This window comes from Pseudopodoces humilis, chromosome 18 (genome assembly GCF_049639895.1).
Source record: "Pseudopodoces humilis isolate 2021_Gansu_Grassland_sample_001 chromosome 18, ASM4963989v1, whole genome shotgun sequence".
Lineage (NCBI taxonomy): Eukaryota > Metazoa > Chordata > Aves > Passeriformes > Paridae > Pseudopodoces > Pseudopodoces humilis.
In genome coordinates this window covers 16,049,327-16,189,936 of record NC_142217.1, presented here as the reverse complement: position 1 = coordinate 16,189,936, position 140,610 = coordinate 16,049,327, and the positions used below count along the sequence as shown (strand labels likewise).

The following is a 140,610-nucleotide window of genomic DNA, read 5'->3' as shown; positions in this document are numbered from 1 at the left end:
GGGAATTGGAGCTCTCCCGGCCCCGTGGCCCGGAGCAGGTGGGAATCTTCCCAAAAAACGTGGTTTGTGTGGAGCTGGAGCGGGAAGGGGTCACTGGGAGGCTTTGGAAGGGCTAAAAAAAGCTGGAGCCGGGTTCTGGAGGGGACAGGTGGGGCAGGATCAGCTTACGGAGCTGGGAGCATTCCCGGGAAACATTCCCAGCCAGAGGCAGCAGTGGGAAAACGGGGATGGGGCAGAAGGAGGAGCCGCGCTTCGGGGTTTTATCAGCGCCGCTGCCTTCGGGAATGCCAAGAAAAACCTGGAAAAATGATCCTGGAGAGGCTCCTGCCCCACCTCCCCCTCTGCTTCCAGAGGTTTGGGCTGATAACATATTCCAGTTGGGAATTCCTGAGGAAAAGCGCGGGTTTGGGGGCTGGGAGCGCTCATTGGGAGGGGTTAATCCAAGGAATCCCAGCAGGGACGCTCCGGGGGCACTTGGGCTGTGCAGTTCCCTGGATTTATTCCTGGATTTTCTGAGCACAGGAATCTCTTCCCAAGCTCCAATCCCAATTCCCACCCCAAAATCACAGCAACCAAACAACCCAAAGCTCATTTTTTGGGATACAAGCCCTGATCCAAGCAGGATTTTCCCTCAAATCCGGGTGGAATTTCTGCACTGAATTTCCTGGGTTTTGTTTTTTTTTTTTTAATCCACATAAAATTGGGAACAAACTTCCTTCTTTTCCATGGGATTGGATCTCCTACGTCTGTTTATTCCTGGAGGGCCGTGGGCGGCGTTTTGTGCTGTTCACGTCGGGATTTGGGATTTGCCACCCCTCAAGGTCATTCCCTGGCTTTTCCCGAGGGGATCCATGGAAATCCATGAGGTTTCCTTAAATATTTGGGATTAGCAAGGAAGGGGTGAATCCCTGGATGTCCTCGGGAAGGGTTGGAAACATCTCCTGGATTTTTGGGTCATGGATGTGACCCCGGCTGGGCTCTGATGTGGAGAAAAGCTTGGAATCCATCCCAGGATTTCTCCAAGGGGTTTTCCCACTGGAAAACTTGGAAAATGGGATGGAAGGATGATTCCAATCCTTTTCCTGAAGCAGCAAGGGGAGGGAATTAGCGGGTGAGGAGTTCCGTGTCCAGGGCTCTTCCCGACTTCCCTGGAAATCCGGGAATGGTCATTCCGGAGCGCTCCGGGAAACTTTGACAAAAAGCAGCTGGAAAAGACAATTTTCCCTCTTTTATTTTTTTCCCTGGATAAAAATCCGGTCTGGGCACTGCAGCGGGAGCAGGGATTTGGCAGCGGATGAAATGCTGGGCTCTGGGATCTCATTTTCCCTCTTTTCCATGGACAGATGGGAATTGTGCGAGCTCACAATGCTCCCAGTATTTGGCTGTTTTTCCCAGAAAATCCAGAGGAACGGGATGGCTTTGTTTGTGCGCGGCGATTCCGGGCGGGAATTCCAGCTGGGTCACTGCTCCCAATCCCTTCCCTCCATCCCGGCAGGGAGGATTTTCCCGGATATCCAAAATCCTGGGAGATCTCGCCAGGAGCAGGAGTTGCGGTGTGGATTTTTTTGGGATGTCAGCGCCATTCCCGAGGGATGGAGGATGTCGAATGGATGTGACAAACAGGGATGTTTTGGGAACAATCCCGTGGGATTCGTGCGGAACTCGTTGTACCCAAACTCTTTGATCCTCTCCGCCTGTTTGTTTGGATTTTCCTGCTGTGCCGGGAATTCCTGGGAGGTTTGGGATGAGAACACAGGTGTTTCCATGGATTTCTGCTCCCGTCTCTGAGGATCCGGAGAGAAGGAGGAACTGACACCTCCTTTACTGGGAATGACGGGGAGGGAAGGATGGGAGACAAAGCGAAATGTGGGATTTGGTGCCACAAAGGGACACAAATCCTTTGGGATCGGGATTGGGAAAGGGCTCATTCCAAGGGCTGCCAGCTCAGGCGGGACGGGGCTGTTCAATCCCAAATCCCGACCTGCCTGGGATCCCAAATCCGGCTCCAGCTTCCCTTGGGACAGAGGGCAAACAAGGCAGGATCATCCCTGATGGAATCACTTTGGGCCGAGGGTAAACTGGGATTAACCCCACAATTCCCAAGAGTCGGGAATCTGGGAGAGTTGGGAATCAGGGAGTTTGGAACAGAGAGACTTGGGAATCAGGGAAACTCAGGAAATCACGGAGTTGGGAATCAGGGACACTCGGGAATCAGGGAAACATCAAGGAATGCTCTTGGCCCGGCAGCGTGTCCTGCTCCCGGCTCCTGCTGGATGTTCTCCAGGATTTCTGCACCTTCCAAAGGCTCCTGGAGTGATCCAGTGCCAACAATTCCCGCTGCTCCAGACATCCCTGGGATTCTGTCTGCCTGGGAATGCTGGAGCAGAATCCCTAAAAAGGCTCCGGGGCTGGGACTGCCAAGAGGGACGAGCTCGATGCCTTTAGCAGCTCCCACCAGAATTCCACTCCAGTTCTTCCCTCATTCCCAGGAATTTTGCTGTTAGAGCAGCTAATTTTCCACATTTTTATCCAAAGTCCATTTCCTTCCCTGTCTTTTCCAAGTCACATTCCCACTGAACTGGGATATCCACAGGACAACCGGATTTCCTGGAAGTGCTGGAAAAACTCCAGCCAGGGGATTTTCCAGGAGGATTTTGGGTTTCCTGGGAATGCCAGGAGGGAATTCCAATCCAGAGTTTGGAGCTCATTCTCCTCCATCTCCCTTTTCCCATCTTTTCCACCCCCTGCTCCTCTTGGAACACCTTTCCCACTCCAGCTTTTTCTAGGATGAGGAGGGAATTCCCAGTTTGAATCCAGGGAGAACAAATTTATCTAAGGAATTGGGACTTGGCAGGATATGAGGGGATGGCAGGGGGAGAAAACCACGGAAATTTTTGCTTTTCCTCAGTTTTCATGGAAAAAAATCTCATTTTTCCCTTTGGGACCAGCTCTCGGGCCACAAAAAAAATGGGAATTATCCCTAAAATCTTAATTTTATTTGAAATCCCGATTGGAAAAGGCGATTTGGGGACACGAGTGGGAATTTCTGTGCTGTTCCCTCATCCGTGCACATTCCACGGGAAATTCCCGAAGGATTTCCCACCCCACGCCCAGGAAAAGTTTTGGGTTTGGGTTTTTTTTGGGATGGGGGGGAAGGAAAGGAGGAATTAATGAGCTTGGAGCCGTTGCCATGGCAACCTGTTGCTAATGGATCTCTGGGGTTCCCTCTCCACCTCCAGCCGCGTTTCCTGGGAATATCATTCCCATGGCAACGGATGGCGCCGATCCCTCCCGGGCCACCGCCTCGGAAGGGCACAAAAATCTCCTTTTTCCATCATCCCGAGAATTTTTAGTGAGGAAAAAAAAAAATTCCTGCTACTCCTGAGAGGTTTTTTTTTTTGGAATGCTTGGAGGAAAAAAAAATTCCCAACTTGATCCTGTCTTTTTTTTTGGGAGTTTTTCATCCCAAATCCAGCCCTCACCTCCCATGTGCTGTTTGCTGCCGCCTCTTCCTTGCTCTCTTCTTGACCTTGGAATTCTGGGAGAAAAGCCTGGGAAAAGCGGGAATTTTGTGGCATGGGGTAATGAGGCACAAGGGGATCCTCTTGACCTTGGAATTTGGGAGAAAAACCTGGGAAAAGTGGGAATTTTTTGGTGGGATAATGAGGCATGAGGGGATTTTTGGTCCCATTGACCTTGGAATTTTGGGAGAAAAACCTGGGAAAAGTAGGAATTCAGTGGCGGGATAACGAGGCACAAGGGGAACTGCTCGGAACTGCTCATCCCATTGTAAAATTCCCGTTCCCTTCCCGCGCTGCCTTTCCATGGCCTTCGGATGATAAAAATTCCATCAAATTCCTGCTTCCTGGCCTGAGCTCTTCCCTCTTCCCAATCCAAATGGATTTGGATCCCAATGGGTTTCTTTGGATGAGCGGCGCTCCGAGGAGCTGCTTCTCCGAGGAAAGTTTGGTTTGTTTCTCTTCCAGGGAAGCTCACTCGGAGTCATGATCCAAAGTTTTCCTATCCTGGTGGATTCCCTGTTTTCCAGAGGCTTCTCCCACATGGAGGGCCTGGAATGTTTGGATCTTAATTTAGTGTGGTTGTCTCCAGAGGTCCTGAACTCCCAACACTTTTCCAGCCTTTCCAGAGCCTTTCCAGAGGCTCCAGCTTGACCCACCCTGGAATCCCGGGAGGATCAGCACTATTCCAAGAGCAGGAGGATTTTTAGGGATTTACGACCCAATCCGATGCTTCTTGCTCTTCCTTTTCCCAAAATTATTCCTGGAACTCCCTTCCCAGCCGGTTGCTCTGGCCGTTTCCCCTGTCCATTCCGTGCCGGATTCCCGGCGGGGCCTGGAGAGGAAAGGTTGGATTTGAGGGAGATTTATGGATTCTGGCAGCTTTTCCAAGGATATTCCGGCATCCTTGACCTTGGAGGAGAAGCTGGGCAGCTCCGCAGGCTCCCGCTTGGCTCCTTGGCGCGAATTCCCAGCCTGTCAATCCCGAAAATGCTGATGTTTGGATTTTAGCGGAGCGTTAAAAATCCAGGATAATTACCTTGGAATTAAATCATTCCATGGGAAAGGTTCACAGCTGCTCCTTCCTAATCCGAGGAGCTGATTTAGGCTTTATTCCCGATTTCCTCTGGGATTGTTTAAAGGGAAAATAAATTGGCTCCCTCAAAAAAAAGATGGAATTCTTGCTTTTCCAGCAAACCTGGGCCGTGATGAAATCCTTCCGTGGTAAGAAAATCATTCCAATTATTGGAGAAGGAATTTTTTCCAACCAAAGCTTAAGCGGTCACCCTTGGCTAAATTCCACCTTTTATCAGTTTAATTGGAAAACGTTCATTCCATGAAATAATCTGGGAATGCTGGGAAGGAATCGCCAGTTGCCAGGACAACCCAGTTCTCCCTTTCGAATCCTTCTTTTTCCTCCCCCTTTTCTTTCTCCCATGTCACTTTGGATCAGATCATCCTGATGGGAGATCGCGTTCCTTGGGAATTCAGGCGGCCTGGATTGAAGGGCAGAGGGATTTTTGGGAAATTAATGGAATTTAGGGAGCTCTTCTTGTATCCGTGCCTGTCCTCCACGGAAGGTCACAAGGAGAAGTGGGAATGACAGGGAAAGCTGGAAAATCAGTGGAAGCAAATGAGAGGCGTCTCCTCTCTTATCCCACCTCATTCCAGCAGATTCCAGCTGGGAATGTCGTCGGATCCAAGCTGGATTTGAGATCCATGGGATCCATGGGAGCCATGAGCTCTGACTCAGCGAAATTCCAGTGGCACAACGAGGGTGGCTCAAAGTCTGTGGGATCCGGGATTTTCCTGGAAATCCTTTCTTCTCCCCACTGAAATAATCGGGATTTCAGGTTGGGATGGAGTTTTTGGTCATTAAGAAGGGAATAATTCCCAAGGAATCATGGACACAGGGCTGGATGTCACCTCAGAGGGAAGAGCTGGGGCAGGTCCGTCCACATTCCATAGGAATGGATTGGATCTCGGGAAAAGGAGCCCTGGCAAAATCCTGCAAAGATCCAAAGCCTTCAGTGCAGCCTGGACCAGGCCAAATCCCAGAAATCCCTGGATTTGCTCATTCCAAGGAAACCCTTGGCTCAATGGGTTTGACATCCCAGGATGAGCCGTGGATGTGTTGAAAATCCCAGGACAGGATTCCACTGCCCCATTTTTCTGCTGGGAGCAATGGGAAAAGCTCTGGAATACATCCAGGAATGGTGCAGCAGGGATTTCCAGGGAGATCATTTTGGAGTTGGATTTGGGGGCTGTTCCCACATTCCACAATTGTCCCACAAATCCCAGAGCGCTGCTGGCCCGGATGCTGGAATTTGGTGGGGGGGAATAGGATGATGCAGAATTTTTGGGAAGAGCCACCCGACTTCAGAAGTTAACCTGAAAAAGAAAAGCCTCGAAAAACAGGTTATTCCTAAAAAAATCTTGGATTACTTGGAATCCACTGAAATCCCAACCTCCTCTGACTCCGGAGCTCCGGAGGGGATAAATCCATTCATTCCAGCCCCGTTCCTGATCCATAATTTATGGCCCAACATTTGCTCTGGAAAACATCTCCGTGCGTTTGGTGCCAGCCCCTTTGGATCCCGTGGGATTTTCCCTGTTTAATGAGTCCCGGGGGCGGGAAGAGGGGTCAGGAGAGGGGGAGACTCCGCTCCGGGTTTTTCCTGCTCTCGCTTGCTCCAGTTTTGTAGGAATTCTCCTCCCAGCCAGCGAGATCAAAGGAAAAAGGGAAAACAAATCCACGGAGCCACTTGTTGGGATTTCCCTTTGGAGACACCTAAATTGCAGCTTTGCTTTTCCGGCTGCTAATTATCCATTGTTGGATTTTTCCATTGAATTTGTTGGTTGTTCCCTTTTTTTTTTCCCCCTCTTTTAAATCCCCTTTTTTTCTGGGAGCGCTCAGTTCTGCGGGAAGCCGATCCGTCCCATCCCAAGGATGCTCTGGAATGAATCCATGTAGGATCATTCCCATTTTTCTGCCCCCCTCCCTCACCCTCGTGGCTCTGGCTCCGATGGGATGATTTATTTTCCATTTGCCAAAGGATGGAATAATCCATATCCATGTGCCTCCGGCTCTAATCCCTCTTTTTTTTTTCCCGGGGCGATTTCATTCCGTGTGGGAGGGGCTTGAAAGCTTTTTTTTTTTTTTTTTTGGATTTGGAATTAGAAACCAGCCTGGAAATGCAGCCTGGAATGTGAGGAATATTTGGATCCAATTTTTCCTTTCCCCTTGACTTCTCCTGAATTCCAGATAAATCCAGGAATTGCTCCCTGCCCCCATCCTTCTCCCAACATCCTCGGCCAAGGATCAAAAATCCAAATTCCTAAAAATTCAAGGGAGTCAGCAAAGCTTCCTGGCTCCATCCTGGGCATCCCATCCTGGAGAACCTTTTCCATGAACTGCGTGGATTCCAGTTTCCCTTTCCCACTAATTTTGAGGGAATGAACCACTCAGGCTCCTGGGAAAGGAACCTTTTCCACACTAAACAGAGGGAAAAAAGAGGATTTGGAGAAAGCAGGGGGGATATTCCCAGCATTCCCGATCCCTTTGCAGTTCCATGGGAATGTGGCAGTGCAGCCTCAGTGATTCCCAATAAATGATTGGGATCACTCGATCCCATTCCATGTCCTCGATCCAATGTCACTCATCCCACGCACCAGCGCCGGCTCCAAACATCCCGGGCAGCTTCCAGCCCTTCCCAGATGTGGATTTGGACTCCAAAAAAACCTTTGTTATCCATGTATTTCATGGGAAAATCCATCATTTTTTTAGTTTTAATCTCAATTTCCTTGTCACAAATCCTCCAGATTTTGGGACTTTGGTGGTTTTCCGTTTTTCCCGGATTTTTGCTGTTGGATGCTCCATCCTCCTTGTGTTGAGCGGGAAAGGCTGATGTTGGGATAAGGGTAAGAAGAAATCCATGGATTTGGCTTGGCCCACACTGATTACTCCATGGGGATCATTAAAATCTCCACGTGGGGGTGAGAAACAACGGAGCCAATCCCATCTCGGTTCCTGGAATTGTCCAAGTCCAGGCTGGAACAGCCTGGGAAAGCGGGAAGTTTTGGGATTGGAACCGGATGAGCGTTAAGGTCCCTTCCAATCCCAAACCAGTCCAGAATTAGGGATCAATGGTAGCATCCAAAACTTCCCAGTTCCATGGGATCATCCCCTGGATTGTGATGGTGGATCTGGGAAAGTGAGGGCAGGATTTGATCCTGGAATGTCGTTGTTGTATCCGTGGGTATCAGCTCCTCATGTCCGAAGGGAGAGGAGGAAAAGTGGGAAAACCAAAGCTTTCCATCCTTCCCATCCCTGTTGGCACAGGATGGAAATATCCCACTCCAGCCATAAATCCCAATCCCTGGGGGGAGATTTTTCCCTCTGGAAATGGAATTTGCTGCCGGCATAACCTGGCAGCCCACACACGTTGGAGCCACCGGAGTTATCCAATAATTATTGGATAATTATCGGACCGGGAGCAGCTTCCTCCGCATCCCTGGGCTATCGATCCTCGGAGTATCCCGGGATTCGAAATGCAGGGCAGGAAATGGGAATTGGCATTTGCAAAGCGGCTCTGCCGTGGATAATAACGGGATCATTTCCTCTGGAGCAACGGGAAAACCGGGCTGGTCCATCAGGGATGGGGATGTGGAGCTGGGGTTGTCTGCGGCTGGAGAATTCATGGAATCATGGAATGGTTTGGGTGGGAAGGGGCCTCGAAGATCATTTTATTCCAACCCCAACTGCTCCAAGTTTCCAACCTGGCCTTGTATAATTCCAGGGATGAGGAAGCCACAGATTTTCTGGGAATCTGGGGCCTCACCACCTTCCCAGCCAGGAATTTTGTTTCCCAATATTCCATCTGAACTTTCCCTCTGGCACGGAAGCCCCGTCCATATCCGCTGGACATGCAGCATCCCGTTCTCCAGGAACCTTGGATTGCTTCCCAAATCCTTCCGAGATCCCAGGAGCGGGCACTGGTGGGAATTCATTGCTTCAAATGAGTCGGGAATTTCATCCCAAAGTTGAATTTCAGTTCAGTTCCCGTTCTCAGGGATTTTCTGGCTGGTTTGGAGAAGGAAAAACTCCTTAAAATCCAATTCTCTCAACTCATCTTCTGCCACACATTCTGCAGTTAGGACTTTGGGAAAAGCTGGAATTTTGTGGATGGGAAGGATCCGTTTGGAGCAGAAGCTGGGAGCTGCTTTGCCCTCCTTGTCCTGCCTGTTCCCAGTTGCTCCCAGCTGGAAATGTTGCCCCAAAAGGAGATTTGAATGGGAGGCAGGAGCAGGAGCCTGCCTGGATATCCGTGTGCTCATCCCTGAAAATTCCAGGAATCCTCGTGGGTTTTATGGATGAGGTTGAAGCGCAGGGGTGGCTCCCACCTGCAGAATTCCCTGTTAATTTGTGGGCATTAAGGAACGATCTCTGCATGGAGACAGGATTTATCCACCATCAGCTGTGTTCGGCTTTTTCCTTCCCAGAAATCAGAGGGAAAAGCAGACTTGGATCAGAAAATTCCAAGGGATCTAAAACTGTTTTTTTTTTGGCTTGGCTTCTAAAACAGGGCACGGGAAAATCCCGTGCCGGAGAATTCCATGGGATTCCAGGGAGGGAGAGTTTGGGAAAGGCGGCTCAGGAGCGTGGCAGGAGCGGGGAGGTCTCATCCAAGAGCAGGAGCTGGGAGGGAGATCCCGGGATAAAATTCTCCTAGGCAAGGGTGGGAATTCCTGCATCCAGACCCCAGGGAAGCATCTCTCCCTTCTCCCTCCTCTTTCCATAGGGAAAACTTCTTCCTAACCCTGCAGAGCGCCTGGATTTGGGCTGGGATGCAAATCCAAAGGGATCCATCCCTTGCGTTGGGGGGAGGCAGCACCCTTTGGAATGGGATCGGGACGAGGCTTTTCTCGTCCCCGCCGCCACCTGCCCAGACATTCCCAGCCTCTGGCACGGCCTGGAGCCTCTGGAATTGTCCCCAGAAATCCGAGCGGGCGCTTTAATCCTTGGCTGCGCCAGGGAAAAGCTCAAGGTCACAGCGAGGGTTCGGTTCCCCCCCGCTCCTGGAATTTTTCCTTTGATGTGGGAAGTGCCGGGATGGGCTCCTGGCCAGCTGCCCCTCCTCCATCCCGGGAATCGCCGCTCCATGGATGTCCCCAAAGGAATGTGCCATGGGGATGAGCAGAGCCAGCTCCGGGCACTCGGCTCCTCTTTTCCACAGCTTGGAAAAACTTGGGAGAGAGAAGCGCGGGGAATTCTGCGTGCGGAGCTCTCCAGCGGCATCCCATCCATCCAAGGGGAAAACGCGGAGTGTCCGCAGGGTGGGAATGCTCGGCAGGCGCGGGGTGGGATCCCGGGCTCCCTGAGGAGCATCCCAAACCCCCGCGTGCGTGATTCCAGGCGGGATGGGCAGGGAAGGGAGCCGGGGCAGGCACAGCTGCGCCGCGGGAGGGACGGGAGCCAGGGCAGGAATGCGTCCCTGAGCTCCTGATGGGAATGCCAGGCAGGCTGCGGGATTCCCACCGTCCACACCCCGGCGGGGGAGTGCGAGCAGCTGGATCCCGGCTCATGGAATGCTGCCGGGCCGGGAATTCCTGCGTGGGAAGGAGCAAAACCCATCCCAAAGCGTTTTTGGAGTCACCCAGGTCCTGCCCTGAAACCATCCAAAATCACCCAAGAATCGGCTTCAGCACCCCAAAAACCTCCCAGAATTGCCCCAAAATCACCCAAAAATAGGTTTCAAAGCCTCCAAAACCCCCAAAAATCAACCCGAGCCCTTTCGGAGAGTCCCAGTTGGGAAGAGCCGTGGCCAGGTCTGAATCCAGGGAATCGGTGTGTGAATCCCAATTCGGATCCGCCTGGAACGCCACGGGAATGCCTGAGGCTGTGAGGGGAGCCCTGGCACAGATTCCCAGAGAAATCATGGATTCCCCATCCTGGAAGCATCCAAGGCCAGGCTGGACAAGGCTTGGAGAAAGCTGGGATAGTGGAAAGTGCCTGCCCATGGAATTGGATGGGTTTTAAAGTCACTTCCAACCCAAACCGCTCAGGAATTCTGGGATTTTTTTTTCCCAAGTAATCCACTGGGGTTTTGCTGCTGTAAATCCATCCGGGATCCCGCCCTGCTCCCAATCCAGGGGGGCCGGGACACAGGGACAGGGACACTCCCGGGGCTGCCCCACGCCCCCCTTGGATCCTCCGGGAGAAGGAGCCGGATCCGTGTGAAACTTTAACCGGGATTTGGGAGAGAGGGGGAGAGCTCCCGACTTGTGGGAAATCCATGGAGATCAAAGTGGGGGAGATTCCGTTGTGCAAACTGGGAGATTCCCACCCTTGGAGCTGGGAGATTCCCACATTTGGAGCTGGGAGAGTCCCGCCCCTGGAGCTGGGAGATTCCTGATATGGGAATCAGGATTTTTCCAGATGTTTCCGTCCTCCTTTTGGGATTGCTCTGGTTTGAATGGCGGAGCTCATTGCTGACTCCTTGTCCCCATGGATATTCCCAGCTGGGAATTCCTGCTGGAATGGCTCAGTCCTTGCCTCAACCTCATCCTAAAATATCCCCGATGTTCCCACCCTGCAATTCCCAGCTGGATTTCACATTTTGGGATGCACTGGAAGAGATTTTAGGGCTGAGGGGTTTCTTCCAGCAGAGAAGGAAATTCCAGTCCTCCTTCCCTTGGTGTATTCCCGTTTTCCTGCTTGTCCCATCCCTTCTCCCTGTCCTGCTCCCCGCTGGCAGCCGGGATGTCTGATCCATCGGGAATGTTGTTGATCCATTGGGAATGTTGTTGTTCCATAGGGAACGGTGCTGAGGCTGCTGTTGCAGTTTGCTCCCCGCTCCCATAATCCCACCTGTGTTTTTCCATGCCTTGGAGCCAGGAATGGCTGCTGAGCTTGGCTTGGGAGCCTGCCGGTGGGATGAGAACGGCGGGAACTCAGGTCAGGAATCCTGGGAGAGGCTCAGGGCCAGCTGTGGAGGTGATTCCCAACATCTGGCCTGGCTGAGCACGGCACAGAATCCCCTTGGAATGGGCCAAACTGGGAAATTCCCACTCCCAGCAGCTTCTTCTTGAGCATTTTCCACCTCTGGAGGTATCCAAGGAATACCTGGATGTGGCACTCGGTGCTCTGGGCTGATCAATGATCCTGGGGGGCTTTTCCAACCTCAATAATTCCAGGATTTTACGGAGAGGGAAAGCACTGCTGGAGGTATTTCTGCCCCTGTGCGCTCTGGGCTTTGCAGCAATCCCAGTTTGTTTTTTTCCCTGGATTCTGGCGATATCCAGTAGCCAGCGGGTTTCATCTTCCCCCTGGATCTCACAGAATCTCTCCTTCAGCCCGAATTCCAAATAAACATTGCCATGTTTGGAAATCTCCCTGCCGGGCCCCCCTTCCCTCCCGGCAGGAACTTTGGCTGGAGGGTGACTCATCGCAATCCCTTCCCAAACAGCAGAAATTCCCAACGGAGCCACAGGCCGGGATCCGCAGGGGCCTTTGAATACCACAAAATCCCAGCCATTCCCACCCCAGATGGATTTTCCCCATTTCCCCCCCTCCATTTTTGGATTTTCCTGGGCAGTCGGGGCTCCTTTGCCAGCCTGGATTTGCCATTCCATGGGGTGATCCCAAATTCGGGAACATCTTTTCCCACTCCAGCTCTTTCCAAGGCACATCCAGGAGGGGTTTATCCCTCTTTCCTCCATGGAGTGGATTTTAATGGAAAAAGTCACTTTTCTTGGAATCCTATCAGCAGGGGCATGGAGAGGTGGCTGAGAATAACAATTAGCGCTGGTCAGCCTGGCTCGTTAGCTAATTAATTAAGTAATTAATTAATGCGCTGCAAATTTCGCTCAGATGAGGGATAACCTTCGAGGTGTAATTAGAGGGGTGCAGTAATTAGCCAGGCTGGGGTGGAGGGGAGAATTCCCGATCCAAGTTGGGATCCAAAGCTGCCTTTAGCAATCCGTAGGGACAAATTTCCGCTGCTTCCGAGGGGACGGAATCGATCAAATCCCTTCCCAAAATTCCCGGGTTTCCAAAAATAGGAGAGATGGAAAGATGGTGAAGCAGCAGTGGTGAGGGCAAGGTGGATTTATGGGATTTTGGGAAGGAATTCCTGCCTGGGAGGGTGGGGAGGCCTCCAGATTCCCAGAGAAGTCAGGACTGCCCCTGGGTCCCTGGGAGTGCCCAAGGCTGCTCCTCCATCCTTGTGGATTGGGCTTTTCCTTACTCTGGGAATGCTGGGATGAACCTGGCTTGCTCACAGAGTTTCTCTTTGGAGACTTCCACAAAGTTCCAGAGGATTTGGGGGTTCCCTAAATCGTGGGATGCTATGGAATGACAGAGTCATGGAATGCTTTGGATGGGAAGGGACCTTGAAACTCCTCCATTCCCATTCCATGGGCAGGGACACCTCCCACTATCCCAGGCTGCTCCAAGCCCTGTCCAGCCTGGCCTTGGACACTTCCAGGGATCCAGGGGCAGCCACAGCTGCTCTGGGAATTCCATCCCAGCCCCTCCTCACCCTCCCAGGGAACAATTCCTCCTTCAAATCCAATTTAAATCTGTTTATTCCCTCCTGTCCCGACCCTGGCAAAAGTCTCTTTCCGTCATCCCTCCCAGTTCCAGAGCCATGATTTTGGAATATTCCCGGGATATCTCACCAGAGCTGAGATCTCCTTGGCTGGGGCTGCCAGGAGCTCCCATCCCTTTTATCCATTGCTATTCCTGGAAAACACGATTTTCCAAGGCTCGGGAGCTGCATTTGGGCAGTTCCTTTAAATAACCCTGATGATAAAGCGTTATCCGTGGAAAGGCCATCTGTTCCCTGTGCTCCCGGAGCAGCTCCTCCCGCATCCCTCCCTCCTTCCAGCATTCCCAAACTTTCCAGCTCAGGCTCTCCCCTGCCTGTCCCACCCATTCCAAACTTTTTTTTCCCAGCTTTTTGCGTGCCCCCAGTCCAGCTCTCCTTGGAGGAAAGGTTGGATCTTCACCTGAAGCGCCGGGATCTGCTTCCCTTGGAATTCCATGGAATTCCAGCCTCATTCCACACAGCTCTGGAGCAGAGGGATCAGTTCACCTTAATGATCCGTTCCCTGCGTTCCCAGATTATGCAGAGAAACTTCTTCCCACATCCCTTCTTCCCTCCAGCATTCCCAAAATTTCCACCTTAACCTCTCCTACCCATCCCACCCATCCAAGCCATTCCAGGCCATTTTTTTCCCGTTTTTTTGCGTGCCCAAAATCCAGCTCTCCTTGGAGGAGAAGTTGCTCTTTGCACCTGAAGTGCTGGGAGCCGCTTCCCTTGGAATTCCAGCCTCGTTCCACAGGGCTCACGTGGGGCTGGGCTGGAGCGGAGGGACCAGTTAACCTTAACCAGGCAAAGGAAAGGTTGGGAAAGAATTCTGTTGGAATGTTTGGATTGGGAGAGCTGACATTAGAGTGGGTAAATGTCAGAGGGAGTTTAAACAACGGAACAACTCTTGGAGGGCCACGTTTTCCTCTGTGGATTGGGCTGCAAATCTGCTTCCTTTCCACACAGAATTCCTAAGCAGGGCTTGTGTTCCCACTTGGAATTCCAGCCATGAACCTGCTGCTCCCTTTCCCTCTGCAGCCCAGCTTTTCTTTGGATCCCACCTGTGTTTTCCCAGGTTTTTCCCCACCTTTCTGCATTGGCTGGGTCCCTCTCCAATTCATTTTCCACTGATCCCACCAACCTGGATTTTCTGGAGCATTCCAGGGTCTCCAGTGCCATTTCCCACCTGGAATGGCCTGTTGAGGATGAGCTGGAAATGGAAATTCTGATTTTTGGGGCAGGAATGGTTCCCTCTCCCTAAAGGATGGGCTGGGATTGGGATTGGGATTGGGATTGGGATTGGGATTGGGATTGGGATTGGGATTAGAATTGGGATTGGGATTGGGATTGTCCTGGGCAGGACCAAACTTGGATTTGCCAATCCCTGGGATCGCAGCCCAGGAGATTCCCTGATTCTCGTTGGGAGCAGAGAGCTGGAGCTGGTGAAATCTTGGCAAAGCGCTGGCAGGGAATTTATGGAATGTGCAGACATTGGAAAACCATTAATGTTTCTGGGAAAAGGAAGGGATTGTGTGTGTGGGACACGGGGAGGGGCTGAAGGTGCTGCTGGATGGGCTGTGACCGTCGGATAAACCCAGATCCTTGTCTGATAACCCATCCCTGGTGAGCTCCATGGAATTATTTGGGATGAGATAAGGACTGGGCTTGGAATAACCTGATCCCGTGGAGCTGGGAATGATCCAAGCCAGAGCTGATTTTCAGGTGGTGCTTTTTGGGACAGGGCTGTTGTTGAGATTCCCTGAGGAATTTCGGGATGGCTTAAATCCTGCACACCCTTCCCACCCCACCAGATGGATTCTCCATCCTCTGGATGGGCGGCTCCGGCCTTTGGAGGTTCCTGCAGGATCTGGGATGGGTCTACTCTGCCTGGTTTTAGCACAGAAGGGAAAGCTGGGGTGGCATCAAGAGGAGACCACCCGGGTGGGAAGGGTTATCCCACCAGGATCGCCCGCATCCCAACATTCCATCACTCCATGGCCGCTTCCAGAGTCATGTGTTATCCTGGGATAACAACACATGAGTCCAGCCATGACATCCCTGAATTCGCCTCTCCCAGCTTAGAATTTGGGGGGAGTCCATCCTCCAGGAGCAGGATCCATCCTCCAGGAGCAGGATCCATCCTCCAGGAGCAAGATCCAGCCCCTACAAGCCGGATTCCCTCTCCCAGCTCATCTTCCAGGGCTTCCCCGCTCCGTGGCTCCCATCCTCCATCCCTGCTCCCGGCAATTACTCAGCTGTTTCTCAGCTGTTCCCTGGAGCGGCAGGGATGAGAAGGCAGCAGAGCTATTACTCCCAGGGTTTTTTTCCCATATTTTATGGCTGGGATAAGCTGCTCCCGAGCTGTTGGAACAGCTGTGGGTCGGGAGAGCCGCGTGCCGGGCGTGGCAGCGCCGGCTCCAAGGGCTCCAGGTGGCTCTTTATGATCCCTGCTCCCGATGTTCCTCGTGGCTGTGGGGGACTGATTGCCAGGCTTTTCCAAACGAGCCTTTTGGGAGGTGTGGGCTTAGGGAAAGGCCGGGAAAACAGGACTGATCTCCTCCGGTTCCAATCCTGACAAATCCTCGCACTCCCTGGGCAGTGTTGGTTTTCCTGCCGGGTTTTCCCGAGGCTGATGGATCACCTGCTTCCCTCCCTCCCTCTCTTTCATCTCCCAGGATTGGTTTGAAATCCCGTGGATTTGTTTTGATGGGATTTCCTGGTTTTCCGTGCCTGAGGGCATCCCAGCCATGCATTCCCTCCTTGCTGCTTAACAGATCCTGCAGCTCCCACAGCCCCGGTTTGGCTTTTCCTGACCTAAAGCTGGATTTCCCTGAGAGAATCCTTTCCCCTGAGGTTTTCCAAACCCTGCGAGCTCCTCATCCTCTGGGATAAATCCATGGCACCGAGGAGGAGAAGCCCGAGCAGGCCGGACCCTCTTGTTGCCCTGCTGGTTCATTTGCCTCCAGAGGCTGCTCCATGAAGAAGTGCTGGAATTGCTATCCCTAATTTCCAGAGCTTGGCAAAGCCTTCCCTGGCCCCTTTTCATTTTCCAAGCCAAATATTCCAAAGAAAACCCCTTGGAGACGGATGAGGAAAAGCTGATTCCTCACCACACGAGGAGGTGGAACAGGGCACCCTCATGTTTAACTGATCCGGAAAGGAGAACCCAAGAGGGAGAATCCAAGGATCCCAAGGCTCATCCCGCAGCGGTTTTTTGGGATGCTCTGAGGGTGCCTCACTCCGGGATAACCCCGAGGATGCTCAGGTGCAGCTCCCGCCCACTCCCGCTCCGCAGGACCCGCACAGCCTCGCCCACATTCCCGGGTTGCCCTTTCCAATCTGGCAGCTGCCAGGTCCTTGGGAAGCGCCTCAGCAGCGTTCCCTTGGCAACGGCGGGAGCTGGGAATGGCAAGGTGTGTGGGAGAACCACCAAACTCCACACGCGGACACTTCATCACAGGGACAGCCCCATCCCAGAGGCTTTTTCCCGGTTTTTTTCCCCCTCTCTTTCCCCCCACTCAAGCCAGGGAGTATTTTTAGCTCTGACACGTCCCAGGGATCAGGTATCCAGCAGGATCGGGGAATTCACAGTGGGGAACCCTTGGGATTTACCGTGTAAGCCAAGCCTGGCCCCGGCTGCCAAGGATGAGGTTGGATTCCCCCGGCTGCTGCTCCGGCTGAACTCGGGGTTACCTCCAGCATTCCCCATCCCGAGGAATGACTGACACAGCGGGAAAAATGCCAAAGGTTTTCCAGCAAAAGGGGGAACAGATGAGCCTCGTGTTCACCCCGTGGCAGTCTGGGCTGGTGGCGGCTCCCTGCCAGCTCCGCTCTCCTTCTCCTCCTCAATTTATTCATTTGTCCATCTGCTGCGAGGGGAGGTTTTTACGGGAGGTTTTCTCTTCCCTTTCTCAATCCAGGAAACCTGAGGGAATAAAAGGGAAGCTGGGGAAGGAATCTAGGCCATCCCATTGTGGCTCTGTCTGGGGCTTAAAACCATCGCGCTGGGTTTGTCTGAAAGGGCCCATTTCTGTCTCAGGCTCGCTCGTTTGATTTTATTTGGATTTTCCTTTGTTCACTCAGCTGGAACAGGCGGGCACAGAGGGAGGGGAAAGCAGAGGATTCCAATAACGGGGTTTTGGCAGCAAGCTGGGCATAAAACAGCTTTATTTGGGATTCTGGTCCTTTTTCTTTTTTTTTTTTTATTGCAGCAGATGAAAGGAACTCGTGGAGGGGCCGGGGCAGGGGCTGGTGATCCCCAGGCTGTGTCATGTGAGTTGTATCCCGCCCCAAGAGCTGGGATTTTGCCGGGAATCCCTGTCCTTTTCTGTTGGGAATCATTGGGAATCCCTGTTGGGAATTCTTGGGAAGCTGTTGGTGATTGATCCATGGCTCCGAGCCCAATGCATCCACCCCCTCTTGTGCCCACTGTCCCCAGGGCATCCCAAACCCCGGGATAGTCACAGCAGGAAGCTGAATCATGGACTGGGTTGGGTTGGAAGGGATCTGAAGGATTATCTAGATCCAGCTTGGAGGCTTGTTCCCATGTGGGATTTGGGAATCCAGACCCGGCTTTTCCCTCGGGGAGTTTCCTTTGAGTTTTGCTTCCTGCAAATCCAGATTTTGCTGTTTTGGTGCTGTTTCCCTTCCCTGCAGTCTCGGAATGTGCTGATGGAAACCTCCCGTTGGATCATTTTAATCACATCAGGTGCCCAAAACTTCCCAGAACCATGGGATGGGATGTTGGGGTGTGTGGGATCAGGGAATGGTTTGGGTTGGGAGGGACCGTAAGGATCATCTCATGCCATGGCCAGGGACACTTCCCACTATCCCAGGCTGGGATCTCTTGGATCCATCCACGTGTCCAGCAGCATCACAGCCTCGGCCTTCCACCCCTGCCCTCTCCTTCCTTCCCTGACATCCCAACCAAATTCCCCTGGTGTTCCTGGATGGGCTTTAAGGTCCCTTCCAACCCAACCCATCCCGGGATTCTGGGAAGCAAAGCTTTGCTGTCGGATAACTGATCATCCCTCAGCAGCAGCCAGGCTGGGATTCAGATAAACCGAGCTTACCTGGGCTCGGTCTGGCGGGCTGGAGCCCAAACCCTTGTGCACGTGCTGAAGAGCTTGGCCGAACCCTTCGGAGTGAGCAGGCACCGGAATGTTTCCGGGAGGAATCATCCCAAATGTCGAGCTGATCTCCAAATCCTGGTGGGAGTAAATGTCACTGGAATGGCTGAGCCTGTGCCAGCCGTGGGGGGAGTTTGGGAAAGGCTGGGTTTGGTTGGAGCAGCTCCAGCAGGCAGCAGAAGGGGGGATAACTCCAAGGATCCCATGGAGAGCAGCATTCCCGGGATGGTGACAGTGACAGAGCTCGGGGCTCTCCAATGGGTTCCTCCTTCCTTTGGTGTGAAACCACCTTTGGAAACCTGGGATCATGACCGGGATCTTGGAACAGCGAACTCTGGGGAGCTTCTGGAGGACATCTCTGAGGGGTGAGCTCCAGGCTTTGGAGTTTTCACCCTTTGCTTTTCCATCCGTCTCCCCATGGGAGAGGGGATGGATTTGGAGCAGACAGTTCCATCGGAGCGGTGTCCACACGAGGTGTGGGTGGGGAAGCGTTGGATCCAAAGTGTAGAATTCCCTGTGAGAGGCAGGAATTGGATTCCTTGGAGGACAAGGCGGGGGGGATTGCTTCAAACTCCAAGAGGGAAGATTTGGATGGGATATTGGGAAGGAATTCCTGGCTGGGAGGACGGGGAGGCTCTGGCACAGATTCCCAGAGAAGCTGTGGCTGCCCCTGGATCCCTGGAAGTGTCCAGGGCCAGGCTGGACAGGGCTTGGAACAGCCTGGGATAGTGGGAGGTGTTGGGGTTGGAACTGGATGGGCTTTAAATCCTTCCCAACCCAAACCATTGTTTTTTAGTGGGAATTCTCTACATGGACATCCCTTGTCTCACCCTCCAAGTTTCAGGAGGGCGCTGAAGGAGCCTCCTCAGCATTCCCTGCACTCAAGCTCATGGCAGGAAACATCCCTTGGAATGGCATCTCCCAAAGAAACTTCCCAGAGCAGCTCCGAGCTCCAGGCAGGGCCTGGATCCACCCGGATCTGCAGCAGGAGCCGGCTCCAGCTCTGTGCTCAAAGCAGATGGAAGGAGCAGCATTTCCCTCCCACGCTCCTCCCCAGGAGCCCCTTTGGAGCGATGACATTTTTCCTTTAACCCCCTGATATTTTTCCGGGATCTGACTGAACAGCCCACACTCCAGGATGGGTTTTTTCCTCCCTTCCTTTTCTCCTCTGTCTCTCTCTCTCCCTGGATTCGGGGAAGGGGCTGCTCCGAGTGTTTCGGTCATTTGGAAAAGCCAACCTGGCAGCTCCACGCAGGACGAATTCCTCACTCATTGGAATTCCAGGAGAAGATGAGAGCTGAGGTGAGGTCATTTTGGTGCTGCAGGTGTGGACATCACCTTCCCAAATCCCCCACCGTCCTCAGGTTCTCCTTTCCCAGGGAACATCCCCAAGGGACGAAGGATTCCATTTTACCAGGCTTCCCAGGGTGTAGCTTTCCATGGAAGAGGAATATCCCTGGAAGTATTTAAACTTCTGCTGCTTATCCCTCGCTCGCTAAGTCCCAAAGCTCGTTAAATCCCAAGCTTTGGAGCAATGGTTTAATGTCTTAAGCCTTGACCTAAATTACCTGCTCTGTGTCCTAGGATTAGGAATGCTCTGGATTGGGAAGAGCCCTCTCCTCCTCCAGTTTTCCCGTGTTCCAAACACTCTTGGAAGCTGGATTGGTTTGAAGTGCATTTGGGAGCAGCAATTGGACTTTTCCTGATTGGAAGGCTTTTTTTTTTTTTTTTGTAAGCAGATCGGGAGGGTTGGAGTCAGGCTTTAAAAGCCCTATTCATCCCTAATCCCGAATAATTCCGACTCCGTGGCTTTTAACGTGATTAAATCAGGGCAGGCTGTGACGACACCCGGCAGTTCTGCTTCCCAAAGAATATTGGATTTCACCCAGAGCGAGGCTGCCGGGCCCCAAAAGGAGGAATTTGGTGGTTGGGTTGGGCAGTCCTGAGTTCAGCCCCCTGCTCTCCCTGAGTCCAGCTGTTCTGGAATTCCAGGGTGGAAAAGCGGAGCCTTTTGCCGGCGGTTTTGCCTCATCCCTGGATCCGTATTCCCTGCTTGTATTCCCTGCTCGTGCTGCTCTCCCCATCCCAGGATTTCCTTGCTCTTCATTGATGGATGTGGCAGAAAGTGAGGTGGGGTCACCTGGATTGTCATGGCCATGGATTTGTCCATCACCAAATGCCAAATCCTTGGAATTGCATCCCCCTGGAGCTGCATCCCTCCATGTCCCTCCTGCACGTGCTCCCTTCTGGAAAATGCAGGATCCCCCAGGAATAATTAGTTCCCTGTGTGATCTTGTGCCAATCACTCAACCTCATTATGTCCCAGTTCCTTTGTGATTAACCGGCGGATAATCCGGGAAAGGAGCTTTCCAGAGGGTGCTGTGGGATAAACCCATTGGCAGCTCGGAGGTGCTGAGCCACAGGGATGTGCCAGAATCCCGGGAATACAGCAGGGAAAGGAAGTCTTTGGGAAAAAAAAAAAAAAAAAAAAAAGGGTTATTTAATTGCTGCTCCTTGTAACAGAGCTCCCAATAAATCACAATTCCCAGACAAGGAAAGCCCCGAGGCAGAATTCCCAGCTGGTGAGAGGAAATCCTGGGATGGGCTTTATGTCTGCTCCATAAATTGACATCGCCCTGATACATTCCCGAAGTTCTGCAAGTCCAGATTCCTCATGGATCTGAAAATGTGTCACTTCCAGGTCTTTTTTCCCCTGATCCCTCAGGAAAAATAAAAAAAATAAATTCAAAATAAAATTTAAAAAAGAGGGATTGAATGGGAGTGGGGGAGCATATCCAAGGATTGGGGTCAAGACTCTGCATTCCCAAAATTCCCAGGCAATTTGGGAAGGGAGACACGACTCCCATCCAAATGTGCCTCGGTGCACCCAAAATTGAAGCCGGGGACACTTCCAGGGATGGATTTTTTTTGAACCAGGGTGTGCTCCATGTTTTTTCTGGAGCCTGGAAAGAGGAAAAACAGGCTCGGAATTCCTCATTTCCCTCAGGCACAGAAGATTCCTGATCTGCCCGATTTACCCTGGGGGGATTTGATTTAAGTCTGGTTTTACTAGTTCAGATTATTTCTTCAGCTCTTCCCTGGCCACCCCACAGCAGCCCCACCCCCTTTGGCACCACTTTCCCCAAGATCAAAATATTCCCTCTCCTCTCAGCCTCCAGCCGAGATTTAACGTGCAGGGAGTGCTTTTGAGAGAAAAAAAAACTCGGATTTTTCCCTGTTTTTTTCCCTCTCTTTTTAATCCTTCCGAGGGCTGTTCAAAGGGGCCTCGTGTTTCCGTGTTTTTTGGGGAAGATGCGACTTTGTCGTGGCAAAACAGCTGCAAGGAGAACAGAATAAATGGGAGAGAGGAATAAATGGGAGAGAGGAATAAATCAGGAGCTGGAGAAAGGAAGGATGCTTTCATCTATCCCAGCATTGTCCCCAAATGTCCCCGTTTTCACTCCCAGCTCCTTTCAGATCTGCCAGACGGGAACGTGGCACTGCAGGGGATGAGGAGAGATAAGGCAGTGGGACTTGGTTAATTATTAATGTTAATATTAATATTCCCAAAGAATCGATGGGAGCTGTCGAGGGCTCCGAACCTCGGGGAGGGGGGGCAAAGCTCAGCTTTTGGCTCCGTATTTGGAATTCTCTAATTCGCTGATTTAGGCTCATCCTAAAGGCAATTTGGAATTGAGGTTTGAAGAGAACTTGAGCTGCTTTTCGAGGTTCCTGCAACAAATTCCCGGGGGAAAAGCTCTGAGCCAAAATTCCCTTTCCATGGGAAAACCTCCTTTCCCAGGTTGGAATTCAAAGCAGCTCCGTCCTGATGGGGGGAAGGGGCCGAGGAGATCTCCAGGGCCACCATCCGGAACGGGAGCACTTTGTCCTCCTGCTGTCCTTCCCTCTCCGCGGGATTTCTGGAAGCACAGGCAGTGTTTAGGTTTAATTGGAATCTCCCGAGCTCCCCTGAACAAAACCTGCCCAGAAAAGATGGAAAAGGGAGATCTGTGGATGCTGCTGAGCTCCAGCGAGGCGCAGGAGAGGGGAGCTGGATCCGGATCCGCGCCTGCCCTTGCTGTCCCCGCTCTGCCGCCAGCGCGATTCCATCAAATCCTCATTCCCTTCCTATCCCGATGCTTCGATGGAGCTGGAATGGGAATTTGCATGGGATAATGGAGATTGGGAGGGATAACGGGGATTTGGAGGCAGCTCTGCCTCCGTGGGATTGCTGGGGAGGAGAGGGATGCTCCGCTCTCAGCATTCCCAGGAATCCCTTTCCACGCCTCGGGAAGTTGGGAATGTTTTTACTGTGCTGATGCCAGGGCGTGGCTCCCACGGCAGGGTGGGATCGTGCCGGGGTGGAAAACCCCGAATGGGAACATCTGCCACCCTCATCCATCCAGGGCTGGAAACAGGGAAGCAGGAATTCCCACTCGAGTCATGGCCGAGCCTCAGCTGGACTAGAGAAATCCCGAAAATCCGGTGCAGGGAGGGTTTTGGGGTCTGGGCTTTTCTCTGATTTATCAGCAAGAGATCTCGAGGCCTTCAGAGAATCCCAGAATGGTTTGGGATGGGAGGGACCTTAAAAATCATCCGACACTCCCACTGCCCCAGGCTGCTCCAACCTGGCCCTGGACATTCCAGGGATGGAGCAGCCACAGCTTCTCCGGCTAAACTGGTCCCAATATCCCATAAAATCCCACTCCAACAAACCACGACCACAATGCCCAAGCGCTGCTTTGCCGAAATCCCTCTCTTTGGGTTCATCCCGAGGTGTTGTCCCGTTTCCTGCCCCTTTGGGCGGCCCTCGGAGCAGCTCCTTCCCCTCCACTCAGAGGATCCACACTCACATTCCATAATCCGGGCTTCCCTACGAATCCAGCTGGACTCACCAACACTTTGGAAGCTGCCATTCCGTAGGAAAACGGGGAAATAAATCAGCAGCTCCTTTGTTTCCCTGTTTACACGTCCACCCCGCGCTCCGGAGGGATGGATTTGTTTAGCGGGAGCATCCAGCGGCGCTGGGAGCAGGAGCTGCTCCGGGGTGGTTCATCACAGCCAGTAATTGACTGTCACGCTGCTTTTTTCCCTGGTTTTTATTCCCATTATTCATCAGCCGGAGGGAAAAGAGGAGCTGACAGGCAGGGGAGGAAGAGCCGGTGCCCGGCGGGTGCCCGCGGCTGGCACCTCCCGAGCTGGCACCGAGCGACTCCACGGTGGCCGCTGGAGACCGGCCCTATCCATATTTTCCAAGCGTTTCTTGGGAAACAAAAGGCTAATTCCCAAATTTAGCCCCGTTGCCATTAACGGGATCCAATCCGCGAGGGAATGGGATTTTTTTCTTCCTGGTTTTTTTTTTGTGGTTTTTTTTTTTCTGCCTTCCAAGTTAAATTATTCCTCCATGTGCTTTGGGGCTGGAGCATCCAGTGAAATTCCAGACTTTGCCACCTCTTTCTTTCCCATTTTCCCTCCCAAATCCCTTTTTCCCTTCCCTGTGCAACCCCCGTGGAAATGTTTTTTCTTCCTGCTTGGTTTTTTTTTCCTTCAAATTCAATCAATTCCTCCACGTGCTTTAGAGCTGGAGCATCCAATGAAATTCCAGCCTTTCCCATCTTTTCCTTTCCCATTTTCCCCCCCAAATCCCTTTTTCCCTTCCCTGTGCAACCCCCCTGGAAATGTTTTTTCTTCCTGCTGGTTTTTTTTTTTTCTTCCTTCCAAGTTCGTCTATTCCTCCAGGTGCTTTGGGGCTGGAGCATCCAATGAACTTCCAGCCTTTGCCATCTTTTCCTTTCCCATTTTTTCCCCCTAAATCCCTTTTTCCCTTCCCTGTGCAGCCCCCCCAGGATGAGCTGCCCCATTATCCCATCCTGGCTGTGCTTCCCAGCGCTTCCATGGGGCTGAGCTGCTTCCCAGAGATCGTTTGAGGCAAGAAAGGCCCAATTAGCTGCACATCCCAGCCCTCGGCTAATTGAGAAGGGAATTGAGGGTTGTTTTTACTCAGTCTGGAGACAGCAAAGTATTTTCCTCGCTGGGGAAGTTGTTTGGCACAGCCAGAGAGGGACAATCCGGGAAATTCCAGCTGGGAAGCATCAGGTCACGGCAGGGATGGAGGGATGCAGGGATTCAGTCATGCCAAGCTTGGTGTTACAGCTACTGCAAAGTCCTGGGTGGCAAAAAAAGGGATTTTGGGATCTAACTCATGGCTGGGAAAAGCAGTGGGAAATTCCCAGGAAGTGCTGAGGGGTTTCTGCTGCTTGCAGCTGGATCTGAGGAATTTTTTTGGGGAAGAATTCTGGTTTTCCTGGTGGTGCTGTTATTGTAAGGTTTGGGTTTTGCTTGAGGCCTGGGAATTTTCTGCTGGATTCATGGTGGGAAATGGGTTTCTGGATCCCATGGGTGTGGTAGGAAGCCGGAGGAGGGCTGGACACATCAATCCAAGGCCTGGATGGGCTTGGAGAAACCTGGGAAGAGTGGAAGTCGTCCCTGCCCATGGCAGGGGCTGGCACTGGATGAGCTTTTCCAACCCAAAGCATCCCGGGATTCTCTGAGCTGGACACAGCCAGGCTGGGGTTGAACCCCCTGAGAGGTGCAGGAGATGTGGAGGCCCCGCTCTCCAAACTGGAATTTGCAGCGGGAAACATGGAAAAGTCAGATCCTGCTGTTCAAACCAGGAGAGGAGGAGTCTGTGGCTGTTCCCACCCCGTTCAGGGCGAGGATAAAGACAAGGGAATCTCCTGGGAACAGGCTGGATTCGCCTTTGGATGCCTTGGAGCAGTGGGATTGTCTCCAGAGACTTCTCCTGGATCCAGAGCCAGCCTGGAATATCCAACCCGGAGTCTGTAGGGACAGCAATGACCTCAAAACCCCTGTGAGGGCAGGATCCGTGTTCATTAGGGCTGCAATTAACGCTGCTTAATGAGTTCTGGGCCCCCCAGGCCTGCAGCAGGGCCAGAGCTATCCAGGCTGGATGAGCTGGAGCTCCCGGAAAATCCCAGAGGAGCCACACAGGGAAAAGTTTCAAAGAGCCTGAAGGGTCTGCACTTCCAAACAGCCCCGATTTTGGGAGAATCCAGGCTGGAGAAAGCTCCTGGGGCAGCTCAGACACAGCACTCGGGGCTGGAGGTCAGGTGGGAATTCCCGTGAGGAAAACTCAGCTGCCAGCTGTGCCACGAGCTCCAAACCTTGGATCCCTGCAGCTCAAAGCTCCCGGAATTAACCCAGAGGAAGGGATGAGGTATTCCCTGGATTTATTAACGACTGGAACACGGGGTATTACGTTGGAATTAAATCCCAGAGGCGCGTTCTCCCAGAGGAGCCTTTCCAAGGATTGCCCTGGCGCCTCCATCCCGGCGTCTGTTCGGATTTTTCCCGGCCTGGCTGTGCTTGGGAATGAATTTATACCTGACTTATGCTGGGATTTGTATCCAAGAAAAGGAGTTTGGCACAGACAGCTCCAGAAAGTTCAGCCTGAGGTGGGAATTGCTGATTGGAGCTCGTGTTTGTTGCTCAGCCTGGAGCTCTGGGAGTCCTGGGATTCCTTTGGCTTTGATTCCAAGCCTTGTTTCAGCTTTGCTCTGTAACTGAGAGGGGGAAAAAAATCCCTGATTTGGGTTGTTCTTCCTGCACACAGAATTCCCCAATTCCAGCTGGAAGCTTGGAGCGATTCCCTCTGGGAAATCAGCCCCAGGGTGTTTTTCAGAAGGAGGAAATGGCGATAACCCTGGCTGAACTTGAGAAATTCAGGTTCATTGTGGGCCACCAAATCCTGGCTTTCTTTTCTTCCTGGGAATTCCTCTCCTGCTCCATCCCCACCTTCCATTTCCAGCCCTGGGTGAAATCCACAGGAAAAGCTTGGTTTCAGTGCTCTGCTGGATTTGGGCCAGCTCTGGCTGAGTTTCCAGATGTGCTGCAGCCAGGACTAAACCCCAAACACCATCGCTCAGGGCTGCAGCTCAACCCTAAAATATCCATCAGTTCTCGGAGCAAAAGCTGCTCCCTCGGGATGCAAACACACGGGAAGATGGGACAAATCCACAGGATTTCCATCCCAATTTAAAGCCTGGCTCATCCAGGCCTGGCTGGGAACTGGGCAAACAGCTGGACTGGGGGATCCTGGTCGGATGCTCCACATCCCATAACCTGCAGAGCTTTGGGATCAAACCACCCCAACCCTCAGCTTCCCTAAATTAATTTATCCTTCATCCTCTTGGAACCTGCTCCAGCAAGGAATCCAGGGATTCACAACTGCCAGGGTGGATTTATCCCCAAATTCCTGCTTCCATTCCCTGCGGAGCAGCTCCAGGCAGGAGATTCAGGACCAATTCCCTGGTTTTGGGGAAGGCTGGATGTGGGATCCTCTCGGATATCCGCGCTGCATCCACCCGGCCGTGCCGCGCGGCGTTTGGGATGGAAGGGAACAAATCCGGAGGGAAGAGAGAGCATTTGGGGTGAGGGGAAGGGAATTCAGGATCAGGAGGCTGATCCACAGCAGCCTGGGAATTCCCAGGATAGAAAAGCCACGGAGAACATCTCTGGGATGTGTGGGAATGTGTTTGTTTACGTTGGGATTGTGCTGCTGCAGCTCAGGGATGTGTCACAGCTCCTGGGCGGATTCAGCCCGAGGGAAGAAGGGAGAATCCCTGGGAATTCAAAATCCAAACCTCCAGCAGGGACAGAGGTGGGGTTTTTGTAACAAGGATCAGGAATTCCAGGTGGTTCGGCTCCTTAGAAATTCCTTTCCTCAGCGGTGTCCCGGTGTTTCTGCTGGGAGATCTGTGGGACTGGGGGCACCCCCTGCCCCGTGCTGTGGGTCTGGTCCCTTTTGGGGCTGAGGATTGGGGTTCAGGATTCCTGGGATTCCCCCTGAGCTCCAGTGGGATGTGTGCAGTCCTTTCCATCCACCAGCTAATCCAGGATGGGAAAATGGAATGGAAGAAACTTCCATCCCACCTGGATTGCTCGGGATAAAGTGCAGGGTTTGAGGTGAGCCCAGGTGTCACCTCTGTCCCCAGAATGTGGCACAGGGACCCTGCGTGGCCTCTCCATCCCCTGTCCTATCCCAGAGCTGCTCCTGAGTCACTCCATCCTCGGGAATTTGGGGAATTCCTGCACTACAAAGCCAAAAATCACAGCTGAGAATGAAGCTGGGCTTAACTTGGAGCTGGTTTAAATATCAGCCCAAACTGCCCCTGGAATTCAAACTGCTTATCCTGAAAAAAAGAATTGTCTCTGCTCCTCAGGGAATGTGCCAGGGATCCCAAGTGGAGCACGAAGGGTTTGATTGGGGATTTGAGTTTATTTTTCCATCTTTTTGTCACTATTGCAATCAGGAGCTAAAAGAAACAAACCGAGCCCAAACTCTCTTTTGTCTGGCAGTGACGCTCTCTTGGAGAGGTCAATCCATGGAATTGCAGGATTGGGATAGGAGTAACCTGGCAGGGATGGAAGCTGCTCCCCAGGCAAATCCATCCCGAGATTCCAGCTGCAAAGCTCTTGGCTCTTTGGGAATGGCACTGGAATTTTCCCAGCTGAGTAAAAATCCAAACAACAACAACAAAAAAAAAAATCCCAGGATCTCCCTTGGAAAAGGGAGAGTGGAGGGGGCAGATCGTGGGGAGTTCCAGGATTGTAGGAGGGTTATGGATGGAAAATTCCTGGAACTCAGAATCCTGGAATCTCCTGGGTTGGAAGGGATCCCAGAGGATCCAACTCCCGGCCCCGCACTGACACCCCGAGATCCAGACCTGTCCTGGGGCTGCCCAGGATGCTCAGGCAGGGAACAGAAACCTGGAAAGCTCCAAAATCCCGATTTTCTTTTGTCCTTTGCCACCTCTTTTAGCTGCACTCATTCCAGGCCCAGCTGGAATTCCAGGATTCCAGCTCGGGATCCACCAGGGTCGAGGCAGTGCCTGGAAAAGCTCCACGGAGGCTCTGCACATCCCAGAGCCGGGGAAAAGCTGGGAGCAGAGCTCCTGGAGCTGATCCCGCTCCCCCAGCACGAGCCGAGAGCTCCCGTGGAAGCTGGGAGCGTCATTCCCGAGGTGAAAAGGCCATTCCCTGGCTGGATCCGGCTTTGGGAGGGATTTGTCTCCTCCGGCTCAGCACGCAGCTGGAGCAGATGTTGTGGACAGCGAGGCTGGAGCGTGTGGCTGCTCTGGATCCAGCTCCAGCCCGGAGCTGGGAATGCTGCCAGCTCCCTCTTCCCAAAATTTGGGGCCAGGCAGCGGCCGCTTGGCCCTCTCCTCAATTGCAAAAAGCAAAATCCTTTGCAAAGGGAAATCCTGAGTAAGCCTGGATCATTGGGAATGGCACGGGATAAATCCATCTCTCCCTGTGTGTGTGTGCCAGGAGCGTCCCCGTGGGGTGCCCTGGACATTCCCTGGGGAGCAGAGGGGGAAAAATCCCTGGGGAGCACATGGAAAAATCCCTGGGGAGGAGCAGGAGCTGCTCAGGGTGGGATTTGTGTCCAGGTTGGGAGCAAAGGCAAAGAGAGAATCCCAGAATTTTTTAGGGAGAGATGGAACCAAGGCCACCACTTTTTCCCCTCTTTTTTTTCCTTCCCCCCCCCCCCCTTTCCCCCCTAAAATCCCATTTCCTGGAATGATTGCCATCATCATTGTCCCTTTTTTTGCCCCTTGTCCCTTTTCCAGCTGAGTTCATTCCTGGGCCATCTCATCCCCAGCTCTCCTGGGCACTCTGGGGCCATTCCAGGGCCACCGGGGCCGCTCCCTGGCCCGGCGGTACCAGCAGAGCCCGGACGGTTCCCGCTGCCCTTGATGCCGAGCTCCAGGAAAAAGCCAGGCTGAACTTCCCAAATTCCAGCTGGGATGCTGATCCCGGCTGCTGATCCCGGCTGGAAGTGCAGGGATGAGCTCCCGGCCTGGCTCTGCCGGCTCCTCCCGCCCTGGCTGCTTTTCCCAGGTTTATTCCTGCTCTTTGCTCCCTGACTCATCCCGGTTTTCCCTGGATGAGCAGCCCTTGGAGACCCATCCCTGGGTTGGGTCGTGGTTCCTCCTCAGGATCATCCTTGTCCTTTGTTCATCCATTAACGGCTCTGCCGTTATTAATTAGCCCATCATCGTGATCATCGTTATTATCGTAATTATTAATTATCATCATCATTATAATCATTAGCTGCCGTTTTAGTGTCACGTTATTGTTGTATGTTGCTGTTAGCTATGAGTATGGATTTGGTTTTATTTTACTATTTTATTTTTATTTCACTTTTTATTTTTTATTTTATTTTTTTAATTTTTAAATTTTTTTTAAAATTTTTTTTTTTCCCCTCCTTTTTTCTGCCCCCTTTTTTTTTTCCCCTTTTCCCTTTCCTCTTCCCAAATTCTGCACTCAATCCTGCCAATCTCAGAGGGTCAGGCCATCCCTGGAATGTTCTGGAATTCCCAGGATCCATTTGTGTGTCTGACCATCCCTGGAATGTTCTGGAATTCCCAGGATCCATGTGTGTGTGTGTGACCACCCCTGGAATTCCCAGGATCCGTTTGTGTGTGTGACCATCCCTGGAACATTCTGGAATTCCCAGGATTTGTGTGTGTGACCATCCCTGGAATGTTCTGGAATTCCCAGGATCCATTTGTGTGTGTGACCATCCCTGGAATGTTCTGGAATTCCCAGGATTGGTGTGTGTGACCATCCCTGGAATGTTCTGGAATTCCCAGGATTTGTGTGTGTGTGCTGCCATCCCTGGAATGTTCTGGAATTCCCAGGATCCATGTGTGTGTGTGTGACCATCCTGGAATGCTCTGGAACATTCTGGAATTCCCAGGATCCGTTTGTGTGTGCAGCCATCCCTGGAATGTTCTGGAATTCCCAGGATCCATGTGTGTGACCATCCCTGGAATGTTCTGGAATTCCCAGGATTTGTGTGTGTGACCATCCCTGGAATGTTCTGGAATTCCCAGGATCCGTTTGTGTGTGCAGCCATCCCTGGAACGTTCTGGAATTCCCAGGATCCATGTGTGTGACCATCCCTGGAACGTTCTGGAATTCCCATGTGTGTGTATTCCCTGCATTAATCCCATCTCAAACCACCCAAACTGAAACTTCCCTTCTGCCTCTCCCACAAACATTTGCTTTTCCTTGGAACCAAACTGGGATTTATTGCTTCGGGATTTCCCTCGGGATAGATCCATAATAACCAGGATCCCGCCAAATCCCAGGGGTTAAAATCACGGGTTAAGTCTCCAAAATCCCCTGAGTGGCTTAAAAATAATGAGATTATGGGAAAACAGCGCAGTGGCCTCGCTTCTCTTCGGTTCCTGGGCATCATCCGGCCTCTCTCCCACATGGAATCAGCGTTGGGATTGGGAATTTTTCCATGGAGCTGCTCCCTCTGCAGCACCTGGAAATTTGGGAGTTGTGTCCTTCATTCCAAGGCAGGGGATGAAAGCCGTGGATTTGTCGTGCCTTCCCAGATTTTATTTTTAATTTTTGCTGTGTTTATTGCAGGAATATTTGTGGGATTTGTGGGATTTATGGGAGAGGGATGGTGGAGATCCAGAAAAACCAGGAGGCTGCCGAATCCCAGTGGATTTGGTAGTGGAAAATAACAGGTTAAAATCCCCTGAGTGGCTTAAAAATAATAAATTATGGGAAAGCAGTGCCGGGATTTTGCTTCTCTCCAGTTCAGCCTTGTGGCTCCGGCCTCTCTCCAACGTGGAATGAGAATTTGGGAATTTTTAAACGAAGCTGCTCCCTCTGGAGCACCTGGGAATTTGAGCAGAGGATTTCATCCCAAGGATGAAAGCGGTGGATTTGTGACATCCCAGATTTTATTTTTTTTTTTCACTTACTGCAGGAATGTTTGTAGGATTCGAGGGATGGATGGTGGAGATGATCTCCAGGAAAACTGGGAAGGAAATTCCCGAGTTCTGGGATGGCTGAGCCACATCCCAGCAGGTTCCACTGTTTTCTTTGGAGCTGGGAATTGACTGGTGCAAAGGGAAAAACCAGGGATGAGCTTTGCTCTGTCCCGAGGGAATTGATGAGGAGAAATTGAGGATGGAGCTTCCAGCCAAGCCAGGCTGGGAATTTTCCTCCCATTTCTCAATTAAAGAGAAATTTGGAATTTGAATCATGGATTTGGACCAGGAAATCTCCTCAGCAGTGCAGGGATGTGGAAGGGTTTGACAAGGAAGGTGGGGAGGCCCTGGCACATTCCCAGAGAAGCTGGAAGTGGATCCCTGGAAGTGTCCGCGGACAGGGCTTGGAGCAGTGGGATAGCAGGAAAATCGGAACTTTAAAAATTCCCTTCCAACCCAACCTATTTCATCTTGTGGAACTCTCCCAGAAACAGGAACTCTCCGATGGTTTTCCTGCCTAAAATGTGGGAAGCTGCTCCAACACCTCCTTGATTTCCCAGCTTTTTTCAGACCGCAGATCCGCGGGCTGAGCATCCTCAGGCCACCGAACCCCTCCATCCTCCATTCCCACCCTTTGCCGGGAGGTGATTCCATAAAATCCCGAGGAGAGCTTTTCCTGGGAGAGTCGGGAGCAGCAGGAACGGAGCCAACACCCGGGGGCAGAGCCCGGCTTCTGTGGAGCCGCTCCTAAACTCGGGAGTAAATTCCAGTCTAAGAGCTGCCGCCGATCCCTCCAGGAAACCGGGAGCAGCCCCTTCCCGAAGGGAATCTGGGAATTTGGCCTTGACCCAGATGTTCTGAGACGTCTTTTCCCTGGAATTTCTGCCGGAGGAGGAAATACGAAGCAAACCCTTTGCAATCCTCTCTGCCTCCAGCGCCGATCCCCCTTTGGATCTTTCCCTTTCCAAGGATTTGGGAAGTTTCCTGCGCTTCCCGAGCCGCCGTTGCCATGGGAACCGCCGAGTTCCCGGTTTTGCGGAGTCACGGTTTTAGGGGATTTGCCGGGAGCATCCCGGTGGCACCTCAGGAATTTGTGCCATCCCTCACCTTCCCTGACTTCCCAGGAAAAGTCAGTTTTCCTGACTGGAAAACAGCTGGAAAAGGGCTGTGGGAACATCCCCAAGGATGTTCTGTGGGAATTCCATCTCCAGTCTCATCCTTGCTCTTTGTGCTGCTCCAGGACTTTTTTCACATTTTCCTCACTTTTTTTTTTTTTCTCCTCTGAGGTTTTCCCGTCCGTCCAGAATTGGATTTCTCATCCCTGATGGATGTCCCAAGCTGCTCCAGGCTCTGGAAGGATGCTGGGAATGTGCTCCCTAATCCCACCCTTCCAAGCAGCATCACCTCCCCAATCCAGGGGATTTTTTCCGGACATCTCCATGGTGCTGCTGGAGCCTGGATGGCTTCGGGGAGCTCTGGAAAAGCAGGAAATCAGGGCTTCAATCCCAGTTTTTGGGGCTCCAGGGGTGAGGAAGGGGCTGAAATTCCCTTCAATTTCCCAAAAAGCTGGGAGGGAGCTCAGCCCCATTAGGGCAGAGCTCTGGGAAAAATCCCCCTTGTTTCTCCCCCCCCCCCCCTTTTTTCCCCCCCTTTTCCCTCCTTTTTCCCCTTTTTTCTCCCTTTTCCCTTTCCCCTCCGAACATCCACGAGCACAGAGCTCTGGCAGAGCCTTCCTCTTCCTCTTGGAAAATCCAAACAACTCCTCTGCCATCCCCAAACCCCCAAATTCCAGCTTTGGGCTCACAGGGATGGGGACTCCTGGTTTTAAGGAATTAAGGACCTAATTCCAACTCCAGGGAAAATTCTCCTGCTGGTGATTATTTAGCCATAAAAAGTGCTCCTAGATCAGTTAAAAGGTGGGGAAAAAAGGAATTTTTGGGGGGATGGGATGAGCAGAGCACCTGATCAAAGGTCCAGGGAGCTCCACAGAGCCTTTGAACAGTTCCAAATCCGCAGGCTCTGATTTTTTGGGACTTTAAAGGGGGGAAAAAAATCTGCAAATATAATAAAGGGAACGTCTGCAGGCACAAGAGGCTTGGGAATAGCACAGGAGCCTCTTTATAGGGAATTTCTCATGGATCCCATCACTCCATGGAAATATTTGGAATGGGGTCTGGCTGTGGTTGGGGTTTTTGGGTAGGATTTGGGTGTTGGATTTTCCCTGTGCTTCCAGTCAGGGGAATCATCCAAACAGCTCCTAAAGATGGGAAAAATCAGGATGAAATCATGGAAGGGAGGGAGAAATGAAACCAACATTGGAATTTCAGCGCTGGAAAAATCCCATCAGGAGCTTGTCCTGCCTCAGCCCTGGTGTGACTGGGATTTTATTTCACTTATTTCTCTGATTTCATACATTTCTTCCCATTTTGGATGAGTGGGTTTCCAAGTCTGCCCTCTTGGCTCCCAGCTCCGAGGTGTTTCCAGCTCTGAATTAAATTTTATTTAATTAAATATATATTTTTTTATTATTAAATTAAATTTAATTTCCAATTAAAGCCCCTCTAAAACAAGAACTGGATTGGGATCAGATTTTAGGGAACCACAAGATTTGACCCTCACTGATTTTCACCTTTTTTCATCATCACGGGGTTTTTTTTCCATGCAAAACCAGCTTGAGACTGAAGCCCTGATCTGCTGCAATAAATTTTATCCCAATAAAATCCCAGATAAAATATTCCTAAGGAATAAACAAGGCAGGGTTTTTATCCAGGTTCCCAGAGCGGAATTGCTCTTATCACAAAATAATTTGATGTCTGCGCCTCTCTCTGCTTCCCCCAGGTGTGGGTTTGGAAGCACAAAGGTTTATTCACATCCAGATGTTTCCAATTATTTTCCCTAGAAACAGTTCTCTCGTTCCTGCTTCATTTGTGGAATTATTCTGCCTTTTTGTGGGATTTTTAATTGTCCTGCCGGCAGCAAATGGCAACTTTGGGCCTATTTTGCACTGATGCAAATCACCACTTCCTGCTTAGATCAATTAATTATCGGTTAATTGAGCATTGCTGGATCCTGTAAGGAATAGGGGGGAATTTGGGAGACTGGAGATGTCCAGCTGGGAGCCCTTTCCTTATTTTTCGTGCCCTCTGCATCCTGAATCCCACTGTTCCCATCCTTGGCCCCACCAGCTTGGCTGTGTTTGGTCTTTGTCCATCAGGATTCTGTCATTCCTGGAGATGTGGGAATGGGTTTGGGATGAGAGAACCTCGTTCCCATCGGGATGTGGATCTCAGAGTGGAATCTGTCCCTTCTGGAGATGTGGGGATGGGGTTGGGATGAGAGAACCTCATCCCCACAACTCCAGAGGGAAACAAGGAGAGCGGGATCAGAGCAAGGAACAGTTCTGGTGGTGGTGCCCCTGCTCTGCTCTCTTGCTGTGGGGTGATTCCCTGCTAAAACTCGGGATCTGGGGCTGGGAATGTCCCGGGAGAAGGGGTTTGGATGGGAGGAGGGTTTGGAGGCGTTGCCTGGGTGTCCCCTCCCAAAGCTGAGCTGTCCTTAACGCGGTGACACCTGGTTCGAGCACGTGAGCATGCTGGTGATCCTGCTCAACTGCGTCACCCTGGGCATGTTCCAGCCCTGCGAGGACGTGGAATGCCAGTCGGAGCGCTGCACCATCCTGGAGGTGAGGATCCCGCCACCCCAAATCCCTGGGGTTCGTGGGATGAGGTTGTGGGGTGGCTGCTCTGGGAGATGGCAGCCCCGTGCTGTTCCTTTTCCCTGGAAAAGCTTTCCCACGGGAATGGGTTTCCCAATAAGCTGGAATGTCCCCGTGCTGGGAGCACTCGGGTCTCTCCCTCCCCTGAGCAGAGTGGGACTGGCTGAAATCCTCTTTTCCCGCTCTCCAGGCATTTGATGATTTCATTTTCGCCTTCTTTGCCGTGGAAATGGTCATCAAGATGGTGGCCCTGGGCATCTTCGGGCAGAAGTGTTACCTTGGAGACACCTGGAATCGCCTGGACTTCTTCATCGTCATGGCAGGGTCGGTATCCTCATCCCTCGATCCCAAGAGCGGGAAAATCCCAGGGAGCCAAATCCATGCCTTGTCCTGCCTGGATTCCAGAACTCCTTGGGAGGCAGAATCCCCCAGATGGGATTTTTTAATCCTCGCCCCAAAACCACGCTGGGTTTGGGGGTGGGTTGTGAATGTCAAGCAGAGCTGGGGGGGTTTGGAGCAATCCTTTAATCCTAACACGGATCCAGAGGGGATCCAGAGGCCCCAAAAAAAGCAGCTCAGCCCCGCTCCTGCCCCGTGCCACCGGCAGAGCGAGGCGGGGACGGGGCAAACAAGGAGAACGCAGCCCAAAAACCCCCGTGAGAAGGTTGAAATCTCAGTGGGAAAAGCTGGCTGGGAATTCACCCAAATTCCCAACTCCTCCCGGTTTACAACTCCATTCCATCTCCCCCAGCTGCTGGCGTGTGCAGGATGTGTTAATAAACAGCTCCAAGGATGATCCCGTTGCTTTTGACACCACTTCCCTCACCCCCACGGGGAATAACTCAGTGGAGTAAAAGCTTGGCAAAGCTCAAACTTGATTTTTTTTATTTTTTATTTTTCCCAATAAAGAAATTACTTTGGAAAGCCCCGGCTCTCCTACCTGCTCGGCACATCCTGGGAAGGGATGGAAAACTTTAATTACTGTCTGACTTGTGAATTCCTACATTTCTAATGACCAGCCTGGGGTTAATTAAAACATCCTTGGAATATGTTGGGGCATTTTTTTTTCCCCTTTCCATGAGTGCTGTGCCATTTTGCCAGCACTAATGGGGTTTTGTTGTGCTCCGTGTTATTTGTCTGGAATACAATTAGGAATGGTTTTAGTGCTGTGAATAAAACATGAGCTCTCCTGAGCCGAGCTTCCTTGGAACTCCAGCCCGAGAAGGAGCATCGGGGACAGCAAAAAAAAAAAAAACACAACAAAACTTTATTATTATTTTTTCCTTAATTACGTTTTCCTAAAAAGCTGCTGCGGTGTTTAAGGGAGGAGTGGCAGGGGAAGAGCAGGGAAAACTCGGGATCAGGATTCCCATCAAGGAGCTGAGGGTGTTTTTCCACATTGGAGATGTGGGATGAGCTTTCCTGAGGGCAGAAAATCCCCAGAGATCCCCCAAACCCAGGATCGGGGAACCCCACGAGAGCTGAGCCCTCTCCTCAACCTCAGGGACAGCTTTGGCACCGGGAATTTTGCTGTTGGAATGAAGGGGGAAGTGGCTGGTGAGGTCATTTGGGAGTTTTCCAAGGTTTTTCCCCGCCTTCCATGGCTGGAATACGTTTGAGGAGGATGAAAACAGCGGGACACCCCGCTGCAGGTGCGGCATTACTCAGGCTGGGGATGAGAAGACAAAAAAATCCCTTCCCTGGCTGATCCTGGGCTGTCTCCAGAAGGTTTTGGTGGATTGCAGCCACACCTGGGATATGATTTCCCATCTCTCCAAAGCGAGGCTGGGAGTAACCGTGAGGAGAGGAGAATCCAGCGTGAGCTCCTAAACCTGGAGCTGTTTTTAGCAGGGAACTCACCGCTGGAATAACAAAGCTGCTTTTTCCAGTGAAGGGATGGATGTGCTGAAGTTATTCCGAGGTGTTTTTTTGGGACAAGAAGGGAAAGAAGCGATCGGCAGAGCTTTGTTTGCCCCGCTCTGCCTCCTCCCAGGAGCAGCTCCAAAGGGAGCAGGGGAACTACAAAATAAACACAACTCCTGCCTCCAGCACAGCCCGTGTCTGAAGTTCCTCCCAGCTCCCAGGCTCCTTTCATGTTTTCCTCGCCCGAGAAATGTTCCCTGGAACATTTCAAGCCCGCTGGAACTCGCAGCCTCTCCGTCTGCCCGGCAGCTGAGTTGAAAGCGTTTCCCCAGTGGCAGGGATGGCGCTCAGAGAGCTGAAATCCAGAAGTTCCTGGTGCATCCAGTCCCTGGAGACATTCCAGGCTCCCAGAAAATGATCTGGATTTGACAGCTGAAGGTTTGGGAGCTGTTGATGGTACAAGACGGCCCAAAGCTTCGTGCCTCTTGTTTTTTTGTGGTAGGGAATCACCTCCCTAGTGCAAATCCATCCAAAATGTTTAGGGGGAGGAAGAATCAAGGAGAAAATGTTCTTTATTCTTCACAATCAAACAGAAAGTAAATGATTTGTGCATTTTTGGTCAGTTTTGGGTGTTCAGGTTTGGTCACAGGAGGAGAGAAAAGCTGGGATGCAGCTCCTTGTCCTGGAGAGTCAGGGAATCATGGAATGGGTTGGCTTGGAAGGGACCTTAAAGATCATCTCATGGCCAGGGACACCTTTCCCTATCCCAGGTTGCTCCAAGCCCCATCCAGCCTGGCCTTGGGCACTTCCAGGGATCCAGGGGCAGCCCCAGCTTCTCTGGGAATCTGGGAATCACTCTCCCAGGCAGGAATTCCTTCCCAATATCCAATCTAAATTTCCTATTTTTCAGTGTGAACCCCATTCCCCCTCATTCCACAGTTCCTGCCGGAGTTCCCCTCTCCAGCTTCCTCGGAGGCTCCTTCACATCTGGGAAGGAAAATTCTGCTTTCCAGTGTTCCCTGTGCCAGCAGAAAGGGCGGGAAGGGACCTTAAAGCTCATCCCATTCCACCCCTGCCATGACAGGGACACCTTCCACCATCCCAGATTGCTCCAAACCCCATCCAAGCTGGCCTTGGCCACTTCCAGGCACATGGAATTGCATCCACAGGAGGAGCTGGAAGCACAGAATGGGTGGATTTTCATCCCTGGGCTCCCGGGCTTTTCCTGACCCCCATTCCAAGCCTCGGCATCCCCATCCTGACTCCTGGGCTGTTTTCCCTGCAGGATGATGGAATATTCCCTGGATGGACACAACGTGAGCCTCTCCGCCATCCGCACCGTCCGCGTCCTGCGGCCTCTGCGCGCCATCAACAGGGTCCCAAGTAAGTGACACAGCTCCGGGAAAACTGAAAACCATGGGAATAACACCCACACACACCCACACACACCTGGCTGTCTGCTTTGCATAGCTAATGAGAGGAAATGAATTAATTTAATTTTTAATGGCGAGCTGGAGCTCGTCATTATCGTAATCGGTGTTAGCAAAGGGCAAGTCAGCAGGGAATTGACCCTCGGAGCTGTTTTCCAAGGGTTTTGTGACTTCCCTAAGGAAAACAGCTCTGCTCGTGGAGTAAAGTAAACAATGTTCCTCCAAAGGAAGGGAAAAGGTCACTTCCAAGAGGGATCTTCTTGCCCTGCTGGGTTTGTTTTCCCTCCTCAGCTGTTTGAGGTCTTTCCATGACTTTTCGTTCGGGATTAGCAGCTCGGGAGCTTCCCTTGATGCTAAAACCCCACGGAGGGTTTGCTCCGCCCGCAACAAAATCGGGATCATCCTCGATGGGAAGTTCAAGTGGCTCCTAAATCCATTTTCAAGTGGTTTCAGCTGCTTGGTTTCCAAATCCAATTTTAAATCCGAGTCGCCGCGCTGGAATAATTCCCTGCTGGAATCGGGCAGCTGCTGAGCCGTCCTTTGCGAGGTGCTCATTCCACGGCAATTCCGTCCCTTTCCAACCCGAATCCACCCCGATCAAAATGCGGCAGCATTGTCTGGAAATCAGAGGGATCCTTGCAGGAACTAAAAAAAAAAAAGGGATATTTCCCCTTCTTTTGGAGAGCACTTGGAGTGAGCCAGCCCCACATCCTGCCTGGATTCAGCGCATCCAGGGACAGCCAAACAACCTCCCCCAGCCCTCCAAGGAAAATGTGAGGGAACAGATGGATGTTTACACCCAGGAGCCTCGGAAATTCCTCTCAGAACTCCCAGTTCCACAGGATTTTTTTTTGTCTGGAAAACGAGGAATAAAATCAGTGAATTCCACAGTGAGTTAGTTAAAAACAAGAGTGGGGAGAAAAAAAGGGAGAGGCCAAAAGGGGACGTGGAACCCTTTGGAGCTTTGTTTTCCTAACGAGGTTTTGTTGCCAGGGTTTTGGAAAGCACAACACGAGGTTTTCCTCTGGGATTTGGAGCTCCAGGGAAGTTTTCCTCTGGAATTTGGGGCTCCGAGGATGGGGTGGAGCAGAGGGACCCTGGCACGGGCTGGGGCGAGGATCAGACTCCCTCTGAACTCCTTCAAATCCACAAAACCCTTCACTGTTCCCATGGAATAATGGGAATCTCAAGCTGGGATTCAGCTCGGGAATTGAAGGATTTACACCGAGCTCCAGGGATCCAAACAGCTCCAGCTTTAGGTGGAATTTTGCTCGTGTTTGTCTCCCTTAGCTCTGACACCAAAGGAGCCTTCTGAGCTTTTTTTCACTGCTCTTCCCACGGGATTTGCGTATTTTTCCAACAGACAGGTGACAGGAGAGATCCCATTTTTAATGAATATTCTGTGGGATGAAATCCAGCGGGTTCGATCCGTGTTTGGAGCTCTGGAGGAACAGCTGGGCTGGGCTGACACCGCCAAAGGAGACCTGAGCACCAGGATTAGCATTCCCAGAAATTATTCCCAGAAATATCCCCATTCCTGCAGGACAGATCATCCAGCCTCCACTCGTCTGGGAGACACCAACCCCATCCACTCGGAACATCGGGAATTTTGCTGTTTCGGATGGAAATATTCCAGAATCTGTGGAGAAGGGATGGGCACATCCCTGGATTTTGATGGAATTTCCTTGGAATTCTAGTCCATCCCAGCAGCGGCAGCACCAACGTTGCCATTCCCAGCTCTGGGACTTGGGAATGGGATTTTCCACAAGATCAAATTTCCAGCTGGATCAGAAGAGACGAACCTGGTGCTAAATCCAGGGAAACAGGGAGAACCAACCTGGAGATTTATCCTTGGAATTCCTGGGCTCTTCCCTGGGATCCAGCCAGCACAATCAGCTCGTGGCTTCCAGGCACAAGAAATTCACCCACGGGATTCTTTCAGCTCGATGCAGTTTTTTAAGAAAAGAAAGAAGAAGCCCAGCCAATAAAAACATCATTTCTATTAGAAATTATTCCTTCCAAACCACTGGAAAAGTAGAATTCCAGCAATTTATTCACTTGGCAGGGACCGGAGTCGGATTTTTTTTCAGCAGTGGTCACTGGGTTGTTTTTATTTTTTAAAAAATCCTTCTCACTCTTTTATTTTTGTATTTATTTTTATATTTGTTTTTATATTTGTTTTTCATTTCAAATATTTTAAATTTTATTTTATTCTAATTTTTATTTTTAATTTTATTTTCAATTTCAATTATTTCTAATTTTATTTTAATCTTATTTTTAATTTTATTTTTAATTTTCTTTTTAATTTTCATTTTAATTTCAATTCTATTTTTAATTTTCATTATAATAGTATTTTTAATTTTAATTGTATTTTTAATTTTAATTTTAGGTATATTCATATTTTATTTTTATTTCTTTATTTGGCTTTTTATTTTTATTCTTATTTTTATTTTTCTGCCGTGGGGTTTAAACCAGGCATTCCATGGAATGGGAATGAAAATCCTGCTCCTTGTTTCAGCCTCAGTGATGCTTTTTTCCCATGGCACACTCGACATTCCAAGGAGAGCCCGGAGTGGCTGGAGAACAGCTGGATTCAGTCTTTGGGATGGTGCCACTGAACAACCCCAAATTCCAGAAGGAGCTGAGCAGAAATGAATTGTCTGGCACAGGGAGAGAAATTTTACCCATTTTTGGAAAAAAGAGGGAGGATATCAGTGAGAGAGGGGGAAAAAAACCGGGAGAAAATCCCAGCATCATCTTTCCAGTGGGGATTGAGCGATTCTTTGCTTTTCCAAAGATGGATTTGCCAGGAAAATGTGGGATTGCTCCCGAGGGGTGACAGTGCTGGGCGGAGCCAGGAGCGGGATGTGGCGATCCTGGTGTGTCCCTTCCCACCCGGGGCGTTCCACGATTTTGTGACGGGACACATTGGGAATAACCACCAGGAATTCCAACCCCCTTTTCCTCCAGCCCTGCAGCTCCAGAGGATGGGATTTGCTCCATCCCTTCCCCCAGGGTGGCACAGGGACAGGGACGGGGGTGGCTGGCACAGCCTCTCCTCCGGATCTGGACAGCGGGAATTGCGCCGGAGCCAAGGCCCAGCCGGGCACGGAGACCTCGCAAAGCTCCGGATGCAGAGCTCATTACTCATCCCGAATTATTAACGAGCTGGGAATTCTTGGCCGGGCTGGCGGATGCCCTCGTGCCGCTCAGCACCAGCCCCGCTTGGCTCCCGGGATTTGGCTCCCTTGGATTTCCGCTGGCAAATCCACAGGAGGAGCGGCGTGAGGGAATCCCAGCTCCTGCCAGCGGTGCCTGGGAATGCTGGGATGGACGGGTGGGAATGCTGGGATGGACAGGCTGGAATGTTGGGATGGACAGGCTGGAATGTTGGGATGGACAGGCTGGAATGCTGGGATGGACAGGCTGGAATGCTGGGATGGACAGGCTGGAATGCTGGGATGGACAGGCTGGAATGTTGGGATGGATAGGTGGGAATGTTGGGATCGACGAGTTGGAATGTTGGGTTGGATGGAGAACTCTCTCCTGGAGACCCTGGTGCTGCCAGAGCCCATCCCTGGGGGCTGCAGGTTCCAGGCTCAGCACTATGGAATTACAGGACAGGCATCAGGAACGGCTTGGGAGAAGCCACTGGAATCTGCTGGGGAACAGTCTGAGTGCCCAGATCCAACGGGATGGCTGATGGAGAGCATTTCCCGGGAATATCCAGGGAGAGAACGCCGTGGGCAGGCAGGAAAAGGTGTTTGCAAAGGAAGGCTTTAGCGGGATAAAATCCCTCCAAAGGCAGCAGCCACAATTCCCACCGTGCCATGAACTTCAGCCCCACTCCCTGTGGATCCCAAGGCCTGGATTGGGCTTTATTCCCACCTATAATTCAGGATTTGCCTTTGCTCTTCCCTCTTTTCCTCGGGGCTCATGGAGATCCATGTGGAGAGGTGTGGGATTGGTGGGAAGAGCACGAGGAGAGAAAGGGAGCAGAGCTTTCCTTGGAGGGAGAAACATCCTTGGAGGAAAAGCATCCTGCTTTCCATCCTCCAAAAAAAAATACAATTAAAATTTCCCTCCTTTCCAGCAGGGAGAGGAGCTCTCCATGGAAAAGGAATTGTCTGTGGCTCCCACCTCAGGCTCCGTGGTTTTTAGGGGAACAATTCCTGTGACCAATGAGAGGAGTTTGCAGCATTTACAATTCCACATTTTAACAATTCCTCCGGAGCCTGACGATTCCCTGGGAGCGTTACTCCTGGAAAAATTGTCTTGCAGTTCACATGTCCTCAAATGCTCTGGAAAACACCTGGAAATCCCATCCTTGGATCCACCCTCTGCAAAATGCTGTCTGTTCCCATTTCCTGCCAATCCTCTGGCATTTTCACCTCCCTTTTCAGCCTCAGGATTTAGGAGAAAACACCAAATCCCGATTTTTCTGCCCTGGCTGCACATCCAAGGTGGGAATGGTGATTTTTTTCCCATCCTGAGGTGGTGTTTTCCCTCCTGGCCCAGGTATGAGGATCCTGGTCACGCTGCTGCTGGACACTCTGCCCATGCTGGGCAACGTCCTCCTCCTCTGCTTCTTCGTCTTCTTCATCTTCGGCATTGTGGGGGTCCAGCTCTGGGCAGGGCTGCTGAGGAACAGGTGCTTCCTGGACAGGAATTTTGCCATGTAAGTACAGCAAAAAGGAAAAATTCTCCACATTCTTCTTCCTTTTTTTCCTCCACCTTTCTCTTCCTTTTTCTTCCTTTTTTCTCCACCTTTCTTTTCCTTTTTCTTCTTTTTTTTCTCCACCTTTTTCTTCCTTTTCTCTCCACCTTTCTCTTCCTTTTTCTTCCTTTTTTCTCTTCCTTTCTCTTCCTTTCTCTTCCTTTTTCTTCCTTTTTTCTCCACCTTTCTTTTCCTTTTTCTTCTTTTTTTTCTCCACCTTTTTCTTCCTTTTCTCTCCACCTTTCTCTTCCTTTTTCTTCCTTTTTTCTCTTCCTTTCTCTTCCTTTTCCAGCTGGGGATTTTTCCAGCAGGGGATGGAAAAAAATGCTGGAAAAATCCCAGAGCTCAGCAGGGTCCAGCTGGGAATTTTTTGTCTGGAAAAAAATCCCATTTGTCAGCATTTTCCTGAGGGTTTGGGTGGCTCTTTTGTGTTTTCCTGCTGCTTCTGAAGGATGAGGATGGGAGTGGATTGGATTAGCTCTGCCTCAGATGCCTGACTCTGGGAATTGGAGGATTTAGAACAAATTCCCAGCTTTCCAAACAGTCCAGGTCACCGAGCACACCCCAGCCCCTGCCAGGGCTCAGTGAGTTGGAGATGCTGCTGAAACCCAGAGATAAATCCTTGTCAGAGTTTTGAGATAAGAAACCAGATGTGAGAAGCATTAAAATCATTTGGGCACAGCTCCGAGCGTGGGACAGAATCATGGAATTGTTAAGGCTGGAAAACACCTCCAGGACCACCAAACCCAACTTTAAAGAGGCAAATTTTCATTTGGGTCCTCCCATTCTGAGAATAAACCTAATAAACCCTTCTGAGCCTCTCCTGGGAGCCCCCAGCCCTGCCCAAGGCCCAGATCAATTTAAGCCCAGCCCAGGCTCTTAGTCCTGCTTTGGGCCGTGCTCCTGGTGCTTTCGGCTCCCAAGCTCCCTGGATAAATCCTGTCTCTGGCTCATCCTTTGGGCTCTTGCTGCTGGGTTCAGATGGGATGGTGAAGGTGCTGCTGGAGCTGGGATGGCTCCTGGCTCATCCCAGGTTTTGGGGTACCCCCCTAAGCTGGGGCTGTTGTCCCCCTGCCCCTTTCTGGGCTGAGGACACACCCGAGCACCCCCAGCACCACACCAGGATGAAAACTGAGCGCAGCCAACATGGAAAAAGGGGATTTGCCTGGAAAAATCCTTCCAGAGGCTCCTGTCAGAGATGCCAGCAGCTCAGAGGTGAGGAAATGCCCCAGCCCAGCTCTCAGGGCAGCTCAAACTCTGCCAGAGGAGATGGAGCCTGTAATTACATCTCTGGGTAATCATCTGCTGTCTGCGCTCGGATTGTCTGCGAGACAGGCAGGGATCATCCCTCAGGTCCTGCTCCTGCCTCTCACTGCTCAGTCCTGCCCTTCCCGCTCCCTCTGCCTTTCCCTGTCCTCTGGAGCAGCTCTGGTGCCGTTTATTCACCCCAGCAGAGCGGAAAATCCATCAGCCCTGAGCGCGATTCCACTCCCACACCCCGATGATGCTCCGAACCCTCTCCCGCCCCACCCAGCAGGAATTTGCCGGTCACCAAAACCCTCCAGGCTCAGAGCAACCCCGGAGCTGCCATTCCCAAGCCAGACTCGTGCCTTTCCAGCCCTGCTGGGGTGGCCTGGTTGCTGGAATTAACTCCGGGAGCCCCTCTGGGAGTCAGGTTTTGAAAGGCTCTGTGGTTTTCTGCGGAGCTTTCAGGGCGCACGGCGGGGGAAGCGGCGCTGGCTGAGCGCAGAGGTGAAGCAGGAGTTATGTAATGGCCATTAGCAGCATCAAAAGCCTCGCAGGATTCTCTTATCGGGCCTTGCTCCTTGTCAGGGAAGGCAGGGGGAGGATTTGGGGTGAGCCGTGTTTAATGGGGTTTGTCTGGGATCGGCTCCTTCCCTCTGGGATGGGTTCCAGCACCCCCGGCAGGCGGGAGAGGTGAATTTGGGAGGCTCTGTGTGGTTTATTGTGGTTGAAATTGCAGCATTCCAGAGGAATTTGGGGAAAGGAGGGTGCCCACGGGGCAGGAATATTCCAGGAGCGTGAGGTTCTTTGGTGCCTTCACCCTGAGTGCTGCTGCTGGGTCGGGCTCTTTAATTTTAGACCTGAGAAACCCAGCAATGATCCAATCCCCACATTCCCAGCCATCCCAGGTTTCTTGGAGCTCCATGGGGAAGGTTTAGGGAATCCAGATGGAGCTATTCCCATTTTTTTTTTTCTCATTTCTGACTCATTCTCTCAACCCAGGCGTCAGGGCATGGCTCACCCCTGCAGCAGTCGTTAACACGCCAGCAGCAAATGGTAAAGGGAAAGAAAGGCATGGAATGACCTGGAAAACACTTCAGGCTTCCATCTCCCTGCTGTTGGACAGGTCATGGAATCCTGGAATGGTTTGGGTTGGAAAGGACCTTCCAGCTCCTCATTCCAACCCCCAACCATGGGCAGGGACACCTTCCCCTATCCCAGGCTGCTCCAGGCTGGCCTCGAGCACATCCAGGGATGGGAAATCCACGATTCCTCCGGGCACAGAGGCTCCCCAGCCCTTCAGGGGGCTGGGAGAGGCTGGAGCTGCCATCCCAGCTCCCCTTTGCTTTCCTGGAGAGAGGGAAAACATCAATTATTGGAGGGTCTCCCCTCGGTGCTGCTGCCAAACGCTCCCAGCTGAAACCAAAACCGCTTTAAACTGAGGATCTGGATAAAATCCAGGGGCCAGCAAGGCAGGGTCCTAACCCCAAATTTTCTGGATGAAAGGAGGTGTAAGTGAGCTCCCAAACAGCTGCTTCAAACCCAGCTCTGCCCTGCAGCCTTCAGCTTTTCCAGAGGCATCAGATGGCAGGACTGACTTTGATTTTTGCCATCATTCTTCCTTCCCCATGGAAACCTTTTCTTTTCAATCCCCCTTGGAAGTTGGCAGCTCCGAGTGAAGCAACTATTTTTAAGTTGAGTGCATTGTGAGAGAGATTTGGGGACTTTTTGGAGGTGCATTGGGGATTTCTGCTTTTCTCTGTCTGTCTTTGAGAGCTGCGCTCTTACAGGGCTGGAGTGAGGTCATTTAAGGATTTTTGGTCGGGATTCTGAAGGAATTCTGCTGGGTTGTTGCAGGAGTGGGTTGGGACTGGATCTCTGCTCGTTGGGACATGGGAGAATCTCTCTCTCCTGGCCCAAAGTGACCCTTCAGAACCTGGGATTGCATGGAATAGCAGTGCTGGGATGGGCTGGGAGCGAGATCCCAGCAGGGGCAGCCACAGGGGGAGTTCCCCAAGGATTTTTTGGTGGAAAGGAGGAAAGCTCGGGGTGGGAAGCACAAGCAGAGCCAGCAGCTCCTGGGTGACATCTCCAGGATGGTTTTCTCCCCCCTCCGGCTCCTTCCCACCCTCCTGAGCTGCTCCCAGCGGGAATAAAGGAATTGGGTCAGCCCCGGCCCATCTGGGATGCTTTCCCGGGGCTGCTCCGTGTGGGTTGGGATGCAGAGCAGCATTTTCCAGCCCGGGAGCCTTTCAAGGAGCTCAGAGGCTCGGAAGCAGGAGAGGGGAGGGAGCTGGGAAGTGCTTGGTGCTCCTCTGCTGCCTCGGGACGCTTCTGGTGCGAGTTTTCAGTCCTGATGAACTCGGGTGTTGTTCTGCCTCCGGCTGCTGGCAGCTCGGAATTTGTCTGCCAGGAATTTCATTGCTCCTCCCGGCGCTGCTCAGGATTCCCCGGAGAGCCGGGAATTCTTCCCGCTGAGTTCCTTCCAACGCATCACCTGGGATGCGCTGGGAAAACTTCCCGTGGCGCAGGATGGAGGGGAGGAGAATCCAGCAGCAGTGGGAGAAAAATGGATTTTCCTGCCCCTGTGTTTTCCATGGCGGGGGACAGAGAAAGGGAAAACAAGTGCAGGGAGCAGGGTTGGGAAAAGCCGGGAAAGGGGTGTTAATCCTCTCTGATGGGATATCAGATCCATCCTGGGGCTTGGCTTCTGTCTTTCCCCAGAGCTCTCCTGATTAATGGGTTCATTAGCATTAATGAGTGATTTGTCTCTACCTGTTGGCAAGGAACAGGGAGGTCAGGAAGAAGAGGATGGTCTGGCAGAGCTCCAAAAATTAAAAAAAAAATTAATTTATTTGGGGGGAATATTGGGGATTCCCTCATTCTGCACCATTTTTGCTTCTTGTTTTTGTTCTTTCTTTCCCCTTTTTGGTTTTGTCAGGGGAAAAAAAAATAAAAGGGGGTGGGGGGAAAGGTTTTACGAAAAGGTCTGAAATTTGCAGTTTGCTGCCAGTTTGGGTCTCTCTCACCCCAGTTTGGGGTGTGCGAGGAGGAGCTGCTGAGAATTCCCGGCCAACCATTCCCAATTCCCGGGGTGTGCTCCTCTCCCCTCTGCCATTCCTGAAGCTCCACACCCATCTCAGGTAATTGGATGATGGAACAGAACCGAGGTCCCCAGGGAAGTCGTGGAGAGCTGATTTTCCTCCAGCTCTGCCCTGCAGCAATTGTTCTCTCCTTAAACCGAGCGATTCCTGCCTGGCTCCAGGGTTTTGGGGAGCAATTCCAAGCAATTGTCTGGAATAACACTTGTTAAAGCCAAATCTCTTCACCAGATAGGGACGTTGGGGGAGAGATAAAAATAGAGCTGTCCTGGCTGGAAGAATTACCTGCTTATCTTCTGTCCCCATCTCTTGTGATGTGTTTGTTGCCTCTCCCTTATCTCCGGGTGATTATGGAGCAGCTGAGATCCCTGGAGCTGGGAAAACAGTGGATAAAGTTGGCTCTGGAGCGATGCAGCTCCTCAGTTGGAGCCCGGAGTGCTGCAGGCTCTCGCCAATGGCCCAGAAAGTGCCAGATCTGGGACACAACTCGGGAAAAAAAAAGCAGCTCCTGCCCTGCTGCAATTCCAGCATTTTCTTATCCAGGCTGGGACGGAGCCATCGGATCAATCCAAGCCAATTCCATCAGAAATGCAGCAAGCGCGTGGTTTTCCCATTAATGTGGGCTCCTCCTTTTCTGTTTTTATGGAGTGGGAGATGGCCTCTGGTTGGGTCTCTCCTTGTGGGAGCTCAGCCCCTCGGCAGAGATGTCCTGAGGGGAAAATTTATTGGGAAGCTGCTGTGCCACCACAAGAGTTATCTCCAAATCCTTCTAGAGAGCCCCAAAACTCGCTGGATTCTGGGGAAGAACCTGATCCACTGGGGTTTTCTCTCCATCCCCTCTCATCTCATGGTTTTACCCTCTGGGTTTGCTTGGGGAAACTCAGCCTGATCTTTGCTGGGAGATCAGCGGGGCCTCACCGGCTGTGAAAGGATTTGATTTGAGGGGCTGGAATTTTCACCGGGACTTGCTGGAATAGCAGCCAGCACCTTTTCCTGCTGCTGAAATCAGGGATTATCGGGATTTTGAGAGAGATGAGACCACGGGAAGATATTTATATTTAATATTAATATTATAAATATAAATATAAATATTTTACTGTTAATATTAATGAATATAATTATATTAATTCGTTGATAATAACTATAATTATATTTAATATTAATAATATTAATATTTATTAACCTTTTTCTCCAGCCTCACGAAGGAGTGAGAACATCCTCACCATGTTCACCAGATGTTCGTGGTCAGTGGTCACAAAACCACAGGTCACGAGGTCTTTTAAATAATAAAATTAATAAAAATTAATAATATAAAATATATATTAAAATATATACAGTAATAAATAATAATATTAGTTAATAAGGTAAACTTCTGTCACAAAAGGAGTTTTCTACTTTCACACCCATAAATTATTTTGCTTTTTTACCAAAAAATGGACTTTCTTAGCCAATCATACAATGACACACAAACTCCTTACACCTTAAACTTCTTATTAAACAACCTGAAATAAATAAGGTTAATAAAAATAATAATATATTATTATATAATTATTAATTATTAATAGATTATGTTAATATATTATAATTACATATTATTTTATATATATAATATATACATAAATATATATAAAATATAATTACATATTATTTTATATATATAATATACATAAATATATATATGAAATATAATATATTAATATTATATATTAATATATTAATATATAATTAAAATAATAAATACCTTAAAACTTCCCACCACTTAGCTTAATGTCTTTTCTATCTAAACTACAAGTTCACATTCTTACTCATGGTTTCTTCTTCCTCATGGTTTCTTCTTACTCATGGTTTGTACTTACTCATTGTTTCTACTTACTCATTGTTTCTACTTACTCATTGTTTCTACTTACTCATGGTTTCTACTCGCTCATGGTTTCTACTTGTGGTTTCTTCTTACTCGTGGTTTCTACTCATGGTTTATTCTTACTCATAGTTTCTACTCATGGTTCCTACTTACTCAGGGTTCCTACTTTCTCATGGTTTCTACATACTCATGGTTTCTACATACTCATGGTTTCTACTTACTTGTGGTTTCTACTTACTCATGGTTTCTACTAACCCATGGTTTCTATTTACTCATGGTTTCTACTCATGGTTTCTCCTTACTCATGGTTTGTAAATCCTCTGGATTTAAAGGCAGGAACCTTTCCCAAGGCCTCAGGTTGAGCCCTGCCTTCCCGTCCATGTTTGACCTCGCGCTCACAGGATTTTGAGAGCTTGGAATTCCTCCAAGGAATGACCCATTGGTTTTTTTCCCCCCTCATCCTTTCCCACCTTTCCCCCACTTCCCAGGACCTACAACCTGACCTTCCTTCACCCCTACTACCGGCCGGACGAGGCGGAGGAGAACCCCTTCATCTGCTCCTCGCACCGCGAGAACGGCATGCAGAGGTGCTCCAACATTCCCAGCAGGAAGGAATCCAAGGTGGAGTGCACCCTGAGCATGGATTCCTACAGCCCCAGCCTGGCCAGCCCCGAGCCCAGCAGGAATTCCTGCATCAACTGGAACCAGTACTACAACGTCTGCATGGCCGGGGACCTGAACCCCCACAACGGCGCCATCAACTTTGACAACATCGGATACGCCTGGATTGCTATTTTCCAGGTAGGGTTCTCCCAAAAATGGGGATTTCTCCTGTTTTGTTGGGGTTTTTTTTTGGTTTGGTTTAGGTTTTTAAGGGTTTTTTTTGTTGGTTTGGGGCTTTTTGTGAGGTTTTTGTTTGTTTGGGTGGGTTTTTTATGGTTTTTGGGAGTTTTTTCGTTGGTTTAGTTTGGGTTTTTGGGGGTTTTTGTTTGTTTTTTGGGTTTTTTTTCTGTTTTGTTTGGTTTTTATTTGGAGTTTTTTTGTGGTTTTTTGTTTGGATTTTTTTGGGTTTTTTGGTATTTTTGTTTGGTTGGTTTTTTATTTTGAGGATTTTTGTTTTTTGGGTTTTTCCTGGTTTCTTGTTTCATTTTTTCTTTTATTTTGAGGGGTTTTTGTTTGGGTTTTTTGTTTGGGTTTTTTGGGGTGTTTTTTGTTTGGTTGGTTTTTGGGGTTTTATTGCTTTGGGTTTGTTTGGTTTTGGGTTTTTTTGGTTGGTTTGGGGTTTTTTTGGTTGGTTTCCCAGTTTTTTTGGAGAGAAGAAACTTTTGAAATCATTTTGAAAGAGGGAACAGAACTTCTTGAGGCAGCAAAACTCATGGCAAGTTCCACCTCTAAAATCAGATAAATCCCAGGGATTTTTGGGAGCAGGATCTTTATTGTTGGAGCATCAGGAAACTGCAAGGGGTGTCAAGGTTTTTAAGCAAGATTTAAATTTGTGCTAAAATGAAGGAAGCTGCCATGGCTTAGGCTTGGTTTTAAATCCCAGGGTGAGCCTGGTGAGCGTGGAATGCTGGAAGCGGGAAAAATCCATTCTGGGCAGAATTCCTAAGAGGAAATTCTGCCCCGCCGGGAATTTCAGTCCCTTTTGAGGCACCAAAGCGCTTCTCACTCAGACTGGGGGAGATTTTACAGGTGATAAAACTCTTGTAACTGAAGGATTTTCCAAGCATTTGTGGCTGTGGGGCATTGGAGAGCTCACGTCCAGGGGCTGTGGTTTCCCAGGGCTGCCCCAGCTTGGAAGATCCCGGAGTTTTCCATGTTTTAACGGGAACTTCCTGCCATTAAAGCATTTCTCTGGCTCTGGCTGGATGCCCTGGTTGATTCAGTCCCCCTGAAGTGGAGGTGACATCTGTTCCTAGAGCAGAATTCCCCTCTTAGCTTCATTAACGAAGGAATAATTACTCATCCAGAGCTCTGCGTTCCATTGGATGGATTTCCTCCCAGTTCCATCTTATCCCATGAATTTCCTGACTTCTGGCTTTCGCCTGGGAGTTGCAAAGTGGGGAATGTTTGCTCTGAGCATCTTCCCAGCTCTGCTGCTCCTCCTGGATCACAGAGCTGCTGCCAGAACCAAATCCAGAGGGGTTCAGGCAGATCCAATCCCAATTTTCCCACTGGGAAAATGCTTTGGAGTCAGTGAGGAAGAGAGGAGCTGCTGGCTGCTAGTGAGTGCTGGATAAAGGGAAGAGGGAATTCTCCTCTTCCTGCTCTTTGATGGACCTGGGGGATGTTCCCAGGAGATCCCACCTGGTTCCTCTTCACAGGGAAAGGACACTGAGGAGGAGCAGGAGCTTCTCCAGAGGGATCCTGCTGCCTTTTCCCTTCCCAAGCCATTTTCCAGGCTGCAGGTGCTCATTCCATCCCGGCATTTGGTTTCCTCGTCCTCCAAAGGCTCAGTTTAATTTCAGGAAGGACCCCCAGCCCCAGGAGAGGTTTCAGCCGATCCCTTTGGGCAGAACAATGTCTGGCAAAGTCAGATCTCGTGTCCTCAGATGGTTTTGGCAGCTGCTGGGAGGTCGATGATTGGTTTTAGCGCTGCTCAGGCCATCCAAAGGCTCCAGAGGATTTCCAGCCAAAAACTCTTCTCCTGTGTTTATTCCTGTTGGAAGTCAGGGCCCACTTTTAGGAGCTGGGAATGATTTAATTCCAGGTAAAGAGGCAGCAAGGTGCCGGCTCAACCTGGGTGTGGGAAGAGGAAATCATCAGTGCAGGAGGTGAGGTGCTAAATCCAAACAATTGCTGGAAGCAGGGAACATTGAGCAAATAAATCCATGGAATTGTGCTCTCATCCCTCTTAATAGCTGGAGCTGGACAGGACCAGGTCAGCAGTTGGATGAGGGCTCCGAGGAAGCAGTGCAGAAAAGTCCAGCTGATGGATTTAGGAACTCGGGAGCTCCCCTGGGGATCGGTGTTGAATTATTGGGATGAGACAGCTGGGCCCATTGTGCCGAGCCGTTATTCTGCAGGATAATGAATCCGTGGCACTTTGCAGGAGTTCTGGCTGGCAGATCTCCAGCAGGAATCGTGGCAAGCTCAGGTGGCTGCTGGGCAGAGCTTCCCTTCAGGATTTATCCCAAATGAGCCGGGAATCTTGGGTTGTTCAGCCTGGGAAGGAGGGGGCTCTGGGGTGAGCTCCCAGGAACTGCCATGGAAAAAGAGGAGAGACTTCTGGAAAAGGTCTGGAGTGCCAGGAGAAGGGGGAGCAGCCTCCCACTGCCGGAGGGCAGGGATGGATGGGATAATGGGAAGGAATGGGAGGATGGTGAGGCCCTGGCAGGGGTTGTCTCATCCCTGGAAGTGTCCAAGGCCAGGTTGGAGCAACCTGGGATGGTGGAAGGTGGCCCTGCCCACACTGGATGGGCTTCAAGGTCCCTTCCAGCCCAACCCATTCCATGATTCCATGATCTGACGTGGTTTAGGAGCTGTCAGGAGGGAGGAGGATGGAATGAGCCCCACGGGGATGATCCAGAAGGAACTTTCCAAGTGCAGGCAGTGCCCAAGGGCACAGTTTGACACCATTCAAACCACGAATAAACCAAACCAAAAACAGGGAAAAGCAGAGTTGGCAGAAAAGTCTGGAGATTCCCGCTCCAGAACATCCAACAAACACTGCCCCAAGGATGGGTGAGCTCTTCCAGCTGCCAGAACTGAGATTTTTTTTAAAAAAAACATTTCTTTCCATGGGAGTGACCCTGAACTTCCCAGAGCCGGGACAGACCACAGCAGGAAAACAGGGAAAACAGGGAAATGAGTTGTCGACCTTCCAAGGAGAAGTCAAAGATGGGAGAACCTGGTGCAAATTAAAAAAAAAAAATTAAAAATAATCAAGGGGATGGCTGCATCCCCGAGTGCTGTAAAGGATGATAATTCCTTATGTAATCCTGAAAATGATTCGTGTTTTGCTTCCCCTCATTTGTTGTGCGAGAGGCTAATTCGTGTCTGTGTTTGTTACAAAGGCACGTTCTGTGGCAAATTAGGTGAACTAATTAGCTTATTACAGACAAAATGAAAGGAGATGGAACCTAAATTAACTGTGAGGTTTGGCATGATATGAAGATCCCTTTATTGCACATGAATTCCAGCCCCAACAATCCGAGCAGTAATTACAGGTATTGTTGTCACGCGGCCGATGATGAATTACCCACCTCGACAAAGCCCAATTTAATTGGAATTACTGACAAGTCCCAGTGGAGCAACCAAAACCTTCCCCACCTCCCTGACTCAGGGTGGCCAGACCTGAGTGCAGAAATCCTGATAAAACACAAAGGGATTGGGAAGCTAGAAGTTTGGGAAGGAGAGATATTTAAGTGGCTTTGCAAAGCAGAGGAACTTTGAGTGGATAATTTCACGCAGGATTTGGAGGAAAGCAAGACCTGTACTCGCACTTTACTCCAGGGGTGATGCTTCTGGCAAAAGCTGAAGGAAAAGGCAATCCCAGCCAGATCCAAGAGGATCCCGTTGGCTCCAGCCCTGTCCAGAGGTGCTGTTAATCCCCTTTCTTGCTTCCTGCTGCACCCTCTGCTCTCCCACTTCCAGGATTCTGGAATTCTTGCCCAGATTCTGGGCAAGAGCCAAAAAGCTGGAACAGAAGGAAAAGGTCTGAGGATTCCAGCTGTGCCCAAAGTCATTGTGGGGCTGTGTTTTCAGGAGCTGTCACACTGGGTGCCCGTGTTTTCATGGTGCCCATGCTTTCAGCGTTGGTTGAGCAGAGAAATTTAGGATTTGGGACCAAAAGGACATTTTTATTTTTTTTTTCCTCCAGTACTTCAGCCTTTAAATTAGAGATCTGTGTCAATAACGCTTCTCTGTGCTGAATTTGGCAAGAAAAGAGTTTGGAGCTTTTCATTCCCACTGCTTGGAGATGATGCTTTGTCACTCAACTCGAATCTGTTTTGGATCACCGAAAATATTTCCCTGGAAATGACGGGGTTGGAGCTCTGTTGCTGTTGCTTTTTTTAATTTGGTCAGCCAAATAAACAGCACTTGCTGCATTTGAAGAGCTCTCAGGCTGAATACCCCAGCTAAAAATATCCAGGCCTTTTCAAGCAGCTCGGAGATTGCTTCCAAGAGGGAGTTGTTGCCTTTGGAAAAATCTTCATTTTGAAGGTTGTGAGGAATTGTCTCGTGTAGGGCAGGGCAGAGAGGCCACACTGATGCCAGGAGTGCTCCCATGACCTCTGGGGGTGTTGGATGGAATTAAAACCTCCTCTAGATGAAGTTTGGGCTTCCAAACCTCAGGAGTTTTGGGAGAGTTTCATCCAACCTCAATCATGGATTCGTGTTTGGAGTAGGAGGAGGGGTCCTGCAGCAGGCCCTGGCCTGAAGTGGAGCCCAGCCAGGAGAGCAAAAAGCTGCTGGCTTTGAGGAACATCAACGATTGATCCAAGGGAATGGCTGGAGCTGTGTCAGGGAGGTTGAGGTTGGATTTTTAGGGAAAAGCTCTTCCTCCAGAGGGTGCTGGGCATTGGAACAGCTCCCCAGGGAATGGTCCCAGCCCCAAGGCTGCCAGAGCTCCAGGAGCCTTTGGACACCCAGGGATGCCCAGGGTGGGATTGTTGGGGTGTCAGGGTTGAGCTCCGCTCCTTCCAGAAGGATATTCCAGAAGTCTGGATATTCCAGAAGTCCACAGTTCTCACAGGGAAATCTCACTTTGCTTTGATTGCCCCAAATCTGCTCCATGGTCCTTTCCCTGAGCTGAAGGTGCAGCTCCTTCATCCGGATTTCCCAGCCTGTGTGCCCTGATCCTCCCAGATATGATTTGGAATAAGATGGAAAATCCCCTCAGCTGGAAGCAAAGATCTCAGCCTGGCTTTGCTTCCCTTTCCCTGGTGGCAAACCCATCATCTCCCAGCTTGGCTCCACCAGAAATCTGGGATTTGGGAGGCTCTCTGTGCCAATGGTGCTGCAGTGGATCAGTTAAATCCCTTCCCCTTGCCAAGGATCCTTTACACAAACCATGGAGACACGGGATCATTATCCCAGCAAACCAAACCTCGGGAATATGAGCTGGGACCACGGAGACACGGGATCGTTATCCCAGCAAACCAAACCTTGGGAAAATGAGCTGGGACCACGGAGACACGGGATCGTTATCCCAGCAAACCAAACCTTGGGAATACGGGCTGGGATGGGGTTTGTTGGAGCAGCAGTTGAGTGAAATCGGGGAGGTTTTAAGGGCCTTGCATCGTTCACTGTGGAACAACAACAACTCACCTTCCTTTGGAGCCAAACTGGGATTTGATCCCAGAGCTACAATTCCACAAGGTTTTTGGTGACAAACAACAGCATCAGTGATGTGTCTGGCTTTACCCCACACTTTATTTCCCACTTTGCTTCTCTAAATCCGCCAGCACTGACCAGGGATCACGTTTTTGGGGACAGATTTGACAGGTCAGGAGCCCACGACATGGAAAGAAGCACAATTTCCTTTTTTTTTTAAAAGGAAATTAAATTTTAATTTTAAATTTTAAAAGGCCCTTCTTTAGGGCCACTTCTCAGAGCAGATCCCTGCTTTGCAAGGTTGGATTTATCAAGAGATGACAAACCGAGCAAGGCCTCGAAGTGAAAGGAGAAGCATCTGTTCAAAGGATGTTACTCAATGTAATAAACCTGTTTTTCTGGCCACAGAGGTTCCTTAACGAGATGTTTCGGGAGGAAATAATTAAAATGGTGACGTTGGGCTTCAAAAATAGGGATTTGATTTTCTGCCAAGCTCACTCTGCCTGCAGAATATTCCCTGGAATATTCACTGGGCTTGGGAGCCAAATCCATGTTGCCTAAGAGGGTGGAATTCAAGGAAGAGGCTGTCAGAAAAGGAGGCTGAAGGCCTTAGAAAACTTCCTGAGGCTATCAGGGTAATTAATACCCCTCACAATTTATAGCACTGGATCCCATCTCGATAAGTTGGATGAAAATAAATTATCAAAAAGCCTCGCAGCAGGGCCAGGGGAATGAGGAGATAAAAAGTAAATGACCCCAAACACTCACGGCCACCCTCAGAGTTGCTGTTGGGTTCGGGATAATTGATTTGGATGCAGATAATTCCCATTTTTTTTCCCCCCAAAGGACTCAATTTAGGCCGAAGAAAAAGTGGCTGAGCGCAAATTAGAGGTGTCAGTCAAGATGAAGACTTCAAATGTGGCTTTCTCTGGTTTTCCAGAGCATCTCCTGCCTCAGCCAGGCTCTGAGCTCAGCCAGCAGCTGCAATCCTGGAATCAGAAGGAATTTCTGGTTGCCAGAGCTGTATTTTATCAGGATTTTAATAAGGGAGAGATGCTGATTTTGGGTCCGTGCTCAGGGAGGCTGTCACTGCAAATGAAGTTTGTTCAAGTAATCAGAGCAGGGGAATCTTGCCACGAGACAGCTCCGGGCTGGAGTTTTGTGTGCTCTGCATTGGGTTCTGATCTTCCCAGCCTGCCATTTTCCAGCTTTCCCTCGATTGATTGGTGGCACCTCGAGGTGGGTTTGGAGCTGCGGCTCTGGCACCAGCCCTTGCTGCTTTCTAGCCAGGAACTCAGCCCTTGACTAATTGAAGTTGGAGTTTGAACGAGGTTTTTTCTCCCTCGGATGATTCTTTTTGCTCTTTGTTATCTGACACCGTGGCAAAAAAACACCTCCTGCTCTCCAGTCGGCTGCAGCCAAGAGCTTGCAAAAATTTTGGCAGAGCTCAGAGAAAAGAGGGTTTATGATGAAAACTTCTCGACACAATAAAAGAAGTCGCTCTGTGCAACCTCTGAAGTGACCCCAGAAAAAGCAATGTAAACCTGCTGCCTCCCTGGGAGCACTGAGGAGGTCTGAGTTAATTGCCAGCATCTTTAATCTCCATTTCCCTCGTGATTTTCACTCTGGAGTTTTAGATTGACTCTGATTAGCTTGCCTAGAAGATCTGATTCTGTCCTCAATTACTCTCCTATAAATCAGACGAGCATCTTTATTACAGCTGATGAAATTACTGTGGCGTGAGCAGAGCAGGGGGGATCAGAGTCAGTGAAGACCTAAAAAAATGAAATCTGATTGGGGTTTATCCTCTCTCATCCTGTGAGTGAGGCGCTCAGGGAGTGCTCAAGCTGAGGATCAGTGAAATCCAAACCTGTCTGAGGGAGTTTTCTGCTAAATTCTTGAGGTGGGGGGAGAGAGAATTGGGCAAAACTGAGAGATTTACTGGTGTTAATGGGAGAGAAACCATTTATCCCAGCCCTGGGGAAGGGGTAAAGAACTGGAGGAGCAGAGAAGGACCTGAGCATCACCCAGGAGCTGAGTGGGGTGAGAGAACACCTCTGTGCTCCTGGCAAGGCAGAAACCTTTTCCCCAGGTGTGGAGCATGAGCAGCACCTCCACCAAACCCTGCCAATCATGGAATCTTCCAGCTCTGGCCCTGCAGCCACTGATTTCCCTGTGCCTTGCACAGCTTTCCCACCACAGCAGAGTCAGGAGCGAGTTCTCAGCCTCTTATCTCACTGATAAATAATTGTGGGATGCGTCGGTGGGAGGCTTTGAACGGGAGCCTTTGGAGAGGGCTCTGTGAACAAGCGGGGCTTGAGCTGGGTTTAATTACTGAGAAGGGATTGTTTAATTACTGAGAAGGGATTGCCGGGATTGGGAAGCCCGAGGAAGGTGCTCCAGGGCTTTGGGAGATGTCGCTGGAGGGCTTGGAGGGGCAGTTAAGTGGATTAATCAGGGTGGCAATGAAGAGAATTTGAGAAAGTCGTTTCTCCTCGGTGGAATAAGCAAAGCAGTGCTGAGGAAACATTCCCGGGAGAGCTGCTGGTGTTCCCTCTGGCTCCATGGAATGCCACTGGGGTTTGGGCTGGGAAAAAGCCCATCCAGGGACGCCTTCCACTCCCCCAGGCTGCTCCAAGCCCATCCAGCCTGGCCGGGAACACTTCCAGGGATGGGGCAGCCACGAGTCCAGCCGGTCTGAGGAGAAATGGGTGGGATCAAAGCGTGCAGGTGCCTTGGTTTGGGATCCAGAACCAGTTAAAGGCCTTAACTGGGGGCTTAGAAAGCAGCTGTGGGCAAGTTCAGGTGCTCTGGCCCCCATTTCCACCAGGGCCTTGCTGCGGGTATGCAGGGAGCTCTTGGATCAGGGAAAAATGACCTTGGAAAGTCCTCAGGAGTGCTGGAAATCCAGCGGGAATGAGGCTGGAAGAAGCCCAGCCCTTGCAGGAGGCTGTGCATGTGCTGTCCTGCATTTCCCCAGAGCTCCAGGGATTAAAAACGCCGCAGGATGTCTGGGAGCCGCCTCTTTTCCAGGAGAGCTGCTGCTGCTCCCGGAGCCTGGCAGGCCAGGATTGTCCCTCCTGCGTCCCTCTGCTTTACAGTAACACAAGTCCTAATTACACCTGGAATATCTGGAGATATATTTTCACCCTCCACAGGAGGAAGGGGGGAGTGTTTGTTGGTTCTTGTGGGAAACGCTGCCTCTCGTGCAACAAAAATATCTCTCCAAGGGTTGTTGGCCCTCGGAGTAGGCCGGAGCCCTCAGGTGACTCCTTTCCTTGTTTTTATTTTTCGCTCTGTGTTTAATGGTTTTATCCATTCCATCTGAGGATGGAAATCCAAATCCAGCCTGGAGCTGCACCCCATATTCTTGGGGTCCCTGGGCTGGCTTTTCATCCCTCAGTGGGAATGGCTGGAGGAGCTCCTGAGCATCCCGAGGGAAGGGAGAGAGGGAGGGGAGCTGGGCAGCACAGAGGGAATCATTCCTGGCTAAAAGGCAGGGATTTGGTGTCACCTTGTGTCACCTCCTGACCCCTCTGTTCTCCCTCCAAGGGCCACGGGAGGCTCGGCTGTGCACAGGGGACCTGCCCCTAAAGGACTTTGTTCTCTATAAATGAGCTCAGGGAGAGGCAGGAAAGGGCAGGAGGGGTTTGATTGCTCGGCTGTTCCTCACGGATGAACACCCAGGGCAGCTTAACCCCTTCCCACTCCATGGGAATAGCAGCACCACAGGGAAAAACGGGGATAAAAACCTTCCAGGGATTGATCCCTGGGGTTGACCATGAGAACTCTCTGGGGTTTTGTTAAAGCCACTTGTGGCAGGACAAGTTTTAAGGGTAGTGGTTTTAAGCTGGCAGAGGGCAGGGTTAGATGGTATTTTGGGGAGAAATTCTTCCCTGTGAGGGTGGGGAGAGACTGGAATGAAATTCCCAGAGAAGCTGTGGCTGCTCCAGCCCTGGAAGTGTCCAAGGCCAGACTCCATGGGGTTTGGAGCCCCCTGAGATCACAGAAGGTGTCAGGGGTGGGATAGATGGGCTTCAAGGTCCTTTCCAACCTGCAGCAGTAAGGAATTCTGGAATTCTGGGAAGCAGAGCTGTGCTGAGTGCTGGCAGATCAGCGAGGCTGGGATGTGGAACAGCTGAGGGGTGTGAGGAGGAGCGGCAGGGGTGGCAGCGGTTTGTAGAAGCAGCCGACGTGTCAGACCTGACACGGGGAAGCAGCTGCAGAGACACATTTCCCAAATTCTCTCCTCCCTGGCAGATGAGGTTGGCTGGTTTTAGCTGTGCTGCCTCCTCACTCAGTGAGGGTGAACCTCCACGAGCCTCCACACGGGAAGAAGCTTGGAAGGCTCGCTGGGAAAAACATCAGCGTTTTGAATTTAGGGTGAGAAATCCCAAAGAGGCAGCGCTTCCATTCCAGCAGCCCTGAGCTGCTCTGCGGGTTCTGCTTGTGTGAACGTGTGGTCACGTCCTGGAGATCCTTATCCAGGAGTTTCCTTCTGTTCCTCGAGTAAAAAAAAAACCCCAGGGAATTCGTGGATTCATGCCTGACTTCCCTGCAAGGTTTAATTCACTGCTTTGGGAGCGAGGGGGGTGTGGATCAGCTTTTGGGGACATGGCAGGCAGAAAATCCCCTGCAGCCACCAGCTCTAAGCCTTCTCTTCCCGCTGCAACTCCTTCCCTGCAAACCTGGTGAAAATCAGGAATGAGGCCACGAAAACTGGGGGCAGGAGCAGCTGTGGGGTTTGCCAAGACCTGCCAGGCTCAGGTGAGGTGGGGAGCAGGGATGTCACTGGGAGTGAGTTCACACAGGAGCTGGGATTCTGATGGGAATTGGAATTCCAGGATGGAATTTCAGCTCTAGTAGCAAGCCAAGCATTGGAAGTTTGGGGTGTTTTATCTAAATAAAAAGTGTAAATTACTAGAGCTCGCTTTGCTCTGCACACAGCCTGGGTGGTGTTAATTAAACCCTCAGCTGCTTTTTTTAGTGGAAGGAAGGCTGAGAAAACGAGCCTTAAATCAAGTCTACATTTAATTAAAGCCTCTCTTCCATTCAGATGCTCTCCCACTATGATAGTGGTGGTGCTGTTGGAATGCTGAGCCAGGAGGACTCACAAGGAAATTGGCTTTGCAGAAACAAAATGAAGTTAAAAATATGGGAATTTTCTGGGTTACATTACAAAACCAGCAGCTTTAGGTAAAACTCCAGATCTCTGCAGGAAAATTGGGGTTTTTTTTGGGATTATAATCCCTCCTTGGAATTTCTTTGCCTCAGAGCCAGTGTTTCAGGTGGTTTATTTGAATGTTTCATGGTTTTGATTGTACCAGATTCCTGTAGGAACCTCAGGCCCATCATTCCTTCTCTCCCAAACCAACTGGAAACAGAGGTCTGGATGGATCCCAAGAGTTTCTGCGGAGCTACCAGTACCCGGCACTATGGGAAAATCGATATTTAATAACTTTTTGGGTGACTTTTGTCCTCACACTCTGTTTCTCTGTCTCCCTGCAGGTGATAACCCTGGAAGGATGGGTGGACATCATGTATTACGTGATGGATGCACACTCTTTTTACAATTTTATATATTTTATATTGCTTATCATAGTAAGTATGACTTGGCAGATATTCCTTTTCCTTGGGGGGGTGAAGTTGTTCCCTGTTTTTTTCCACAGAGAAGAGCCAGGCAGGATTCAGGGCTTTTCCTCCCTCTTCCTCTTCCAACTCTTGGTCTTTTCACCTGGATGTGCCTGTGCCAAAAAAATCCAAACTTTTCCTCCTTTAACCCTCTCAATGAGCCAGAGGGAGCCTCATTTCTTGGGAGAGCCCTCAAACCTTTGAATTTCACCTGGAACCCTTTAAATAATAATAATTCTCATTGCATCAATCCAGCTGTCTGAGCTCTCACATTCCTAAAAACAAAATATCACCCCCTGGAACTGCTGGGGGGTGGCTCCAGAAGCTGCCATTCCATCTCCACAAGGTTCTGGTTTTCCAAAGGGCGCAACCTCCTCCAGGAAGTGGAAAAGTGAAATATTTAAGGCAGGAGGGGAAGGCACAGTGAAGATTTCAGTCAGGACATGGGATGGAGGTGTTTAAAAAGTGCTTTTTTGACTGGACAGTTCTTACAGGAAATCCTGTCCTTGTCAGGCTGGGTTTGGAGGCCTTGGGAAGTCAAACCAGTTCCCACCAGCAGTGGGAAAACCTGGATCAGAGCAGGGTGAGAGTGCCCTGGAGCAGTCAGGGATTTCTGAGCTGTAGCAATGGCCATGAGCAGAGATTCACGCTCCACTCCCCTGAGCCGCTCTCTCCAAGTGGATCCATGTGGAAAAGCCGGAAGGTGACTCCTGGCCAAGTCAGCTGGAGCTGGGAAAGGCACCTTCGCTGCTCCTCTGGCAGTGTCCAGGCTGATATTCCACTCTGGAGAGCAGCACCACAAACCATTTCCCCACAGCTTCCCTGGGGATCCACCAGACAATTCCAGATTTGACCCACCTGTGCCCAGGGGTGCCCTGAGGTCACTCCCTTCTCACCCCTCAGGGCACCAATTCCCTGCTGGGAATATTTGACATTTCCCTTTGGCTGATTTAGGAACCCGGGGCGTGAAAAATCCCTTTGTGGGCTCCACAGCTGAGGGGAGGACGCAGCTTTAGGCCACATCAGATTCTTGTCCTTGGGACTTTGTTTTGAGAAGCTGGTGCCAGCCAAGAAGACATCAGCTCACCCAGACACTGAACCAGCCCCTCGGGATTACCCACGTCCCACAGACGATTTTCTGTGTCAGGGACTCACAGGAGCACAAGGTCACAGACCCGTGGGCCCTGACTCTACCCCCAAAATGATTTCACACTCTTTTGGGCTGTGAAACGATGGAAGAAGAGAGGAGGATGCTTCAAACCAGCACAAACTGGACTTGAAATCATCTTTCCCTGCAGGTTGGCCAAATTTCAGGATAGAATTCTTCACTGAAAGAGTGATTGGGCACTGGAATCATCTGCCCGGGGAGGGTGGAGCCAGCATCCCTGGACGGGTTTAACAAAGCTTAGATGTGGTTAACGATGGTTTGGTTAATGAGGAGGTGTTGGGCCATAGGCTGGACTCGGTGATCTCAAAGACATTTTCCAGCCTGGTTTATTCTGTGATTCTGTGGAATGGTCAAGGGTGGAAGAGTCCTTTAAGAGTGATTGGGAATCATCTGCCCAGGGATGGGGTGGAGTCACCATCCTTGGATGGAAAACACAAGCCCTGGAAGGGCTTAACAAAGCCAGGACGTGGTGCTCAGTGCCATGGTTTGGTTGATGAGGAGGTTGGGCCATAGGCTGGACTCAGTGATCTCAAAGGTCAGATTTTCCAGCCTGGCTCATTCTGGGATTCTGTGAAGGCCCAAAGCAGCGCCGTGCTGGGGACTGTGTGTGTTTCCTACACCTGTGCTAGTGGTGAACAGCATCGCTTGGAGGGGAGGAGAGGGGAGAGGGCTGCTGCTGAAATAATTGATCATGGTTCACAGCAAATTTAGCAGCTCAGCTGACAGCACATTTGGCGAGCAGAGCCAGGGATTTGGCGCATTTGGAAACCCCAGGATTGCTGAGCGCATGGCAGCGAGGATCTTCCCTCTCTCCATGCAATCCCTGCTGACTCCTTTCCCTGTTTTCTCCCCAGGTTGGCTCCTTCTTCATGATTAACCTGTGCCTGGTGGTGATCGCGACCCAATTTTCGGAGACCAAGCAGCGGGAGAACCAGCTGATGCAGGAGCAGCGGGCGCGCTACCTGTCCAACGACAGCACCATCGCCAGCTTCTCGGAGCCGGGCAGCTGCTACGAGGAGCTGCTCAAGTACATCTGCCACATCTTCAGGAAGGTGAAGCGGAGGACGATCCGCCTCTACAACAACTGGCAGAGCAAACGCCGCAAAAAAGTCAACCCCAACAGCGGCAGCAGCGGGCAGAGCCAGCGGAGCAGGAGGAGAATCACCTCCATCCACCACCTGATCCACCACCACCACCACCACCACCACCACCACTACCACATCAGCAACGGGAGCCCGCGGGGGCCTCGGGCCAACCCCGAGATCTGCGAGCTGGAGCTGCAGGTGATGAAGCCGGGCCGGCAGCTGATGCTTCCCCCTCCCGCATTGCCCAGGCCGCAGGGCCCGGCGGCTCCTCGAGCCGACGCCGAGGCCGTGCACAGCGTCTACCACGCCGATTGCCACGTGGAGGGGCCCCCCGGGGGCTGCAAGGGCACCGCTGCCACCACGGGCAGCAAAGCGGCCGGGCTGGGCACCCACGGCAGCATGAACTACCCCACCATCCTGCCCTCCCCCAGCGGCAAGGGCGGCTCCGCGCCCCTTCCCAAAGGGAAGAAGAACGGGAATTCTCCGGTGGCCGTGGTGAACAGCCCGGGGAGTTTGGGCCTGGATTCGTACGGGAAGCTGCAGCAGCTGGTGGGAGAGCATGGTAAGGGCAGCCAAGCTGGGGTTTTTTTGTTTAGGATAACTGGGAGAAGGGTTTTAATGGCACCTGTGGGGTGCTGGGGGTTGGGGTAGTTGTGAGTATGCTGGAGACAGAGGTGGGACAGGTAAATCCTTGGATTTCCTGTCGTGGATGGTCCAGGCCACTGCTGGAAGCCTCTTTGCCATGGTTACAGAATCAGGATTTGAGCTCTGGTGTGCTGTGTGATACCCTGGAGGCGCTCCCACTCTTCCCACCCAAACCCAGGACTCTGCAGCCCCTGGGATTACACCTCCAGTGAATGCTGGGGCTGCCAGCTCCAGCAGAGAACCCCCAGCGGCTGGGAGATGCTGCCTTGAAAAGGATGAGCAGGTGGAATCTGCGGGAGAAGCGTGAGATAAAGCAAACTCAGACATTCAAAACAGGCAGGCACTGAAGGAACTCGAACCAGACACCTCCAGTTCTGCTCTGATTGGGCCCTGGAGCCTCTGAATTTCTTTTTGGCAAGGAAGAGCAGCAGGTTCAGTGCTCAGAGGACGTGTGGAGGGCAGGACAGGAGCAGAGCTGCACACCTCAAGCTTTTCCTGTGTGCAGAAGAAATGTGGGGCTGAGTTTTCCTGCAGATTTGGGGCTCCATTCAATCTGGGGGAGCATTCTGGGGGGCTGTTGAGTGCCTCTGTCCCATCCTCTCTGCACAGACGCAGCCACCCCAGCAGAGCCAGTGAGGTTTTATCTCCCCTCACATATAAATCACCCACTGGAGCAGTGATTACACGCAACACTTGGATTTCTATTTTATAAAATGGTTTTTTCCCAGTCCTCGTGGCTGGAGCTAAAAGCTGCAAAATACTCTTAAGCCCTCCAACAGTGAAAAGTCACAAAGATCCTTCTATTTTTTAATCTCTTTAAGCCAAACTCGTCATTTGTTGGGTTTTTTTCAATGCCTGTGTTTTCCAAAACTGTTTATTTGCGTCTGCATGGACACAAATATTTACCCTGGTGATGGATGTGATGAAAAAATACCAAGCCTGGCTTGGGGGGGGATCACAGGAAAGCTGGCTCGACAGAGGGGTTGGGTGGCTTGCCTTTGTTAATTTTTGTTGTTTTTAAGGACCACACAAAAGGGTAAAAGTGGATTTGTTTATAGAAACCGCCTCGGGCAGACGCTTCCGAACGCTCGGGAGCTTGGCACGGGGGGCAAGGTTACTGCCAACAGTTCTGTTGTTCAGCAAGGACTTTAGATAAATCACTGCTTCATCCTCAGCTCTGCAAATTAATGAAGGGTTTTAGGAGAATGCGTTTTTACCTTGAGATAAAAACACAGGCTCTGCAGAAGGCTGGAACTGGGAAAGAAAGGAGCAGGAGAGCTGTTGAAGTCAGAGTTTGGACGCTCCTGCTTGCTGCTGGGGTCCTTTTTAGGAGAAGAAAGGCCCAAATCTCAGTCCCAACTGCGACATCCCGAGCCAATTCAGTGATTTAGGAGATTTTCCCGTAGCCTGGGGTGGTTCTTTGAAAGCTGGGATTAGATTGAGTTGTCATTAATAATGCAATTACAGTGTCCTCTTTCCACAGAGGGATTTCAGCCCAGAGGATGCCAAAATGCTTTAAACAAATCTCCTGGAATTGTTCTGTCTCTTCCAGAAGTGTGCTCACAGCTGGGAAGGGCTGGAAGGTGGGGAGAGGCTGCTCATCCATCCCCTGAGAGAAACAGGCTGGGCAGGGACTCGGGGCAGAACTGGAGACACTGTGAGACCCCCAGCTCTTCCCTCACACGGATCTGGCTCTTTCCAGGCCCTTCTTCCCGTTCAGCCGCTCCTGCAGGGCTGAGTCAGGGTCTGTTCTGCACCAGGAGTGCTGGATGTGACTTCCAGGCTTTGGGATGACCTTTAAGCGCTGGGGTGGAGCCATGCCAGGCACAGCCCCCAATTCCCATTTCTCCATCCCCAAAACTCAGCAAAGGAGCCCTGAGGAAGAATCCCAAGCTCTCCCTCAGCCTCTTTGGGGGAAAAAAGAACCTTTAATTCTCTCTCTCCTCTCCCAAGTCAACAAGCAGAGCGTGTTCAGTGCAAGGCGAGCACAGAAGTGATAATTGAGAGCTTTAAGGAGCATTAACAGGCCGGGCTCTCCCAGCCCCAGCTGGAGGCGAGGTTGGTGTCTGCTGGGAAGGATGCAGTGGTGGGAGAGAGCATTCTCCTGCCTCCTTTGTTGTGGATTTGAAGAGCTCCGAGTACAGCCTGTTCCCCGTGTTCCCGTGCCCTGCAATGCTGGAGGTTATTTTAGCAGGCAGCCAAGGAGACTCTGGTATTTTGAAGACATCGGCGGCGCCAGGGCTTTTCATATCATTTTTAACACTTTGATAGCATTAAAAGCCAGCTGGCAAACCCCTCTCCCTGTGCTGCTCCTGGGGCTGGGCTGAGCCTTCGCTCCTTGGCTCAGTCCTGAGCAGGAACGCCGTGCAAGGGGCAAAACATTCCCGATCCTGGCGGTGGCTTTGACGCAATGCCCAGGAGCCAGGCCTGACCTCCAAGGCCGTTCTGGAGGCCGCTGTGATATCCCTGTGACATTCAGGCAAGGAAAACGTGCTTTGACTCTTGTCACATCCCAGTTTTCCAGCGGAGGGATGCGTTGGCTTGGTTTGGTGCCGTGGCTGGAATCAGCATTCCTGCTGGGCGAGCTCCAGGCTCCAGGGCTCAGAGCCAGGAGCAGCCGCTGCTTTTAGCCTGGGCTCTCCAAAACGGATCCAAGTGGTCGTCACCCCACCTCCAGACTGGGACCCCGTGGATGTGGCACATCTGGCTTGATGGCGCTGGGTTTTAATGGGTTTGGTGAGCTTAGAGTTTTTTTTCCATGGTTCTGTGAGAGGGGAAAATTGTCCCTTTGTATTACACCCCTGAATCTCAAGGAGCTGATGCTTAAGTGGAATTCTGTGGGAAGGGTCCTGTGCTCCCAGTAATGTGCTCTTGCTGGAGGATTTTCCTGCCATTAATATCTGGTTCCTAAATATGAGGAGACTGAGAGTAAGGTTCCTAAATATGAGGAAACTTAAGGATTGGATTCCTAAAGATGAGGAAATAAAATCTGGGTGCTGTTCCACCCAAATCATCCCAGTTGCTCTCGTCCCTGTCCTCCCCTTCCCTGGCTCCAGGACAACCAGCGTTCCTCCTCACTCCACAAAACGTGTGTTTGATTTCAGAACCCAGAGAATTCACCTGAGCTTTATTAAAGGCTGAAGGAGACTGAGGGGACTCCGTGGCTCTCTGAGCTGTGATCTGTGGTCTGCAGCCACCTTTGATCACTTCTCTCTCTCCCTCCTCGTTAGGAACTAAATGGCAGAGGTGGATAAATTGGATGGAGCAGCTTGATAGCGCTCAGAGATCGTTAATGATGGGAGCCTGCTCAGGGATAATTGGGAATGATGGACAGGGAGGGATGGGCCGGTCACTCCTCCCTCAGCCCGGCACACAACATGAGGGCCACGCTCCATGGAGAGGCCATGGGTGGGAATAGGGACCAAGAGGGGAAAACGAGGCAAAAGCAGAGCTGGTTGGAAGGATAGATGGATGGAAGGCTTTTTTGATGTCTGGAGAATAATTCCTGTGAGGAGCACTCGTGGGGGCTCAGCCTGGAGCAAAGGAGGCTCAGGGGGGACCTTCTGGCCCTGCACAAGTCCCTGGTGGGAGCAGGCAGCCGGGGAGATCAGGATCTGCTCCCAGGGAGCAACAGGACAAGGGGGAATGATGTCACCTTGGCGTATGGTGGCACTCGGCGGCACTCAGTGGCTCTTGGTGCATGGTGGCTTTTGGTGCACAACGTCTCCTGAGATGAAGAGGCTCATGGTGGCTCTCGGTGCGTGGTGGCTCTCAGTGGTGGCTCTCAGTGACATCTCTCAGTCTCTCAGTGTCTCTTGGTGTGTCTTGGCATCTCTTGGTGTCTCTTGGCATCTCTTGGTGTCTGGTGGCTCTCAGCAGTGTCTCTTGGTGCCTCTTGGTGGCTTTCGGTGGCTCTCAGTGTCTCATGGTGGCTCTCAGTGTCTCTTGGCATCTCTCAGTGGTGTCTCTCGGTGTCTCTCAGTGGTGTCTCTTGGTGTCTCTCGGTGTCTCTCGGTGTCTCGGTGGCTCACAGCACCCTTGTCCCCGCAGGTCTCCACCGCACACCCAGCCGTCTGTCGGGGCTGAGCTCGGCCGGGGCTCTGCCCAGCGCTGCTGGCCCACGGCTGAGCTGTGAGCTGCAGGACTGTCCCTTCTGTGCCAGCCTCCTGGACGACCCCGAGTTCGCCCTCAGCGACTCCGACAGCAACGGCGACTCCGACAGCAACGGCGTCTACGAGTTCACACAGGACCTGCGGCACGGGGACCACCGGGACCAGCTCCAGCAGCAGCGGGGCAGGAGGAGGAGGAAGAAGAAGAAAGCCAAGGAGAGGAACAAGGTGACCAAGCTGTGGAAGGCGTTCGGCACCAAACTCAAGAGGATCGTGGAGAGCAAATACTTCAACCGCGGGATCATGATCGCCATCCTCATTAACACCCTCAGCATGGGCATCGAGTACCACGAGCAGGTGAGTGACCTCAGGGGGTCCCCGGGGTTCGGGTGCTCCTGGAGGGGGGGCTTGGGGCGACTCCCAAGCGGTGTCAGGAGGAACGAGGATTTTCCTCATTGGAAATGGGGCTGAAGATGATCCTGTGAGGAGCAGGAGAAGCCTTTGGGGTGTGGGACTCCTGGAAGTGCTGCTGGGGCGTGCCAAGCTGAAATGTGTGTGTTGGATGTGTCTGCTCAGAGCCTGGCTGCTCCTTGGCCGGGAATTATTGGTATAAAGAGGAATTTTTGTGATGGAAATACTTTTGGTCTGATGGTTGTGCTGGAGATAACCCAAGCAGAAATTTCTTCTTTGATCTGAACCTTCAAATAAGACTTAAACTAGCAGGCGATACTAAAAGCAACAAAGAAGAAGAAATTAGAGTGTCCCTGAAGGCTCCAAATGCTTTAATTTGCTCTCAGAGGGTGTGAGTAGGATTTTATTAGAGTGTTTGGAGGGAGGGAAGAGGAATGGTGCTGTTCTTCCCAGCGCTGGGATGGCAGGAGGCGCTGCTGGAGCTGAGGACAGTTTGGGAGCGGAGGGGCTGTGCCATGGGCCAGGGAGATGAGACATGGGAACATCTCCACTTGGTCACCCTGGCAAAGTTCTGTTCTTCTGGGCTTTTCCTTCTTGGAAAAATGGGGATTTTCCACTCTTTTCTCAAGGTGTGCTCAGGAACTTCTCGTGTCACCTCTGTGTCAGGCGCAGGAAACGCATCCCAATGAGACCAGGGTCTGTTTTTCTGGGATCAAAGGCTCCCCCAAAACCTTCCCTGCAGGGTCATGACCAGGTCAGGGTTATTTTTAAAGCTGCTCCTCCTCTCTTCCATGGTCTGTCCGATTGGGAATGGGGAGGGAAGGCAGAGCCACCCAAAGGCAGGACAAGAGGCTCTGCAGCATTTCCCAGGATTAAGCACTGCTCAGGACCATGACAAACAACCCTCCAGAGTGCTGCTGCTTCATTTTCTCTCCACTACTGCGCTTTAACTCCCCCCTATTTTAGGCTGAGACTTATTTTCTTCCCAAAAAAAAACCCCCAGGACTCAGCTAAAACAACCTCAGCCGTGCAACGCCAAATCAGAATTACAGCAAAGTGTCCAAATCCAGCAGGGATTGAGCTGTCCCTGTCAGCTCCCTGTCGAATCCTGCTTCGTTGTTCCACAAGAAGTTCTAAAATTGGGAAATACACCTTGTCAGTGCCTTCTGAATAGGCCATTCATCCCTCATTTCTGCATGGATACTCTTTTGTCAGGCGGATACAGCTTTGTCAGCCCTTGGATTTTGCCGTGATGGGAGCTGGGGGAAAACCTGAGGCAGTCAGCAGGGAGAAAATCCAGGGATCACATGGAGTGTGTCCCCAATCAGTCCCATAAAGGCGAATTGGGATAATTACAGCCTTGCTGCTAACAAAGGAGAGCTGTAGCTGGCTGCCTTTTATTGGATTTTACCTTGTAAAAGCTAGGCTTTAGGGCATCTCAAAGCCAATGGCAATAAAGATTCTGAAGCTTTTTTGGCTGCGGAGTGGCGGATTCCTGCCAGCTCTGCTCGCAGGCACTGCCCAATAAAAAAAAAAAGGGGGAGGAATTTGGAAGTGAAACCTGGAAAAGTTTTTCCACGTGCCTGGGACACTGGGATAATGAGGCGTGGAGTGTCAGAGCCCAACTTGGTGCTACCTCACCCAAGCCCTCTGCTCCCAGCAGTGTCCCAGGGGCTGAGGCACGGTCCAAATCCAAGAAAAAATGGCTCTGGGCTCCCAGATTTGGTGCAAAAAATTGTGGGCAAATTGGGGGTGATTTGGGAGCCCCCCTCATGCGAGAATTGGCTGCAAGGCTCGGGGTGGGGAGCAGGAGGAGGTGTCTGGGCATGGTGACCCAGAGACACGGCGTGCTGCTGGGGTGGACAGGAGGAAGAACGGCTCCATTTGGGATCCTGACAGGAAAAACACAGTGGGGTCACAGTTTTCTGGATGCTGCCCAGCACCTGCTCCCAGAGTATTCCAGGTGGGAAGTTCTGAGCCTCTCCAGGCTGTAACCAGCTGTGGCTGTTGCCATTGCCATCTTCTCCATCCTCCCAAATCTGGAGGCTGTTCCCCAAGTTAGAAGGGTTTAAGAGCTGCTCTGTGTTTTCCTTGCTCCCACCAAGCTGTTCTGTGTTATTCCAAGCAGTTTTTAGGGAATCCAGGGAGGCCTGTGCTCTGTGCCTGTCGGTGGCAGCATGGGAAGGGCTCTGCTGGGCCCTGAATCCCTGCAAAACACAACCACAGAATCCTGGAATGGTTTGGAATTTTAAGGTTCATCCAGTTCTACCACCTTGCCACGGGCAGGGACACCTTCCACTATCCCAGGATGCTCCAAGCCCCGTCCAGCTTGGCCTTGGATACTTCCACTGATGGGACATCCACAACTTTTCTAGGAAACCTGTCCCACCAACCCTTCCTACTGCTTATTCAGAGTGAAACATCTTCAGCAGCTTCTCTGCTCTTGACTTTGAGCACGTTTTTTAGGCCATTGTCTGGTTGTATCAAACTGCAAACAAACCAGAGCAGCAGCCCCAGGGAAGCCCATCCCAAACCTCCCTGTCCATAGGGAAATGCCCCATCCCTTTATATAAAATTTGTTCATGGCTTCTTGCTTTGTTTATTTTCCCAACTTTCTCCGTAGGCACCGGTGGCTTTGCAGGTAGATGGACACAGAAAACAGATTTTTATTGGAGCTGATGGGAGCTCCAGTGATCAGAGCTGCGCGTGTGGGAAGGGTGAGGGGAATGGAGCCGTGGAGAGGGAGATGGAGCAGGGCTGGTCCTGCTGGGATCGCTCCCCTCGTGCTGGGACCCGGCAGAGCTCTGCAGAGAAGTCTCACGGAGCCCTCTTGAGGCAGTGGAGCATCATTGTCCAGCTTTTGTGGATGAGGGGATCGTGGTTGGAAGGTGCCAGGCTGGAGGCAAAACCCCACCGGGCTTCTGGGACGTCTTTGGGATCACAGAACTTCCCGAGTTAGGAGGGACCCGCAGGGATCATCCAGCCCTGCACAGACACCCCAACAATCCCACACCTGGAGCGGTGTCCAAAGGCTCCTGGAGCTCTGGCAGCCTCGGGGCTGTGCCCAGCACCCTCTGGGGAAGAAATCCCTGAAATCCAACCTGACCCTGCTGTGAGACATCCCATTCCCTGGATCATGTCCCTTCTCAGGGAGCAGAGATCGGCAGGAGCTGAGGTTGTGCTGCCTCCAGACAAAGAGAGCATTGTCCACTTCCAAGGCCCCTCGGGACTTCAGTCTGTGTTTTTATGGGAATGTGAAATTCCCACCAGTCTGCTCTTGGCTCAATGGCACCACCCCCTTTTCGTGCACGGAGCTTGGGTCATGGAATCATGGAATGGTTTGGGTTGGAAGGGACTTGAAACATCATCATAGTCATCATCATCATCATCATCATCATCATCATCAACCTCATCATCATCATCAACCTCATCTTCATCTTCTTCATCTTCTTCATCATCATCTCATCATCATCTCCCAGCCACAGGACCTTCCACTGTCCCTGGTTTCTCCAAGCTTCATCCAGCCTGGCCTTGAACATTTCCAGGGATCCAGGAGCAGCCACAGCTCCTCTGGGAATCTGTGCCAGGGCCTGCCCACCCTTCCAGGGGAGAATCTCTTCCTTACCCATATTCCAAACCATTGTTCTGTGTCATTCCCTGGAGAGGATCCTGTCCCGTGGCCACGACAGCCCCTGGGGAAGGTGAGGAGATGCCAGAAGTGCTCTGCAGAGCTGACCCTGCTTTTCTCACACCCTCCATTCCCATGGGTGGCAGGAGATCCGGGCAGCTGCTGATGGAAGGCATTTCCTTGGCATTCCAGGCATTAGGAGCAGTCAGATCCTGCCCGGTACATCCACCTGGGAAGTGGCCGGGAATTCAGATCTTCCAGGGTGCTGTTCATTAGCAGCAGCACAGCTTGGATTTCAAAGGTTAATTGCCTGCTGTGGAGTCCCTGGGTTGCTTTTTTTTTCCCCTCCTGTGCTTCATTTCTTTATTTATTTACTTGTATTCATTATTTTGTGAATCCTGCCGTCCCCAGCACCATGAGCACTCCCACGGATGAGCCAAGTGCAAAGAGGGAGGCCACCCTTGCGTCAATCTGCCAGGCAATTTCAGAACATTGGACGAGTTCTTGTCCTGCCTTCATTGCAGCTGACAACCCTCCAGAGGCTCTGAGAACGTGCCACGGCACTGCAGCACTGAGCAGCAAAGGCATCACCTTTGGGATGGGTGGGCTGGCATTCCTGGCACAGGGATCCTATTCCAGGACGTTCCCGAGCTCCTCTCTGCCGCACAAAACCTTTTCGCCCCAGAGCCGGCGTCGCTGAGCGCTCCGAGGAAATAATCGCTGCTCCTTCAGGCTGTCTCAGTTCCCAGCTCCAGGATTATCCAGGAGAAGGACAGAGCCCTCTGTTTGCCCACGAGAGGTGCTGCCGTTATCCCTGCAGAGGGAAATGATCCGCAAGCCCCCACTCGGCTTCCCAGAAGAATTCGCTGAAGGAGCTGTTGATACTTGTAATGATTCCACATAAAAGGCTCCATTTACATCAAATGGCACTAAAAACGTTATTTTATATTCTCTCTTCAGCACAGAAGTACAAATTAGTATTTGTTCCGAGCTATTGCTGTTCAAAGAGCTTTTAATTGCTTTTCTGATCCCTCATCCGTGGCGTGTTTCATCGGGAGCAGCTGCCTTTGGAGCAGCTTGGACCTTGAGGGGCACCCAGTGGTCCGTGGCTTGTCAGAGTCAGAGGAGTGTTGGTTTTGAGTAGAACATTTTATTATTCTGGAGTAAAAGTCATTCTGTGTGATTGAAGGTAACGCTCACTTCAGCAGTGACGTCCTGTTTTAGCGTCTGCCAATTTTGCCTTGAAAAATTGGTTTGGCATGGAAAGCTCAGCAGTTACTCAGAAAGCAGAGCAGAATTTTTCAGCAGTGTTTGAAGCAAATTGCTGAAATTCCTTTTGAGTTGTGAGTCAATAAAATATTACCCTGAGCTGCAATTCATGCTTTCAGCTGGCAAAACTTGTTCTCTCTTCCAGATTTTTTGCAGGATCCAATTTTAAGGACACACACACTGGCAGGATTTGAGGAAAACTGATTCCCCCAGCCCAGGCTGGGATGTGAAAATTCAGCGCAGTGTTTGTGGTTGTTGTACAAATGGTGTGAGACTCATCCTGCCCCCAGGAGGGCTCTGGTTTGTGTTTGGGCTGTGCCAGCTGCATTCCAAGCTCTCCCTTCCCTGCTCCCTCTCCAAGGTCCCAGCAGTGAGAGGACAGCTCTCCCCAGGCTGGAGCAGTGGAGAACACAGAAGTGATGGAAATCCGGCTTTTTCCACAACTTGTGGGTAACCTGAGCTCTGTCTCCACCTCAGGGAAGGGCTTTTCCTCGGGAACTTTGGGAAGAAAGGGATGTTTTCCATCTTTTGTGCCCCAAGATGTTTCCATGGCACATCCAGGCCCTCTTTCTGCCAGGTCAGCACCAGGTTGAGGATCCCCCCTGATCAGAGCCAGCAGCAGCTCCCAGATGGAGATTTCCACCTGGAAGGTGTCATTCCCACCTTGGAGGGAATCAGGGATCAGAGGCAGGATAGTAGGAACTGGAGGCAGGGAAAATCCAGGTGTCCTGGCTCACTGTTGGATCATTGTCACGGATAAACCACATCCTTCCACACCGAGCCTCCTCTCTCCCCCTTTTCTCCAATTTAAGGGCTCCTCCCCTGCCGTGTTTTCCTTCTCTTGGGATATTTCTTTTTACTATATAAGGAAAAGAGATCCCAGAGATCCTTCCATTCCTTGGAGCAGACAGGAGCAGCACCTCAGCAGGGCAGGGCTGAGGTCAGAACTCACCCCAGTGCTGACACCCCGGGCAGAGGCAGAGCACCGGGGGCTGTCAGCCGGAGCTGCTTCCTCTGGCTGTGCTCATTAGCCATGGGAATATCCCGATTTTCCCCGTGGAACTGCAGGAACATTTCCCGCTGCCTGCAGTGCTTCCTGCCAGGAGTTGTTCTCTCTGGTGAGGGCTGGGATGTAAATCCCGGGCAGGTGATGGTGACATCCCTGCTGCCTGGGATGTGCTCGGTCCCACAGCGTGCAGAACCACTCCAGATGGGGTTTTTTTTCCAGCTGGATCCATCTCCAGTGCCCCGATCCCACTCCCAAGCCCCGGGGAGCAGCTGGAGTCTCAGCTGGCAGGTAAAATAAACCCAGCAGGATCTGGCTCGAAGAAGGAGAGCAGAGCGCTCCTGGCAGCTCATTCCCTCTGGAATGTGTGGAAATCCCAGGCAGGCGCTGGTGCAGGGCCAGAGGCTCCGGTGTGCCCCAGGCAGGGCAGGGCCGGCACCGTGGGCTTCTCTGTGCAGAGGGACACGGCCATGAAGGGGCTCCCGCTGCCCCAGAGCGGGGCTTTGCTAAATCCAGGCCTCCTGCCGCCCACCAGATCCGTGTTTTCATCCAGGAATGGCTTTGGGAGAGGAGGGTGGCTTTGAGCAGGGGAGCAAATCCCTGTTCCACACAGGAACAGGTGCCAAGGGCGAGTTCCAGGGGTGCCAGCCGTGATCAGGGACCCCAGGGATGTCAGGGAACTCAGCCAGGCCCCTGCAGCAGCTCCCATCCTCCCAGCTGACTCCAGGAAAAACAGGGACAAAAGCAGGGAGTGCAGAGAGGGAATTGTGAAAGGCTGAGGCAGGAAAACTTTGGCGCCTTGGGAAGCGAGGAGTGGTTTGGATTGGCACAGGAGGGATGGAGCTGCTGGAAGAGCAGGAACAGCATCAGCTGAGGGCGGTTCTGCATCCATCTTTTGTTTCCTGGGATTATTTTGTTCCCTGAGCCAAGGATTGCAATGTGCTCTGTGCCAGCCAGATGTGTCAGGTGGGATGTTAGGGAATATCTCCTCAATGGAAGAGCGGTTAAACACTGGAAGGGGCTGCCCAGGGCTGCAGTGGTAGGGTCAGCATCCCTGGAAATGTTGGAAAAATCGGTGGATGTGGCATTTCATGATGTGGCTTAGCGGTGTTTTGATGATCTTGGAAGTCTTTTCCAATTTTAGTGAGTTTGAGTTATTGGAAGTAATGATAAAATCAGGAATGGGAGCTGAGCCTTGTGCCTCTAAAGCAGATTTAACTGAGAAAAACCTTGTGGAAAGAGCAGCCAGGTGTGGATTAAAGATGCTCAGGGTGGCAATGCATTTCTGTTCCCCACCCCAGCCGTGGATTTCCTGCAGGTTTGAACCGGGATTCTCCACCCAGGACAGCGAGATTTCCCAGAATTATGAATGAAGCTGAAAATGTCACCTTGAAAGCTCCTTCTGGGCTTTGTGTTCCAAGATGGGGATGCTTTTTTAGGAGTGGGCCGGAAAGCTGATGTGAGAGGAGCGAGGCTCTTGGAAATGAGGGAGGTTTGGCATCCCTGCTCGCATTCTTTTTCAAGCTCTATTTTTGTTTGCACTGTCTGGTTTACAGCCCTAAAGACAGCCTGACTCCCAATTTGGGAAAAACGCTGTGCACAGGCCTCGGAGCATCAGTGGCAAAGCTTTTTTAGAGCAGGAGGATGGGCCAGGAGACCACTTTCCCAGGAGTTTTCTCTCCTGCCTGATCCCTGTCCAGATTAACATCTCCTCTCTCCCCGTCCTTGTCCTCTCCTTGTCCCACACGCAGACAAATCTGAAAGTTGTGACTGCAGTAAAAAAGAGAAAATATAAAAAAAAATTAAAAAAAAAAAAAAAGAGTTAATTTTATATACTCCAGAGGGAATTTGCTTTGCTGCAGACAGATGGATCCTGTAATTCCCTGTCTCTTGACATGACTATACATGGATTGATCCCCAGTTCTTTTGGATTGGGGTGGGATGGGAGGCCAGAGGGTGCTGGCAGCTCCCAGAACTGCACCTGGAGCAGTGCTGGGATCAGGGGCACAAATCCAATCAATAAACGGGAATAAATCAAACCACGGGGAGAGAACGGGATGTGAGAGAGAATCAGCATTTTCCTTTCATTCCTCAAGGGTTCAGGGGCAAAACATCCACCCTGAGGGCATCGTTTGTCCCGGTCACTGCGGCTGGGAGGACAAAGAGTTGAAAGTCGTTTGTGGAGATGATTTTGAGCCAGAGAGGCCGAGAACAGCGTGGGTTGCTGGGCAATTATCTCCTCACAGTGACCTGTGTGTGTTGCACAGCCCTCCCTGCTGCTGAAGGCTCCGGGAGCTGCCAGAGGAGAGATCAGGGATGGTTCTGGGAGCGCCAGAAATCCCAGCTGGTGCCTCTGCGAGCATCACAGGTGATGGGGGGAACAAAGCACAATCCCCCCAAAACCATTTGTGAGAGACAGCCAAAAGAGCATTCCCATCTCTCTGCCTCTCTCCCTGGCCGTGTCCCCCCTTTCCAGGCTGGAATTACGGGATTTCCATCCCTCCCTTCCCCGGGCTCCGGGCACACTCCGACACCCCAGGAATCACTCCCTGCACTCCCATCCGGATGTTTGGGGGATGTTCCTCAGCCCCTTCCTTTCCCAAGAACAGCTTTTCCCCGTTCCTGAGGCTGAGCCTGGCGAGGGTGATGGGCAGGCAGGTGAGGAGGGGAGCGAACGCTGCAGTGGATGTTTCGCACCCGACTCGCACGAGCCCTTTTGTATTTCAGAAATTATTTTAAAGCCGTGGATTTCCTCCCACTCCTTTTTCCCCCCCTCCTCCTCCTTGCTTGTCGGAGGAAGGTTTCATCCCTATCTGATTTTTTTTTTAAACTCTGACAGGAAACCTGAGCGCTGGATTTATGGCTGCAGCTGTCACTCCTCTGCAAACAGGCAGGGAAATGAAGGTTAACAAGTTTGGGCTCAGGGGAAGGCTTGTAGAACAGCCCTGCAGAAAGCTTTGTGTCATCACACCCTCCTGAAGATCTGCTCCGAGCCTCTCCAGCCCGGGGTTATCCATCATCATCCGCAGCGAGTACTTTTCTAATTGTAGATCCTCGTTGGAAACTCTCGGAACCCCAAATGGAATTCTTTTCCCTTGTTTGATACAGAGGGGAAACACAGGCTGGGGAGCCTGGGGGACCGGTTTGATGGCTAAAAAACAGACAGAAGGGTGCTGGGCAGGCTGTCTGTTCAAATCCCAGGGGTGAGCACTCACAGGATGCTCCAGAACATTTCTGGAGCGCTCTGCAGACATCCCAGGGGCTGTGGCTGAAGGCAGGGCTGCTCTGCCTGTCCCCCAGGCTGCCCCGTGTCCCCTGCCAGGCTGGCACTGTCCCCTCGTGCTTCCTCACTCCCATGGCTGGACTGGGAAGTCCTGGCTGAGTGATTTTGCTGAAATAAGACAGAATTGCTCCTGACTTTAGTCTGAAGGAGGAATTTGGCCTGGAAATGATCAAATCGACTCGGGAACGGCGTGCTTGGAGTAGAAGGACTTGTTAGAGCGTGTGGCTGTGTGTCTTTAGGGTCACTGCACTCTGCCTTGGGCTCTGCGTGCCTCAAGGGAGTGCTGTCAGCAGGATGGGAAGTTTTGGCCGTGTCCGTGGACTTTTCCGTGCCCCAGCCAGCCCAGAGAAGAGGAGGCTGAGGGGAGATTCCTCGGGATCTGCAGCTCCTCCCAAGGAGCAGCTCCAGTCTCCGCTCCCTGGGGCCTGGGAATGGCTGGAGCTGGGCCAGGGAGGGTCAGGTTGGATTTTTAGGCAAAGCTTCCTCCCCCAGAGGGTGCTGGCACTGCCCAGGTTCCCCAGGGATGGTCCCTGAGGCTGCCAGAGCTCCAGGAGCCTTTGGACAGCGCTGCCAGGGTGGGATTGTTGGGGTGTCTGGGCAGGGCTGGGTGATCCCTGCGGATCCTTTCCAGTCAGGACGTTCTGTGATTCCAGAATTCTGTGAGTGGGGCCAAACTGGGACCTGTTCCCTTCAGCTCAGAGCCAGCAGGTCCCCAATTCCCTCCTCACTCCTCTGGCCCAGCCTTTGCTGCTCCCCCAAGTTTCTGTCGTGCACCCCAAAGTGGCCGTTCGGGATTTTTAGCATCTCCATGGAAACCACGTTGGGGCTGTGGAGTGCAGGGGCTGGATTTGGAAAGGAACTGGAGGAATGCTTCAGTGGGATCAGGTTTGCCGGGCAGGAGTCGGGCCAACCATCAAAGTTGGGAAGGGAAGCTGTGGAAGCTCTCCAGGGCAGAGACATTTCCCTGCCGTGTGAGCTCAGGATGAGGCTTTTAGGAAAACACAAACTTTATCTGGAGATGGTTTGGAGGGAGCCAGACTGACTCGTGACTCTCCCACAGAAAGCTGGATGAACTCCTCACCTGGGAGGAAACTGCAAAGCTGCTTTTTGATGTGCCAGCTACTCCTGCACCTTGTTAACACATCTGTCTCTCAGCGTGACCTCCCTTCAAAGGTTTAAACGCTGATAGATTAATTTGCTTTTGATGTCTGGGCTAATGAAGTGCTGAGCCTCCCCTGCTCCATTTTCTTGGTTGGTGGATGGAGCAGCCAGGTTTGGAGCCGGCCTTGGGTTGCTGCTGGCTGAGGGAAAGGTTAATTCAGGGTTGGCTGCCACGAACTGAGGATGCTTCCCTGGCTCTGCACAGCCACCTGAGGCAACTCCTGGCTGGGGCTGAGCTCCAGTGAAAGCCATCATTAGGCAGGGAAGGGGGAAATTCCGTGCTGTGCTCAGCTGTGCCGGGGTCAGGGCGCTTCAGCAGCACCAGCAGCCCGTGGTCACCAAGGCAATGCCAGCGCATCGCCATGGAAACACTCGCCACCTCCCCCAGCCTGGCTTTTAGCGAATAATTGCTGGAGATCCGCTGTGGATGCCACAAATAAAATAATCTGGCAGCTTTCAGCCCGCTCTGCCCTCTCTGGGAGCCCACGAGGAGGATTTCCATCAGGGCAAGAGCGTTTGGGAGCTCGTGGCTTTCTCGGGGGCTCGGCGTTGGCACAGGGTTGGTGGTGGAGCTTTAGGAGTTTATTAAAGCCACCAGGCAGGAGCTGAAATCTGAATTCTCACTCTCCCACTCTCAAATTCAACCTTGTGTTGCCTGTTCCATCCCTGCCTGGAGGGTTTGGGTCAGTTTGGCTTTTTCCTGGGAGCAGGAGGTGGATGCAGGCCCTGGAGCAGCCGTGGGGATTGGAACAGCTCTGGTTCCGTGTCTGCTCCTCCTGCGGGAGCTGCTTCACTTCTGCCACTCGGCAGGAAAAAACAGGGGAAAAAAAAACTTGATTGGGGCTTGGAAGAGAGAAAGTTGCAAATGGAATCATCCCAGAATGGTTTGGGTTGGAGGGATCCATGGTCAGGGAGCTCCCACTGCCCCAGGTGGCTCCAGGCCTTGTCCTTCAATGCAGTGAAATCCCTCCTTGTTTATTTTTCAGAGCTGTCCCTGCCTGGCATCTCCTCCCCAGCTGGATGTGGGATGTGGCAGAGCCTGGGAATCTCGGGGGTGATTGGAGAGGTGTTGTTATTGCTGCCATAATTAGTGGTGGGTAATTAGTGTTCGTTAACAGCCCCCTTTGCCCAGCTCACCAAGGCCGAACTAACAACCCCCAAAACCAAGCTCATCCCCTCCTGCCTGGGGAGAGTCTCAGGTGCTCAACAACCCCAGAGTAATAATGAATGGCAATAATTTTAATTAGTGCTGCTGTTATTAGGAGAAATCCAGCTGAATTTCATTATTTTAGCAGTGATTTTATGCCATTATATCAAATTAGAACCGCTGATTTTTATTTTTTCCTGTGTCATTTCGTTCCCATAATGATAAAATCCTGGGCAGGCTTGGGGGTGAGGCATTGCTCCTGCAAAAGGAATGAGAAAAATCCGATGGAAAATCACCTCCTCGGTTTGAAGTCCCGTTCTCCAGACATTTTTGTCCTTCTCCCAGTGTTAGGAATAAATATGGCAAGAGAAGCACAGTGCAAAGTCAGCACAGTGATTTCCGTGAATATTGCTGGTGCTTTCATAGAATTTCTTTTAACTGGAGGTTTTTTTGTCAAGAAGGTGAAAGTGTGGGAGCGAAATTCTGCCAGGTACAAATCCTGTGCCTGGAAAGAACTGTGGGATGCAAACAGGTGATGAGGAACAGGATCCTCTGAACTCTCCTGCTGCTTTTTGCTCCCACTTGGAAATTCCAGCCTTTCCCTCAGTGCAGTGTCCTGGTGATCCGATTGTGCTGAGGGGCAGCTCTGCCTTGGAATTCCTCCCTGACCTCTGGTGTCCTTCCCTCTCTTCCCCTTGGAATTCCTCCCTGACCTCTGGTGTCCTTCCCTGCCCCAGCAGAACAAACTCTCCCATCTCAGGGAGCAGGAGGGATGTCCCTGCTTGTTGTTGTTGTTATTTTTCAATTCCTCAGGCACAAATATTCTGCAGCTTCTCCTGAGGGCCATGGAGAGCTCTGCTCCCTGCTGGAGCTGTGCCAGGGGAGGTTTAGCTTGGATTTTAGGGAAAAGTTCTTCCCTAGAGGGTGTTGGGCACTGGGAGAGCTCCCCAGGGATGCACAGGGTGGGATTTTTGTTGTCAGGGCAGGAGCTGGACCCGGTCCAGGGCATTCCATGATTCCATCGTTCCCAAGCTGGAGCAGGAGCTGCAGGTGCTGGAGGCTGCTGGCAAACACATCCTCTGCTTTTGTACCTTTTTGTCTTTCTGCTCTCCCTTTCTGATCCTGCTGGATGGGCTTTAATTGCTGCTTTAGTCTGGAGCTCGTGGCTGAAAGGAGGGATCAATAATTCCCTGGAAAGAACAGCATGGAGCTCCAAGGTTCCCATCTGCCTGCTTTGGCTGAGGGCTGGAGCACCCTGGGCTCTCCCAGCTTTGTGTTTTCCTGGACAAAAAGGAGCTGGAATTGCTTTGGATTTGCTGGCGGGGAGGAAAAGTGGATTTCCCCTGGATTTGTTCTCCTGGCTCCGTGTTTGATCCAAGCACGGAGGAGCTGCTGCCTGGGTTCCAGATGTGGGTTTGCAGATGATCATTTCCATGCTATCAAACCTTGGAATCTTCAGCAATTTGGGAACGTTTCTCTCTTTGGGAAGCTGGAGCAAAATTGGGGCTGGAGCAAGCACGGTCCAGTCCTGGCAGATAAAAGGGCTGGAGGTTCCTCCAGCTGTGCTGTCCCTGAACTTCATCAGCCCCTGGAAAACGTGAGTTTCCCACCCTAGGAATGGCTTGGACCCTAAGATCCCAAGGGATCTTTCTGATCCAGTGTCACAAAAACCAGCACAAACAGAGCTCAGCTCAGCTGCTCCATCCTCAGGTTCCCATGTCAGGGTGCTCAGAGCTTTCCTGGCACTGCGAAAGTGAACACCCCTGGTTAATTGGGATTAATTAACCCCTGGAACGGGGATTGTTCAGCCTGGAGAAGAGGATTTGGGGTGAGCGAACTGTGGCCTTTCAGTGCCTGAAGGGAATCTGCAAGAAAGATGGGGAGAGATTTTCCACGAGGGCCCGGAGTGCCAGGACAGGGGGATGGCTTCGAACTGACAAGAGGGCAGGGATAGGTGGGATATTGGGAAAGAATTCCTCCCTGGGAGGGTGGGCAGGCCCTGGCACAGGTTCCCAGAGAAGCTGTGGCTGCTCCTGGATCCCTGGCAGTGTCCAGGACCAGGCTTGGAGCAGCCTGGGACAGTGGAAGTGTCCCTGCCTTGGGGTGGCACTGGTTGGGCTTTGAGGTCCCTTCCAACCCAACCCACTCTGGGATCCACTTTCCCAAAGGGAAACCCAGAAAGAGACACTCCCCAGCTTTTCTCCTGCTGCCCTCCAACCTTTTCATCCCCTCCTTCTGTCCCAAAACCCTTGAACCTTTTCAAATCTCTCCCAAAACCTTTGAACCTTTTCAAATCTCTCCCAACCTTCTCCCATCTCTTCACGTCCCACCCAGGCGCTCAGAGGCCGGCTCCAGCTGCTGGCTCCCGTTTTCCTCAAGAATTACCCTCTCCTTGAACTCCTTTCCCCCTGCAGCCACCCCAGCTCCTCTCCCTGGGCTGCACAGATGACTAAGCCGAGGTCTTTTTCCAAGCACAGACTAAACACATCTCCCCATCTTTCCTCCCCTGCTGCGTTTCATCTCCCGGTGCCCGCCGATCACCAAAGTGCATTTTTCAAAGGGACTCTCCATAAAGCTCTATTAGCAGGGGATGAGTAATGGCTTGACAAACCAGATTTAAGTGGCCCCTTCTGAATCATCTTGGCGGTAATAGGGGGGAGTGTGTCCATTTTTTGATTAAATATTTCCAGTGCCATTAACTCGGCCGAAGTAAACAACTTCTATTGGGTTTGCCTGCTAATGACAACCCAAAGGTCTTTGATCCCGGCGTTTCAGAGAGCCAGGAGCCGGATAAAGATCATGGAATCGTTGCTAAAGTGTCATCAAAGAGTTGGGAAATGGTTCTTTACTCTCTCTGTGTGCGTGTCCTGCCACCTTCAGTGGATGTGGTGCCGCCTGTGATGGGCATCCGGAACCTCTGGGCAGCTGTGGGGTGTGGCTGGAGGATTTTTCCAAGAAAAATCCATAATTAACCTTCATTTCTTGTGCAGACTCCTTCAGGCAGGGTCTCTGCTGTTCCCTTTTGCCTGCAAGGGGCTGTAGCACATTCCATGGGTTCTGTGTGTATCCCTGTCTTAAATATTCCAGCTCCTCATATCCCAGGACTCAGTTCACACCTAAAAGGAAAAGGTAAAGCCTCCATTCTTCTTTCTAATTAATGAGATTTGAGATAACTTCAGGCTAAATATAAAAATATATTTATTAATGTCTTTTAAAAAGGACCATGAATCAGTAGGAATGCTGCATTACATTTTAAAAATTCATTCTTTGTGGTTAACCAGCCAAACAGAGCTGATTTCAGGCATTGTGCTGATGATTTTGGGGCCATTAATTACGACTTCAGCCCAGAGCAGCGGGCAGGAACTGTGTGGACAGAATTCCTTGGGTGAATGTAATTTTTTTGTGGCGAGGGAGAAGCCAAATTTCTCGGGTGAGGCTCAGCCCAGGCCCTGCTCCGAGCTGTCCCGGCCGGCAGATCCGCCCGTGCTCCTCAGCATATGGATGGGAATGATTCAGGCTGGATGAATTCCCTGGATTTTGGCCAGAGGCTTTGAAAGGAGCCAAGGCCATGCAGGGTGGGATGGCAGTGGAGAGAAACCTGCTCCTACTTCCAGGGAAAAGGTTCTGGAATGTTGGGAAGAGGCCAGAGCATCTCCTGGTGGATCCTGCTGAGGACCCAGCACAGGAGACACTCCCTGGCCTCGGCACAGCCACATTCCCGTTTTCCCTCTTTTTCCTGATGCTGGGACCAGTGTTCAGAGTCCAGCTCTCCGGGGGCTTTGCTGGAGACATTCCCTGCTCATTTGGAGAGCTGGCTCCATCCTGCTGGGACTTCTTATTTCATAACTGAATCTGAGCACCTCTGGCCTGCTTTGGGGCATCGTTTCAGAGGGTTTGGGTGGGTTTTTCTCATTTGAAGGCTCATTTTTGAGCCATCTGTCGCTCCAAGTGATCCTCCATCCGGATATAATCCAGCTGATTGCCCTGCTTTTCCAAACATCTCTGCTGAGAACGTTTCAGCTTGCCCAGGCCCCATCCTCCAGAGGCTGGAGGAGGCAGCAGTTGATCTAATCCTGCTTGGCATTTATGTCACTGGAAATGAAATTGCGTTTTGCTGAATGAAACTGAGAAATGGGAAAGTAATACTGCAAATATGTTCTGCCACGTGGGACCTCCTGCCCGGGAAGCTTCCGAAGGAAGTTGATTATCCCAGAGAACAAACTCTGCTCTGCGAGGAGAGGGAGATGTGGCATCCAGGGATTCTTCTCGAGAAAACAATCCCAGCCTGGGGACAGAATCCTGGGATGGGCTGGAAGGGACCTTAAAGCTCATCCAGGGTCACCTCCCACCATCCCAGGCTGCTCCAAGCCCCATCCAGCCCAGCCTTGGGCACTTCCAGGGATCCAGGGGCAGCCCCAGCTGCTCTGGGAATCCGTGCCAAGGCCTCACAGGGAATAATTCCTTCCCAGAATCCAAACCTGAACTTGAAGGACTGGCACAAAAATCTTGGGCAGTGCCTGAATTTGGAGTCTGGTCACTGCTGGAGAAGCTGAGCTCTGCTGCTTTGGGGTTTCAGTGCTTCCTCCACCCACCAGTGTCCCGTTGGCAGCTCCAGGAAGGAGCAGAGCTTTGCCTCTGGGTATGGAATCATTAACCACGGAGCAGTGAGTTAAAAGGAATTCTGCAGAGCATTAGGAGATCAAGCAGGTCAATTGAAGGGAGGAAAAATTGCCATCAGTTATCTTCAATTAAATTGTTATCGCTCCACATGAAGGATCCCATTTAGAGAGAGGCATTAAACCTGAGAACGGAGGTGACTGCGAGAATAAATTCCCCATTTTTCATTCCAAACCCAGGGAGGGAACATCCATCACCAGGCACAAGGAGGAGATCTCTTTTCCCTTCTGTTTCCAGCCTACTTTGAAGCAGAGCCCATTTGGAAATCTCTCAGTGCAACGTTTTTTTCCCGTGGAAAGCAGAAACTCCTTGAAGCCACAACTTTCAGGAGAGGCATTAATAACAGAGAAACCCTTCTTGAGCAGGACTTGTGCTTCTGAGAGGTTGTGGTTGTGCCTGGCTGTTAAATTTGGGGCAGTGGCACCCCAAAATAGCAAATATCTCACTTTCCAGGGCTGGGATATCCTGGTTCAAGTCCCTGATCCCTTTCCAAGGCCAGAGAGCAGAAATAACTTTGAACTGTGCTCACGAGCCTGGGAAAACACCACCCAAACCCTTTTTTTTCAGGAAGTTATATCACATAAAGGAAGGCAATTCCTGTGGTCTAGATGGACTAAAGCAGTTTGAAGTTGATTTTCAGGCAGGAGGAGTCCAACCTTGCAGTAAATAAACTTCACCCAAATGGTTTACACAGGAGATGTTTTCAGATGCAGGAGTTGAAAAGCCCACTTTGTTTTATTCCTGGGGGTTTTTTTGGGGTTTGGTTTTTGAAAGGCAGGGAATGCAGAGGAGGAAGCAGCCAGGTCTGCAGTTGCTCGGGGGGTTCTGCTTGTTTGCTTTGCCGGGTTGTTTACTTACCTCAGAAATATCAGAATTGCTCAGTTTGATCTTTGACAAGCAAAGAAGGAGAGAAAAATAAAGGTCAAAATGGAGCCTTCATCTTTGCCGGGGTGTCACTTACATCCCCTGACAGCTCTGCTCCTGAAACTCCCTGGAAAAGGAGATTTTCCCAGCCTGCTCCAGAGGCATGGGAATGACACAGCTGGAAATAAAAGCCAGCAGAATGAAGGGCAGCCTGTCCCTTCCCTGCTCAGGAGATGCCACAGCTTCCCTCCTTCCCTGGTTCTTGTCCTGGGAATGCTCAGATTTTTCCCTGTGAGGATGGGGAGGCCCTGGCACAGATTCCCAGAGAAGCTCTGGATCCCCTGGAAGTGTCCCAGGTCGTGTTGGACAGGGCTTGGAGCAGCCTGGGATAGTGGAAAGTGACCCTAGGTGGGACTGGATGGTCCAAAAAATCCCTGGATTCCTTCTCCTCCCTCTGCATTCTCTGTGGGTTTGAATTCCATGACAGGGGGCTGCAGACTTGCAGGTGAACTGCAATGGTGGCAATGGAAAACCTGGCAACTGGAGAATTATAATTACCCAAAAATGAGGTGAGGGGAGGAAAGACGGACTGCAAGGATTAACAGATCATTATTGAGCCTGATCAGAGCCTCTGCGGGCTGGGCTGCAGCATCCAAAGCAGAAAAGCCAACATAAACAAGTGCTGCGAGTCCCACTGACAGCTTTAGGCTCGGGACTAAGAGAAAAAACAACCCAAGTGCAAAGGATGTTTACGAGACTCGATGTTCTGGGTTTGTTTACTGCTCCTCCGGGCTCTGCCACTCTCAGCTCTCCCAGCTCAGGGAAAGTTGAGCTGCTTTGGAGGGGGATTTCTGAAGGAAAACTCATTTCTAACTCTGGGAGCTTCCCTGGTCATCCAGCAGGAAGGAGGTGCTGTGGAACAGCCCTTTTCTCCACTGTCAGGGATTATTTCTCCGAGATTCAGAGCAAAAAGGTGTCCTGTCCAGTTGTCCTGCTGGGACTGAGCCTAAATTATGTAAAATAGCAGCTGGTGGATGCAGCAATCAAAGGAGATGAGGGAAGAGGTGGGCGAGAAGAAAAAGAGGCACAAAGAGATCCCAGTCCTTGGAGACCTGCAGGAATTCAGGTGCACCAAGAGAACCCAAGGCTGAAAATTCCACCCCTTCGTTCCCTGCTTGGAGGAGCCATCCATAATTTGACCATGATGGGTTTCTCTTCTGTTTTTTTGTCACCCCTGGTTCTGCTGCTGGGAACGGGGCAGAATTCTTGTTTTGACCTCTTTGACTTTGCCCTCTGAGCAGCCACAGGAGTCACTGAGGAGAATTTCTCCTCTATTTGCTCAGGTGATTCTTTTATTTATCTGGAGGGGGACTCCTGGGGTTTTATTGGATTCAGTGATTCCAGGAAGGCTCTGGGGTCCTTGCTGAAACCACAAGTGGCAGATTCTCAGCGAGGGCCTGAGCTTCCGAGGCTTTCAGACCCAAGTTATTTAGGAGAGGATTTTTTTGGTCTGTTTATCTGAACTTGGAATGAACTGTGTGAGGTTTGTCCCTAATAAAAGCATAGTTTGGAATCGCTGGAATATTCTGCAGCATAAATATGGCCTTGAAAATGGGCAGAGGGGGACGTGTTTTGCCTGCAGTCAAGGCTTGCTCTTATTTAAACTCAAGGATGCTGAAATCTTCCAAACTGATCCCACACAGTTCCTGCCCTTCCTTCGAATAGTGGGAAACTGAATCCTGCAGCCCAAGGATGATTCAAAGCTGAAATTCTAAAGTTTAGACTCAAATCTGAGCTTTTTTGAGCCTTCCCTAGGATCTGCCAGTGGGATTTGGGGTTAAACCTTTCTGTGCTGGTTTTTGGTGACAGTTTCCAGCACGACCATTCCCATTCCAGACTGAGTGTGATCCTCATGCCAGCACTGCCAATCTTCTCCCATATCCTGGGGATTCCTGAGCATTTTGGATCTTCCTGCAATTCCACGTGGTCCCCTTTCAGCTCTGGAATTCTGGGCTGATGTAAAGGTCAATAATTACAGCAGCAAAAGGTGTGGAGATCCCCAAAGCTGCTGGGAGCGGTCGTGCTCTCCCTCTTTTTGTGTGGAAAAGGAATTTTTTTCCTGGTGCAGCTCGGAGCCCAATGGTGGGCAGGAATTTTCCCTGCCAGAGTTGTTAGGGCTTTGAGAAAAAACTGGCAAAAAAAGCAAAAACCTCCACTTTAGACCAACTCTCCTGGAAGCGCCTCATGTTGCTGCCAAGCTTTGTTCCACATCCCGATCCGAGCTGCATTTCGTGACAGAACCACTGCTCGAGCCAAAAGCCTGAAGTTCCCAGTTCGGAGGAGGTCAAAAGGAGACATTGCAGCGATTTGAAGGTGTTGCTGTGATTTCGTTTTCTCCCAGCCAGAAAGTTGGATGAAAATAATCCTCGCCATGAAAAGCTTTGTTTGCAGCAAATCGATGATTTGTTTCACTCCTGGAAAAAAAAAACTCCTGCTCTGGGGTTGGCTTTAATTTGGACAAGAAACAACAGTGGCTCCTAGTGGCTGACTCTGAGGGAATGGCCAAATCCATCTTGAGTGTCCCTTTCTTGACCCTTCTCATGGATCTTTGCTCGTCAGCGAGCGGGAGGAGCGGGAAATCTGCGCTGGGAGCAATAAACCATTTCAGAAGGCGCAAAAATATCCCCATTTCCCGGGCTGCTGGTGTCGGGAGAAGGGAATTACAAGGCTGGAGCATTGGATGTTTGGCTCATCTGCTCCACTCCAATAATCCCCAGCAGAGCTTGGCCGCCGTTCAGGCCCATCCGTCCTTGTCCTGCCTGGTGTCCCGGCAGGATCCCGCTCCCACATCCCTGCTCGCGGCTGGCCCTGTCATCGCCGCTCCAAACGCCATCCCAAAAGGATAATGAAGATCCCTGAGGTGAGATTTTGCAGTGTCAGCCGTCCCTCAACCTTTCCCAGGCGTCCTGCCGTGCTGCAATCTGCTGGATCAGCTCCTGGGCACAGCTGCTGACGTTCCAGGCCGCCTCCTTGGCCTCTCCCGTCCCTCGTGGCCTCTCTCCCCTCCCTGACAGATCACTGCAGATTTTTCTCCCGGATTTCAATAGGAAGCAAAAGTCACGGCGCTGGGGACAAAGCAAAAAGGACACAAATTGTCAAGGGAAACTGGGAAATAAATCCAGGACTGGCTCAGTGCTCCACAGGCCACGGGAGAATCTTGGGTTTGCCTAAGGAAAATTGGGATTTTAGAGAACAACAATGTACAAATTCCTTTTATTTGCCTTGGGGTGTTTTTGGGGTGGTTCAGCTTGTCAGATTTTTTTGGTGGTGACTCTGAGATTGTCTTTTCATGTTGGACTCGAAGACCTTTGAGGTCTTTTCCAACCTTAGCGATTCCGTGCTTCTATATCCACGTCATTCCAGGATTAGGGATTTTGAAGTGCTCGCCAGGAAGCCAAATTTTCATGATCCAATTGTAACTCCTGGCAGCAGCACGGGGAATTTGGAGAACCCCACACTACGTTTGCCTTCGGTGCGTGAGGCTGCCGCTCTTTGGGAGTGGACGAGGCTCTGGGAATAGCAGTGGGCAGGTTTTCCATGTTTCCCAGGAAAAAAGTGCTGGGAAACAGCAGGGAAAACAGAGCAACCCCAGCAGGCTGCAGATTCCTGTCAAGAATGATGGTGGCTTCTTCCCCAAGACAATCAGCAAGAGGGTGAGAGGAAATGGCCTCAAGCTGTGTCAGGGGAGGTTCAGGTTGGACATCAGCAGGAATTTCTTCATGGAAAGGGCACTCAGGCCTTGGAACTGCCCGGGGAGGTTTGGAGTCCCCACCCCTGGAGGTGTCCAAGGAATTCCTGGAGGTGGCACTCAGCGCCCTGGGCTGGGGACAAGGTGGGGATCAGGCCCAGCTTGGACTCGATGGTCCTGGAGGTCTTTTCCAGCCACAGTGATCCTGGGATTTGGGATTCCGTGTGATTCCTTGCTGATGATTGTCATTAATTTCCCAGCCTCGGCCTGCCACCGACACCCTGTTCCAGGAGCTCTCCGTCTGTGCCTGTGGGGACACGAGACTTTAATGAGTTATTTTGCTCCTTGTCAAGAATTCCCTCGTCCTGGGGGGGACCCTGAACGTGCCAGGTCCTGCCAAAGAGCTCGGGGACGCTGCCAGCACCGTGTCCTGCCACCGCTCGGAGCCTGGGAGCCTGCAGGGCTATTTTAGGATCAGTCTCTGTGGAGAGCTGGTTAAATTCCATCCCAGAGCGGCCCTGAGCTGCTGCTGAAGGTTTTATTTTTGCCTCTCCCCGGGTTGTTTTGGCATCGTGATGGAGAGGAATGGGATGGGTGAGCTCTGCTCCATGCGAGGGGATCGGGCCCTGCTGCTCAGGTGCTGGCTGGAGATGGAAGAACTGCAGATTTCCCAGATTTCTCCCGGTATCCCATGGCAATTCGTGTTTATGGATTAGAACCGGGAGCTCTGAGTGCTCTTCCCCCCGATAAATGGTTGAGCAGCAGACAGACGATTGCAGGGAGTAATTTAGCAGTGAATGATGGCTCATTAGCAGCCCACGAGCTGGAGAGGATGTGTGGGCTCTTCCCGAATCCCAGTTAACTCTTCCACCCTCTCCTCCCACTGCTAAGGGTTGGATTTCCCGAGTGTGGAGTTCAGTGTGATGGTGTTACAGTGGTTTCTCCTTTAGAGCCTCAAATAGTGCCACAACATCCCCCCAAACCAGCCGGGTTTTACCCCCCCTAACGAGGGATGGGGAATAAAGGGAATTATTATCAGTCCAGGAGATGAGTCAGATATGAAAATCACACCTTTTCCCAGACAGTGTCATTACACTGAGGAAAAGGAAATGAAAAAGACTCATTTTGCCTCACAAAGGAGCAGGCCTGGAACTTGAACTGCTCACTGCAGAGCCGGGTGCTGTTGGAAGGAGCAGCTCCCGTGAGTGAACAAATCGATCCCACCTTTTCCCGTTTTCCCTGCCACGTCTGGGCACTGGGCAGGCTTTGCTGCACTTCCCAGGAAAGGAATGGAATGTCTGGAAGCAAGGTTGGAGCCCGAGGGAATGTGGTGCTGGGATAGAGGAGGGGCATGGAAAAATCTTGGATTTTGGCTCCATTAAACTCCTGCACACCCAGAGAAACTCAGAGATCCTGAACACAGTCCTGGCACTCAGGGCTAGGATTAAAATCTGCTGGTTCAAATCCTTAAATGCTTAAAATCCTGCCACTTCCAATCTGCTGGTTTTAGGAAAGGCTGTTTTGGGGTTTTGGAGGAAAATTTCCAAAGGGAGATAAGTATCTCAAGAGACACAAAACTATTGATCCCACTGGTTTTAATTGTGAGGGTTTTTCCCTAAAACTCTTTGGAGGTGTTGGAAGAAAAATGCTTTGTTGTAGTGAATAGAGCTGTGATATTCCTCTGTCCAAAGCAGCATTCCTGGTTTGGATGTAGCAGCATCCACAAAGTTCTGCTGGAGTCAGTGCAGGAAAAGCAGAGAGATCCATGTGAATCCAGGCAGATTCCAGCCTGGATAATTCTACCTTGGAACAAACCCGCTGCTTTGCTTAGCCTGAATTATTTTGGATTTGGCACGGTTCCTCTCCAGCTGCTCCAGAACTGGGCTGAGATCCTGTGATCCCAGTAAAAGCCACAGGGACACTCCAGGAGTTTTATCTGCTGTTCCCTCAGACATTTCTTTTTCTCCGTGGCTTTCCAGAAGGAGCACAAATCCCAGCGGGAGGAACATCTCCCATTTTCTCTGACCACCCTGCTTTTCCACCCACAGCCAGACGAGCTGACCAACGCCTTAGAGATCAGCAACATCGTCTTCACCAGCATGTTTGCCCTGGAGATGCTCCTGAAACTCCTGGCCTTTGGGATCTTTGGCTACATCAAGAACCCCTACAACATCTTTGACGGAATCATCGTGGTCATCAGGTCACTGCTGGTCCTTTCCCCATCACGGCTGGGGGTCCAGACAGGCTGGGGAGAGGGATGAGGATCGGGAATGGCAAGGGAAATTTAGGTGGAGTCACCATCCCTGGATGTGTTCAAAAGACTGGATGTGGCACTCGGTGCCGTGGTTTGGTTGGTGAGGAGGTTTTAGGGCTCGGTGACCTTAAAAGTCCCTTCCAGCCTGGTTCATTCCGTGATTCCATGTGTTAATCCAGGGTTGGGATGTGCTCTAATTGTGCTGGATTTTTGGATCCCTGTCTTTAGGAGGGCTAAAGTGAAGCCAAAGTAATGTCCAGAGTAAATCAACCTGGCAGATGGAGAGGAAAATCTGTTTATGCCACGCATCTGGCACTGGGGTGGATTTTCCACTCCAGTGCAGGGTGGCTGTTCCTGGGACAGGGGTGCTGGGGGTGTCCCCATGCCAGCAGTGCCCTCCCTCTCCCAAACCACCCCAGCTCGGCTGGAACTGGGCAAGCAGGAGGAGAAGGGAGGGCCCTGTTCCACTGTGCTCCCCAGGGGATCCTTCCTGACCCCCCCTCCATCAGGAATTTGGGGTGAAGAGTTCCAGGGACACAGAGGTGTAAACCAGGAGAGTGCCCTTGGCGCATCCCTGTGATCCGGACAAGGCTCAAGGTTCGGAAAAGTCGAGTTCTGAACAAAGGTCTGATCCAACCAAACCCCCCCAAAACATCCCTCTGGATGCTCCAAAGGGATAAATACCTCAAGGGACAGAAAACTATCGATCCTACTGACCTGAAGTGGGTTTTTGTTTCCCTAATTCTCTTAAGAGATGCCAGAAGAAAAATAACAGAGCTGTGCTGATATTCCGATATCGTAGGAATGGATATTCCAGGGACAAAACTGCATCCCACATTACTGTAGTGGTGCAGACATGGAGAACCCCGGGAAAAAAAGGGGAATTAAGGAGGGAATTCACCCCCTAAACAGCTGTAAAGGAGATGAATTGCGCCACGAGAGGCGCGACCACACGGCTGGGGAGCGAAAAGCGGGAAAGGAGCGGGAAAGGAGCGGGAAAGGAGCGGGAAAAGGGCGGATTCCTGGGGGGAAGCAGCTGGTCCCAGCGGTGTCCCCGTGTCCCTGCAGTGTCTGGGAGATCATCGGGCAGTCGGACGGGGGCCTGTCCGTGCTCCGCACATTCCGGCTGCTCCGCGTGCTGAAGCTGGTGCGCTTCATGCCCGCCCTGCGCCGCCAGCTCGTGGTGCTCATGAAGACCATGGACAACGTGGCCACCTTCTGCATGCTGCTCATGCTCTTCATCTTCATCTTCAGGTAATTCCCAGCCCGGCGGCTCTTGCTTGAGGAGTTGTTCCATTTCGGGAATGTGTGGGTGGGCATAGGGACAGGGCAGCACTGTGTGGGGAGTGCTCCCAGTGGGATATTTACCCCTTTCCAGCCTGGTTTTCATGGAATGCCATCATTGCAGGGGTGAATGAAGGATGCAAACGGGCGGTAATTGCCCCTCAGAGGCTCCTGAGCTGTGCCTGTCACTGACTGAACCGTACCAGTATTAGATTTGGGATGGAAATTATGCAGATTCCGAGATTTCTGCCTGTTTGACCTTCTAATGCCCCTCAGGATCCTCTGCTTGGAAACCAGGGAGCTGGCAACATGGTTTGTCATTTTTCCAGACAAAGGAGATCCTTGATTTTCCCTTGCAGTGCAGACAACTGGAATGAAATGCGAGGCAGGAGAAACAAATTGCAGGGTGAAAAAAAAACCCACCAGGAGCATAAAAGTATCCATAAAACCCCTGCAAGCACATTTCACCCACGTGTTCCTTCCATCTCCCTCTCCCCACTCCAGCATCCTCGGCATGCACCTCTTTGGATGCAAGTTCAGCCTGAAAACCGACACAGGAGACACAGTTCCCGACAGGAAGAATTTTGATTCCTTACTCTGGGCCATTGTGACCGTGTTCCAGGTAAGCTCTGCGTCCTCAGGGATGTTTTTAAGGGGGAACATGAGGAGGTTTTGTTTCATGAAACTCTTCCAGGAGGTGTTGAATTTGGAGTGAAGAGTTATTAGGGCAGAGATGGCGTTTCTGTGTCTAAAAGCCCTGAAATCTACCCAAAATCAGCACTGCCTGTATCTCTTATCAGTAAAAGGAGGGTGTCCACTCTTCTTTTCCTTTTTTGCTGCCCATCCTGCTCCTGCTCTGCAGATCTCTGTCTCCTGCACTGCCCCTTTGCAAACAATCCTGTGTAACTGGGAGTGACAAATCCCCTCCCCAGCCACAGCTGGAGGTGCTTGATATAAAAAGTTGTGGTTCCTCTGCAGCCAAGTTCTGGTTTGTGCCTGAAATTCCTGGCAGCTTCCACAACAGAGGAATCAGCTGCTGTTTTGAGGATATTTTAAATACAAAGATCAGACTTTCAAAGCTCAGGCCTTAGAATCTGAGTGCAACAAGTGTAAATAAAGTTTCTGAAGGCAGAGTAGCATCCCTCAAGGTGGAAACCAGTCCAGAGCCTTCGCTGTGGATATAAATTCTTACAAAGGAACAAGGACAAATCAACTCCAGCCTCAGAGCTTCCCATTTTTGCCTTCCCAACACAACGGATTGCTGCGTTTCTCCTCCCAATCCCTTGGGAAACGCAGCTGGCACGGAGCACAGAGGTTCAGTCCTGTGTCCCCGGAAGGTTATTGAGCAGCATGACTCAGTGCAGCACTCCTGTCCCCAAAGCCACCTTGGTTTGGGGGCTTTGGGGCCATTTTCACTGCCTGAATTAATGTGGAACGTGAGCCTGTCATCCATTTCTCCAGGATTTTTGAAGCTGGAGAGCAGAAATCCCTGAGGAAGATCCCTCAGATCTTTTGCAGTGACGGGGATTTTTCTGCCCAGTGTTTTTACCTAAAGGTTTTCCCTGAGGTTCTGGAGCCACCCAATGTCACAGATCTCATTAAATATCCCGTCCCTTACCCTTTCCTTCAGCTCCAGCTGCTTCCTAAAGAGCAGCCTGAGAGGAGACAAGATCTGTGGCCTCAGGCCTGTTATCTTCTGATGGTTATCAGAGGAGGCAACATCTCCACGAAATAATGGGATTAGGACAGTGCATCCTTCACTTTGGGATATCTTGGATCTAAACTGTCCTCTGTGGAGCGCCAGCCCTTCCTGCAGGGAGGGGAGGCTCCGCCAGCAGAGGTGCAAAGATCTAAATAAAGGCAAATTTCTACAGCGTGATCCGAAATCACATGCAAAAGAGCTAAATAAAGGCCAATTTCTGCTGCCTCATCTCATGGCTTGGCTGAGGAAAGGTCAGGAGGAGAGGGGGAGCTGCAGGGGTTCAGTGCAGCTGCTGTGCACCGAGCACTGGAGGAACTGAGGCTCTTGCTGCCCTTTCCCTGCAGATCCTGACGCAGGAGGACTGGAACGTGGTGCTCTACAACGGGATGGCCTCCACCTCCTCCTGGGCCGCCCTCTACTTCGTGGCCCTGATGACCTTTGGCAATTACGTGCTCTTCAACCTCCTGGTGGCCATCCTGGTGGAAGGATTCCAGGCAGAGGTGAGTGATCCAGGCTGGGGAGAGAGCTGACACACACGGGTGGGGATAATCCATGTCAGGGAAATCATATACCCACGCAAATCAAATTTAAGGGGTGCAGATGAGCTGTGTTGGGCACCTGAAGCTCTTCTGGATCAACCTTTGCAGCCCTAAATTGAAATTTAACGGGTGCAGATGAGCTGTGTTGGGCACCTGAAGCTCTGCTGGATCAATCTTTGCAGTTAAAGCCCACTGGATGTGGAATGGGAATTGGGAGGCCAGGACTTTTGATCTCCTACACGGTCTGCTGTGTGATTTAGAAGAAACCATTTGAGATTAATTTTACTCACCAGATCTCCCATATATCCCACAGTTTGTGTTTCTGTGTGGTGGAACTCAGGCTTTCAATATATCCAAAAGCTTTACTAAAATCCAAGAAAAGATTAAATCAACTGGCTTCCCTTGATAAGGGAAAGGGAATCGGGGTTGTCCTAAAAGGAAATCAGGGTTGCTGAGCAGGGCTTTCCCCTCATGTTTTCCCCTCTGTGATTCCACATGTTCCAGCCCTGAGGACCAGGATGGCTCAGAGTCTTGTCCTTTCCTTGGGACTCTGTCCCTTCTGGAATATTTCTGGAGCTCAGCTGTTCCAAAGCTGTTTCCAGCTTCCTAACACGAAATTCTTGGATCTTTGGGACGATGCTTTATAAGGTGGAAGGATTTTTTTCTCTGCTCAGCAGCCTGGCAGCCCACAGGGATCTTTGCAGGGAGCAGCTCCCGTTCCTCCCCTGCCCTCTGGGAGGTGGAACCTCGTGCTGATGTGCAGCCAGAGCTGGGCAGAGCTCTCTGAGTGCCTGATTGCTCCTCCAGACAAACTGTGGTTTCCCTGCTCAGCCCTGATGGCTCCTTTCAGAACTCTTGGTTTAAATGTGTGTAAGCTCTGCTTTTCCCAGCCTGGATTATTCACCCCAAAGCAGCAGCCGCAGACGTGGCACTTGCAGGGCACATTTTGCTCTCTGTTCCCATTTATTTTCAGCCCTGACTTCAGGCTCATCACTTGTCTCAGCGAGAGGTGTTACACAAAACCCTGCAGGGCTCCTCTCAGGCCTTGCACTGAGAAATCATGGAATCCTGGAATGGCCTGGAAGGGACTTCAAAGTTCTGGTTCCAACCCCCTGCCATGGGCAGGGAACCTTCCACCAAAGCAGATTGCTCTGGCTGCAAAACAAAGACAGATTCTGCGAGCTGGGTTTGCTTTTGTCATGCCTGGTTCTGCTGCTGGGAACAGGGCAGAATTCTTGTTTTGACCTCTTTGACTTTGCCCTCTGAGCAGCCACAGGAGTCACTGAGGAGAATTTCTCCTCCATTTGCTCAGGTGTTTCTTTTATGTATCTGGAGAGGGACTCCTGGGAGACGTGTGCAGCTGAGAGCTGCTCTCAACTCAGAAGCATCAGCAGGGCTTCAGCAAGGGCACTAAAATTTGTCCTGTGAACCACAGCAAACGCTCTCAGCCTGATGCCAGCTCCTGATCTGCCTCTGGAGCAAGTTTGCCAGGAATTTTCCTAGAAGAGAACAGACTTAAATGGCCACAAACCCATTTTTAGTACATTTGTGCTTCGTGCAAGTAGCCAGACTTCAAACAGGGCCGTAATTGCATATTTGTGCTTACACCGTTCCCATGTCATTTTGAAATCTCCCCCCAGAGCTGCTCTGGGAGAGCAGGAAAACCTTCCAAAATTGTGCAGATCTTTCATCCACTCTGCACTGGCGTTTCTGCTCTGAAACAAAGATGAATCAGGCAGCTCAAGCCTTTCGCTCATCCTGGCCGCGGCAGTTTGCAATAAATCACAGGCAAAATGAAGTTCATTGCCACTTCAGCACCGTGCCTCTGGAAATTGTGGGGATTTGTTCAGGCACCAGGCGAGGAACTGCGCTCCTTTTTCTGGGATCAGCTCTTCAATCCAGCCGTTTGCTGTGGATTTGCACAAATTCCTGCAGTCCTGAGGAATCCAGCCAGAGTCCTGCTGACATTCTGCTGGAATCCCTCCCCCAGCAAGGAGAGCCTGAGGCTGGCTCCTCTGGCCCAGGCTGATCGTTTCTGCTGGCAGATGTGTGCAAAGGGGAAAACGAGGTGGACTTCCAGCAGGAAAGGCAGGGTGAGGGTGGCTCTTCCCTGTCCTGAGACGCTGCAGGGCTGCCAGGCAAACTGGCCTCATTCCCTCTGCCTCAGGTTGCCAAGAGATTTCCCAAAACAATCTGTTCCCAGCCAGCACAAGCAAATCAGGGTTTCCAGATCTAAGTCAATTTTAAAGTGCTGTCAAACACAGGATTAAAACCCTCTGACATCCTTTGACATCAAACCCTCCGTGCTTTTAGCTGGGATCACGGAGAGAGCAAACAAGCAGCCCCACCATGCCAGGCTTTTCAGTCATTCCTGCAATTCCAGCTGCTCTGGGATGTTTTCCCCTGGGATCTGCTGTTCCAGGAGCAGTGTAGGAAGCACAGTGACATGGCAGGGACGCGGTGACAGCCACAGCATCTTCCTTTCTGTCCAGATGAGGGAAAACAAGGAAGAGGGACTCGCCTGGGATCATTCCCAGGGTGGTCTCAGAGGGAATTCGGTATAAACCACCCATGGGGAGCAGAGCTCTGAGCTGCTGAGGAATCCTAATGAATTGAGTCTGTTAATTACCCTCCTCCTCTCTGCAGGGAGATGCCAACAGGTCAGACACAGATGAGGACAAGACATCTGCCAACTTTGAGGACGAGTTTGAGAAGCTGAAAGACCTCAGAGCAACAGGTGGGGTTTTGTGCCTGCACTTTCCTGGGGATTTGGGAGATACAACTCTGCTTCCACAACAGAAGAACCCAGGTTTATTTGGCAATTAATCTGATTGCAAAGTGACCAGAGCAGCTCTGCAAAGCGTAGGGGAAGCTGGATGAGCACTGATATTTCCTTTAGACAGATGTTTTTTTCTAATTTAAACATCCCCAAGAATTTTTAGCTGTGTCTCCTCCTTCCCCCTGCACCATTAGCACAGAGTGCTTTGCTGACAGCAATGTTCTCACCCCACTTCTCGGCAGCTTTTCCAATCAATCATGTTCTCATCTGTTCCTTTTGGTTTCCCACACAAAATGCATTTGGGTGAGGTTTGATGGATGGAAAATGTTGCTGCTCATTTGTGTTCCAGGAGGTTCTGGCAGTCGATTTAGGGAAGGCCCACACTGCTCTGGTGTACCAAAAACATGGAATTGGAGGCGACAGCCTTCACTTTGCAGCCAGAGGGGTGACAAAGAGGGATCACACATTTTTAACAGTGAATGATGGCAAACAGGAGCCACTTCAGTTCCTGCTTCCTTTGATTCCCAGCTTGGGCTCTGTTAGGATCCCTCCAAATGCTTCTAAAACAGGATTTGTTTCAGCCAAGGAAATGCTGATTGTGGGGAGCAGGGGGAATTCAGCTGAGGAAGGGGCAGAAACATTTGTTGGGGAAGCTGAGGCAGAGCTGGATCACAGGAAGGTGATGGAGAAGCTCAGGCTGGGCACGAAGCAGCAAATCCCCAACACCAAGTGATCAAACATCCCTTGCAATGGGACAGGAATGAGCCCACGGGACCAAACCTGCACCAGCTTCAAATCAGGAGAGATTTCTGGGGGAAAGAAATATTGTCACCTCTGCTCAGGTGACACAGAGAGAAACCAGGGCTGAAGGTGCTGTCAGTCCACGTCCAGGAGTGATTGTGTCCAGGGGCCAAGTGATGACTCAACAGCAAAAAGGTTTCAGCAATTCCAGTGCAGAGCTCTTGGTGTTTAACTCAGAGGCAGGAGGGACGTGTTTGGCAGAGTAGCAAATTTTAGCTGAAATTTCCACCCTCGAGGTGAATTCCAGCATCCCCTTGGATTCCTGGGGTGCAGGTCAGGGATTTGTGCACAAACAGCAGCTGAACATATCCAATTAAAGCAAATTTTACTGCAAGAGCCCCCGGTGGAACAAACAGAGCAGGGGTGAGGCACCCAGTTGGATTTCTCCCTGCAGAAATGAACTGCTTCCCTTCTGATCCTTCCCCCTCCTCAAGGCTGGTTCTAAAATATCAGCTGATTCCTGATATGAAAGCAGAGCCCACTCAGCCCAGTAGAACAGGAATTAGTCCAGCTCTAGTGTGGGGTTTGGTTCTGTTACAGGGTTAGCTCTGGTTTGGTTCAGAGCAAATATTGGGTTTTGCAGCCTGTTCCTGCCCTACAGCTAAAATAGTTCATTTTTGGGATTTCCACAGTGCTGTGCAATTCCATTTCTGTTATGGGTGGGAAAAAGCAACTTCCATTTCCTGTTCCCAGTGTTTGCTGAGTGCTTCCCCACGTGTGAACTTCAGGCATGTCACAAAATCCTGAAACTCCAGACTCAGCTCAGACAGGAGCTGGAATCCCCAGGTGGAATTCAGCCTGGAAATTCTCAGCCAGCCCCAAAACTCAAATTCCACTCTCTAAATCCCAAGGAACAGAGACCAAAACTTCCTGGAAGTGCTCAAAGCTCCAGGGGCTTGGAGAAACCTGATCTAGTGGGAGGCATCCCTGCCTGTGGAAGGGGGCTTGGAATGACGGGATGGGATGGGATGGGATGGGATGGGATGGGATGGGATGGGATGGGATGGGATGGGATGGGATGGGATGGGATGGGATGGAATGAGATGGAATGAGATGGAATGAGATGGAATGAGATGGAATGAGATGGAATGAGATGGGTTGGGATGAGATGGGATAAGATGGGATAAGATGGGATAAGATGGGATGAGATGATCTCCAAGGTCCATTCCAAGCCAAGCCATTCCATAATTCCACGATTCCTTTGGAGGGCGCTGAGTTCCCAAAGGCTCCTTGAGAGATCGTGGCGTTCACCCGAAGCCTTTCAACACCATGGCAGGATCTCACTGCCCACAGCTCCGCTTGGCAGAGCTGCTGGAGGTCCCCAGCAGCAGGGTCCCCTCACGTGGTGTCCTCTGTCCCCCTGTGTGCAGAGATGAAGATGTACTCACTGGCTGTCACCCCCAACGGGCACCTGGAGGTCAGGGGAGCCGTGCCCCCGCCCATCATCATGCGCACGGCGGCCACCCCGATGCCCACCCCGAAGTGCTCCCCACACCTGGACTCCCTGCACGCCCTCGGGGACTCGAGGAGAGGCAGCAACGCCTCGCTGGACCCCACGGGCTACGACCAGAAGTCCTTGGTAGGTTCTTGTGGCCAGCAACATCCCCTCGGTGACGCAGAGCGCGGCGTCCTTGTCTCCAGGGATGTTCTGGGGTGGAAGGGACCCACGAGGATCGAGGGAATGGCCCTTACGGGGGTTGATCCCACGAGTTTGGTGTTACCAGCACCAGCTGAGCTCAGCCTGGGGTGGTGTGAGACACCGGGGATAGACGTTGCTGGAGAACAGAAAGGAGGCTGCGGGAGATGGGAAATGTAGGAAAAGCAGGAGGAGAGCAGAGCTGGGGTGTGCAGCGCTGGGCCAGGGCGGTGACAACAGAACAGCCAAGGACTCTGAGTCCATGGAAAGGGAAAACAGGGATCTACTGGGATTTTCCTGCCTGCTGCCCCACGGGAAGCTCTTGCCAAACCATCTCACTGGAGAGCCATAACCTTAACGAGTTCCATGACCCCAAGGAGGAGGAGCAGGAATCTTTTCCAGCCACACTGGCCTTTTGGGATGTCTTGGAGAAGCTGTCAGGTGTTGTGTGAGGATGAGATCTTCTTCCCCCCTGGTGTTTTAGGGGTGTATCTTGAATTTATGTTGTGTCAGGGGGATGAAACATTTTCCCTTGAGCTCTGGTTACGGTCCCACAGCCCTGCTGGAGGGGAAATCCAGGGAGCAAGGGGATGAGGGGGTTTGGAATGAGGAGATGGGATGAGATGATCTTCAAGGTCCCTTCCAAACCGAGCCATTCTATAACTCTGGTGCCTTTTGAGGGTCACTGGACAGAGGCTGGACAGAGTTAAAGGAATAAATTAGGGATTTATTAAAAGGCCTTCCAAGGATACACCTTGGGCAGTACAGGAGCCATGTGCTCTACCCAAGACAGACCCAAGATGGATGAGGGGCTCACGAGTTTTCACACTTTTATAAGTTCTGGTCCATTTCCACATCGGGGTTGATGTCCAATTCCAGCTGCAGGTGATGCAGTCCCATCCTCCCAGACTGCTCTCCTCAATTCGCTGCTGCCAACACTTCTTGGGCCCGAGGATGCAACGGTGTCCTTGGTTCTGGGGCTGGAGAAGGATTGTTGTGTCTGCCTGGGCCGTGAGGAGAACTTGGTGACACTTCATGTGAAGTTCAGAGTTAAATCCTTGGTTTTTGGGCTGGAAAAGGATTGTTGTGCCTGCCTGAGCTGTGAGGAGAACTTGCCAACACTTTATGTGAAGTTCTAATGTGCAGGATCCGAAAAATACGAAAGCTAAAACTTAAGGCATCAATTCCATGATTCCTTTGGAAGGCACTGAGTTCCCAAAGGCCCCTGAAGAGGCTGTGATGCTCCCCCGATGCCAGGACTGCAGCAGGGGGTCGGCAGGGCAGCTCCGAGCACGCGGGGAGCGGAGGCAGCAGCGAAGGCAGGGTGGATTGCTGCTGCTGTTTATCCATCCCACTCCTCTGCTCCGTAACTGCGAGCTCATGTTCGAATCAAGGCAGCAGACCGTGAAGGCACCTCACGCCCAGGCACAGCCACCATCCCCCTTGCTAAGCTGCTTAGTCAACCTAATGCCTTTGAAAAGAAAACAGAGCTGACTGCTCCTTGCCTGGGGCTTCCATGGGATTGTGAGCTGCTGGAGAGGGATGTTCATCCTGCCAATCCTCTCTCGGGGAGCGCGGCAGGGCCACCAGCCACAGGCAGATGAAGTATGCAGGGGAGAACTGGCCAGCGCTGAGGAGGAGGAGGAGGAGGAGGAAGGCAGTTTCTCCTTGGTTTGTGTTGGGAGGAAGCCACGGAGGGAAAAGGGAGTTTTCCTCCTGGCTTTTCTGCCATCCTGGGAATTGCCTGGGACCTGCCCAAGTGCGCCGACACGCACTGAAAGTTGTGGAGGAGAAACATTCACTCCACTTCCTCCCGCAGCAAATGGAAGGAAAGTAATGGAAATAGGGGCACAATTCCCAGCAGGCACTCAGGTGACTCAGGTTCCCTTGGGAAGGCAGGGAAGTTGTCAGCTGAAACAACCTAAACGTGAGCAAAGAACGTGCCGGTTCAGCAAAATGCCGCTTGTTGATGTCTTTGGGTTCATTTTTTATGGAGAGCTGGTGTTGCCAGGGAGCCACCAGGACAGAGGGGTGGTGGCCATGCTCCAGGTGTGGTCCAGGACCACCTTCAGCGTGGCCTTGGCCGGGTGCTCCCATCTCAAGGCAGGAATCGGAGCGGTGCCAAAAGCGGGAATGGGAGGCCGTGACTTTCACCAATCTGGCCAAAACGCCCCAACCCTTTGTCTCCCTCCTGCAAACACCCCCTCCCACGCCTGCCTTCTCTCCCAGTCCAGCCTCCGCAGCTCCCCCTGCACCAACTGGGGCACCAGCAGCAACTGGGGCAGCCGCCGCTCCAGCTGGAACAGCCTGGGCAGGGCGCCGAGCCTCAAGAAGAAGAACCAGTCGGGAGAACGGGAGTCGCTGCTGTCCGGAGAGGGAAAAGGCAGCACGGACGACGACTCGGACGACGCCAAGTCCAGCACGCTCAGCCGGCCCTCGCTGCCCCACCGGGCGGAATCCCTGGATTACCGCGGCTCCCAGGAGCTGCCGGAGCTGCTCCGGGTGCCCTCCGTGCGCCAGCTGGGGCTGGGCCCCGCGGCCCTGCTGCCCGCCGAGTTCCGCGACTGCAACGGCAAGATGGGCCACGCCGAGTTCTTCCTCAGGGTGGACGGGCACAAGGAGGACGCCCTGGACTACGAGGATGACATGGAGGATGTGAGTCCTGCGGGAGCTGCGGGCTCGTGCTTTAAGTGGCTTTTCCGTCCCCGAAAGGATGGGTGAAAATCCGGCGTGGAAATATCGCCTCAAGGATGGGGTTGGGAACGGCGATCCCGAGCTGAGGGATGGGCCTTTACTTCCTGAAAGATCCCTTTTTTTAAGAGATCTTTTTTTGGGCTGTGGCACTGAAGTGGTTTTACCTGTGAGGTAAAACTTCCTTTTTTCCAAAAATGCCTCATTTTTGGGTCGGTTGGGATTGTCCCCCTGGCCCAGGATGCCTCCAAAAATGAGCTGCAGACACAAAGGGTGAATGGCTTTACTCACAGCAGCTGTTTGGTGTCATGAAAGCTTGAAAGCCTAAAAAGAAATGTATTCCACTTAACTTTTTTTGGCTGCTTGAGGCCTTTTTGGGTTTGGCACAACTCTGTATCTCAAAATGACACCTTCCCAGAAGTCTTGCTTTGTCCTGTCCATCTCTCCCCTTTTCCCACCCCTTTCCTCCTTATTTTCCTGGACAAATGTGACAACAGCCACCACAGCTCTGTCCCAAAAGCTGTGAGTGCCCACAGGCACAATGAAAAGCCATTTACTGCCCCCCTCCTTCCAAAAATACACCGTGAAAGTTGAAGAGGCAGGGAAATAAAAGAGGAAGAAAAGGTGTTCCTTCTTTTTTATCCAGAGTTATTGCTACCGGATCCGCAAAGCCCTGGAGCCCTACAAACCCCAGTGGTGTAAGACTCACGAGGACTGGTCCCTCTACTTGTTTTCCCCACAGAACAGGTAAGACATTCCAATGAAATTCCAGCAGGTGTTTGAGGTAATGGAATATTGCATTCCCGGCGAGTCTCCCCTTGGGAAAAATCCTTGGGAGTTTTAGAAATGCAGTTCCTGGTTTTGAAGGAAAGTTTTCAGTTTGGTGTGGGTGTGTGGGCTCACGCCACTGCTCTCAGGGGTTTAGCCAGCATTAGTAATAATTAATAATTAATGATAATCATGGCCGAAGCCTGTGGAGATGCTGCCTCACCATCTGGGCTGGTGCTGGTGGCACATCAAGCAGAGGGGTTTTTGGGGAGGGGTCTATTCCTGACCCAAACTTCTGAAGGATCTGCTTTTCCCACCTCTCTCCAGGTTCCGAGTGATGTGCCAGAAGGTCATTGCCCACAAAATGTTTGACCACGTGGTGCTGGTCTTTATCTTCCTCAACTGCATCACCATAGCTCTGGAGAGACCAGACATCGACCCCCTGAGCACGGTGAGAGGTTCTCCTTCCTCCCTCCCCCACTCAGATCTTCATCTCCTCAGGACCAGACCCTGCAAGATAAATGTTGGGTTTCTAACTCGTCTGTCTTTGTTGTTCTGTGTTTTCCAGGAAAGGATATTCCTGAGTGTCTCTAATTACATCTTCACTGCCATCTTTGTGGCTGAAATGATGGTTAAGGTAATTAGAGCTTCATCCCGTGGCCCAGAGCAAATCCTGGCAAAGACCAGACCATGCCAGAGCTACGATCTGGGTGAAGATTTCAACGTCTCCCTTCTCCTGGCTGCAGGTGGTAGCTCTTGGCTTTTTCTCTGGGGAGAACACGTACCTGCAGAGCAGCTGGAACGTCCTGGATGGAGTCCTGGTCTTTGTATCCATCATTGACATCATTGTGTCCATGGCATCAGCAGGAGGAGCCAAAATCCTGGGAGTCCTTCGTGTGTTGAGGCTTCTGCGGACCCTGAGACCTCTCCGGTAGGCGCTGATAAATCAGAGAGTTTGGGAAATGCACACGGTCTTGCTTAATAACACCAAAAACTGAAACACAACAGGGTAGAAACATCTTTGGGGATCCCCAAACTCGGTGAGAAACAGCTGGAAAAGAGTGACATGAATTCCAATTCATCTTCTCCAGCTCGGATATGCGCGGTTGGAGCGTGGAGTGAGAGGTGTTGTCATAATCCGGAGTGAGCACGGTCAGAGCCTCCTCCACTCTGATTCTATCAGCCCTTCCCAATCACTCTGGCTCCTTCTTCGACTGCACAACCTCCCAGGCACTCCCCAGCAAAGAGGGGTTTGCAGTGGAACGGGTGCTGACGAGGATTTGATGAGCTCCAGCATCATTCCCTGTTCTCCTGAGCCTGCCAAACTTCCCTGCAGAGCAGCTCCTCCCTCAGCCAGGCACAGGAGGGCACAGCCTCCGGTGTTCAGGAGCAGGAGGAAAGGGAATTTGTATTTTGGTTATGATTAGCCAATAAAGAGGGATAATGCTTGGGGGGGAGCGATTTGGATCAGCTCCTGTTCTGTTGTCATCCTGCTTGGCAAGAAGCAGGAGCCTTTTTTTACTGAAATTTCAGGGGAATGAGACAATCACCTGCAAAAAGCTGGAAACTTTCTGGGAGAGTGATAGGAAGAGGGGAATCTTTTAGACCACAAAAACAACAGCTCTTTGTGCTCTGTGTCACCTTAGTGAGAAGGAAATCAGTGTTTGTGGCTCCTCGCTGTTCTGCTGCTGGCACCAGGGTCCCCTGGCAGCGCTGGCTCCCCAGGACACCCCGGACAAGTCACTCTGTGTGACCCACACAAGTGGGAACAGAATTCGGGGCAGCTCTTGAGGAAAGGGAAAGGGCAAAGAGGGAATTGGTCGTTGAGAATAACTAGGCCAGATCCTATGAATAGAAAGGAAGTCATCACCTCTCACCACGGCCTCACCGAGCACAGGGTGGCTCCAGGGACCATTCCCAACACTTTGGAGGTGCAGTTCAGTCTCCACGTGATTTCTCTCAAACAAGACCCTGTGGAAATGCTGCAGCACAAAACCCTTTTCTCTGGGCTTGGCAGGCACAAGGCATCATTGTGAGCTGCAGCTCCCTGCAAGGACTCACCCTCCACAAGCCCATCCTAAAAACAACTTTGAGGTTTTTCAGGCTGAACTCCCACCTGGCCCTTCCCAGGGAAGCTTGGCTTGGGCTGGCTCCACTCCCACTCCCCCAGGGGAGGGCAGTGCATTCCCCCAGGCTCTCCTCCAGGAAAGCAACACTTCTGCTCTTCCTGACACCCCAAACCTGCCTCAGAGCACCCAAATCTGCTTCCCGACGGGATTGACCTGTGGAGCTGTTGGTCACAGACTCCTGTTAGCTACGTGCCAGTTCAGGAACTAATTAGGAACCAGATTGGAATTGCTCTGTTTGGAAAGTTGTCACGGCCAGTGCTGCAGAAAGAGCACCAGATGTGCTCCCCAGGCCCCCTGGGAAGCTGCTCACGTGCTGGGAGAGGAAGGAGGGTCCTGCCTGTGTCCCTGTGCTGGGATCAGAGCCCTTGGAGCGACCACGCTCCTGGAGTGAGGCACAAACCTCACCGTGGGAACTCTGTGATATCCTGTGGGTCTCCCCTCCTCACCCTGCCCCAGCTGCCGCTGTTTGAATTCCATCTGATGTGGTTGGGAATGTTCTGGCTGTCTGAAGAAATCCCTGCCTGGCAGAGCAGAGGAGAAGCAGCTGGGTGGTAACAGGACGTGCGTAAAAATTAAAAGTTTCATTGTCTTGGCTTTTTTTTCCAGAGTCATCAGCAGAGCCCCAGGTCTGAAGCTGGTGGTGGAAACCTTGATCTCCTCCTTGAGGCCCATTGGGAATATTGTTCTCATCTGCTGTGCTTTCTTCATTATCTTTGGGATTTTAGGGGTTCAGGTAGAGTATTTCTCTCCCCTGAAAGTGACTGCTGCAAAAGAAAAGCTGCTTTTCTCAGCTGCCAGGGTTGAGGTGGAAATAATGAGCTGAAATGCATCCAGAGGAAGATTTCAGTTTGTGGAGAAGAGCCAGGTTTTAGGAGAAATGATCCAGGGTGGGGTTGGCAGCTGCTCCCAGCAAGGATGTCAGGATGAGGAGAACAGACAGACCTCCCTGCTGAACCCTGCTAAAGGAATGAAAGATAAATCAGAAAACAGACTTTTCAAAGCTGCTTACTTTTTGTTCTTTTTTTCTTTTTTTTTTTTAATTTGTGTTTTCAAATGCAGCTTTTTAAAGGCAAGTTCTACTACTGTGATGGCCCTGATGTCAAAAACATCACCACGAAGGCTGACTGCACCAACGCTCACTACAAATGGGTCCGGAGGAAGTACAACTTCGACAATTTGGGGCAGGTAAAGTCCTCCCTGCAGGGATTTTCTGTGCAGATTTTCATGGATGAACACTAGAAATGTGTGGCTTCAGGAGGGTGTGGAGCCTCCATCATAGGAAGTTTCCAGAATTGATGTTGTGATCATCGATCAGTGGGTTAATATTTACACTCGGTGATCTTTGAGGTCTTTTCCATCCTTGGTCAGTCTATGACTTTATCTGGAAATCTCTTGTCTTTTAGCCTAAATGTGTAAAAATGGATCAGATCAACTCTTGATCTCTTGCTAGGGTTGTACATTCCTTAATTTTAGGAATGTTGTCCTAAATGTCCTAAAGCTTTGGGATGCAATCCCTCAACTGCCCCTTTTATCTTCTTGATTCTTCTGCTTGCAAATGAGGAAAATAAAGCATTTTACAGTGGCTGAAAAAGGAGGAGTTGGGAGTTTCTTCTCTGGGGACTGAAAGGCAAGACCAAGCTCTTCTGTCCATTTTGCAGGCCCTGATGTCCCTGTTTGTCCTCTCCTCCAAGGACGGCTGGGTGAACATCATGTACGACGGGCTGGACGCCGTGGGTGTCGACCAACAGGTACCTGTCCTGCAGAGCCCAGCTCTGCCCCTTCTCCAGCCCCAGGCCTGGGGACTCCAGGCTTTTTGAAATCCCAGGAAGGAGCAGAGCTGTAGAACCTCCTTGAGGTCCATTTATTTGCTTTCCCATTTTTTGGAGTTCCTTTTCCATGGCTGCTTCCCATGTAGGACAAACTCTGACGCGTCCTACTTCAGAGGATGTAGAATGAATCAGAATGAGGGTACTTGAGGATGGGAAACCACCAGGAATGTTGTGAAAAAAAGCATTCAGCTGGTGAGTTTCGTGGCATTTTCCGTGGGAAGTCGAGTCTCGCATGAGTAGGACCCACCCAGAGCCACAGAAGTGCTTTGGACTTCATTTCCCCCACTTCTGAAGATCTGGTAACAACTGAGAAACATTAAGCAGGAGCCCACATCTGAAAAAATAAAAATCTGGAGCCTATCTTTAGCTTGAAACAATCTTGCTGGTGGGATGATGCTCATCCACTGAGATTTATCTGAAGTTGTGTGAAATAAATGCCAAAAGAATGAAACCCTGTAAGGGAGTTTTGGGTGGGTTTTGCACAAAACAGTAAAATTTTAGTCAGTGAGAAGGTGAATGAGAGGAACATACTTGGGGAAAAAACTCCTTCCAGTCCTCTCCTCCTCCCCAAAATGAGGGGAAAAGAGGGGGTAAAGGGGGAAAATACTCAAAGCCTGCAAATAGGGCTGGATTTCTGGGAACGGTGAGTGACTGGAGCAGTGCTGGCTGTTCCCAGACCACTTTTTGTGGGATTTAGGAATCATTCCTGCAGTCAAAACAACTTCCAGTTGTTTTTCTTGATTCCAGATGAACCAAAATCCATAAAAACAGAGCTCTGGGGTTTTCCTCCTAATCCAAGTGGTGACAAGAGGCACCACAAACACACCCAGAGGCTTGGGGACACTGCAGGAATTCCCTGGATAATTCCTGACAGGAAAAAAGGCTGCAGGAAAAACAGTGGAAGGGGGATTTTATGGAATCTTCCAGATTTTTTTTCCATGGATAGGAAGAAATGTTGCTCCAAAGTGGATTTTGAGTATAGGGCAGCAACTTCTGCTCCAGAAGAACTTGTTGCTCCAAAAACCTGACTTAACCCACCGGCTCTGCTCCCTCGTTTTTCCCTCCCCCCAGCCCATCCAGAACCACAACCCTTGGATGCTGCTCTACTTCATCTCCTTCCTGCTCATCGTCAGCTTCTTCGTGCTCAACATGTTCGTGGGGGTGGTGGTGGAGAACTTCCACAAGTGCCGGCAGCACCAGGAGGCGGAGGAGGCGCGGCGCCGGGAGGAGAAGCGGCTGCGCCGCCTGGAGAAAAAGCGCAGGAGTAAGGAGATGTACCTGTCTGGTCGGTAGAGTGCCTTACAAACCAAAATCTTTCTGAGCCCTGCCTGCTCCCAAAGCGAGATTTCCTGTTCACTTCTGTTGTTGTTGTGGTTGTGGTTGGGGTTCAGGAGGTTGCGTTGCTTCGTTGCCTCTTTGGTGGTGCCTTAAGGCTCGGGTTGGTGACACCGTGGGATTGTCCTGGTGGGAAGCGTTGCCTGTTCACCTGCCCAGGGAGAAAATCCTCCTCCAGCAGAGCCCTCTGTGAGAGGCCCCGCTGTCCCAAGCACTGAGGGACACGGGGGTGAACGGCTGCCAGGTTCCCCCCGTGCCTTAACGCGCCGCCTGCATCAGAGGATGGCGGTGGGGTTAGATTTGGGAATTCTTTCCTTGGATAAAACAGTTTTTGATGCTATTTGGGAGTCCTGGAGCATGGCCCCGCATGCCACAGACACTGCATGGGGGCATGGACAGAGCCACGGCCTCCGTGGCACTGCAGGGAGAATTCCTCTCGGGAGGATGTCCGTGACAAGAGATGCTCGTCCCATTCCAGGCTGGGACTCAGTCCTGGGACTCGTTTTGTCCTTGGAACACTGGTCAGGGGCAGGGCCATTAGCCAAAAAAAGGCCTTTAGCCAAGATTTCCTTCTCAGTGGATCTAATAGGGACCATCAAACCCCAAAACCACCTGAGCCTGTGCTCCTTTCCTGCCCCAAACCTGTTCCTTCCCACCTCCCCTGGGACAAGCTGCCCTCAGCACCAAGTGGATATTCCCAGGAAAACTGCCAGGAAAGCAGCCCCAGCTCTCCCAGAAGTTTCACTGAGCAGGGAGAACTTGCCAGGCATTTTTTGAGGAGTGAGCAAACCTGGCTTGGCCACCGAGATCAAAGCCGAGCTTAGTCAGGGGTAAGGCCGAGCTTTGCTGGCCCTGTTTGCTTGCAGCAGTGCTGTGACTCTGCCTGGCCGTGTCATCTCCTGGAAGGACCAAAAACTGTGACAAGTTGCTTGTGTCCCACACACCAAGCCATGGAAATCCATTTCCAGCTGGAAAAACAGCCCAGCTCCAAGGACACGGCAGGTACGGGCTGTGCTGGGAGAGACCCCATCCCATTCCCTGCATCCCTCCCGGCCTGAGGCAGGAGCTGGGTCCCTCCCAGCGCCTCTCCTGCTCCTCTGGTGCTCCTTGCTGGAGCCAGGGGACACCTCAGCACTAAGTGGTGGCACTGTTGTCCCCACAGGACCTTAATGACACCACAGGGAGGGCCAAGCCCATTTGATTTTAGCCAGTTCAGTGCCTGGCTCAAAATGAAATCCAGCTCAGACACTTGAGTCTCTCCAGAGATTTCCAGGAGTTCAAATGCAATTTCCTTCCCCCTTTTCCCATTTTGCTTTGGCAGTCTGAGGGTGGAAATACTGAAGGCAGCATTTCCAGCACAGGGAGGAGAATCAGTTTTAGGGTCCCAAGGGTCCTCCTTGTGCAGCTTCTACCCCGATGTGCTGACCTAAAAGACATTCAGATAAACTCGAAGTTTATATGAAATTTTTAACAAAAAGCCATTTTAAACATCCTTAGAGAGAACAGGGGCACAGGTATGGAGGCACAGCTCAGTTCCTGATTAGGAAATAAATCTTATTAAAGCCTGGCTGTGACTCCACAGCTCAGACACCAGAAAGAGCCAGTCCTTGTCAAAGTGATGGACACTGTGACATTGTCCCTCTTTCTCCACCACCTCCAAGGAGCTATTTCAGGCCAGCCATGGCACAGATGAGCCTTGTAGCATTTCATGGAGAGCACGCAGGGAGGAGGACAGATTTCTGGAAAGGGATCAAGTCAATAGAGCAGCTGAGCAGTGAAACATTTGGCCATGTGCTGGGCTTCCAGAAGGTTCCCTGAAAGTGTCTGGCTCTACCTGCAAGGACAGCTGGGCATCCAAACTGGAGCTGTTAACGAGGGGAACCCAAATATCTACGGCACATTTGGAAAAATGCTGTTTCCATCTCAAGGGATTATTTTTTTGTTTCAACTGGGAGGGGTTTGAACCTCCTGGGTGCTTGAGGTGGTGATGGATTTGATGAAAAAAAACCATGGCAGGCTCAGAAAGATGCGAGCTGTGACTGTGGGCAGCGTGTGTGCGCTGGTGGGATCTGCATGGTGACAGCAGCTGGCAGCTTCCTCTGCTTCCATGTGCCCCTTGCACCGCTTCCATGTGTCCCAGCACTCTGTGTCACCCCTGTGGAGCAGCAGGAGAGAGCCTGGGAGAGGAGGGAGGAAACGTGGGATGGCTGAGAGAGAGATCCCTGCTTTTAACTCAGCATTCCCAGCGTTGGACAGAGCAGGAGAGGAGGAAGAGTTTGTGTTTTAACAGGAGGAAAATCCAGCCTAGGCCACAAATGCACGCTCTGGGCTCGCTGTCTGCCTGGCACCTTGTCCGTGTGTCCTGTCCCCTGTCTGTGGTGTGCCCTGCTCCCCTGGGGATGGGCTGGGGGATCTGTCCCAACCTGCACACACAAAAATGCACCATGGAGCTGTGGCAGGCTGGGCTTGGGGCTGGCAATGGCCTAAACCTCAGCTGGGTGATCCTTGGTGCCAGTCCCAGGCTGGATCCAGGATCTGGGGCCTGGAAATCCAGCAGAAGGATTGCTCTGTGGAAAACACAGCCCTGGGATGGGTTAAATCTCAGCTGAGTGCTCCTGGGACAAATCCCAGGCTGAATCCAGGATTTGGGGCCTGGCAGAGGGATTGCAGAAAACACAGCCCTGGGGTGGGTTAAACCTCAGCTGGGTAATCCTTGGTGCCAGTCCCAGGCTGGAGCCAGGGTTTGGGGCCTGGAAACCCAGCAAGAAGGATTGCTCTGTGGAAAACACAGCCCTGGGATGGGTTAAATCTCAGCTGGGTGATCCTTGGTGCCAATCCCAGGCTGGATCCAGGACTTGGGGCCTGGCAGAGGGATTGTTCCATGGAGAACACCGCCCTGCAGCAGGACCCAGCTCCTCAGGTGGGATGGGGAGTCATCCATCACCTGCTTTGGGGTTATTTTTTGGCTGGAAAGTCCCTCTGAGCCCAATTCTGTGCTGTCACCACCTCAGATCTTTCCAAAACATTTCTGCTTTCCCATCCAAGGGCCACTTTGCTGAAGGGATTGGCAGCAGGTTCACTCTGCTCAAGGAGAGCAGAGGGCAGGGGGTGAGGACACTGAGAAATGCATTTGATGTGGTTTTAAAGGCAGAACTGCTCGGTGAACTTTTTATGTGAAGGGAAAAAAAAAATTCAAGATAAACCAGAATTTTTTCCTGACGCTGTCCCTGCTCCATCCATTATATCCAAGTGTAATTTAACAATCCTGCTGCTCTGAGCCTTTTAATGAGCTTCTCAGAAGACACAGACTGAAACCAGCCTCCCCAGATTGAAGGTTTTGATTAAAAACACTTGATCAGTGTTTTTAATCAAACAAACACAGATCAGCTTGATCTCCTCTGCCTGTGGGATCCAGGGCCAAATCCAGCCCTCCTGGATCTGCCATGTCAGGTCAGCTCTGGACTTCAAAGGCTGCAGGAGGGTCTGGGGCTGAAAGCAGAGCAGGAAAAGCTGGAAAGACTGGAAATCACAGCTCCAGCTGGGAGCACAGCGCCTTTCAGTGTCCCTTTGGGAAGACCCCAAAAAACTGAGGATTCAGAAATGCTTTTTCCTGATTTCAGCTCTATGAGAGGAGAGTGGCCACAAATCTGTTCCTCCGAGGCTTTTCCCTCCAGAGCTGGGAATTGTGGAAGGACGAGGCACATTTTAAGCCCCAGCAGAGGTGCCTGTCAAACCTTTCTCTGGAGGGTGGCACATGGTGATATTTCAATTTAAACATCCTCTCAGCACCACGGCCCTCTCTGTACCCAGCAGAATCACTTGAGCTGGAACTCCAGTTTTGGGGTGCTGTATCCCTGAGTGTCCAGAGTTTCCAAGCAGGGAATTATCAAACCCTGCTGCTTGTTTTTCCAGGCAGCTGCAGGTACAGAGCTGCTCTGTTCCAGGCATGAATAACCCCATTAGGGCTTTCTAATGTTTCATGCAGAGCGCTGTAATGGAGGAGCTGGAGCTGGGAATTGTAATGCCAACTAAAAATGCTTTTAAGCCAGGGGATGGGGCTTCATTAATTTCCATGTCAGCAGAACCACAAGCAAAGTTGAAATACTCTGCAGAGAGCTGAGAATCAAGTATTAGCCAGCATCTAATAGTGGCAGGAGGAAAGGCTGGGATTTTCCTTTTTTCATCAGTTTGATGGTTTCTTTTTTTCCCTCCTGCATTTCCACCAGTTGAAACCAGCAGCTGAAGGGAAACTTGTTTGTGTTTAATGGAGAGAGAGGATTTACAGAGCACGGAGTGCCAGGGCAAGGGGAATGACTTCCCACTGCCAGAGGGCAGGGTTATGGGATAATGGGAAGGAATTCCTCCCTGGGAGGGTGGGGAGGGGCTGGGATGGAATCCCCAGAGAAGCTGTGGCTGCTCCTGGATCCCTGGCAGTGTCCAAGGCCAGGTTGGACAGGGCTTGGAGCACCCTGGGACAGTGGAAGTGTCCCTGCCATGGCAGGGCTGGCACTGGATGGGCTTTGAGGTCCCTTCAACCCAACCCATTCCATGGTGACAGAAATCTGCCAGTTGGCTGGTGGGAGCCTCACCCCAAAAACGATTTGCCCAGAGAAGCTGAGGCACAGGCTGTGTTCTGCCTGCTGGGATTGACAATGGATCCGGTGTCCCCTGGGTGCTGGGCCCACATCCCATGGAGCAGCCTCCTCCTCATCCAGGTTCTCCCACAGATCCCACAGCCCTGCAGTCAGGGTGTGTGCAGTGAGCCCTCAACACAATTTGGGGACTTAAAATTCCCTCTAAGAGTTAAAAACATCAGCTGAGAGGAGCCCAGAGGTCTTTGCTGTGCTGTCAACAGAGGTAAAACTTCCTGAAGGGATTGGGAATGCCCAGAGCTGAGGCCCTGGAGCTCTGGAACGCTGCCTCCATCCTGCCAGAGCTGTGTGGGGCTGCTCTCCCTCTGCTCCCAGCCTGCTGCAGCCCCTCTGCCTTCCTGGGATCCCTGATCCAGCCCTGGCTCCTTGGGCACATCCCTGGGCACATCCCGGCTCTTTCCAGGCACATCCTTGGGCACATCCCTGGACACATCCCTGGGCACATCCCGGCTCTCTCCAGGCACATCCCAGCTCTCTCCAGGCACATCCCAGCTCTCTCCAGGCACATCCCAGCTCTCTCCAGGCACATCCCAGCTCTCTCCAGGCACATCCCAGCTCTCTCCAGGCACATCCCAGCTCTCTCCAGGCACATCCCAGCTCTCTCCAGGCACATCCCAGCTCCCTCGGCCAGCCTGGCACGGTCAGCATCTCCTTGAGTGGACATTGCATGGGGTCCCCCCTGAGCATGGCTGCACGTGGTTTTGTCCCCTCTGTCACCTCCCTCCCAGCTGTCCTTGGATGTTTTCCCCCTGTGGGAATTCCCTTACTCTGGCTTTGGGTTGTGTGCATCCTACAGGAGCCAGGCTTCTCCCAGAGTCTCCTTGGGATAAGCCTGTCCTAAGTTTTCCCAGCAGGAATTTGAGCGTGGTCTGTGAGTCCCTGGGGAACAGCCCCACCTTTGGGTCTGGCTGCCTCCTCCTGGGTTTTTCCCTCTCCAGCCCTTGGACTGAGGAGCTGTGATGCTGCCAGGGAATTTAGGAGGTTTTCAGCTCAGTGCCTGACAGTGGAAAATGTCTTCTTGTGATTTTCCTCCTGTAATTAGTTAAAAAACAGAATCAACACCTGATCTTTTGCTGAATAGTGAATAAATCTGGAATTTGGGCAGGTAATGGTGGTTAAAACCACCTGCAACCTCTTTTTTTATGTGCTACCCAGCTCATGTCCTGGAATCCATTAATCAACCAGGCATCATTAATAAATTGTCCCTTAATATAACATTTAACTATTAAGGGTGTTCTCAGACCTCCCAAGGAGTTATTTGCACTCCCAAGAAGACATTTCTCTAAAAATAAATTTTAAAAAAAAGTAGAAAAAAAAAAAAAAGAACAAGGATGTTATAATCCTGAAAACACATGAAAGCACATCGTACAGGCTGAAATAAATATTATACTGCAATGTTTTTATTATTATTTTTCAGGCAGGCTGAGCTCAGTAGCAGAGACAGCCCCAGCAGTCCAAGATGACTCGTAGGATTAAGGCACATGAAAGCAACAGGGAAAAAAAAAAGTATTCAAAAACAACTCTGCCTGCTTTCATCTTGTTTTTCCACACCCCTTAGCAGAAAAATAAAAAAGCCTTGGTGACCCTGCTCAGAAGGAAATGTTTTTCAAATGCTTCTACTGTACTTTTAACTACCAGGAAAAAAAAAAAGGTAGTTGAAAGAGAGCTGCAGATCCTGTTTCCCTTTATCCAATTAATTTTAAGGTTTTGGATTCTGATCTGGCATCAGTTGCACCAAAAAAAAAACAAAACTCCCACATTTCAAGAGTCCTTCCATCTGAAAGGTATTAGGAGGATGAGAGGAGCGGGAGATGGATTTCAGGAGGACACCGAGTGCTTCTGAACTGATTTCCCTCCTTATTTTCAAGGTGAAGCGAATTTATCTGAGCTCTTCATGCATTTAAAGCTGAACTCACTGAAATATTTGCAAAATCCCCTCCCTGTGAGGAACAGATCCTGCTCTGGCTTGGTGTGACCTCGGTGTCTCTTCCACTTGTAAAACCCACAGTAATGCTGCCTTGGCCTTGTGTAAACTCTGAATATTTACATTTCTGGAGTTTGAAAGGAATTTGACTCCACGCTGTGGTCACACTTGCACTGGAGAGAGGCGCAAGCAGTAAATGCAGTCCTGGGCTCCAAACATTCTCCTTGGAACACTCCCAGGAATTTGGTCACAGGCAGAAATTTCCATGTTTCAAAGAGAAAAAAGGAGGAATCACCAGCAGAGATAAAAACTTCAGGGCTGTCCTGGGAGGCAGGATCACCAGGGATCACACAGGGGTCACTCAGGAATATTTCAGGGATCACACAGGGATCACACAGGGATAATTCATGGATCACGTAGGGATCTCTCAGGATAATTCAGGGATCATGAAGGGATAATTCAGGGATCACTCAGGGATCACTCAGGAATAGTTCAGGGATCACTCAGGGATCACTCAATGATTATTCAGGAATCACTCAGAGATCACTCAGGAATAGTTCAGGAATCACTCAGAGATCACTCAGGGAGAATTCAGGGATAATTCAGGAATAATTCAGGGATCACTCGAGGATAATTCAGGGATAATTCAGGGGTCACTCAGGGATAATTCAGGGATCGCTCAGAGATCACTCAGGGATAATTCAGGAATAATTCAGGAATCACTCAGAGATCACTCAGGAATAATTCAGGGATAATTCAGGGATCACTCAGGGAGATTTCAGGGATCACTCAGGTATAATTCAGGAATCACTCAGAGATCACTCGGAGATAATTCAGGGATAATTCAGGAATCACTCAGAGATCACTCAGCCGCTTCCCACGGTCTGTCCAGCTCCGTTCCCCACCTCATCTCCGAGCAGGAGGTGACCTCCAGGCCGCCAGGGCACGGCCCCTTGTCTCACTGCTGTCCCCCGTGTCCCCACAGAAGCCCAGCGCAGACCCTACTACGCCGACTACTCCCCGGCCAGGAGATCCATCCACAGCCTGTGCACCAGCCACTACCTCGACCTCTTCATCACCTTCATCATCGGCGTCAACGTCATCACCATGTCTATGGAGCACTACAACCAGCCCAAGGTAGGAGCTGCCCCCCAGCACAGCTCCCCTGGGAGGAATTTGCCCCCAAGGCCGTTCCCAGTGGTGTTTTAGGGTTTTTTTTAGCTTTTACCGATTCCGTGCGTTTTTAATCCTGCGGTTCTTTAGTGCAGAACTCTAAACTCCGCACACGGAGCTCCTGCTTCCCCTTTTTGGGGTCAGACACAACAATTCCAGGCCTGGAATCAAGGACACCTCACTGCCTCAGGCCCTGAGGAATGTAAAAAGTGAGTTGAGGGCAGCAAACGTGAGGTAAATTAATTCATTACCTGAAGGGGGAATTAATAAATTAATTGGAAGATTAACCCCCAATATGCAAATGGACCAAACTTAAAAAAGTGTGAAAATTCATGACCTGCCATCCATTTTTTGGGTATAGCCCCTGGGGGCTTTGTCTGCCCTAAATGTGCCTGAAGGCCCTTCAATAAATACAAACACTTTTTAATTTTGGCTAGTCTCTGTTTTTAGGCAGTCCCAAAAAATCACCAGTTCTTGGGAAGCCTCAACATTCTGACCCAGCAGATTTGGGAGTCACTGCCCCAGACTAAACCTTGATTTGGGTGAAAAAAAAGCCCAGCTAATGGAGAGTGAATTAAGCTTTTACCAGGAAAAGACCAATCCAAATATTTCCTCCCCTGATCCCAGACCAGACCTCATGCTGGAAAACAGTCTGGAGCCCTGAACATTCCATTAACAGATATAAACTCGGAGTTACGGCACACAGAGCGTTTCTTTTCCTCAATGAAATTCGTATAAACCAATTTAAAAGTACAATTTTTTAACGTTTTGTAAAATCATTCGCCCCTCAGAACACCTTTGACTTAAATCATAAGGGCTGATAGATTAATTCATATCGATTGATCGATTTTCCGTCTATAAATTTTCCATTTCGTTATCATTTATGGAGCTCTGGCTCAGCATTGACTTCTCCAGCATTCCCTGGTAACCTGCAAATGCCTCCTGGGTGCAGAGCCAGAGGGGAACGTGTGTGTGTGTGTGTTTTACACCAGGGTAACTCCTTTGTTTCCCCTGGAAATGTTGTTTATCCAGATTAGGTTTTATTTACGCTCGGTTTACGTTCGCTTAACACAGAGTTGTAAATCCAAACGCAAACGCTCGCAAACGATGGGAGAAGTCAGGATTTAGATGGAACAGGAGATTGTCCCGTGTTTTTTAAGCTGCCATTTTATTTTAGGTACTGGAACAAAACTAGGGATTGTTGCCAACACCTAAGAAACTTTCAGCTCTCATTCCCAAAAATCAGGGCATGGCCGTGCCCTGGTGGCCTCACTGTGTGTGGGGTCAGCAGAGCCAGGCATCACACAGAGAGGACAAAAAGAGCTTTCCTGGGCTTTCCTGCAGGCTCCTCTGTTGCATTTATATCCAATTTTGTCCAGTTTGATCCTCACAATTCCCATTTTTCACTGGAAATTCAGAGTCCTGTGCTACACTGAACTGAACCCCCCAGTCCCTCCCCACCCCAGGAGCTGCTTCCCTCCCCAATTGTCTATTTTAAGGCCCCACAAGATTCCTTTGCTATTGTTGGCCCCCAGCTCCAATGAAATCCATTACAAACACTCATCATCCTCAAGCATAAACACTGTGGATTCCTGACTTCCGAGAGCGGCTCCGTGGAGAGCGGGAACGCTGCACCAAATATGGACACGCTTTGCCCAGCTCTGGAGATGTCCCATTTTTCAACAAGGAAAGGTTTAATCCATCTCCGAGGTTTATTTATTTCCCTGAGCTTTTTAAGCAAAGCCTTTGTCCCGAGGATTGGAGAAAATGATCCATCGAGGCTTTTCTCCTCCCCAGGGCTGGGCAGTTCACACTCAGCAGATGGGGAAGGGGTGAATTTTTTCATGCCTGGCCCAGACTGAACAATCTGTGCACTGAGCTTGAACCTGACATTTTTAGCAGAACTAATCTTGGTGCTTTGGAGGTTTTTTGTTTGACTCAGGAGCTAAGCCTTTATTTGAGTTCTGCTGGGTGATTTAGTGAGCTCTGCAAGCCTTTATGACTTTATTCCTGATATTCCTGTGCTTCCCTCACCCTGCTCCCTCCGTGGGGGTCTAGGAAGGGAAAACTGGGCTGGCCTAACTGGGATCTCTCTTTCCAGTCCCTGGATGAAGCCCTCAAGTACTGCAACTACGTGTTCACCATCGTCTTTGTGTTCGAGGCACTGCTGAAGTTGGTGGCCTTTGGTTTCCGGAGGTTTTTTAAGGACAGGTGAGAGCACGTTGAACCCCTGTGGATTTGGGATTCAGGGCTGGATTGACCCAGTTTCAGAGCCAGATTCTGGAGAGATGTAACAGGAAGAGCCCAGGGCTGCCTCTCAGTGGGTGCAAACTTTGTAGTGTAAGAGCTAAAAATCCTAAGAACTGCTGGTTGTGCTTTGCTGGAGGAGTTCAGGAAATCTCCCAAAATTCCAGATGCATCTTTTCCCCCAGAATTTCCCTTTCCACCAGGCCTGACCAGCTCAGCTTAGAGGTCAGAAACACTTCCCAGTCAGCTCCCAGCCACTTCCCAGATTTTGTGGCTCACAGGATGTCTGTGCCAGCTGCTCTGAGCTGGTTTTGTACCACATAAAAATCACGGGCCCAGCTGAGAGGCAGGAGATGCATTCAGGATCTGCTGGTGATTAACATCAAATTCCCTCCTCTTGGATTACCCACGTGTCATCTGAATTCTGTGTGTCCTTCCTCTCTCTGCAGGTGGAACCAGCTGGACTTGGCCATAGTTCTCCTGTCAATTGTGGGGATCACGCTGGAGGAGATCGAGATGAACGCTGCCCTTCCCATCAATCCCACCATCATCCGCATCATGAGGGTGCTCAGGATAGCCAGAGGTGTGTCCTGCTCCAGGGGAAATCCCTGGGACGTTTGTCCTTCCAGCCCTGCTGGTTCATTTCCAGTGGGGAACGTGAAATGGCATCTCAGGGACCTGCTGGGGGTTTTCCAGAGGTTGGATTCTGATTCCAGCTCGGGATCACAGAGCTTTTATCCAGGTCCAGAGCAGAGTGGGAAGTGATGGCAGGCAGGGGTTGGGAAGATGCTCCTCTTCAAGAGGAGGTGGCTCCCATTTTCCTGCCTGGGCACGTTGGAGTTCTTGTAGGTTTTTGTCCATTTTCACAGAATTCCATGAAGGGAGCTCAAAGCCCATCCAGTGCCAGCCCTGCCATGGCCAGGGACACTTCCACTGTCCCAGGCTGCTCCAAGCCCTGTCCAGCCTGGCCTTGAACACTCCCAGGGATCCAGGAGCAGCCACAGCTTCTCTGGGAATTTTATTTCCACCCCTCCCCACCCTCCCAGGGAGGAATTCCTTCCCAATATCCCATAACCCTGCCCTCTGGCAGTGGGAATCCATTCCCCTTGGGACTGACAGTGGGATTTTCAGCCCTGCTGGGATGCAGAGAACTCCCCACGTGCATAAACAGCAGTAAGAGAGACTTGAACCCTCCCTGCAAGACCTGAGCCTCGATTTCCTTCCTGGATTTTCCCTGCAACACCCCCCAGCCCTGCTGAGCAGGATTTGCTCCTCATTTCAGTGCTGAAACTGCTGAAAATGGCCACGGGCATGAGAGCTCTGCTGGACACGGTGGTGCAAGCCCTGCCCCAGGTAAGCTCCCAAAATTCTTCCAAGCCCAGGGAGTTCCCCTCAGGAACAGAAGTGCCTTTGGGGCCTGGGGACAGCTCTGTGTCTGGGGGCCTCCAGAAGCCACCTGGGGAGGGTCTCAGCTTTCTCCAGGCCTTGGGAGAGGAGTTTTGCACAGCTCATCCCGGAGCGTGTTTGATGGGAGAACCAAAACGATGGGAAAAGAGTTCCCTGAGAGAAAATTGCTGTGGGCAGAGCTGGTGCAAAGCCCAGATTTCACTGGCAAGTTTGGGAAACACCAGGATGGACAGAGAAGGACGTTGGAGGAAGAGCTGGGAGCTTCCAATTCAGGAGTTTTATTTGGGAGGCAGGAAAAGCCACAGTTACTGACAGAGGTACTGCAGCCTTGGAAAGGGAAATTGAGGAGATGATGCTGAGGGCCAAAATCTTGGTTTGGGGTCACCAATCACCAAATTCTCCTGAGCTGCAAGAGAAACAACAACACTTCCAGACTTAGGGAATTCGATAGGATCCTGCAAGTGTTCACTTCCTGGGGCTGCTCTTTTATGGATCTGAGAAAAGAACGAAGGAAACTTCTTGCTGGCTTTCAGTCCTCCATCAGAATTCCAAGGTGTTTGGTTGTTTTGGGTTTTTTTTTTAATTTTATCCTTTTTAAGGTGTGCTCTGCTCATTTGTGGGTGTGCTGGTGTGAGCTGTGATCGTTCAGTTTGGATTTAACTCCCATCCCTGCCCATCCCAATTCCCTGGATCCCGTGGGCAGACCCCGTGTGGGAGTCTCCTCCAGAGGATGAGTGGCCACAAGAGAATCGGCCAAAAACATGGAATTACCCAAAAACACCCCTGGGACTCAGTTCCTAAGTACAAAGCAACCCACAATCTATTCCAAGAGAGCTGGAAAACAGGGAATTTCTTTCCTTGCAAAGACCCCTTTGCTTTGCTCTCCAGCATTGCCATGAAGATGTTTCTAATCCCAGCATTTGCCCTTTGGCACACAGATTTCCTTTAGGATTTGGGCTGAGGCTAAAGCAGGGATTCACCAACCTGACCCCTGGGCTGGCATTTCAAGAAATCCCTGGATTTGTGTCTGGTTTTCAATTCACAAAGCGTTGCCACCACAGATGGTTATTTTCTCTCCCTCCTTGTTTTCTGTCCCCCAACACAAACAATGGGGTGGCTCCAGGCCAGGCTTTTGGTTTCCTTGGGGTGTTCCTGCAGTTTGCATTCCCAGCAAGGTCTCTTGTCAAGGGAAAACCCCAGGGATATTCCCAGCAGATCTCGTGCAGATTAAAAAAACGCCACTTTGGCCTCCAGTGAAGCTCAGAAAATGAGAAGGGAATTTTGGGAAGAGCTCTCTGACAACCATCACTCTTCATAAAGCTGCAGCTTTCATTTCCAAGGCAGGGCATGAGCTCCTACCCTAATTAAATTAGCATCCTAAAGCCACAGCTGGAAAATCCTCATAGAATGTGGTTTCTAAGTGACAAAAAAAAAAAAAAAAAAAGCTAATTTAATGTTTATTCATTTAGGTTTGGGGGGAAATTCTTTGTCTGGTGTGTGGAGAATGCCCATTTATGGGCTGACGATGACAAGGAACTGTCACTGCATTTTTTTGGGGGGTGATTTTCATCAGCTCTGGATTTGGTTTTTATTCAGCAATTTGAGTAACACTTGGAGAACCAATTATACCCAAATTTGGGGGAATGCAGCATTTTGATCCAAGACTGTCACAGGATTAATCTCCTCTTTTGGGATTTCAGGCTGAGCTTGAGCTGATCTTTCCAAAGCGTTCCTGCCCTTCTCCTTGTGTGGTAACCTCTGTCCACCAGGTCAAAGATCTTCTCCCCCACCTGACCTGTGGAGAAAAATGAGATGGAGAAGAGGAAAAAAGTGAGGAGAGGCCACAGAGACAGAAAGAATGGTCAGGGAATGATCTCAGATTGACACCTTCTCTGCCCACCTTCTCCATGTCCTCTGGATCCCACAAAAACCCCAGCTCCGGGTTCTTGTTTTAAGGATTCAGTGCTCAGGAATCAGCCATCCCCTGCTGATGGAACACATTCGTGTTTACTCTTCCTACTAAACCAAAATCTGCTGAGTTTGGTCTGAATTGGCCAATTTTGTTTTTTCACTGGATGTAATTTTGCTTTTTCCTTGTAGCACTTCTCCTTCTTGGAGCAATGGTAGATGAAATAATCTCTTGCAGTCTGGTGAACGAGAGCAGTGAACTCATTTAATCTCTTTTTCAAGCCCTGCTTCAAGTATTTTCCTCTTCTTTCTGAGCTCTTGCTCATTAAGACTCGATAATGAATTACACCACTCATCCGTCACTGATCATTTCCTTGCTCCTCCATCTGCTGGCTGCTGGGTTTGGAAGCAAAGGCTGCTCTCCAAGGCTCTTGTTTGATGGTTTTCCTTTAGTCCTTTTCCCATTCCCAGCTTTCCAAGGTCCAGTTCACCCTCTCTGTATCAGATTTGGGTTAAAATGCTGCTGGTGGAAGCAAATCCCCACTGCTGAGCTGCCACAGCTCTTCCTGGTGCAGAGGACAACTGGAATCCAGCCCAATTCCCACCCTCCAACAACAATGAGATGTGGAACTTCCCTATCAAAAGATCTGGGTTGTTTTCCCTTCCCTGGTCTTGCTTGATCCATGGATGGCACATTAATTCCCTGCAGGCTGTACAAGAGACTCCTCTCTGCCTTCAGAAGCTTGGAACTGCCCCCACAGGGACTCTGTGCCAAGAAAAAAGGGAAGAACTCCTCATCCCAGCAGAGTCCTGAAGGGCAGGACCTGAATTTGCTCCTGTCCAGGAGTTTATCTCCCCTTGGTGCTGTAATTCCTGGGCTTATCTCAGTTTGGGCTCCCGAAGAGCTTTTCTGGCATTGTCCAACAGAAGTTTGGGGACAAAAACAACAGCCTGCCTTTGCCAGACAGAGGCACAGGGATGGGAATGTGTGAGCAGCCCAGGAATGATGGATCTGGGGAGATAGGGAGGTGTGGGCTGATCCCTCAGGGATACAGAATTCCATAGGCACAAAAATCCTGCTGTCTCCTGGGGCTGGGCTCCCTGGGGCTGAGGGGACACAGAAAAGGGACCTTGTTCAGGTCAACCTGAGTTGACTTCATCCTCCAAAGTTCTGGCTCCCCACCAACCCTGGAATTCTCACAGATGGCCTCTGTTTTCCAGGAAGATGTGTCCATCTTCTCCTGGGCCTCCTGCATAAATCAGGCTGTGTTTTCCCGCTGCCAGGATTGCTGCCTTGGCTAGAGAGTGATGGAAGGAAGATGGGGAGGACTCACAGCTTTGGAAAGGCTTGGCAGGAGCTTAATTTTATAAGGAATTGCTCTGGACAGGCATCCCAGGGAGCAGAGAGCATCAGTAACGGGAATGCCAATGGATGTCAGAGCAGGAAGAGGCCCGGGAGGAAGTGGCTTCACCCAGGAGAGGGAGAGCAGGAGACACAAATTCCATCAGCCCTCTCCCAGAGCCAGCTGGGTGTGTGGAGAGGGAAGCCCTTCCCTTGAGCTGAGGAGGTTATTCCAGGGGTTTTGCAGTGGTGGGGCACAGATCCAGCTGGGAGAGGCTGCTGGAGGCTCTCCCTGCTCCTGCATGGCACGGAGGACAATGCCAGTGTCCCCACGGCATCCCAGTGCTGCCAGCCAGCATTCCAGGAGAGAAGGTCCAGGACAATCACAGATCCTCACCAGCATCTCTTGTGGCTTCTCTGAGACCCTCAGGGCATCAACAACATCTCCAAAAGGTTCTTCATCTGTGCTTCCCTCCCCGCAGTGCACAGCGCCCCTTGGCACTGGATTCCCAGGCAATGCTGGCTGGCCCCTGGCTGCAGGAGGGAGGGGATATCTGGAGCTCCCTGGGCCTGAGTTCAGGGGGAATGGATGGATACCAGAGCCTGAGCTGAACAGAGCCACACTCAGGGCCTGCTGGGGCTGCCAGAGCTGAGGCTGCTGCCAGAGCTGGGCTTCTGTTCCTGGCGGAGCATCCAGCCCAGGCATCCCAGCCTTTGGAGAAAAGCTCCTGCCCCCTCCCGTTCCCTCCAGCAGCATGATTCATGCACCACCCTCTCCCTGTCTGCTCACTTGGTCTGAGAGCTCTGGAGACATCAATTACCCATCCCCGAGGGAGCTCCAGAGGGGAACGGGAGTGACTCAGCAGGGTCACTGCCACACACACGGCCCTGTGCTCAGCCCCTGAGCCCCCCTGAGCCAGCTCCTGCTCCCCAGCACATCCCTGGGAATGTGCCTGGGCTCCTTCTCCATGCCACACCTTGGTGGAGGCTGTGGGCTGAAGAGGACTTTCCCTTTCCCTCTCCCTCTCCCTTCTCCTTCTTCTCCTTCTCCTTCTCCTTCTCCTTCTCCTTCTCCTTCTCCTTCTCCTTCTCCTTCTCCTTCTCCTTCTCCTTCTCCTTCTCCTTCTCCTTCTCCTCCTTCTCCTTCCCCTTCTCCTTCCCCTTCTCCTTCTCTCTTCCTTTCCATATTCCCTCTCCCCTCTCCCCTCTCCCCTCTCCCCTCTCTCCTCTCCCCTCTCCCCTCCATTAAAAACCAAATAACATCTTTTACAGATAACCTGGCAATAACTCCCGCATTACCCTAAACTCTCTGGAATTTCATCAGTGCCATGAGTTTGCAGGCTGATTTTTCAGGCATCAAAACACTCAGGCTGCTCAGACCAAAATCCAACGCCCTCTTCTGTTGCCTCAACCTCCAAAGTTTGTTTATCCCTTTTATTTTAATTCCCTGTAATTATTTGCTCGTTTGCCTCCCCAGCAGTGCGAGTGGGGTGTTTGTGCTTGTTCCTAATGACTCCCAAACCATCAGTGGTCCAGCAGACAGGGGCAGGAAAAGCTATTCCAGAAGGCAACAGAGGCAGATGAAATAATCCAGCCCAGCCATCCACATCCCTGTTTTATCTTTATTATTCCCTGGAGGATGGTAATAATGTTAGGGAAATTGCAGAGCCAGTTTAGGCTTTATAGCAGTTACAGCCTGCACTGGGTGATTGGACTATTTCCATTTCTTTAATATAAAAAAATCCCCTCTTTCATCAGCAAGAGCTGTGTTAATTTTATAATGACAGATATCACACCGATAAACTTTCTGATTAAATTAAGCACAGTCAAAATAACAAAAAAAAAAAACCAAAAAACCAAAAAAACGTGGCTGTGCCACCTCAGAGAAGAAAACTCCCAAACTGAGAGTTCACTAAAATGCCCCTCAGAGACTGGGAACCCCTGGGCATGGATCACCTCCTAGTTCCTTGTTTTTAGGGATAAAATCCTGCTCGTGCTGTTGAGAACTGACTTTGTCTCATCAGGAATTGCTAAGTGAGAGATTCAAGCTGCAGCAGAGATAAATGTGAGCAGTTCCTTGCAGGTGGGAGCGGGTCAGGTCGCTCTGCCCTTCGTGTTCTCTGCCTGAATCACCAAAAATCTGCTCCAGGAGATGTTTTTTGAGGCTTGGATTGCGTGCTGGGATGGAATCCAGCACAAAGAGCTGTGATGCTGCTGGTGTGAAGAGTTTTTGTGCTGTTTTCATGTCCCTGGGGGGCTTGGAACACCTCCAGCAGCACCTGGAGCTGCAGAGCTGGTGTACGGGATAAGGATTTTCCTGTGGGACACGGAAAAGCTAAAATCCGGGAAGTTCTTGTTGAGAAAGGCCTGTAAAGGAAAAGGCTCAGGGAATTCTGCTCTCCCTGGAACACTGCAAGCCCTCCATGCCAGGGAAACCTTTGGAAACCTGTTCCTCCAGTGACTTGTTGCTGTCTCAGAGTTGCAAGAAGGGAAAGGCCCCCAAACCCAAAGCAGAACCCAGATCCCAAAGCAGAGCCCAGATCCCAAAGCAGATCCCAGATCCCAAAGCAGAGCCCAGATCCCAAAGCAGATCCCAGGTCCCAAAGCAGAACCCAGATCCCAAAGCAGATCCCAGATCCCAAAGCAGATCCCAGATCCCAAACCAGAGCCCAGGTCCCAAAGCAGCCCTGCCCCACAGAGAGCCCCAGGGTGCCTGAATTCCAGACCAGTGGATGGAGGGTGATGGAGAAGCTGCTGCTTTCCCCAGGGACATTTCTGCTCCTTCCCCCACACAAAGAACTCCCTGGGCCCCATAAAGCAGAGCTCTGAGAGGGACCAGGCCTGATTGGCCTCTGTCCCTGCTTTGCTCGTGTTGAAAATGTGATGGAGTGATTTCATTCATGACCTCGACTTGCCTGACCCTTGTTCTGCTTTCTCCTTGTGTAGGTAGGGAACCTTGGCCTACTTTTTATGCTCCTGTTTTTTATCTATGCTGCCCTGGGAGTGGAATTGTTTGGCAAGCTCGGTGAGTAATGGGCCTGACGCCGCTCGCTTCATCCGGTTGGTGTTTATTTGGTACCTGGCTGCTTCCTTTTCTTTCTCTCTCTCTGTCATTCTTGGGCCTTCCTCAGCTTCACACTCATGTTCTGAAGATGGAAGTTTTGTCTCGATCTCAGGGTCACAGCTGACACACGAGGATGTAACACAGAACCTCCCTAACACACACACACACACACACACACATTTAGGGCTTTGTCCAACACCAGCCTCGGCTGCAGAGGAACTCTTTGCTGTTTAAATATCATTGCCCAGCATGGATTTGTTCAAGTTTGCTACTGGAGACAGAACTGGAGTCTGCAGGGCTGGCTGGGGGTCAGATTCCTGCTGGAAAGGTGCCACCATAAACACGTCCCTGCTCGGAGCTTCCCCCACAGCCCATCAGTTCTCTGCACGTGGCTGCCGCTGCTCTTCCAGCTCCCAGGGCTCGTCTTGCCGCGTTCTCAGCATCACCTTCCCCTCTCTCCATCAATCAGGAGGCATCCAGTGCTTCCTGCTTGTCCAGCATTAATTAATCCTCCAGTCTGAGCATCCTGGAGCTGCTCAGGAATGTGCCCATCACTAAAATCAGAGCAAACCCCCAGCCCGACCTTGCCCAGCCTGGAAAATGCTGTTGGAAGGAGCTGTGTCTGCATCCTCAACATTTCCATCCCAATTAGAGCTCCAGGAGCACCAGAAGGGCCCTTCCTGAGCAAGTTATGGCTGTCATTAATCCCCTTTATGAGCCCAGCCCTCTGCTCAGATTACAAGTGCCTGAGAGCAGGATAATTCTTTCAACCAAAACCAAATTATTTTTCAGTCTCCCACCAATTCCAGGGAAAGAATTAGTTCTGCACACACCCTGAGTGAAGCAGCGTGGGTTTATATTCCATGCCTGGAGTTATGGGTGTATTTGTTCAGTCACAGGGGTGAAAAATGGCTTTCCTGCTGTTTCCACACACACCTGGGCAATGCCAGCCCAGGGAACCCCACTGGGGCAGGGCTCTGCTTCCCAGCCCAATTTAATGGGAATATTCCCTCCTTTTTCCTGATCAGTCCATGCCAGCCACAAGAACCATCAGCCCTCTCTCCCCCAGGACTGGTCATTTGTGGGTTTTTCTTGGAATATTTTTTTGGTTTTCCTTCCAATTTACCTCGGAATAATTACCTAAGACTGAAATGCCCAACCAAGAGCCATTGCTGCCTGTCCTAATGGATATTTAACGAGGCTGTGTTTTATGGGAAGATGGATATTTCCTATGTTCAATTTGCATTCATTAGGCTATTAATTCTCAGGGGGAAAATATCAAATTGCTCCACTTTATCTCAGTGAAAATATCCCTCGTGGTGGATGTAAAAAATCATCAAGGCAGGGGTGCAATCAAGAGGAAAACAGACAATGGAGGCTGTAGAGCAGGAGTAAAGAAAATCACAGGAATCATAAGATCATGGAATCATGGAAGGGTTTGGGTTGAAAATGACTTTAAAGCTCATCCAGTGCCACCCCCTGCCATGGGCAGGAACACCTTCCACTGTCCCAGGTCGCTCCAAGTCCCATCCAACCTGGCCTTGAACGTTTCCAGGGATGAAAATTCCACCAAAAACATTTCCACACCTCCTGGTGTCCTGTCCCAAAGTTCTCCAGATGAAAACACCTTTCCCCCTGTCCCCCCTGCTCCTCCTGAGCGGGACATCACCACCCCCTGACACCATAAATCCACGGGACGTCGCTCAGGGTGCCAGCCCCGGCTTTGGGGGCTGCTGTGGATAATCCAGCGTGGCTTGGCTGATGTGCTGCTCCTTCCCTGTCCCGCAGATTGCAGCGAGGAGAATCCCTGTGAAGGCCTGAGCCGCCACGCCACCTTCACCAACTTCGGCATGGCCTTCCTCACCCTCTTCAGGGTGTCCACGGGGGACAACTGGAACGGGATCATGAAGGTGTGTGCAGCCTCTGGGTACTTCCTCCCCTCGGGAGAGCTGTAGGTAAAGTTTTCAAACGGATTTAGGAAACTCTTGGGTGAAAATGTTTCCTCTTCCAACATCAAAATGAGACTAATGTAAAATCCAGGTGTGTTTTCAAGCAGGGATTTGTTCTGAGTCTCACCCAGCCTGAAGTTTTGTTCCTGGATATAATATTTAAGGAAAATGAGGCCAGTTTTTTGGCTGGGAGGAGTAACCCTGTGTTCTGTGTCCTGTGCCTTTGGGATGTGTCATAGAATCCCAGGATCATGGAATGGTTTGGGGTGGAAGGGACCCTAAAGCTCATCCAGTTCCACCCCGTGCCATGGGCAGGCAAAGCTCCCACCATCCCAGGCTGCTCCATGCTCTGTCCAACCTGGCCTGGAGCACTGCAGGGCTGGGAAATCCAAAACTCCTGGGCAGCCCATTCCCCTCTCGGTAGGTGCTGTAACTCACGATCTCCATCTTTTATCTGTTTCAGTCGTACCCACTTTGTGTTCTTGTGCTGTTTCTGCACCTGGAGGCCGAGCAGAGCCCCACTAACGCCTGCCCTGTCCCTCCCTGCTGCAGGACACGCTCCGGGAGTGCACTCGGGAGGACAAGCACTGCCTCAGTTACCTGCCCGTCATCTCCCCCGTCTACTTCGTCACCTTCGTCCTCATCGCCCAGTTCGTCCTGGTCAACGTGGTGGTGGCAGTGCTGATGAAGCACCTGGAGGAGAGCAACAAGGAGGCCAAGGAGGACGCCGAGATGGACGCCGAGATCGAGCTGGAGATGTCCAGAGGGAGCAGCGCCGCCGGCGGCAGCAGGAGCGGGGCCGTGGCCGCGGAGAGCCGGGCGCTGCACGGGAGCCAGGAGCATTCCAAGGGGAAGCACCAAGCCCTGGTGAGAGCTGGGGTGGGGAGGGGATGGATCCCAGCAGCCTGAGCAGCTGCTCCCACACAGGCAGATTCCACAGGGAGCCAGAGGGACGGGAGATGAGGAGCAGGGATGTCACCAGAGCCCCACATCCTGAGTCAGCTCCCGGGGCTCCTGGAGGTGCTGGAATTGTTATCCTGGCTGTTATTCCAGAGGAGGGTTGAAAGTCCATCTCTCCACTTCATTCTCAGGTTGTGGATTTTAAGTTCAGAGCCATAAAAGCCACAGGTCCCTGTCCTGCTGTCCCAGCCCATCCTTGTCATTTTTTTTCATGAGCAATCCCAAAAAGCCTGGGAATGCTGGCACCTACAGCATGGGATGGGATAAATTCCCACTGCTTAGGTTCTGTTTAATCCCACTTTGGGATTTGCAGAGGATCCTCCAGCAGTTCAGTGCTGGTGTAAAACCTGCAGCTCCCCACTGGCTCTGCTTAGGACATGGATGGCTTGGGAATAACCAGAGCCCCTCAGCAAGGAGCTGGAGGTTCCTGGGTTGAGTTTCCAGTTGCTGCCTGCTCTCTGATTCCAATCAGTCCTCCAGGAAAACAATCAGAGGTGCAGGGGGGAAGGAGGGCGTGAGATAATTGTCTCATCCCATGTCAGCAGCCTGTGATTAAGAGTGAACACGGAATTGTGTTGTCACCACCATCACAAATAAATCTAGCGCGAAATCAGTGGGAGCTTGGAGATTAAATTACATTAAATTAGATTTTTGTGAAATCTATCCGACTCCATTAAGGCAAGGCAAAAGATTTGGTTCCACAGCAATGGGGAATTGGCTGTTTGAATGTTGTTCCTGACAGACAGCCCTGCACAGGGAAATGCACAGGTTGCTTTTCTAACTGGGGGAAGAGAGGGCACATCCCTTCACACACGCTGACATTGCAACCACTCCCTTCTCCTTGGGTTTTCCTCATCCTCCAGAACTTCCCAAGGAGCTGGGCAGAGCCTCCTTTTAACCCTGGAAGTGATGAGGAGGAAAAGCATCCCCTTCATCCTTCTGCTCTGCTTCCCACCGCATCCTGCCAGCGTCCCACAGAAGCAGCAGGCTGAGGTGGCTGATGTCCTGAACCACCCCACCCCTGTCCCTTCCCAGCCTCTGTCCTTTCCAGCTGGGAAATCAGCCCTGTGTGGGATAGGAGTGAAATCCTCTTTTCAAGCCATTAAAATGTGTGTTTGGTGTGCAGGGTGATATGTGAGCAGCGTGACTTCACATGTTAAACCCAGAGCTGCAGGCAGAGTTTTTTGTTTGTGGTGAAAACAGTGTCAGGTTTGATTTTATTGTTTGTTTTTCTTGCTTATGAAATATGATCAATATTGTTAATATTATTAACATATTATATATATATATTAATATATACTATTAATTAATATTATTGTTTTACTGCTTATTAGACGGAGGAAAGTGAGGTGGGGTGGGGATCAACACCTCAGGCTCCCAGCAATCCCCAGAGCTGGATTCAGGAGATTCAGGAGATTCAGGAGATGCTCCAGGGAGATTCCCAGCAAACCAGAAGGGCTTCAGCCCCCTCTGCTCTGTCCCTCCCAGTCACCCCCCGTGCCCAGGTCCCATCCCGATTTCCAGGGTATGGGATCAGGCTCTGGAGTGCAGCAGGTGTTTCCCAGTGAGGAGGAGGAGGAGCAGCAGCGATGCCTCCAAACCATCCTCACCGCCCAGAGCAGCTCTCCAGGTGGGAGCCAACAAATTTCCCCTCCGTGGCTCGTATTTCAAGCACTTACTTCATTTGAAATTTACCCACGTCCCTAATTCAGTCAGGTCTCAACAGCTGAACCCTTAAAAATTGAAGTGGCTGATGTCAAGGAGGGCTTTCTGTTCATTTGTTCCAGCCAAAGACAAACGGAGCTTTAGGAGCCAAATCCCGAGATCCTTCTGTTCGAGTGCTGAGACCTTTCGTTCCTGGTGAGGCTCCGGGCTGTGAAGGAGCCCCTGGCTGCCCCCAGCTCTGTGCTGATGGAGCTGGGATGGCCAAGGACCAAGTGGCACAGGCTGCTGAGGCTTTAATCCACCAGCTGAGAGCCCTGGGTGGCTCCTGGGCATGGCCACGGCTGGCAGAGCTGGAGGCCAGTGAGCTGTAAACACCCCCTGGCCCCCCATCCCAGCCAAGCTCCACAGGGTAAAAACATGGAGTAATTCATCTTGGGGTGTGCATCTCCAGGGAGCTGAGGAGAGACATTTCTAAGCCAGAAATACAAGGGGAAAAAAAAAACAAAACAGATTTAACCAGATCCTTGGTGAGCTCCAAACCTGAGGGATCTCAGGGACAGGTTTTGCTGGCAGAGAGGGAAAACAGCCCGGCAGAGCAAAGCAAAATGCATTTAATTTAGGACATGCAGCTGGGAAAATGTTTTCAATCAGTCACTGGGAGGCTGACATTAAAGGAAAACCAGAGGGATTAGCTGTGGTTTAGATAAAAGTGTAACTTGGGAGGGGAATGTGGCTGCGGGGCCTGGCCATGGGGCTCCTGCTCCCCCAGCACTTGGCCAAGTGGTGCCACCACCTCTCAGCTTCTTCATCAGCACCTCAGGGACATCACTGGTGTCCCCAAAGCTTCCTGTGAGCCCAGGATGGATTTTCTGAGGTACCTGAGAGGGGTTTAAAGTCTGTGGTGTGCTCTGTGTGGGCACTTCCAACCAGAACCATTTCGGTGACAACAAAGAAAAATCCCTTTTCTACCCCAAACAGGCTCCACACCCTCACTGCCACGGCGTCTTCTCCTTCCCTCTGCCTCCTCCTTCAGGGCTCAGTGGTGCCCAAAATGCTCCAGGTTTTAGGAGAGAGGCCTCAGGGTTTGCAGGGGTGTTGATGTGTTTAAATGTCTGCCCTGTGAGGGTGTTTTGGGGAGAATTTCCAGAAGGATTTGTTTTGGCCTGTCTCTCCTCTGTTTGAGGGGAAGGATGTCACCCTCAGGCCTCCTGAAAACATCTCCTTGGAACGTCAGATCGGGAAAATGTGAGAAATGCTGCTTTATTCGCATGTTTAACAAATGGGTTCCTTTTTCCAGGCCTTTCCTTTCTCCCAAGAGTTGACTTTGGACAAAAAGTTGACTTTTTCAGCAGTGGGTCACTGATGCCTCCCTTTATTCCAGCCCCATGCTGAGCTCTTCCCTCAGTGCACCTTCTCTTCCTGCACCACACACATGCTCTGGGCGAGATCACAAGGTTTGGAAGCAAAGAGGGAAGGAATTCCCTGTAAATTCCCCACTGGGCTGACCCCATCTCCCTCTCTGGTTGCTCTGCAGGGCAGTTCAGCCTCCCTGAGGCCCCAGGATTCCCAGAATCTGCTGACAGTCCGCAAGATCTCCGTGTCCCGGATGCATTCCCTGCCCAACGACAGCTACATGTTCCGGCCCGTGACCCCGGCCAAGGCCCCGCTGCCCCTGCACGAGGTGGAGATGGAAACCTACCCCTGCAAAGCCCAAAGAGGTACCACCCCTGCAGATTCCCCTGCTCTGAGGCTAAGTTTGGGGTTCCTCACGACCAGAAGGATGTGGGAAGGGGCTCCTCGGGGAGCTCAGCCTGGAGAAAAGGAGGCTCAGGGGGAAACCTCTCACTCTCCACAACTCCCTGAGAGGAAGGGGCAAGGTTGGGCTCTGCTCCCAGGGAACAGGGCCAGGATGAGAGGAAACAGCCTCAAGTTCTGCCAGGGGAGGTTTAGATTTGGATATCGGGAGAAATTTCTTCACTGGAAAGGTGTTCAGGCATCAGAACAGGCCCCCAGGGCAGCGGTGGGGTCAGCATCCCTGGAAATGTTCCAAAAACCTGTGGATCTGGCACCTGGGGACTTGATTTAGAGCTGGCCTTGGCAGTGCTGGGTTAATGGGTGGAATCCGTGGTCTTTTCCAATCTTTACAATTCCATGATCACACCCACGGGGCAGCAGCTGCACAGGGGGGTTCGGTGGGGAGCAGCCAACCCCAGCATGGCCTGATTTGATTCCATCAGCACCACAGGGCTTTCCCACATTCTGCAGAATTCCACCTTTCCATCACTTTCCCGGGAGCGAGCTGGTGGCTCAGATGTTTGGGGAGAAGCCAGGCTCCCGAGCACAGCTCCAGCTTTTTCAGCTGAGGAAAAGGGAGCTGTGCATCCCCTCTGACTCCTGCCTGCGGATCAATAACATCCCCAGGAATAAAAGCCGGAGTCGGGATTGCTTCCAGCACAATTCCTCATCGTTTCAGGCAGGCTGCAGCCTCAGGGCAGTGCCTTTCAGCACCACACAGAGTTCAGAGCTGCAGGGGTTTCTCTGAGAGCAGAAAGATCAGAAACCACTCTCTGCTTCTTCCCAAGCCCAGCCTTGTAATGAATGTCACGGACAGACCCCGTAATCCGGGAATCACGAGTGCACAGAGCCTTTGAGGGGACATTCATCCACTGCACATTTCCCTGAAAATGCCTCTCTGTCTCTTTTGTCGAGCTGCTTTGAAGGGGAAATCGATCTGAAACACAATCTCTGCCTCCCTAAAAGCACACGTGCTCCTGGAGTGGCTCCCAAGAACTTTTCCCAGCCTGGTTCCCTTTGATCCGGCGCGGTTTGAAACGCGAGAGCTGCTCAGTGGGTTTGCACACCCCGATTTGCTGTGATTTCCTTGGGAGAAGGAACTCTGTGTTTGTTCAGACTCTCTGGGAGCCAGGCCATGTTCTCTGCTCAGTGTTTATTATTATTTCACCTGCAAATTCCTCGTGAAAGAAAGAAAACAGAGGTTGAGTTTCACGGGCGGCCTCCTGGGGCTGCTTTTCATCCCTGGAGTGGCTGTAAAGCTGGATTTATATCCATATAAAACTGCTGGGACATTAGTAGGGCTGGGCAGAACCCACTGAGAATTCTCTGATGTTTCCCAAATTCCTAAATTTCTCCTCCAAGAGCACTGGAGGGATGGATATAATGGATATGACTTTCTACCTGGTGGTAAAACCACCGTAATATAAATATGGATATAAATGATACCCAAATCAAACCGAGCCCATGGAGACTCCCGTGAGCATCTGTGTTTCCGTGGGCTTCAGGATGTCTGATCTTTTCCCAATACTCTGCCAACCACACAGTGAAAATCTCGTGGGATGAGCAGATCTTGGGATATTTTGGTTTTAGATGCAGTTTGCTGATTTCCTAGAAAAACAAGAGAAAAAATATCCAGCTCCAGAGATCTTCAGTGCTCCTGAGCATCCAGTTTGGAGGGGGTTTGAGTTTCCTATATGAGAGCTCGATGGAAAGTTTCCAACAGGAGGAAATTCCAGCTGAGGACAGGGAGTAGAGCATTGGGTCTGGATTTTATGACCATGTTTGTGACAGATTTTATGACAGAGTTTTTCTGCATCATAAAAAAGCATTTCATAAAGCCTGGACTAACACATGAACAACACAGGCTCAGCCTGAAACTCTGGGTATAGGAGAGCCTAAAAAAAAACAGGGAGAAAGCGGGGTAGGGGTGGGAATTCCTTTTGTGGTGCTCTAGAGAAAAGCTCCAAAAGAAAAATTATTAAACACTCACTTCTCTTCATCCCCACCAACAAATCTGTCTGTGAAATGCAACTGTGATGTGTCTGGATGGCTTTTGTCAGGGGTTCAAGTTCCCTGACCCCTGGGTGAGATCTCTTGGAGTGATGGATAACGGTGTTTTGAACACGGAGCTGGGCAGCACTGGAGGAACAGACGCTGGGTTTCAAACTAATGGGGACGATAAATCCTGCAGCCAAAAACCAGAGGAGCAGGAGATCTTTCAAACAACTCCCAGGCACAGTAAAGCAGCACCATGGATGGGCTGGGGAGGAGGGATGGCCTTCAGACCCAGCCCGGGAGGCTCTGGGAGGAGAGAGATTCCAGCCTGTGCTCAGGGCTGTCAGAGCACTTGGAGCAGCCCCCGAGCTCCTGGTGGGAGCACGCTGAGCCTCGGGAACAGCCCCTGGTGCTGCTGGGCTGTGGTGGGTGGGAAGGGTTTGTAGAATATCCTGATATGTTCTGTGATCTGAGGATCAGAGTCCTGCACAGACACCCCAGCAGCTGGGACCTCCCTGCCATCCCTGCTGAGGTTCAGAGCAGCACACAGGACAAGGGACGAGGGTTTTAATCCTGGCATTGCCCAAGGCTTATGCTGAGGTTTGGAATTTCAGGCCCAACAGGTTTTCACGGAATCACAGAATCACCGGGTCAGAAGAGACCTGCAAGATCATCAAGTCCAACCCAGCCCAAACACCCCAAGCAGACCATGGCACTGAGTGCTACTTCTTTAACACATCCAGGGATTTAACACATCCATGACTCCACCTCCTCCCCATGCAGACAATTCCAGTACTTTACCACCCTTCCCATAAAAAACATTTTTCCTTCTCCCTCCTTTCTTTACTCTTGAAGCTTCTGCCTCAAACCTTGAGAGCTCCCAGGCCGAGCAATGACTGTTCCCTGTGTCCTGCCCTAGGATCCATCACCTCCATCCGCTCCCAGCCCGTGGGGACGAGCTCCTCGCTGAGGGTGCCCACGGAGTCGCTGCCGCCGCTGCGCTGCCCCGGCCACGAAGGGCGGCACCGCTGGAAGGTCCTTGCCCCCCACGGCACTCCCCGATCTCCTGCTCTCAACAAGCTGCTCTGCAGACAGGTGAGGGGCCCAGAGCACCCAGAGGTCACTCTCGTGGTGCCACCTGGTTCTTTCCCTGCTTTCCCAGTCCTCTCTTGTGTTTCTCTGCTTGGATTCGAAGAGTAGAATTCCTGTTTCGGAACGAAACGTGCCATAAATTTTAATATATTCCTGCCCCAGCAAATGCCACATGGGAAGGCCCTTTATCCCTACTTCCATCTTCATGGCTGTGCTTTTCCAGGAAATAAGAGCTAAAGTGTGGGGAGAAGGTGTCCAAATCCATTTTACCAGTGTTGGGAGAGCCCTCCACTGTGAAGGGTTGTGCTGGCTCAGGATTTGGGGCTGGAGCAAGAGCAAGGCCCAGCAGATGCCAGTCCTGAACATGAAGGCTCCTGCCAGCAAAAGTTGATCCTCTTGCACAGGAGGGTCTGACAGGACTGGCACGATGGGGCAGGAATGAGGTGGGCTCTGCTAGAGCCACCAACCCCTCGCCTCGTGCCATGGGCTCCCCATCCCTGCGAGTGTCCCAGGCCAGCTTGGACGGGGCTTGGAGCAACCTGGACTGCTGGGAGGTGCCCATGGCAGGGGGTGGAAGGAGATGAGCTTTAAGACCCCTTCCAACACAGCGTGGTTGTAGAATTCTGTGTCCATCACTGAGGGTGCTGCTGCCCAGCACGTCCCCAGGCTCTCACCCCACTTCTCTCTCCTCCCTTTCCAGGAGGCCGTTCGGACGGACTCAGTAGACGGACAGACTCCGGAGCGCAAAGACAGCCTGCAAGCAGAGCCTGGAGAGCCCCAACCATCAGCAAAGCAGCCCCAGAGCACCCTCACCCCCAGCCCTCTCCATTCCCCCCTCCCGGCCACCCCTCCACGCTCCCCCCCGTCCTCCCCGCACCGGCCCCTCGGCCCCCTGGCACGAAAGCACACGTGTGGCCAGCACGGCGTTCCCAGCCGGCCACCCAGCCCCACCAGCCCCCCCGGCCCCGAGGGCTGCCAGGGCGAGCCCTCAGACCTGGCTGACGAGGAGGTCCAGCACATCAACAGCTCAGCCAAAGACTGGGCAGAGGAGCACTCGGACCCCGGCAGCCGCTCCAGCTCACCCTTCACCTCCCCGGCCCCGTCCCCCGTGCCCCTCAAGAACTGCAGCACAAGCAGCCTCTCCCGCAAGGAGAAGGACTTGAAGAAGTTCTACAGCACCGACAGCAAGGGCTTCCTCGGCAAGCCCAGCTGGGCCGACGAGCAGCGGCGGCATTCCATCGAGATCTGCCCCTCCGGCAGCGCCCCGGACCGAGCCTTCCAGGAGCCCACCGAGGACAAGCAGCGGCCCCCTGGCCACGTCCAGCCGGAGGCCGACTACATCCACGGAGCCCGGAGGAAGAAGAAGATGAGCCCGCCCTGCATTTCTATAGATCCTCCCATGGAGGATGACGGCGCGGCGGCCTCACGCACCAAACCCTCCGAGAACACCCTGCTGCGGAGGAGAACCCCGTCCTGCGAGTTCCCGGCCTACCGAGAATCCCTGGAGCTCCCGGAGAGCCAGCCCCCGTGCCGAGGGGAGCACCTCAGCATCCCCAACTTCTCCTTCGAGCAGCTGGACGGCGGCTCCTTGAGCAGCCTCTCGGAGCTGCTGGACAGCGCCCAGTCCACGCCGGCCTCCGCGGACTCGCGGCCGGACTCTGAGCCGAAAAAGACGGATCACTTAAAAACTCAGCGGGGCAACGGCGAGAGGAGCAAAGAGCTGCTGGGCACCGCCAAGAGCCCCCTGCGGAAGCAGGATTTGGGCCCCGTGACTGCTGCCACAGAGGAAGGCACGGATGACCCAGTATAGCTGCCGGGATGGGGGAGCGGGGGGGTCTCAAGGGCTTGTCACCAATGTGGGGGTTCCAAGGACACCCAGGGCTCGGCGGTGGCCGTCACCGGGGCCATCCCCACCCTGCGGTCAATCCTTGGGAAGCGCCGTTGGAAGCTTGCAAAAAAAACAAATAATAAAACACCACACACGTACACACGCAGGAAAAAATGAAAAAGAAACCAAACGAACGGCTGGGGATGGGTTTTTTTGGGGGGATTTGGCAAGAGGTTTTGGGGTTTCTTTTCTAAGGGGAAGGTGGAGTTGGTGCAGGGGTGGTTTTGTTCCTCCCACCCCGCTCTGTGGCCTCGATCACATTGATTCGGGCCTCGAGGTGGTGGCGGTTGGGATTTCGGGGGATTCTCTTGGGGTTTTGTTGTTTTGTTGGGTTTGTTTTTTGTTTTTGTTTTATTTTAAAGATGCTCGACTTTTCCTGAGGCACCTTTTCGAGCTGTCACGTTACGCTGGAGTGCCTGGGAGCTGGACGTTGTCTGTATATCAGCAGTTCTATAAATAAAAATTCTGTATTTGTGAGCTACAAAACGAGGAGACAAACAAACAAACAAACAAAAAAATGAAAAAAGAAAAACCTGGGGAAAAAAAATAGACCCACAAAAACTCTCTCTTCATAATGCACATATTTTTATAGAGAAACAGAGATGCTGGTTTTTGCATTACATGGGTGGTGTTTCCTTGGGTTTTCTGTGGAATTCATTGTTCCAGACATTCATTTTCCAAATGTTTCTCCTCTTTCCTCGCTTCCCTTCCTTCCCTCCACCATCACCCCACCACAGCTTCTTCTCACAGCTGATGCTTCTGACGTCTCGCTCATTTTCTTTTGTACTTTAGAGGTTGTCCTAATTACAGACAAAAAACCAAATCACTACTGAATTGTAGCCAGTGCAATAATAAGTTATTCATTCTTCTTGTCTGTCCAACTGTCCTGTTGCTTTTTTCCCCCCTTTTTTTAACTGAAATTCAGGTTAAACGTCGCAATAATCTGAACTGACGTGCACAAAGACGGTTTCTCGTGTTACAAAGAGGAAAAAAAAATCTAATAAAAAAAAAAAAGGAAAAAAAAAAAACCTACATTTACAGAGAGATTAAAAAAACTGAACAAATAAATAGTAAATTATTTAAGAAATGTATTTTGTTTACTGCAGTTCTAAGTAAATTATTGATACATTGTGTAAAGGTGTAAAGAGCTGTCGTAGGTGATGTTCTTTGTGAGCATTTAGGGTGATGATTCTCCTCCTCTGGCAGAACAACTCCAACCCCTCAGGGCACTTTGCATTCCCTGTCCTTCCCTCCCCATCACGTTCCCTTCCCAAGGCCCTTCCAGAAGCCTCTAGAGGAATCCAGGTCACCTCTTAACACCACTTTGAGGAACGGGGGTTTTTTTTGCAGCTTTTGGGGTTGATTTTCCTTTTTTTACCCTCCTTCCCCACCCCTCCTGCAGGCCCTGTGTCCATGGCCACGGGAAGGAGGAGCAGGAAGGAGCCCGTGGACACCCAGGGGGGAATAAACCCATCCAGTCGTTTCCGTTTGGTTCCTTCCGTGCCGCCTCATATTTATGGCTTCACATTTATCTTCTGTTATCGATGCATCCATTACTCCAAAGGAAATGTATCTTGTTTCACATCTATTAAACTGTATAAACTGGAAGCGTGGCCTCCCTTTGTGCCGCAGCGGGGGCAGCCCACGCGTCCCTCCCGCTGCCGGAGCTTGGCATTCCCCGAAAAACTCTTTGCTCAACCTCTCCAAGCTGCAGCCCCCCAGGTGTGAACCATCCCTGCTGGAGCTGGAGGCTTCTCCCACCTCCCCCTGAGCTCCGAGAATCCCTCACCTCACCCAGGAGTCTCCATGTGTCGATCCCGCTGCTTCCGAGGAGCACCTGCGCCGCTGTAATTAAGAGTCATTTAGAATTATTGTAAATAATGATTCTGTCTCAGTGGGAGGGCGTGGAGTTCCAGAAAAGAGCCACAAAATCCATGATTAACAGCGCTTTGGGGAGGATGGCAAACTCCTTTTGCAGCAGTTTAAGGCGGGGAGGTGAATCCCTCTCCTCCTGGGGGCGTGGGGGACGCTCCGGGGTGTCCCTCAGCGTAGGGGGACGCTCGGGGTGTCATTTACTGCTGGCATTATTTAGCTTTGCTGGAAAAGGCCTGAATTCCCTTCTGGCCCTGAATTCCCTTCAGGGGGAAAATCCTCTGGCCACAGGGTTGGTGGCTGATGGTGGTGACGGAGAGGGGGGTGTAGAACAACTTGGGAAGTGCTTGAGGCCGTGGTGGCGTTGGGAATGAGTTGGGATATTTGCTCCTGGTTCTGGCTCTGCTCAGCCTGCCACCCTTCCCAAAGCCCTTCCCAAAGCCCTCAGAGCTCATCAGGACCCAAAACAGCCCCATCCATGAGCCTGCAGGAACATCCTGGCAGCGTGGGGAGAATCCAGCTCCGAAGGAGTTCTCCAAGAGCAGAGAGTGACCAGGGATTGCTCCCTGATGCTGCTTTTGGGGACACTCACCTGGACTTGCAGGTGCAAAACCCCCACAGCTGCATCCCCAAAACCTGGCCATGACTAGGAAATCTATTTAACATCAGCCAGTGTTAATTTTGTTGATTAATTCTCTGCAGCATTAAGCAATTTCCCCCCGGACTGTCTGCAAGCCTTGCTTAAGATCGGAAGTGAAAAGCACGGGGTAAATGCAAGTCATGATTATTTAATTGGATCGATTTCTATTTTGCATTTTTAATGGCCA

At 51.3% G+C, this 140,610-nt stretch overlaps 1 protein-coding gene across 2 annotated transcripts; it reads left to right on the top strand.

Annotated features, from left to right (window-relative positions):
- Positions 1–34,636: 34,636 nt before the first annotated feature.
- Positions 34,637–139,461, top strand: CACNA1H (calcium voltage-gated channel subunit alpha1 H). Of its 2 annotated transcripts, none has more exons than XM_088063874.1 (33): positions 34,637–34,743; positions 34,967–35,100; positions 37,925–38,022; positions 42,588–42,747; positions 49,482–49,794; positions 60,781–60,873; positions 62,926–63,718; positions 67,852–68,267; positions 91,153–91,304; positions 92,427–92,612; positions 93,147–93,264; positions 94,689–94,844; positions 97,530–97,620; positions 99,834–100,042; positions 102,329–102,754; positions 103,437–103,537; positions 103,886–104,009; positions 104,127–104,195; positions 104,305–104,489; positions 106,294–106,420; positions 106,747–106,872; positions 107,346–107,435; positions 108,588–108,780; positions 116,413–116,564; positions 118,702–118,811; positions 119,297–119,430; positions 120,130–120,200; positions 126,451–126,529; positions 128,357–128,478; positions 129,070–129,384; positions 132,677–132,860; positions 135,851–136,026; positions 136,724–139,461. In XM_088063874.1, exons 1-33 carry the CDS (start codon positions 34,651–34,653, stop codon positions 137,831–137,833), a joined length of 6,906 nt encoding a protein of 2,301 aa, XP_087920000.1. In that variant the 5' UTR covers positions 34,637–34,650; the 3' UTR covers positions 137,834–139,461. The 2 variants fall into 2 exon arrangements, with proteins under 2 accessions (XP_087920000.1, XP_087919999.1); XM_088063873.1 differs by having other exon boundaries at positions 108,588–108,801.
- The last annotated feature ends 1,149 nt before the right edge of the window (positions 139,462–140,610 follow it).

Excerpts from the sequence above, each read along its gene's own strand:
- CACNA1H (XM_088063873.1), top strand. The coding sequence starts at position 34,651 with ATGCTGGTGATCCTGCTCAACTGCGTCACCCTGGGCATGTTCCAGCCC. Across the intron at positions 97,621-99,833 it reads GAAAGACCTCAGAGCAACAG|AGATGAAGATGTACTCACTG; the intron begins GTGGGGTTTTGT and ends CCCTGTGTGCAG. Across the intron at positions 108,802-116,412 it reads TAAGGAGATGTACCTGTCTG|AAGCCCAGCGCAGACCCTAC; the intron begins GTCGGTAGAGTG and ends GTGTCCCCACAG.